The sequence below is a fragment of the Bradysia coprophila genome, unplaced genomic scaffold, assembly GCF_014529535.1.
Source record: "Bradysia coprophila strain Holo2 unplaced genomic scaffold, BU_Bcop_v1 contig_232, whole genome shotgun sequence".
NCBI classification, from domain to species: Eukaryota; Metazoa; Arthropoda; class Insecta; order Diptera; family Sciaridae; genus Bradysia; species Bradysia coprophila.
The window spans coordinates 22,095,450-22,239,628 of NW_023503493.1; the positions used below are offsets into that span (position 1 = coordinate 22,095,450).

At 33.2% G+C, this 144,179-nt stretch overlaps 2 protein-coding genes and 1 long non-coding RNA gene across 3 annotated transcripts; 2 read left to right on the plus strand and 1 right to left on the minus strand.

Annotated features, from left to right (window-relative positions):
* Positions 1–24,213: 24,213 nt before the first annotated feature.
* Positions 24,214–24,882, minus strand: LOC119076332. Its single transcript, XR_005087607.1, has 2 exons — positions 24,653–24,882; positions 24,214–24,433 (listed from the first exon to the last, which is right to left on the minus strand). It is a non-coding gene; the product is annotated as an uncharacterized LOC119076332 (long non-coding RNA).
* Positions 24,883–41,048: 16,166 nt separating this feature from the next.
* Positions 41,049–116,706, plus strand: LOC119076331 (LIM domain transcription factor LMO4). The gene is made up of 7 exons (XM_037183014.1): positions 41,049–41,599; positions 54,299–54,376; positions 79,002–79,057; positions 95,751–96,150; positions 96,223–96,376; positions 115,013–115,219; positions 115,380–116,706. Exons 4-7 carry the CDS (start codon positions 95,946–95,948, stop codon positions 115,510–115,512), a joined length of 699 nt encoding a protein of 232 aa, XP_037038909.1. The 5' UTR covers positions 41,049–41,599; positions 54,299–54,376; positions 79,002–79,057; positions 95,751–95,945; the 3' UTR covers positions 115,513–116,706.
* On the plus strand, positions 115,657–116,523 carry LOC119075586 (probable cyclin-dependent serine/threonine-protein kinase DDB_G0292550). Its single transcript, XM_037182054.1, has one exon. It carries the CDS (start codon positions 115,657–115,659, stop codon positions 116,521–116,523), a length of 867 nt encoding a protein of 288 aa, XP_037037949.1.
* Positions 116,707–144,179: the final 27,473 nt, after the last annotated feature.

The window sequence follows — 144,179 nt, forward strand, 5'->3', positions numbered from 1 at the left end:
GATTCTTCATTTAATAACTGAAAATTTTTTTCACTCCGGAAAGTTTTGGGAAAATGGAATGCATAGGTGGAAAATTGATGTGTATATGCACAATATCATACTCATTCAGAAAGAGGTATCTTAACATGTGCGACTATATAAAGAGAGTATTTTCCGTTAAAAAGTTTAGTTTTCGTCGGGTATTCAATGTGTTAAGGAGATGCATTTTAGCAAACAAATAATTGTAGGAAAGTATGAAAATTTGAAATTGCTTATCGTTCAATTGAAATAGAGTTTAGTGATTAGATTAAAGTGAAATGAATGACTAGAGTTTTGGGATTTAATTAAAATAAAAAAGATTTGAAATCATTGACTACTATCAGTGTGTAGATGTTCTTTGTCAGTTAAAGTGAGTGTCCAAACAGAGAAGAGACTCAACTATATTACGAAACCAAACATTGAGTTGTGTAAGTATTCCTAAGAAATTTATGTTTACATCTTAGCTGTGGTTTCTAAGTTCTAAATAGAAAATGGTAACAAAATTTAATGGGCACTAAATTTGAAAATATTTTGTGGCTAAATTCAATTTTCGATGAATTATTAATAATTTACTTTTTGCGTTTGACCTTGATTGTTGATGTTAAAAGACGAATTCGTCATTTACAGCATATGGTTCGTACTCAATTTGTTTATTTAAACTTTTTAATATTTAACAAAGATTTCGGAAATTGTATGGTGTAAAAAATAAAATAGACGTGATGGTTGTTTGTGTAAGAAAATGATGACGAAATATCACTTTTATTGAAATCAAAAAATGAGTCATTTGTATTCGAAGGTAGCAAACAATATTTAAAGAAATTGTGTTGTTTGAACGTTTCCTTTTTTCGAGATTAAGCGATCATTTCTTTGATACTTGATACTTTGATTGAATCATAGTGCAAAAATAACTTTCGTTTAAGTCTTCGAAGTTCGAAGTTCGAACAGTTTCGATTTTAGAAATATTTTATTATATTGCAGACTCTAGGTTACAGGATTACAGGAACAAAAATTGAACTTTTAAATACAAAATTACAAGTTCACTACTGACATCTTTTCAAACATATGAGAGTGACGTTAACCTCTTAGAAATGGTACGTAGTATTATCCAATCTATTGCTCCCTTTTGAGTAAAGTCGCAGAGCCTATTTTTTAGAATTAAAACTCTAAAAAATTCTACAAATTTCTAAAAATTCTTTTTTAGACTTTTATAGAATTTTTCAGAAAATTTTAGAAATTCTAGAAATTTGTAGAATTTTTTAGAATTCAAATTCTAAAAAATAGGCCCTGGTAAAGTGTTTGAACCAGATGATTCGCATTTTGAAAAGGTTTCATATTTCAGTTTCTGGTTTTCTGGATATATACTGTGTAACAGTTGGGTTGGAATTAATTAGGTAGAGATGTTTGTCGCTAAATATATGTAACTGGTAAATTCAATACGTTTTAACCGTTAACACAAGCAACAACAACGTTTAACAGTCTAAAACATCTAATGCACCTCAACAAGAAATGACTACTAATTCATCCCATTTGGTAGACATCAAACTTATTGACCATCAATGTTTATCATTTATAAACGCCAAGGAACGCACAGTAGAGTCCTTAAGTTACTTATATTAATGCAAATTATAATTACTTCGCTCGGGGTAAAAACCGTTAGTGCGCTTCAGATTGAAATTTTGGATGAACAAATGAATTGAAAAAAAAATTCAACGCACTCCTAAGAATACCGCGAACTGGCCTTATTCAAAGCTGCGTTCGTTTGACCCTTGTCAATTTTCATTTTGATTTTTTAGCGCGGCGTCGATTCGCTTTCATGAATGTAAAGGAATTCGAGTCACAAAAAAACTTTTGCTGCTCGAACCCTTTTTACGCGTCAAACTCTTTCCATTACTAAAAACATCTTATGAGTCTAAATTTTTCGTAAAATTCAAGCATCAAACAACAGCGAAGTACCGGTCCTCATCAGCACAACTACCGAACAAATGCCTAAAATAATACTAATATTGCAAGTGAAAACAACAAAATTCTTTCCGTTACCTATCAAATGGCTAAGGCGAAGTGAATTTTTTAGTTTCTTTTTGTAAATTTACAATTGTTCGTTCTAGTTCAAGCAAAAAAGATCACTGTCTACAGCTACCAAATAGAGTATTTTGTATGAAATGGTTTTTAACAGTGTTTTAAGTTGTGTAACACACTGTCAAGTTTCAGTACCCTATTTAGAGTACCACGTTTTTTTAAATTGCGTTGCACCACTAAGATACCATTGACCTGTGTTTAGCCATTTCACTTGAAGAATGATCATTTCGTTCTGGACTATCTGTCAACGCTCTTTTCATAACCTAACACATTGAAATTAATTGCGGCTTGCCAACTTTCGGCACCCTGGACTTTACTTCAATAGTCGAGGAATGCCTCCAAATAAATTTCTAAAAATCTAGAATTCAGTTTTGGAAGTAAAGTCCAGGGTGCCGAAAGTTGACAGGCTGCAATTATTTTGAATGTGTCAAACCATAATGTTCGAACTGATCGACATGTGCTGTGCTCCAAAGACACATTGGGGTGGGGTGCAGCATATTCATATTCATTCTAGGTACTTGAAAATTTTTCATTTTGATAGATTTTTCATATTTCTTTTAAATTATTATAATGACCCGATTATTGCGACAATTGCGTCAAAGTACAAGTACAAACCTTTAAAAACGAGCCGTCAGAACAGTCGGAGCGTTTGCTGCGACTGAGCCCCGTACAAACCCGTACATCTATTGCGCACGTGACCCTACTTCGTCCGTCGCCCTACTCTTACCGTAAGCCTATTGCGCCCGTAAACGTCGTAAAATTCTTATGCAATGTGTACGTCTTAAAAATTGCGCATAGCGCAATTACGAAGCCCCGTACGACGTTCCTTTCAAAAGTAACACAAACTACACTTCCCACTGATCAGTGATTTTGGAATTATCATTTTCACCTATTTATATTGATTTTACAAAAATCCAAAATGGCGGCCGACGGCCATTTTGTTAGGAGGTGGAAAGTACAACGGCTGCTTTACATTCGTTAGTACCTTTCAAACAAAAAAAAATCATGAAATTCGGTTAAATTTTACTCGAGATATTAACAAAAAACACCACCTTCACTGTACGGCCGAGTAGCCACATATAACATCACTCCAAGAGACCTAGCTCACGCTCCGGTAAACCGAATTTCATAAACTTTTTTTTCCTTGATTGGTACGGTCAATACCTATCTAATAAATCAAAATCCATCTAAATCCGTTCAAATTTGACTAACCTACAAGCAAAAACGGCTTGCCGCCCTGTACCTAGTTCACACCAAGGGATCTAACTCACGAGTCGGTCATCCAATTTCCATAAACTTTTTTTTGTGGATAGGTATTGTAAATACCTTTCATTTGATGTATCACTTACAAGTGTAGCCTTTAAATGGCCAGAGAAATCTTTGGAAAACGTTAAAGCACTTATGGGGCCCAGCTCTGGAGGGGTCGACCCAAAATCGCCCATCTTCGAACTTAGCCTCACTATTTCAACTACCTTTCAGGGAAAAAAAAAAATTTTGAAATCGGATTTGATTTACTCAAGATATCGACGTGACAGACGGACAGACGGACAGACGGACAGACGGACAGACGGACAGACGGACAGACGGACAGAAGGACAGACGGACAGACGGACAGACAAAATTTTTATTGCGGATTCGTTATCTATGAACATAGGCAAACACTTTGCCCTTACCGTCTGCTTCGAATTCCATCAATTACACACGGCATCGTAATCCTATAAGCCCCTTCGTACTTCGTACGGGGCTAAAAATTCCAAAGATTCGATATTGAACATTCTTGATACCTATGCAATTTTCTTTATACGATGCTACAACCGCAAAAAACAAGGAAATAGCTCATTTTTAACAGATTCTGTAGGCGAATGATATTTTAGTACATTCTGTCATAAAATTACTGCTGTCATTGCGCTTATTTTCATGTAAACCAACTTCATATGGTGAGATTTGTTCTGTAATGACAAATGTGAAGTTGGTTCACATGAAAATAAGCTGAATGACATAATGGCCCCTACAGGCCAACCCACTTGTCCCATGTATTTCTAGACCAACAGATTTTGACAGCTTTGATATCCGTATGCGATAAAAATTAATACAATGTCATAGATGTCGGAATCTGTGGGTCTAGAAATATATAGAATCTGTCAAAATTTGTTCGTATTCATAGTATTTTGACGAATGTAGTAACGACAAGATGTTTCTGTACGTCGTTGCTGCATTCGTATAAGCGTTTTGCATATGAATAAAGAAGCGACGTATAGAAAAAGAAGAAGAATTCGAATTTGGCTCATCTTGTACTTACGTTAACAATTTGCGCGAATGTTCAATTTTCGCGATTTTGAATAGAAAAAGTTCTAACTTCGTTTGACAGTTTCGAAAATTTCGTCATGAAAAATAGGACCAAAACACGTTTTCAATGCCTCGTTTGTTTTGAGCATTAGTTTTACATTTTATATAGAATCACCGTTGAAAATAATCGTAAGTTGCCGAAGAAACGGATTGCATACATTGTACCATTGATTTTATATTGGCGTTCAAAATTTTGTTTTTAAAAAAAGCTTGTTGATCTGCGGTCTTAAAAAATTCTAATTAGTTTTTATTTGACTAATAATTACTAAGTTTCTTTTTTGTTAAAATCAATAGGAACGCAAATCCTTTTTTTTACGAAATGCCCTCTAACTAAAAACAAAATTGTGCTATTTCCTTATTTTAATCGAGTGTATTTGGAAGCTTTGAAATGAAAATTTTTAATTAACAAGATTTGAAGTGACAGAAAATTCCACTCAAACTATTTATAAGAGTAGATTTGATAAAGCCGGATTTTCAGAATGTCGAGCATCTAGAATTTACAAATTCTTGTACCACTTTTATGAATTTTATTTACTTTAAGCAATTCCGACATCACACAAAAACACTAATTTTCAACTTTATTTCATTTTTCCACATCAAAATAACTGAGCAATCCACAAAAAAATACAACCTAATCACAAATTATTCACTTTCGAATACCGAAATGGTGACAAGAGAGTCTCTTGAAGAGACACAATATTTTCAACACACCAAAAAGAACATAGCTGCTCATACTTCATTTAATTTTTTTTAAGTCAACGCACTTCAAGCAAAAGTGCTATTAATTACACCTGCCAAATAGAGTACTACTTTGTATGAAAAAAGTGTCCGCATTTTTTTACAGTGCCAAAATTTGTACGATACACTGTCCATATCTAAATTTTAGAGTACCACTCATGCTTGAAGTGCACAGGCCCGTAGCCAGGATGAATGGCCAGGGGGGGTAGTGCCCCAACGTAATATTTCGAAAAGTTATTGTGTTTTTAAAAGTAGTCTAATTTCGCCGAAGGTGAAAATTTTCTTCTTTCCACTTGCATGGAATTTATTTTCTTGACCCGAAGTTTCCATTTTTGAAAAGTTGTAGATATGGAGATTATCGCTTTTTGTTGGTGTTCGATTCACCAACAAAAAGCGAAAAGTAAAAATTATCTATTTAAATACAGTCATTTAGAAAGCAGTGCTACGACGCTGGTGGAAATAATGTTTTCTCCCCGGGATCGTGTGTTTCTTTTGCGTATTCTTTATTAAAATCGTGTTTTAACACAAAACTCTTACGCTTTCTAAAATCTTATTTTTACTAAGAGTTAAAGAAGCATCTGCTTTGCAAGAGTAAGATATTTTCAAAATCAATTCAATTCAATTTATTAATCATATTAGAACAAAAAGATCACGCCTTATATAAATATTTTTCTACGACAGACTAGAATCGAATGGATTTACTTTTCTTTTCTCTCTATCTCAAGTAACGGAAACACAAATAGTTTCAAATGGTTACTTTCAATAGATGGAAGTTTTTACGTTTTTTGAGATTTTGTACTAAAACACTGCATCAAAATAAAATTACGACGCAGGCGAAAGTTTGGCCTCACTCAGTTAACATTCATAATGCTTGAAGGACACCCCAAAGTTAAAAGTTTCATGACGTTCGCTGTCCTGTGCTCTTTGTTCCAAAAGTGTTCATTCTCGGATAGTGACACCGAGGTTGCCATATCTTCAGAAGATTTCAATTGAAACTGAAACCGAGGTTTACAAAGGTACACAAAATTGCATTCCCAACGGGAACTTTTAGGAACTTCGCGATCATCAACATTTAGAAATACTGAAAAAGGGTTTGATTCGCGTACATTAACTTTTCCCAAAATCTCTTTCCGGTAGAGATGATCCCGTGATCCCGCACTCTTCCCACCAGTGTACCCCGATGCGCATCAGGCGAAATTTTGAAGTCGAAAAATTCTCATGCTTCAAAATGGGGTGTCGTGTTTCACGTTGAATCTCATTCCAGCAACATTCAATAAAAAATTTCCACTTGTCAGCAATTTCAAAGCTGTGTAATTTCGGTTCCGTTCATAGACTTACTTTGGATTCTTTAAAGAAGTTATATACAAAAACAAAACCGACAAGATAACATGGGAATAGCAGTACTAATTGTTAGTAATTGAATTTCTTACTCTTGCAAGCAAAATGATAAGAGTTGGTTATGTGCGAGCGGAGCGAGGAAAGATTTTTTTTTTTCAACAAAATTTGAAAGTCAGAGGTTTTTCACGTTCTTATTTTGCTTAGTCAGTGTAAAATTTTTATTTTCTTTAAAAATCCCAGGGGGGCTTGAGAATCGTCAGGGGGCGATGCCCCCCTGCCCCCTCTAGCTACGGGCCTGGAAGTGCATTGTTTAAGTTAATTTTTTTTTGACAGCACACTGTATCAACCTAATTTTCCTAGTTTGTTTCCTTCTCTTGTCTAACACAAGAATTTTTTATTTTAGTATTTTATACTTGTTGCGAGCACATACCTAGTAAAAATTCAGAAAATAAAAATTTAGATTCATTTGTAGAATTAATTACAAACCACAACAACTCGCAAATCAGAAAACATGTCGAATACAACTTTTGTACCGTAATTAGATAACAAAATCGTTAGGTCTGCTAGCTCATTTGTGTAAAGTGTTAAATGTGATACAACATCTATCACTTCAAAATATTTATTTTATTCCCATTTTCCCAGATAAAATATTATCGTACAGCAAACTCGAATCGAATTTCGGTTGTAAAATTTCGATCTAACGTACCTTGTTATTGTCGATATAACGTTGTGCTGATTGGTTCAAAAATCAAGTTTTACATCTGATCATCTGATGAGAATTACGAACCCAATTATTTTGTTATTTTCACAAGTTACCGGATTGTGCAATTAAATGAAGTCATTAGAATAATTTGTGCACTACACTGATTTTGCATCTAATTATTCGCAATTAATTTAGTAATGCCAATTATTATTTTGAAACTAAATTTAAAAAAAAACGCAAAAAAAAACAGAGGAAGTAAAAATAGACACACAGATTTTATTCATTCGACCGAAAATTGAACTCAATATAATTTCATTATCAATATATATTTTCGCAGTGTGATTTAATAATTCAATATGCTGCCATGAACAATATTTCTGTCACACAATTGTTTTGAATTTCATATGAACGAAAAACGAATAGAATTTCGACTAATCAAATCAATTACCTAATTAAGTAGTTGTTACTCTCTCCATATAATACCGTGATAGAAACCAATTATCATGCCATTTTAAAATTTCCTATTTTTAATTCCTTTTATCCCGAATATATATTTCCTATATATCCTATTTAACTGCACGTTTTTTATCAACAAAAAAAAATTGTTAGACATATTTTATAGTGGCATATGAAACCTATTCCCGTTCTCGCGAAAGTCATAAAGTTTCATAACTAGATTGTTGTACGTACATTCATACACAAATTGCCGTCTAGATGTTGAACGCTTGGAAAACATATATACAACTCGACGTGTAGATATATTTCACATGATTGTATGAGAATACATTCATTTTCATACAATCGAGACTGTGACTAGTATGGTCGTAGCATGCTCTATGTTGTGCTACGAAATTAGGGTGGCCTATATATTGATTATTTAGCGATTTGCTGCACAATAAGTGGTATATTTTTGTGGAATCTTTTGTAACTGTTGTTTGTTAGCATTCCAAACATTACTTAACGGGTGTTAAGTCTACTTATCTACACTTTGTGGTGTATTCGGAAAAATATTTTCTTGATTAACTCGAGTTTTCGCGAACTTTCGTTTATTTTTGCAATTGTCTTGAACAATGACGACTTAACTTGTGTTGCTTGGAAATTCTTCTAGAATATCAGACCTGCTTTGTGGGTCTTCGTTTCACAATATTTTTTAACTCTCCAACTGTTCTAGGACTTCCCTTGGAAGTTATTCCATTGTTATTGTGAGAGCCTTCTCTTCCTTTTCTAGTACTTTGGTTTCAATTCACGGCTTCTTTCCGACAATTTTTTTTTTGTACAATTCAATTATCTGTGTTATGTTTTCAAACTTTTTTTCCCGTCATATTATATGAATTGAGACACCCTTTTATTAGATACAGTCTCATTCACGGCATATATACACGAACCAAATCAATTGAATTTGTAAAGCTCCCTTAATAAATTATATCGACCCCTATGCGACGCCATTCAAATATTTAATAATAAAGTCTCCACAAATCATAACATTCGTTAAAATTTACAAAACTTCACTGGGGAACGCACCTGAGACACAGGGTAGCTAATGAATTGTAATATATTGGTTGCAATTTTGGGTTTTAATTGGATTTTAAAGATTTATATGTTATTGTTTAACTTTCGTTTAGAATTGTATGCCACGTAGTGTGTGTATATAGCGAAGGTAATGGTTGAATTGAACGGTTTATGATATATATATATAGTGTGGTACTAAATGATTCTTATAATATTCGTATAATGCTCACCGGTATGCTGTTTTATATTTAAAATATATATTTCGAATAGATGCATTAGAAAAGACTTCATAATTTTATTTTATTGAAATAATATATGAAAATTGGCTGGAATATACTGTGCAATTGTGAATATTGTGACGTGTATATACCATAATATACAATAGATGAGGACAGCATAGATAGGTAGTACGACGACGCTGTTCCCGTATATATGTATACAGCGGAAAATTGTTTTAATTCAAGTGGAAAATTTATTACCATTTTGTGCATTCTAATTATTCTTTTGTATATATCGTGAATGAGGCTCCTATTTTATACTGGTTTTCTCCATACAAAAGTATCTATATTTTTACTGAAAATGTCACCGTATTTTTGTGGAAATTTGTATCGAGTGCATGAAAATGTTTTATGTGATGTTGGTGAAGTAAATCTGGAAATTATGTATACTGAAGCGACGGCCGACGAAGTAGAGATTCTCGTTTCTATTTAATTTTCATTTGTGCGGCGTGAATAACCTTATTTACTCCACTCAAATGCATTGATGGCATTTTGTTGACACTATCTCTTATGACACTTCAGGTGAGAAAATTTTTATGAATTTTTATTTTCTCATCTCTTGTTTCTGGGGTGAACAAAAGTTTTCTCTCTCTGCAACTGTCACTTTGCTTTGGGTTTGAAAAAAGGTTATTCACGCCACGCACGGATGAAAAATTAGGTGTTCACTTCGGGGAGAAATAATTCAAAAGTTTCGCTCTTGTTGGAATTTCCTATTTTCTTCTCTTGGTAAACTAATAACCGTTCTTCAGGTTGGTAAAAACCGACTCATAGGAAACTTGTCCGGTGTTACCTCAATGCAACTTACATTTCATTTTGCTATTTATGAAGGAAGGAATGACAATAACGCAAGATAAGTGTTGATTCTCCTTAGCTATTTATTGGTCGGTGCGTCATGATTTCGAGTTTCCCTAACATAGTACACCGTATGAATTCGAAAATTTTCAATTCATTTCAATTCATTTTTATTAACCTAAGAACAAGAAGGAAATGAATCCTTATACAAATGTCCTTACAATACACAGGAAGATAATTAGAAAATTAACACGATACTTGGCATAGTTAAAATTAAAATTAAAATTAGGCGTTACTATAGCGATTCGGGAAAGACAAAACTAAAATGGCAAAAAGGGTAATGGTAATCATCAAAATAAGGGCAAATACACTTCTTGATTGATCAATCACAGGGGTTCAAAGGACACAATCAAAACTTACGTGCATTTACGAACGAAAGAAATTACTAAAAAATATCGAAATAAATTGAACTCTATACAACGAGTCCAGCAGTCCGCAAGTCTGCAAAAGCATGCTAAGATAGTCGAGACAAGCTTTTCCAAATCCCACAGTCGAGTTAATTCTCCTCACACTGACAGGCAACGAATTGTAATCAGAAACTGTTCTGACGAAAAACGAGCGATTATACTGTATAGTGAGGTGCCTTGGTACCAAAAAAAAAACATTTCTACGCGAGTCAGCTTATCAAATAAATAAGGCGGATTTTCTGATTGGACAATACTATGTAATTTGTCTGATGTAAGTCATCAGAGAGCAGCCAAAAATCTTATTTACATAATCTCGAGTACTGTCATAAAAATTAACACGAATCACCTTTTCGAATCAGCTAGTCTTATGTCTTATGTTATCGAAAATGACAACTGGTGTGAAAGATAAGTTCTCGCTTTCCTAATATATCAAGCGCATGTTTCATTTTATAAACGTGACTGTCGGTATCAAAAGTCGGTCTATTCCAATCTTGATGTTATAGAGCGTTGTCTCTTTCTATTACATCGGGTGGATTGACAAAACACATAAATATTCAATCTTTTACTTCTTTTCTTGTAAATTTCTTTTGTTTTACTATATGGTTTGCTTTAAAAAAAAAACCCAATGTAGATATATGTAGATCATTATTCTTTATTGACGTCGTTGTCAATAACAGATCATTAGTATTAAATCAAAAGTTGCATATTATGAAAACACCTGAATGGGAAAAGGAGCATATCATTAGATATTTTATACAATGTCTCTAAATTATATTAAGATGTCAATGACCCAATTTTATTTAAGGAAAACTTTGAAATCGGATAATTAAAATCCTATTTGCGAGTTATTATAAGTATTTCACGATAAACCAGGGACGTTTTTGGGGAAAACATTTTCCATATTTTCTAAAATTTGTCCAAATTTTTCATTGATTTTCCCATACTTTCCCCATTTTTTACAATGTTTACAAACATTGCGATCGTGGACCGCTTTAACCTGGCCTTAAACCAAAAATTTTTGGAAAATGTGGGAAAATTTCGGAAATATGAAAAAATGGTTTTCCAAAAATAGTCTCTGCGGTAGCGGTAAACACTGTCATCTACATTATAAAATATTTTTGAACAATTTTTTAAAATGGATTTTAGATTATGTCATAAAACTTATTTATTATTTATTACGTGTGATTAAGCCGTAAAAAGTGGCAGCAATTTAACTCATGGGAATTAATTTGCTTTTCTCTCTTTTTTTCGTACAAAAGCTTTTCTCTGTAACGCGTTCTGTTGCGGTTCTTTTACACGTTTTGCGTTTTATTGCTATTCATTTCGCATTTTTGTATATTTTAAATAATCATGTATTACACACAAGGATTGAAATAAAATTAATTGCGAGCACACAACGCATTGCTAGAGTTATCTTATTTAGATTTTTTTTTATTGCCAGGTGAAAGCATGAAAGCTTCGGGTAACATATTTGAGCATTCACAGTTCCAGTGTGTAGGGCTTCTTTTCAAGTAATTGAAAATTCGAATTCATTATTTTTTATGGTTAAAAACATTGGTTGCTGGACCGACAACTAACTACCACCAACATTTGAATTGATAATCTTAATATTAGCGGTCGGTATTTGTTCAATTTTCCTACGGATATAAAGCAACGATCAGACATATTTATGATTTAAATCAACGAGGAAGTTTCGGAACAAACTTTTGCATAACCGATTACAGCTGATAACGCAGAGCAATAAAAATTAACCGTAACGCGTTGTTGAAAAATCCGTTAATATATTTCTGAAGCCAACACAAACTAACGACTTCATAGTGCTGTAGCCAATTAAAAATTTTCGCTGCCTCGAACCAAACAACTTCACTTTTACATTCAAAATTAGAGTTGTTAAAACTCTTGACTCAATTATTTCAGTTTTTCCTCTCTTTTTTCACCAGAATGCAAAGTGCATGGGATACATTTTTTTCCCTCCAAATTGGCTATGTGTGAATACGAAAAAAACTGAAGAGAATACAAAAACTGTGCTACTAGTTTTAGAATTGAGTTTTTTTTTATTCCCAGTTTTATATTTCAATTGAAAATTAATTTTCGCATCATAAGTCATGAGCAATGAGCATTCCATTCAATTACTTAGTGATGTGATGGTCTTCATTAATGATTTACTGAATTCTCCCTTACAAGGCAACCGACGGCATCGAGAATTATAATTATCGGTGACCTATGTCAATAAGGAATGTGACACACCTCTAACTAAAGGTGTTATCGTAAAGCTCCTCAAAAGTGGATGCTTCCGCACTAATTTATTTCACCGGAAACGTACACACATTTAAACTAAAGCGTTTCCGGTAAAGTGTATTTTTTAAGATTACCGCCGACATTTTATTTCTACTGGGTCATCTCTTTTGAACCTCACATCCCACCAAACGACAATATTGTTGTTTGTTTACATGATTGGCCATAATAAATTTCTCATCATTTTGGTGGCTTTGACGAATATTTTAAGTCAACCGCAAAGCGAACTGTTAAAAGACACAAGAAGCACATTTCCGCCCAAAATCTGTATTAAATCACATCGAAATCACCAAAATGATTTCAATTTTCCCAACCGACACTAAATTTTTGTGTTATTGATTTGACGTTTCAAAAACAATACTCATGTTACGATTAACGACTTTGACGACGATTTTCTTCGCTTAACCGTAATTGAATAAGTTCAATCAATAGAGGGGAAAAAATGACACACATAATTTTTCACCTAAAGTTTCATCTGCGGTGAGAAATGACTACTTTCTCACCCGTGTTGCAAAAAATAGTATTATATGTCATGAGAAACAAAAAGGTGGTCAAAAATTACAATTACTGAAAGTCTCTTTTCGAAAAAAATTTGACGAAAAAGTTGGAAAAATTAGTCTGTCTGAATATAATAGTACATTTCGTACCTCGGAGAAAAAGTGTTACTTTCGGGTCTAACACACGCGGAATTCTGAAAATCGACATATTTTCTGTTTTTGTGTTTTACGCAGGTGAGAAAATAGAAGATTTCCAATTTATTTTTTCAATTAAAATGTGTAGAGAGAATCGCATTTTATTTTATCTCTCGATATTTCAGGTAAGAAAATTTCTAATTTCCTATTTTGACACTATGATTTCACTTTGTACATTTATGCAGCTTTATTTGGATAAGAAATAACCGATTTTTGTATTTATCGACTTTCACTCAATGCAAGCGGATTATCACAGTACTTTTCTGGACTTCTACTTTTTTGACATGAACATTTTCAATGACAGAGGTGGAAGTAGAGAATATTTTCGTTGTTTCCTTGTGGCGTTGTCTTACGCTGCATCATCGGATTTTCTAGGCCTTATTCTTGCACTACTTGGGACAAAAATGTTAGCGCATTACCTCCACGAATGATTGTCAGCATTAAAATTCTAGTCTGAGCTAACCCGAGGCCAAAGTCCCTCAGAATTTGACATTTTCCTAATTTTGCTTTTTGCCAAATATTTGTCATAATGCATGTTCACAATGCAGCGAAGATCTTGAAAAATTTAATTCTTTTTAGGATCCAATAGAAATTGTTTCTAAGGTATCACAATGTCGTTCACAAGTTGTTACCAGTTAAAAGTTCATCTACATTGTAGATTCTACAAATTATATTCAGGCGAATCGTATAAGCTTCGATAACCTAAAGAGCATATAGAAATCCAAAGCTCCGTCTATATACTATTTTACTTGTAAACGTAAACTTGAACATAAACTGCATTCTTTTCTTTCTAGGTTTCTTAACGATTTTCGTTAACAGAAATGCTTGAAATTGAAGGCCATTCACGTGTATACGCGTGTTAGGCTCAACGTATTTGCCTGTTTCCTCGACGATTTATTATAATTACTGCAAAAAAGTTTTTACTCTATTTTGTAGTAAAACTCGACCTTATCTGAAATATAATTAAAGGTGTTGTTAGGTCACGCAAACAAAACATTACATTTAGGTACGTCGATTCGTTTCGATTGTGTACATTCTGCAATGATAACGTCGGTATGTATATTACCTTTTATATTATAGCATTACATGGCTTATACATATAAATGGTTATGCGAACCAAACAACATTACATTTTGCACCAAACATACAGCGAAAGCATTACATAAGCACAAGTCCTACAACAATCCCTTGATCATATTTTTTTTTATTTCAAAATTGAAACGAATATAAGGAAAAATCCAATTTCCATAAATCGAATTGTCTGATATAAATTTGTTGTTTTAAAAATGTTTTGTTTTCGGAAATTATGTTATTTTAACGGTCAGTTTCTTCCCTAAAATCATAACACAATATCGTGGTTACACAACCGTCCATTCCGTAATCTCTGTGAATATGTTTGAATACTCGAGCTGAAAAGAATGTCGAAAGTAATTTTTCATTGAGTAAATTGAATGAAAACAACTCTTTCATCAAATATATTATCCTAGAACAATATTGCGGCAAATTGGCATACGTTTATAATGTTATATAAGTTTGATGAAGCGCTCAGATGGGGCGGGCAAAATGCCTATCAGCAAATATGTACTTGAAAACTGAACAAAAGTAATCCTTTGTTTGAAAAATTTAATTATAGAAATGATGAAATGGTTCCAACCGCACTATGAACTGAACACGTATGTTTTTGACAATGAACTAAAGTTTTTAAAATAAACAGATCTTATGCCACTTCAGTTCAGCAACTGTCTACACGATTTTTCTCAAATGTCAATTTTGTCTTCTTTTTGAAAATTACGCTAGAACTACTAATTCCCCAACAATTACGACGACTTTCCAGCAATTGCGATTCAACAGCAGTTGCGACTCCCCATCATTTACGAATCTTACGTATACTTGAGCCTAACATTTGGGAATAGATTTTGTGAATTTTAGGGAATTTTTGAGAATTATGCACTGCATTTTTCTACAAGTGACAACCGTCAAACCATAAACGTGATTTCATCAACTCAAATATCATACAGTCTCGGAATTATAAGAAGTAACAATTACAGTCTAGTCGAACGAACTTTAAATAAACCTGTCAACTTCCATCCCCGTTTTTTCGTAGGTGAGTTGAAGAAGAGGAGTACTATATAAATCAACAAGTATTAGCGCAAATCACTGAGCCGTTTCTGAGATAGCGTAATCTGCATCATCAGTCTAAAACTCCAAGAATCATAAGTTTTCTTTGTGTGTGAAATTTCAGGCTAACCTGATCTGAATCTGAACCCGACGGAAAATCACTAGAGCTAATAAAACCTGGTTCAGGTTTAGTAATGTTTAACCTGAACCTGTTTGGAGAACTGATTTTCGCTATTCAGTTTTAGTACAAACACGACCTTTTCTGAACTTTATGCATAATTCCCTTGACTGAAAGTCAGGGTCTTACACCAGAAAATACTGAATCATGTGGGTAACATAATGGTTCACTGTGATTGAAAATGTATGAAATGGTATGAAAAACGTTAAAAGTGTGTATCAATTCTTTGTTGAGAGCACGATAACTTGAGTAATTCTCAGCCAATTTATGATTGTTTTTTTTTACATACGTGGAATTATAATCCCGAGGCTAAGTTCGAAGATGTAGGACCTCAATTAAAAAAGATAACTTTGATGAAATTTGATTTTGTTTGTTAGTGTGGGTAAATCATCTAAGTTTGTTTTCGATGTGCATGAAACTAGTAGGAAGAATAATTTCATCATTCGATGCACAGCTTTTAAGAGTCAATTCGCCAAAACTTCGAACAGTCGGGATTCAAGGCGACGGCGATTCAAACGAGCTATGGCTCAAATGAATCGTCGTTCAATTCTGATAATATCGAGGAACAAGTTTTTTCCCGAAGTGTCCCAGATAGAAATGGAGTTGATTTTTCACAACCCATCAAATTTTGGAAGATCTTCGAACTTTAAAGATCCCCAAATTACGTTTTTTCGAGCGAATTTTATTATTTATAGTTTTACGAGATAATAGTCAGTAAAACTAACGTAATACAGCCAGAAGATGAGCCATAGATCTTTTTTGTAGACGCCAAACTGCCAAAATGAACCAAAATTCTAAAATTTTACCTCATCAATTATTTGAAAATGTAATTTCAGGAGAAGTAGAGCTTACGGAAGTTTGGTAGCATCTCCGATGCAATATAAGCACTTAAACACTTCAACTTCACATAATTCATCGTAGATGCTACCAAACTTCCGTAAGCGCTACTTGTCCTGAAAGTACATTCAATTACCTTTCATATGACACCTCACACGACCATGTACGTTTCGTGTACCTCGAGAAATTTCTGTAAGAAAAGTGTGAGTTTTCAGTCTTTCTTCGGTTGAAAACTTCAACATGCACATGTCTCAGTGTGGATGAATTTTAAACCCAATAAGACCCTATTTGCCCCAGAAGTACATGCAATTACCTTTGTAATGCCACCCCACACGACCCTGTACGGCTCGTGTAACTGGAGAAATTTTTGTAAGAAAAGTGCATGTTTTCAGTTTTCGATCACCTCCCACCAGCCTCGAAGAATTTTTTTGAATGTGGTTTTAGGTTCTAGGGACCAATACCAATCTAGGCACATATAAAAAAGTCCAATGGAAAATGCGTCCGATTTCAAGATTCTGTTTTTCAAAAGAATCCCTCTAAGCATTTTTCGAGTGCGGTCAAAAATCATTCTTGATGGGTTCCAAAGAATTTTTTGTCAAGTTTCACTGTCATTTGCGTGGAGTATTATAGTAAATATGTATTAAATTTGAAAAGTTTTAATGTATACAGCCACGGCAGAGTAAAATAAACCAGGCAGGAGCGGTTCATTTTCGAAACGTCAAATAAGAGACCCAATACACTGTATGAAAATAAACTCAAATGGACACAGACATACAGCTGGATCTGCTAACGCACACTTATTATAATATGATAAACAATCAAAACACATTCTTAACAATGTGTTTACTTCATTCATAAGTGTTATGTGCGCGTAGATGACGTTAACGTAGAAATGCACTGTGTGTAGGTTGTCTTTGAATTGTATACAATAAAAAGTGTTTTTGTTTGTACACCAGCTGGTGATATTCAGCTGGTGCTCATTCTGCATATGAAAAATATTTAGCAATTGTAAATTGAAAAATTTTATTCGAAATAAATATAGTGCTACTAGATTATTCAGGTCCCTAGACAAATCAGCGATCCGGCCTGGTTTACTTTACTCTGTCATGATACAACTGAAAAAATAAACTGGAATCAGTGATGCTTCTGAAGCTTAACAATAAAAAATGAAAATGCAATGAAACTGATCAAAAATACATTTAGAAAAGTGTCAGTCAAAGGACCTGACCCGCCGAAAAGGTTGTACCTAGTATTTATTCATGATGAATATTATACCGTAAAATCATTTCGCGCTACAGGCACAGAAAATAGGGTTAATTAAATTGTGCCATTAGAAATGAAGTTCTTTGTCTTTGTTAATTAGAATTTGTATAGAATTCATAAAAAACCTCTAATAAATAAATAAAAGTCCATAAACATAAACAACGAACGTAAAACTATTGCATTGATGATTAATTTAATCAGAATAACTTTCTAGTAAAAAATGCTTCGGTCGCTCAATTTATTCAACATTCTGTTTGTTATTTTATTTTTCCAATACATTTTTTTTCTAAATCCCAGCCCATTGCCAAAGGTATTTTAATAAGCAAGGAATTTAAATTTAATTAATGTTAAAATGCGCAATGCTTTGTAGATGACTTTTTTTCGCCTTTTTATTCGTTATAAATTTATTTATACTTTGAAAACATCGAAATCCAACTCCTAACAATACCGAAAGACTCTCTGTTTTACTTTGTATATAAATATGTTGTGTACGTACCGAAAGAGTTAATGATGAGGTAAATTAAAAGTTCTTTTTTTTTACTTTTATCCAGTTCTTCTCAGCAATTTTATTGTTTGTATATTGTCTATGTATACATACATATGTCTATATACAATGTATAATGAAATAGCCACGAAAGAGCTTTCTGTGTGTAGACGTTGTTACGTATATGTTTTCTAATTAGCGCGCGTCTTAATTATATTAAAGTTATGCTTTATAGTTAATAAATAAATCACTTTGAGTTTAATGACTGGTAAATAAAATGCTGTGTGTGTACTGCTCCGCTCGTTGTGTGGATTATTTTCATGTCTAAAATTTTTGCTTTTTGTCACTGTCCACATTTATTATATTTCAGAGGTGGGTACAAATTGAAGATCAAAGCGAAGAATTGTATAATTTTAATGGATTTGAGTTGACTTGAACGTTTTGTGTGAATATAGTTTATCTTAATTAGCATTTATGTAAGCAAAATGTATACGACTGTTTCATGGTTGGATCGGCACTCTGACTAAATCGTAATCCCGCTATTAGAAAATGCAGATTATGTCATTCAAACTCAGTGGAAACATTTAAATGAGTAGAAAAAAAACATGGAAACACTGAGCGAAACAATGTGAGACAATTTGTTGTTCGAAAATAATGAACTTCTATGAATTGTGAGAAACAGTAACTAATGTCGGTATATCAGTACCCAGTGATCCGTATTCCATATCAAGTCTTCTTCTTCTTCTTCTTTAACAGTCCTCCAGTAAGGTAAAGTGAAATTCGATTCATGTCTTAGATTTTTTTTTTTTCAGAAATGGCTTCTTGTGTGAAATTTACTACTCCGTGGCGATATCGAACATTTTCATCATTTGTTCTATAGTACCATTGATAGGTAATTTACTATTATTTCTGTTGGATATTTCCAAGACCATTTGTATTTTAAACTCAACCTTCAGCGATTCTATCAATGAATCGTATTGAATAGAATCATTAAGACATCGAAATGAGCACTGAAACTATCAGCTCAGCTTACGCCACCTTACAACGAACTTTCAAACAAAGATTAATGAACAAAAAAACTGCTTAGTATCTCCAGATGCACACATATATGCTTGTCAAAGAATTTCAACTTAAAACAAGAAACCGCACCAAGAAATTATTAAGTTCCCAAGTTCGCTAAGGTTCAATTACATAGACTTTTTTCACAGATTAATCATTTTTAACTGTACATTCAAGATACACATCCTTTATATTTTACATCCTAATATGATAATTATTTCATTGTTGCTAACTTTTTACAAAAAAAAAAAGTTCCTTGCCTTCTTCCATAAGAAAAAAATTGCCTTTGTTTCAAAGAAATGGATTTCCTTGTATCCACGAATAGGTACTACTAAAATATGTAAATTTTTATTGTTATTGCTTGTAAAATGCAGATTTGCATATTTATGCATCTATTTCGCGTTTTTTTTTTATATAATATCATTGTCTACATTATGGCGCGGCGGCTTGGTATAAAATTGTGGGCTATATGAAATCGCGAGTCTGTTATATGAAAGCGAAATATTATTACATTAGTTTTATAAAATCACGACTTCGTTAAGGTACTGCATAGAGAGCCGAGGAAATTAAAAGCATAATTAAAATATAGTCAATGCTAGTTAATTTGGAGCATATTATGTTTTGAAATCGTTGCAATTTACTGACTTTCTATCGTAACTCTTCTTTTTTAGATTCTATTTTCCGCTTTTAATTCTATCAAATCAGTAGAAATGGTATTTCACCTCGAGAAATTAAACGAACTGATAGCCTCAAGATACTCAAATCAATCAGCCTTGACCTACATTAAATAATCCTTCCGGCCAGACCGGACTTTCATCAATCTCTCTGTTCAAGACAACCTTTTTCTTTTAATTTTGTGGCTACAAAATTCGTAATGCAATATGTATGTACAACAAATGCAGTAGCCAGAGCTGAAGAGCGAACCCAACCCTACCACGTTATTTACTCACTGCAAGCGATGGAATTTCAATAAGACCACTAGGCCCCACCTCTTAAGTGGGTCAGGTCCCTTGACTGGCTTTTTTTTTCTATAATTCCAGCCTTAGTTTTCTAACCATTTTTAAATGAGGTGGTGTTTTTGAGATCACAAAATTAAAGTCATCAGTATTCAGAAAACAGCAGTCATCACATGCTTCATTTTACTCATATTTATTTAATTTCCTGAAGAAACAAAAAGAGCTATGAGTTGAAGGTCCAGCGAGCGATGTCTTACTCCTAAGTTGAGTCTCCTATATAGTCTACTAAAAGCGTTGAACAGGTGGCGCATTGCTTGCTTACCTCGTGAAAAAAAAAAACTCATGTGAATTACGGCTCTGGCAAAATTCACACTCGTGCAAACACTTTAGGAACGAAAAAAATTCTTTTAAGAACACGATTTCACGCAAAAATTGTATATCGCAGATTACCAGTCTAATAAAGTCCAATGTTCGAATTTAACCACATGAATTACGATGCTGGTCGAAAACACTTAATATTTTCAAATCTGCGATTTTTGAAGCCTCTGAGAATTACTCGAGTTATCGTGTTATCAAGCAAGCAAGATTGTTCTAGACTTCTAGATTGTTCGACCAGAAATCCAGATTCACTTGCTCGTCGAATTTTTTCTGGAACCTCACTACTCCAATATTATCCATCTACGAACTTAAAATCGGGTAAAAATTACTTAAGTTATCACGATAACAAGGATCAGCGTCTGAGTATAATTTCTCCCACAACGATCACAAAATTATATTCACATGAAAAATCAATGTCTCTTTTATTTAGAAAACAGCAGCCATCACATGCTTCATTTTACTCAAATTTAATTTAATTTTCTGCAGAAACAAAAAGAGCTATGAGTTGCTGGCCCAGCGAGCGATGTTTTACTCTATTACGAGTCTACTATATTGTCTCCTAAAAAGCGCTATGAGTGTCAAATAACAGAAAACATACGCTATGAATGGAAGGTCCAGCGAGGTACGTTTAACACCTAATATTAGTCTCCATATAGTCTACTAAATGAGCTGAAAAGGTGGCGTATTTCCTGCCTACCTCTTGAAAAAATATAACTCGTGTGAATTACGGCCCTCGCTTCGCTCTGGCCGCAAAGTTCACACTCGTTCAAGCATTTTAGGACCGAAAAAAAATCTTTTAAGAATACGGATTTCACTCAAAAATGGTCGTATATCCCAGATTACTAGTACAATTAAATTCCAATGTTCGAGTTTCACCACATGAACTACGCTACTAGTCGAAATTGATTTTTGAAGCCTCTGAGAATTACTCGAGCTATCGGTAAGCAAGCAAAAACTCTTTTGGGAAGTACTTCTTAATTGTTAGACCAGAAATCCAGAATTTCTGACAATATGTTTACAATTACTCCAAACTCACCACTCCAATATCATTCTCTGTCAATTAAAACCAAAATTTTGAAAATCGGTAAAGAATTACTCGAGTTATCGAGTCCACAAGGAAAAGCGTCTGTGTAGAATTTCTCCCATCTCGTTGTTCTAACATTATCCATCTGCAAACTCAACCTCAAGAATTTCAATCTTCGTCGAATAACACAAAAAATTTGAAAATCGGATAAGAATTAGGGAAGTTATCGCGGTAACAAGGAATAAAATTCTCTTGAGAATTACTCCCATCTCATTACTCCAATATTGCCCATCTACGAACTTAACCTCATGATTTTCATTCTCCGTCGATTAAAACCAAAATTTTGCAAATCGGTAAAGAATTACTCGAGCTATCGAGTCCACAAGGAAAAGCGTCTGTGTAGAATTTCTCCCATCTCGTTGTTCTAACATTATCCATCTGCAAACTCAACCTCAAGAATTTCAATCTTCGTCGAATAACACAAAAAATTTGAAAATCGGATAAGAATTAGGGAAGTTATCGCGGTAACAAGGAATAAAATTCTCTTGAGAATTACTCCCATCTCATTACTCCAATATTGCCCATCTACGAACTTAACCTCATGATTTTCATTCTCCGTCGATTAAAACCAAAATTTTGCAAATCGGTAAAGAATTACTCGAGTTATCGAGTCCACAAGTGTACGGACGTTTTCTGTATTTAACGTTTTTTGTCAATGTAGAACATTTTCAAAATATCAAAGTGAACTTAGCGTTACGGACATTTAAGGGTATTTTCTTTCATAAGACCCTGACTTTCAGTCAAGGGAATAAGACCCTGACTTTCAGTCAAGGGAATTACATGTTTCTTTATAATAGATGGGTCAGATGATTATTACTTATTAAATTGGAACACAAAACATTAAATGTTTCATGCTAAATATACTTGCCTCTTGCTTATCACAATAATAATGTCAGAAATTTCACTCGAAATACATTCCAGGTTAGGTCCTCATTTTCGTTTCACTTAAAAAAAAATTAATACGTGTACCATCTACACAACCTATAAAGACAAGGCATACCAACCGTTTTATCAATAGATATTTTAATATTCATAAAATTCATGCCATTACGTAAGCTTCGAAAATATATTATAAAATTTAATTAATTATTTAATAAAATTTCCCTTATTCAGTTATTAATTATAGCTAAAAACTTTTAAACAACATTCTCTGCTGCTGCTGGCGATGCAACAAAACCACCGTTTCAAGGGGGTTTTTTTGTCATTAACAAAAAGGGGTGGCGCGAACACGAAATAGAGCTTATTTGCCTGCAATATATACATAAAACAATATGATAAACATTATACATATACACCCATTATACTGATTCTATAATTTCCTATACAACCGTACATGCTGTACGATATATTTGTAAAGAACAAAGCGAAAGTATAGATGGAATATTACGGAATCTATGGATGTACTGTACACAGGTAGTGATTGGTAATGAACTAGTAACTTGCATGTTTGAAGAAGTGTTTCGAAATTTGAAATTGAAAATTTACACTGCTCCAAATCCAGCAAAGGTGTAAAGACGAAATTCGTTTGATGTTAATAATAATACACGCCATCCAGAATAAACTCATGCATATGCCCACAATCTGTGCTTAAATAAAAATATGAATAAGGGATGAATGTGAACCAATTTTTTCGACATTAGCGCAAATTTCATAAAGTTTCGTTTTGTACCAGGTTCTTTTTTTCCCTTTTGTGAGCAATCATTTTCCGATTAGCTGGAATTTTATTATTCGGTTTGGGCGTAAAATGTTAAGGAAACTAATGTACAACCATAGAACGTCCATGTATACCAATACCACACTGTTGGCTAACTGCACTCAATCCGAATTCATATCAAAAACATCCACAGCGGATATGGAGCGCTCTGGCAACCGAACATAGCGGACGCGTTACACCAATGCTCATGAATAATGGTTGTAATATTCATTCGCATGTGTTTCATTTAATTATTGCAATAATTGATGATGAGCCAGGTATAAATTCAGATGTTACAGTTCATAATGTGTAGCATACAATTTTTAGATGTATTTTATATTGTTGTCTCTGGAGAATTTTACCGGCAATCTATGGTAACCATGCTAATTTATTGAATAAATATTTTATGTGAGTTTAAGGGTTTTTGTGACATCTATTTTGTATAACTGTGTGATATGCAGTTGAATATTGGAACACACAGTTGCAGTCGGGAAAGAAATAATTAATATGTAGCCAGGAGCTTTTGTGAGCTTTTTTGGATACAAGATTAAGATTTGAGATGTAGTACCAAAGTTTACAAAACTTTTAAGAGCAATGGACCCTTTGCAGATTTGTAGCCTACATTTATGCGGTAAAATATTCGTTTTTTGATGATTCAACATCTTTTTTTGAAAAAGAAAAACCATTAAAGCACCCCGTGTTACGTTTAAAGGAAACCCAATTTTTAATTAATCGGGAAACAGACAAAATTTTTATAATTTATTTACATTCTTTACACAAAATAGAACAATTCTGCATTTACAGAATTTCTTTTACAATAGTTCAAATATATTTAAAAAGTTGGGTTCTCTTTATTTAAATATGCGAAAATAAAGGCTGCTCACAATGATGCAGCCCGTAAAAAAACGATCTTTTCAAAAATCAAAGGTTACAAAACATAAAAATCATCTACTCTATCCGGTCCCAAAGTCCCCAAAATACACGCAGCGTTGCCTCTTTGTATCGCAATTGAAATTTTCTGCAATAAATAATCCATTGATCGCGGTTCCCCTGAAGTGGCCTTTATAATTTTTCCTAATTTCTCAATGAATTTCTTTGTTTCAGGTCCCATACAGCCTAAAGTCTCGAAAGCTAGAGGAGTAAACAAATAATTTTCTTTTAAACGCTTATAATGATTGTGTTTAAATCTTTCTGCGTTATCCGCAATCGACCGCTGTTTCTTGCTAGATTCATTAATATATGAAGGCGCCAATGTATCTCTTATGGTTACATCCCAAATAAGAGATTTCCCATGACTCCATGGAATCAGGGTCATTCCATCAGGTCTTTTACCATCATCTCTAGATATACCTGGCGGTTGTAACATGGTTGGAAATCCTGCTGAAGAAAATGCATGAGAAAAAACTTTGTTGACTTCATCATGCGCAGCAATTTTTTTAATTTTCATTTTGCATGATAAGCCGTGTAAGCCATCCTTTTGAACCATTCCACCACAAACACACTTATGTTCCTCGCATAAACCAGAACCTAAACGAAGACCAACAGCAATTCTAGCAGAGTTGTTATCCAATAGCAAACCCAATTGGATCGATGGAACTACTTGCAACCACTTTGAAGATTCTTTGGTTGATGATGCAAGTAGTCTTGCACGAGCAACAGGTTGTATTTGAAAAGCATTTTTATAATTTTGTACGACTTTCTTCTCAATATTTTTCAATATTCAAAAAGACAGTCAAGAGACTGTCAGGAGGCTGTCGGTTTTTTAGAACAGTTTAGAACTTTCATTTACTAACACATACAAACAATAACAAAGGGCCATCGGAGCCGTGCTATAACATTGCCGATTGTTGTGTAAATTTGATGTGAGTTTTGTGGATTTTCATTTCAACTTTAAAAATATAAAATTGTGTTTTTTTCATATGTTGTAGAAGAATTATTTTCTTAAAATAAGCTTTTTTGTCAAAATTATAAAAAGTCCCTGTTTCCCGACTAATTGTAAATGTAAGCTACAAATTTGCAAAAAGGGCCCATTGCTCTTAACAGTGACGATAAAGGAATGGTAGAAATGGTCAAATATCGCTCTACATTTTAATTTCATGAACAGCAATTTTATCTCTATAATCTGCTCCTTCTTTTGTTTAAAGTATCGTCAAGTGTCTATTGCAAAGTCTTTTTCTTATTCATTCGTTTTAACATACTATTATCCTTATCAGACAACAATGATCGGGGCTAAGCTCATATTTTTTGTGTTGACTGTCGGCAATAGTTAACGATTGAATCAGTTCTGAACCTATGTCTGCGAGGATCTGTTTTTTTTGTAACCTGAAGCTCAAATATTGAATTCCAATCTGAAACTGTTTCTATTCCTGTTTTTACAGTATTTGTTGAAATAAATGTAGATTTTCAAAGAAGATCTGTCAATCTAATCTTTACCTAATTAGAATTAGAATTTGAACCACACATTTGGCGCTCTCAAAATAATATCATCAATAATGGTTCAGTTTTTAATTATAATTGAACTCTGAACTCATTCAAATACTGAATGTATCTCCGCCAAAAATTAAAACTTTAATCAATCTGATGATAGGTTCAATTCGCTGAATTTTATCCTAAAATATAATTTTTTAATTGTCGTGCTAATAAAATTGAAAGCTTCCGTATAAATTAAGGTTCAATGGCGGCGACAAAAACATTTTTTTTAAATGTCCACTTACGATCTGTTGGAAATATTGCCGTTATTTCGTTTATTATTATGCATTGTCCGAAGCCAAATGAAACTACTTTTCAGATGTACAGTCTGACTAAATAGATCGCAATAAAAAATATATAAATCGTTTAGCCAACTAATATGTCTAGTCTACACACATCGAATACAAAATTATATTTCAAACATAAAAACTCCATTAACATTTTTTTCATTTCTCGTCTTTCATTATCTTTTTTTTTGATTTTTTGCCTAGATGGATGGCTGTTTTATTTTTTGTTTTATAAATATGAATTTATTATAAATTAAGTCGTCAACATGTTTTTGTTCCATTCAATTAAAGGAATAAATATTTAATTTGGTAGATTTTTTAGCTTAGACAAGCAAAATAATATACTTTCAAGCAAAACTACAATACTAAATCATTTTCAACTTTCTTTAAAAAAATAAATAAATAACTTTAGCTCTACACTTATAAGTCTGTTTCCATCCTTGTGTACATATCCTTAGGAACTTTGCGCCAATCTCAGGTTTTGCACTTTCGAGTATTATGAAGTACAAGATGAGGATATAAGATCGTTAGGTGGCAAGTGCCTTAACGATTTCTTATCGAAATTTTCCTTATAGAAGTAGTAAGGTCAGGGGAATTGAAGAAGCTTACCAAAAAGTTGTTGATTGGTAAGCTCGAAGTACTACATAGGTCCGCGCTTAAGGCGACACTCTAAAATTTCCAATACGATTTCCGACTGATTCACTTTTCACGTACCATTTCCCTGAGATACTGACTGTTCCTAGATGTATGAGGTGGCTGTTTGTAAGTTTGTTACCATGATTTACTCTAATTTGTTTATGGTTTCACGAAACAGCTGAAAGTATCCTTCCTGCTTGAAGCTAGAATTTTTTACCCACAATTTAAATTTAAAAAAATATTTTGGTTTATTTATTTATTTGTTGGTTTTGAGACCGTTCTAACAGCCTTTTACAGCCAATAACAAGTTCAGTCTGGACCACCGGCTTTACGTGACTTCCGAACCACGCCTCGAAGTATTTTTAATTACTCTCTGAGGAAAGTTAGGTGCGAAATTGATATCTCGCCTTAATGTAGGCTAGACATATGTACACAAATTCATCGTATTTGGGTTACGTCATACGATTCATTCAGTGTGTACATCGTTGCAGCCACCAAACACACCGCAACTACCCAAATTATGAAGCTTGAGTGAACTAAGGACGTTACCAATGCGATATAATCGCTAGAAAAATTCCACGCGGAATTTGTCTGTCACGGGAATCGAACCCGGATCATTTTGGTGGAAGGCTAGTACGTAACCACTGAGCCATCCCGTCATGTTTACTGGATAAAGAATTCAGTTTTGCATTCAATATTTGTGAAAAATCACACCTTCGACCACAAATTCTAACTTTGATGGTCCCATTTTTCGGATCGGCATTAATTTCAAATATAAAATGGAAAATTGTTGTTGGTGACCATATGTGACATATATGGAAAAGAAAACAAAAATTATTAAATTATTCAGATGAATGCACGGCACACATTTCCAGCCAGATACACATCCTCTGTGTTATCTATCGGCAGAGCAGTTCGTTGTGCTCCTTTTTTGCAAATATGAAAGGTAAATCGACTACGATGTATCGTACAACAACAACAAAAAACTATACCTAACCAAACCTTTATCGGTAACATATGGCATGTAGAAAAGCATGAAAGTTTCCACTGAATTGAGTAAATTTTTTTGGTTATTCGAAGTGAAGGAAATATTGTCCGAAAAATTCAAATTGATTTTAAACAAATTTGGGTCCTCCTCTTCATACCATATCACACATAAATTCACCAAACTCTTTTCACTTTATATTATGCAGTGAGAGCTGGGCTGATGACTGAATGGGTTGTTTTTTCAGCGAATGTTTACATAGCTGAAATAGGTTTTGCCACATTGATATGATTTTCTAATACTCAATACAATCCTTCAAGATATGGACTTGATACGAATACCTGCAGAATTTCAATTGTATGAACGCACAGGTTCAATAAATAAAGACAAGTTTATCAGATCTCATGCTTTTATACGTAGGATTGATGATGGTGATGATAATAAGGTCTGTAACACCGTGTCTACCCAAACAGATATCGAATTGTCAAAGCTTGCCTTAGCTTGACACCATTAGCTAATTAACATGCATTTTAGAACTTGCATTTCTCTAACACAAAGATTCATTTTCCGCATTGGACTCAGAAATTATTTCTGAACAATGAAATTGGTTATCTTAATTATACTCGTTCAACGAAATACAAAATCTGTGCTTCCCAATTCAGAGAGTTGAAAGGAAAACTCTGTCTCACCCGAATCGTATTATAGCCAACGAAAATGCGAAACGACACATATTCATTTTTCATAGAGTGCAAATACCAATTAAAACTAAATTAGGACATTTTAATGAGACGTAATTAAAGGCAAATATTTCATGGAATTGAATTAAAAACTGAATTAAGAAGATTTAGCTAATTACCATCATCAAAACATGTATACGAGGATCAAATTGGATATACGAAAGTGAAAAGATGTTTTATATGAAAATACGGAAGCGAACAATGGCATTAGACTCATATAATGGTTTTATGTGTATAAGTATATTGGATTGAAACGGCAATTTGTAGCATTCAAGTAGTGTAGTGGGTGTTAAGTGGACTGAAATTTGACGATGAAGGATCGTATAGCATTAAATAGACAACGAATGTACGCGTACGTCATCTCGTTATACGGCTTACGTAAAAGTGTATTTCTACGAATGTACCCTAGATTTGCTTCTTTTCGGACCGATTTTTATGTACGTTAGGGTGATGTGATTTGTTAAAATATTTTTGATGGCCTGATAATTTGACTAATTAACTAAGTAAACACACCGCCACACCGCCGCTGAGTCTTGCTTGTAGTGGGCTAGAATGGTCAGTCAGTATAAAATATCTTTCACTCCGGTTTCTGTAGTATTGAATGTCTAAGACACAATTCGCCAATTTTTCGACCACTTGGAAAACAAGCTAAAAAAAATCCATTTTGAAAGTAATGTGTCTAAATGTCATGTGATGTCAGAGGGTGGTCAAAACATTTTTTAGCATTAACTTGAGGAAGGAGCAACACAAAAAGTTCAAACTTTGTGGGATTGTTGGCCTATACACGGCCGACAGTTTGAGCCCACTCTGACGTCCGCACTCACCACCCATGACCAGCCATCAGTCAAAGTATGGTGAACTTTCAAATAGTACGGAACCTCTACAACATCATTGTTCTGATGGGCCGTCTACATATTATGGTAGCTGGCTTCAGCCACCATCACATATTGAAATTTCACCACAGAAGTTTTATGTTGCAGGAATTGCGGACCATTTGAAGAAAAGTTGACCTTTACGGCTGGTATAAAAGAGTAAATTTGAGCCAAATTCTTGTCCAAAATAGTTTTTTTTTTATTAGTAACGTGTCTGGGGGACAATTCTAGCCCATAACCGATCGATTCCGAGCGACTCTTTCTGAAAAAACACTTTGCTCATAGTCGGGAAAGTTGGCCATATCGCACAACACAACTGCATTTCTCGTGGCAATGAATAACACTTTATAACACAGTATTGAGAAATTAAATCAGTGGCGCCGAGTATATGGGGGCGATAGGGTTAATTGCCCCGAATGTAAAAGTTTGTGAGGGCAATGTCCCCATCAAGTGAGAGAATAGTTTTAACATTTCATTGAGGAGCAGCGACCAAAATAGATTTTTAACATTGACCAGAAAACCAAAAAGAAAACCTTTGGGAAAACCAAAGCCGGCACCTTTGAATGAAATCATAGTTCGGAATCATTATGTGAATACAATAAGCGTCCTTTCCACTCTTATTTTTCGTACGAAAGTACTTGCTTATTTAAAATTCAATTTAATCCAGAAAATACCGTAGAAAATCATTATTATTTTTCACCAATGATTGTCCGCGTTAAAAAATAATTTTTTTTCCCTAAAAGCTCGAAAATTTTCCCCTGTTTAATTAATAAACATTAAAACTGTTAAGTCGTTTTCTCTCTTTTATATTATAATGCCAATTGAATTACATAGCTTTATTCTCTGTGCACAAAGCAAATTCAATTAAATTTAATTAGCTAATTCATACATTAAAATTTACCGCCCACTTGTTTTGTTTTAATTCAACTTGAAAATGTTTAATTTGAGTCGATGTTACTTGATAATATATATAAATACATGCAAGGAAATAGAAAATGGAAATGGGATGAGTAATAAGGTGCGGGAATGGAATTAAAACCGAGAAAAGTACAAAGTTGAAATTTAAAGGGACTCTTGTTTAATTTCCCGCCTTTCAAAAATCCTAAAACAACCCCTTTGATATACAATTTACATGTGTGCGGTGTAAGCCCGTCGGCAAGTTGGAAATTGAGTGTGAGGCAGGACAATTAAAAGTGGTCCCTATAACCGCATGAGAAGATTTACGAAAATTTATAATAGGTCACCCTTCTGCATCCCCCATTTCTCTCTCCTACTACGTTGGGCTTCCCTTAGTGTGTCTCATTTAAAATTTATCCCATATTTAATGTTGAACCAACAGACCCGACTCCACGAAATATCAACGTATAAATTTCGTGTATATGTGTCATTGTTTGCTATATACTAGAGCCCAATGGAGAAGAGAACGTAGGGAAAAAAACGTCCCATTGACAATGTTTAATTTCAAACAAAACAAAACAAGTGTTTTTCCTTTGTTGGTTAATTAATAATGCCAATTATGAACTTTTCAATTAACTAGACGTTGTTGTGGCTGCTGAAGGTACTTAACTACGTAAAAAAAAATTGCCATACAATCGATGTGCACGATTTACTGAGGAACGGAAATATTATATTTCAAATTTGTTGGCCAAATGAATGAGAAAAATGTTCGTAAAACTAACGGTTGACCATTATGACAAATGGCTTCCTTTCTTGTTAGATGCATGAATGTTCTCAGTAATATTGCTATCGATGCGTCTCTCTTAAAACAACATTAAATTTTATAATTGTTCGCTTTCCTACATACAGTCGGTACACAAGACGATATAGATTTAGGTGCATTGTATTTTTATGATGCTTCACGGAGAAAAATCCGGGATCGGACAAATGTTTTTGCCCATCGATGTTGTTGTCTCACGGTGTGCCTGAACCAAATTTAAACAAAAATTTTTGCACCTCTGATTTTTCTTCTTTTTTCTCTTTTTTTTTGGGTCATAGCAAACAACTTTTGTTCGAGGGGTAGGTTGGCGGAGCGGGCGCTTTTCGAAAAAATTGCGAAAACGTCATCTGAAGTCCATTATTTGGCTGGTTCCAGCACTTTTAATAACTGTTGTGGGCTAAATGACTTATTATATAAATTTTGGTAAGTCATTGAAAGTGATCAAGAATACTGTCAACTAGTTACAAGAACTTAATGTGCCTCTAAATGTGACAATTATGATGGGATTCTTCGATATATGTGAGCAGCGCTCCAAAATTTCGGAGTAGCCGTACGTAACAGCATTGTAGGACCAATCAGAGTTCAAAATGACTACAGTTTCCTAATGTTAGTATCTCTTCGATGCCTTCGAGGATAAAAGCGATTCTCTATTTAAATTTTATATTTTTCGTTACGAAAGTGTCGGCTTTGGTGGTTTCGGTTTCACGGAGGTCCTTTAACTTAGCTACATTTTTTCTTTAGTGTTGCAATATTGATTCACACTGTGATTTGCTTAACATCAGTATAAATATTGGATCTGTTACTTATTTTGATCCAAAAGTTTGTGAGGAATCGACGTTAAATCTATTACTTCATTCAATTTAGCAAATATTTGGCTACGAAAGTCCTTGTTCATCCCTTATTTTTGTCGTTACTAATACTATAGATCATACAGTCGCTCGTATCGTCGATTAAGTGAAATGTTTTAAGTCATTGGACTTGTCCGCCTAAAATGTTCTACAAAACGTTGAGATATACCCGAGACCAAACGCTTTCACTCAACATTTTTGTCTGTGCATAAGATGTTCAATATACAGCAATTTCCATGTAAAAGGACTGTGTGAAAGGACAATGGTTTCAAAAGAATTGGTACGCATGAATATTTGGAAAATAAAATACGTTTGAACGTTTTGAAAGCATGCAATTGTGTTTTACAGTCTCTCTGTTTGTACAAAGGAATGCATTTTATTTTTACCTAAACTACCCTTGAGCTATTCAATTCCATAGAGGAATATTTAAGTCAAATTTTCTTCACAAAAAAATAAATAAATAAATTGCATTACTTCATATTTGTATTGTGTATTTGCTGAGAATATGGGGATGATGATGGGGATGGCATGTTTGGAAATGTTGTTCGACTAATAAGCCTTGGTTACGATAAAAATTGTGGTCACTTTGAATGGTGAATGGGCAATATTGAAGTCGATCTCATCATTAAAATATTTAAACCCACAAGGACTTTTTTGACCAAATTTTTTGCACATTTTCACCAACAACATACAATGTCACCACATCGCCAATGTGAGTTGTTAGGAATGTGAACAATAATTTAATCAAATCAAATCAAGTCAGGTGAATATTTCAAAACGTGTAACTACAGCCGTTCTCCCACAAAAACGCATATGATTTAGCGAGAATAAAAAACAATCTGGTTCTGGTATTACTAAATTTAAACATTATATATTGTAGCCCAGAGATTGTACACCACACACACACGACACATATCACTCTATGTTATATATGCTTGAGGAAGAGAATGTTGTATAAAAAAGCACAACACAAAACTGCACATTATCAGCAAAATTTCCATATTTAAACAACACGTGTATGTGAATTTACGTAGATTGTGTGTTAATCTACATAAATTGTCTCAATTCCCGGCATGTCACGTAGACAATTTTGGCCAAATTTTGAATTGAATTAACATATAATGAATACTAAAATGTCGGCTACTAGAAACATAACACAAAATTGAAATAATTTTTGTCTTTCTTTCCTTTTTTGTATGTGAATCATTTCGACTAAACTGGGCTAAATGGAAGTAACTGGTTGCCTAACTTCAGTATAAAATATTTGTTTATCATCAAGGAAAGGGCTTACACTACTTCGAAAAATTATATTGTTGGTAGAACAAAACAATTTGAAAACCATTTTTTTAGCGTGAAAAAGTCTCTGGTAAAAGATTGCTTTAGCAATAAAGAGTCATAAAGAAATCCGTTTGTTTAGGAATTATATTCAAATGACTTGCATATCTGGCATCTGACGTTATTGTCAAGTGCTTGAAACGTTCATTCGGATGTTTTAATCATTTTTCATGTTAAAATCAGTGAGATGCAATTCGACAATAATGTAGTTTGGTAAGGTGAATGAAACGACTATCCTTTCAGAAACGGATAGTCATCGATACCAACGATAAAAATAAGGAATGATTTTGGTCTTGTGAGCAGCGTTGGTTAAAATTGATCTGTACAACTTCATTGTTGATCTGTATCAAACAGTAACAAACGAAGTACCAGATTGAATGATTCACGAAGTCTGTCTGGTATTTGTAAACTTTTTTGCCTGACACATATTGTTAAATCAATGCAAATACCTTTACATACATCTACTTCTACATACAAAACTTGTTCTAGGAGTTTTAGTATAGATTAGGACCAATAGAACAACAATTATGTAAATTGTACTAAATTGTACTAGATCGATCTACTGGTGTTATTCAGAAGATTTAAATCGATAAATTAGCGAATAGCATCTCTAATTATCACTCATTATCCAAATGCGACAGCTTAATGAATAGCATTTCATTTTGTCAGTCTGATGATGACACATTGTGTGTAACGACAAATTGCATCGATACAACATTACATTTCTTAAAAAAAAGAAAAAATTTGCATTATTCCAAACAATATTCCATTTTATGAATAATGTATAATACGCACGATTTGTGCACCACACCAATGTCGCTCATTAAGCTCCTATTCATAAGGGTGGTTATATGTATAGCAGTCGACACCTTCGGTTCGAGCAGAGAGGCTATGGTTTACCATTTCTGGCAACATCATCAACAACATCATCCTGTGAATGTAACACACAGGAAGAAATTTTTTTTTGTTACATTCAAAAAAGGAGGAAAAAATTGGAATTTGTATTACCTCTACGATGCAAGGTTGAATTAAGCGAATTCGGTTCTTCTACAGTGTGTCATGCCTATAAGGAAAATTGATAATTTGCTTGTAAAATCCGATCCAAAAGTTATTAGTCAACAAAAATTTAATGAAATTCGATTTTTTTTTGTTTATATTTGACTGGAAATGAATTTCCATCAATTAATTTATTTTTATCTGAGTAGGTGTTATACCTACTTCATCAATTGGTGAGTCTATTTATCTATTTCACATTTACATCTCTTTGTAAATGATGTAAGCTTTCCGTCTACTTACAATTTACTTATCGCTTTTTCTCAATTTAAATGTCTTCTGGAAAGACAGAAAGACGTTTGATATTACAGACAGCTAAAAATGTTTTATAACTCAGTCAGTCAGACAATAAAATGTAATTAATGAACGATAAAAAAGTATAATTTATTTATAATCCATTTTAAAGTTTATTAATGTAAAGTTGGTTTGATTGCTTGTTTTGCGCGATGGGTACGGTATAATTAATACGAGAGAAGTTATTTGTAGAACAAGTAACATTCTTTCAGACTGTGTCGCGTTAATTGGAACACATATTTTCTTTCAAAGAAAGTTAATCGATGCTGAGGTTTTGAATCGAGGTTTGATCACTGCCTTTACACCATTGACACACCGCCAATAAAAATGTTAATCGTTCCGTAATCATCGTTGGAACTGCGAGAATGAACGTGCAATTTTATTTAACAAAATTCATGAAATTTCGATAAATTTCTGCAGCTTCTACTTGTTAGAATCTTGTAGAATTTTAGGAATTGTAACAACTAGGAATCTCCTTAATTTTACTGTTTTATAATAAGATAACCCCAGCTAGAGATCATTATCAACTGTTGATGTCGGTGTCGAAAACCGATGTTTAGCCGTTAATGGGGCTTTTTTACATAGGAATTTAGTGAACCTCGCGTTTTTTCTACTCGGTACAGTCAGATCAGTAAAATAGAAGATGTCGTCTGAACTGAAGTTCTTTTTTTAATGCGGTAGACCATTCAAATTTTGTGTGATTTAATAAACACCCTCAACACCGTAAGACTATGTTATATTAAAGGCTGCAAAACCTCACGTTTTTCAGTAAAATATAACACATTTTAGAAAGACCATTGATGGAAATAGCTTATTGTGTTGTTACTGAGCTCACGTTTCGCTCGGGTCAACAGATTTTACACAAAAAAGCACCATTTCCACCATTTAGCTTGCTGGTATATGCAACATCTATATCATGTATGAGTTACTATTATACAAATTACTGTTACGATTACAGGGATTACGTTGTAATTGTTGCAGATGTAATAGATCTGTCCTACACACAAAAAAAATGTTTCAATAATTGTGTGACCTTCTGTGTACTCTTTTTTATGGTTTCTATCGTTGTCTATTCGCAAATTGTGTATAGATGGAGTGTCCATTAGAAAGATGGATATTTGCTTCGCTGTTTCTTTTTTGAACATTCAATTTCATACCGGTATTTTATTGTGTGACCATATTAAGAATTTAATTGCAACGAGAGATTTGGATATCAATGGTACTTCTTCTTATATATATATAGAAACCGTTGTGTGTGAATGGCTATTAAATTTTTATGATGATTTCCATAAACATTTAAACTGACTCATTAGATGCATATAAAATTTAATTGCCCGTCCCGAATGAATGTCTCGTCTAATTTTTATGTATTGACAAAGAGAAACGATTTCTATTAATCGATTTGCATTAAGGATAACAGAAAGACGACTGAGCAACCAATTTTCTGACATTATCATCAGTTATTGAAAACAGCGACAAAATTACATGATGAGCTGCAACATAGCACTGTTCAGTGCTATGGCTGTTACTAATATGACCTTTTGTAGCAAAACTAACGTTAAAATAAATGATGTAAAAGATTGTCCTTCGCTTGAAACTTGTTCGATCAAACGAAGTAATAGATCCGTTTTTTTTTACCGCTGAAAAGATTGCCGTAATTTTATGTATCTAGCATTTCCAGAGTACAATCAGAATTTGTTGGCAAGTTTTCAATCAGATGCTTTAAAAATATTGTAACAAAAGTATCATGTTGTGGTCACCATTATAACTATAAATTAAAAGACGTCAGGACAACTAATCTTCAAAGCATATGGTTAACCACAATTGGAGCCTCTAAAATTAAATCAGAATTCTAAGAAACAATTTTTTTTTATAATTTCGCTATCTTTTATATCACTGTTAACAACTGCAAAATATTAAGTTCCACTCCTAACGTGTTACCTCTTTCAAGCTTCACCCAATTAAGCCAAAATTGCAGCCTACATTCATATCTTCTACTCATACTTATACCAATTTTTAATTTTCTCATCACTCGTTCCCTACCTGCCTTAATAAGCTACGTATAAGTAGCAAGATGAATGTGAATTAATTTTAACTTACCTCTGGTTGCGGTATGTTACCAACAAACCGACAATATCCACAATTTTTTCTTAGCAGATCAACTTCACCTTTTTATTCCTCGTTCGCCACAATCGCATCTAGCAGAGTGTAAATCATCATCAACGGCCAATACAAAGGTTCCTTATCGAAATAACAGACTTCATACAAGCCACATAATAATTGTTTCCCCTCATTCGCGCATTCGTTATCGCAAAATCGAAAATCGTTCAATAGATGTAATGTGGCACTTCACTAAACATAAAGAACTATACATAATAATAAATAGCAATAAAAAAAAACCGCCAAATGGATTCACTGCTTCAACATACCACAAGAGTGTCAATTAGTGCCGAATGATGGATGTGAAACCATGAATGCTTGCTCGTGTATATAAATATAGTTACGAGTATTTATGTTCTTTAAATTAGCAAAAAAAAGATACACAAGAACGTTAAAAGTAGAAAATAAAATATTGATAATTTTAAGTGTCTTCGTGGAGTGCATTTATTTTAAATTTATATTTTGCTTCTTTCAAGTTTTCTTTCATTTAAATTTAATCAGGAAGGGAAAGTGTTAAAATACGATTTAAGACTGACTTAAAGTTGATTACAAATCAATTGTCTCTTAAATTAAGAGTCTTAATGCAAGCAAAAGCTCGTTTTAAAATGAGTGTATAGGACGTTGATGACAAAACCAGCATGTCAAAACATGTTGTAAAAAAACCTATGGTCCCAGAAGTTGACAGCTACTCGAAGTGCTCCATATAGTCCCAATTAATTGTGGTGAAAATTGCATTTTATCCTGCAACTTGTGATTCTTTGTGCTACATTTCTCTTTAAAAACATTATTTAAATTATTTATTACTCGTCGAGTAGATACACTTATTCAGATAGTTTGGGAGACAATCTTTTACGAATTGTCTTTAACAGATTATGTACAGTGGGAAACTTGAAACCTGAGCTGACGGCAAACCGTCAAAAAACGAGCCGTCAGAACAGTCGGAGCGTTTGCTGCGACTGAGCCCCGTACAAACCCGTACATCTATTGCGTACGTGACCCTAGTTCGTCCGTCGCCCTACTCTTACCGTAAACCTACTGCGCCCGTAAACGTCGGTAAAGTAAAATTCTTATGAAATGTGTACGTCTTAAAAATTGCGCATAGCGCAATTACGAAGCCCCGTACGACGTTCCTTTTAAATGTAACACAAATTTCGAATTGACCTAAAATTTTAATTTATTGAGTATAAATACACATAGGGCCCTAGTAGCGGCCTTAGTCCAAGGACCCAAATTTAATTTTTTTTTCAACAACATTCTATTCGGTGTTCGATTATCTTTCAAATGAAACAAAAATTACGAAAAACGGATGAAATTTACTCGAGTTGTATGTAGAATACGCATAGGGCCCTATGAGCGGCCTTAGTCCGAGGACCCAAATTTAATTTTTTTTTCAACAACATTCTATTCGGCTTTTGATTACCTTCCAAATGACACAAAAATTACGAAAAACGAATGAAATTTACTTGAGTTCTATGTAAAATACACATAGGGCCCTAGTAGCTTTTCACTTCTAAGGCCCTAACTCACGGCCCACTCACCCGATTTTAAAAAACTTTTTTTTCCTGGATTGCTATTGACAATACCTATCATTTGCCGTGTCATTTACATTTCCTTCGTTTATTTTGCCATAAATATCACCAAAAGACCTTAAATCACTTAGGTGGCCCTAACTCACGAAGGGCCGACCCGAATATGCCCATCTTCGAACTTAGCCTCACTATTTTGACTATCTTTCAGGGAAAAAAAATTTTTGAAATCGGATTTGATTTACTCAAGATATCGACGTGACGGACAGACGGACAGACGGACAGACGGACAGACGGCCCAAATTTTTATTGCGGATTCGTTATCTATGAACATAGGCAAACACTTTGCCCTTACCGTCTGCTTCGAATTCCATCAATTACACACGGCATCGTAATCCTATAAGCCCCTTCGTACTTCGTACGGGGCTAAAAAGTTATGATAAGCGATCACAATTTAGACTTAATATAAAATCTAATGCTCCTTTTGATTAAAGTATCATTTCGTGTTCGATACACAATCTTTTACTTTATTGGTGTTAATCTATGTATTGCTATATACTTTAACTGTAGTCAGAGTTCACCGGTTTGTATTGATGTCGTTGACGATAACAGATGACTACAGGTTTCCGAAAGGTTAACACGTCTGATCTCTACTTGAAATAGTATTTCGTGCACCGTTTTACACAAAGCCGATTTTTGAAGCATTAGTCTGAAGTTTGTACACTTCAAGATTTTTGTTGTCAGCTGATTCTCACTGAAAATAAAAGGGGAATTTCTGATCTGCTAATTCAACTATTTGAGTGTTGTACTCGAAATGGCAATCGAAAAAGTTAAATTGACTATCAAAATGTCGGTGCTCCTTTTATTTTCAAAAGAGTGCGTTTGTGCGTACAGTAATGCCCGGTGAAGTTAACTGTAAATTTTTGAACAGGTCTACCCGGTCTACCCATATAATTTATATGCCTTGTCAAAACGCACTCCATTTGGCCTCTTATTTTGTATGGAACGTCCGTAACGCAGTGGCCAAATCAAATTCTGTTCTCGTGCCTGTTCTTGGAGTGCGTTAACATAACGAAGAATTGCTGTACGAGCTGTAACACATAGAGTGTTATGATCAGAGCGACAAAACCGAAGACCATTTAATTATAACTTGCCTTGGGTCACCTGTCATAGTATTTGAGACCAGTTTATTATAAGTTGACTTGGGGTACTTGCCAAAATATTTCTTTCATCATTACACTCTATTGTGCGATCTAAACTGTCATTAATTGATCTACTGTCTGTAACTTACTGTTCTACTGTCACTTATTGTGAAATGCTGTTTGGAAACTACAGCTCAAATGTAATAGATTTATGTATAATTCTACATTATTTCATTTCTAGTGAATTTTATCATAAAATTACTGATGTCAGCTAATGTCTAATGATGATGAGAGAGAAGGAAATATAATTCAGACCAGTTATTTTAACGTTCCTTGAAAGATCTGTCACAATACATATGTACATACAAATTCAATGACATATACCCCAAGGCATGGTAAGTTACAATTAACTGGTCTTCGGTTTTCTCGCTCTGATCATAGCTGTCTATTTTTTGTGAGCCAACTTGAAGTGAAGTCATATCAACCGTAAATAGAGCGAAAAGAATGAAGTACTGAAAAAATTTGTGACGCATCTACATGTCAACTGAAATTTCCTCATTCCTCATTCACTCATGTCAAAATATTACTTATAGACTGTTATGATCAGAGCGAGAGAACCGAAGACTAGTTAATTATAACTTGGCTTGGGGTACTTGTCAAAATATTGCTTTCTCTTTCAACATGTTACATTGAGAGCGAGAGTACCGAAGACCAGTCTATTATAAGTTGTCTTGGGGTACTTGTCATAATATTTCGTTCCTCTTTCATCATAACAGTCTATATGACATGGACGTGAGACGTTGTGTCATGTTCTCTGATGTTTTGACCTTCCTAATCTACTACTTAACGGTTTTGACATATGAATTCAATGCTTTTTCTCATCATCATTCTCCGATAAGATGACAAATTATACATGACTTTTCGTAAGAATTCCTATAGAAAAGTCCATCCATTAATTACAATTGCAAACATTTTCTAGCGCTTTCCTTAACAGTAAAGGTGAGTGAAATTTTCAACGGTTCAATTCCATTAATTAAGGAAAAACGATTCCATATACTACTTTTAATGAAGTTAAACATTTCCGTGCTTCACATTACTAAAATAACGACCGATTCTAACTCTAACAATATGGTTGAAATTTATGCTATGGTATAGATTCTGGGGACTCTTTGAGTTGAGGTAAAAGACGAGTCGGCATAAAGAGTGTACGCTGCTGTATATATGACGACGGCTTTATTTGTATACATATATGCAGATGGATGCTATTATATATGAATACGAACACTACCCAATTTAACATTGAAATATAAATGAAAACGTATGAAGAATTGGTTATACTTTTCTGAATAATTATACATGTGTACACCTTTACGAGATCCGACATCACACACATATACACTCATTTTACTTTGGGCAATTAGAATGAAGGGGCATTATAATTATCGCTATCTTCCTCATACATTCCCGTCGATGAGAGTTTAGTATGGTATAACAGAAAAAAATTACCATTTTCACGATGGCTTGTCTTTATTATACACATGTACGCTATAAAAATTCTGTTTCAACTGTCATACCGATCGCCGCACGAACGTACACGAGACGGCATCCGAACCAGTGGGTTATGTAGTTGTATTTTCGGAGAGAATTTCAGCAGCAGCAGTGAAAACATTTTTCAGGCGGCATGTTTAGTTTCATTTAATGAGTCATAGGGTTGTGAAGTGATAACGTGCAACCAGCCAGACGGTTCTATTGACGCGGAAAAAAAACGCATACCGTCCATGTGTCCAAACTAAATATATAACAAACATTGAGTGTGTGCTATCCGATATATTTTAGCGGTTCCAATTTTGTCGTCGTTTTATTAAAAATAATTTTGTTGTAACGTTTGATGTGATACGTCACGAAACAGAAAATCTGTATTGGAAAACAATGTAAACGAAAGTTGTTGTGCAACCGAGAATATTTTTTTTGTTAATTTTTCAAAGTGCTAAACTGCTACACAGTTTTGTGATTTATTGTGTTATATTCTACCCAAGCAAAAAGAAATGATGGGCTCTAAGTGCTGATTTTTGTTTTGTACGAGGTTTTGTATAGATATTCTTGTTGGTTCGTTCGTATCTTGCTTAAATTATACTTACGAGAAAAATATCTCTCGCGTTTTAGGATTTATTGTTGCCGAAAGACGTGAGTTTGTGTAGAACATTTCACTATCCAATATACGTCACAAACATCAAAGGTAAATCAAAATTGGAATTTTTAATTAAATTAACTGCACGATACAGGTTTTCATTAATTTGAATGTGAAAGTTGTCAACATTTATGCATATTTTACTTCTGTCCATTTACCGGTCACTCTAATATCGGGTACAACATTTGAATTGATGATAAATCTAATTTGCCTACGGTACTTATAACCTCAAATATAAAAATCATCTCTAAATATCTTGAAAATTTTTATTCTCTATTTCGTTAAATGAAATCGAAAAAGTCTCGACATTCCAACACAACATACATTTTCATATTATTTTTTTTCTGTTGGAGAAGAATAGAACGAATCGTAAAAAAATCACAACACACACTCTCTTCTCGAGACTCGGCTCGAAAAATACACCGAGTTTTGTTGGTTGGATGGTGCGGGAATAATAATAACAGACGAGTATTCCGCACCACAAAACCGTATAGTCTGTGTAGTGAAATAAAATTTTTCCCGAACTGTTATGTGTACTCTGAGCTAGTAACAACCGAAGAGAATAATATCTCCAGTTTAAGTATGATGGTGGAATCGAGAAAGAAGAAAAAATAAATAAAAATTTTTGACTATGTGTTGATTCATGACAACATTAGGCTATAATTTATCCTCTTATCATGTATGGAGACGTGTTAAACAACTTTTGTATTAGATGTAAAAGACAGATAATGAGCTCTTTTCAAACGAAAATTTTATTGACCTTACCTATCTCTTGTTTATATAGTATAATAAGAAGAAGTTTTTGGTTTATATTCCATATAATACCCATCCCATCATCTTCATCTCCATATATAATACTATACACACTCTTCTCTCTCTCTGAATATTGGTTTATTCGCTATTATATGGATGGAATGTTTATTTTTAATTAATCTTCTTCATATTTTTGCTAGGAAAGGGATTTTTAATTAAGTCTAAAGAGTGAATGGGTAATGGGAAATATTCGTTTTTTGAAAATTGACTTAATAAAAAGGTTTAATGGCGATTCAAAAGATAATAGAGTTAGTAATAAATCTTGTCTTAATTAGGTTTTTTTTGTTGTGTTGTTCGTATACGGACTCTGACGGGCCGACAAAGTTTCAGACAATTTTTTACTTGTAGTGGCCGAAGCATAAAAATCGCACATCGAAGCAAATTTCTCTAAAAAACTTCGTCGATGAATGTTTCGTGCACGTGTAATCATGGCTACTCGCCTCGCATAGGTATGCCTTGGATACTCGATATAACAGCAATCATAACGTCTAATCGAATCTAATCTAAGTCGGAAATTGTAAATTATGGAGAAGAAACAAGTAAGCTGATGCAACAGTGTGAATCACTCTTCTTGCCTTGGTGACTGATTTTAGAATTCATTTTTAGTCCAACATTTCTTAAAAGTAAACATCTAGATACGCAAGAACACTCACGCATATAGCAACATGAGTGCATAAGTGCCTGTTCCAGTATGGATAACGTAAATAATGTAAACGGACGAAGATATGGGTAGTAACGTAAAATCGTGGCACTTTAATGGATATGAAATGAAATTACTTTTGCTTGTCTCCATGGATTAGAGTCAGTAGAGCGTTCAACTCATAATCCATGCTTCGTCGGTTCGAGTACTGGTGGATCGAATGCAAAAATAATTTTTAAAATTTTCATTCAATGAGTCTAAAAATCGAAAAAATATCAACATTTCTGGTTTAGATGGTTCGGTAATTTTTGTGAAAACGTCATCAGTCAACTGGGTATTTGAATTAATTTCTGTTGGCTTGCATAAGAAGAAAATTCATTGTATTACATTGGCCTTTCTCTTTACCATTTAAGATACGGAAGGCGTATCACGGTATATTCAATCTACTACTTCATTTCCTTCAACCGTGTTTGACATCAATTCTTTTACTTTATTCTTTGTGACACAGTTAGGACCGCGCTAACTATAGGTCATCGCTTATTTCATTCCTTGCAGTCGATAACAAATGAGACACGACTTTAGAATCTTCTAAGCTGACCTTTGACTAAGAGTTAGTTCAAGCTCAATGACTCAGCCAGATCGAAGATCGGTGACATCAATACCAAAGAAATTAAGTAAACAAAATGAACTTATTATTATATTCTACTGTATAGAACCTTTAATAAGTAACATTCATGAAACAACAGGGAGCAATAACTCATTGAAAGATAACCGGGGTTTCCAGCCGCTTCCAATCGTATGGAAAAACTGCACGAACATACATTTAATGAATGTCTGATAAAAAAAAAATCACTTTAATCCAACAACAAAACGAATGAAAACAAGAGAGTAATAAGTTTAAACAACAAATTGAACAATTCCGAAGCAATACAGTAGATGAAGTTACTTCACAATTCTTCACAAATGTTGCTTCTCTGTTGCTACTAGTCTTTATTTAATTATGAAGTTAAATAATTGATTTTTTTTTCGTGTAACACAAAATATTTTGGACGTAGACTTTGCATGATATCCCACTGTTTGAATCAAGTTTTCTACCCATATTAAATCCAACGCCATAATATGTACCTGATATTGAAAGAAAATATTTTTTTTGAAAAAAAAAGCATCTGCATTCTTGAGCACAATCATATGTACGCCATTATGTACATATAAATTTCGATAAATATGTATATAAGTGTGGTATAAATCGTGATTGCCAGCATAATATTAATCAAATAACCAGCCTAGTTATATATATTTTACATGCATTTGTGTATACCACACGATAGACGAAAAAAAAAACATTTACAATTTCCATAGACCAATTTATTCTCATGTATCATGTTTTCACAGACTGGAAGGAACAACATTGTTTTATGGTCTACCTTTTCACCTTTCCGAAATAAACACTTTTCGTTTGTATAAATTTCGTGTTTTTTTTCTCTCTTCATTTTGGAATTTATCGCTTTTCGAATGTATAAATACCATTCCCAGGATGTATTATAGAGTTAGAAAATAACACGAGCGCATGATACGTCTCTCGTTAGTAAGTAAAAAAAAAGCTAGTAACAAGGAAATTGTCTTCGCGGTTATCAAAAAGTGAAATTATTGAATATATATAGCGCACCAAAAAGATAACCAACGAATTAGGTCATCTGAATTTTATATTTTGATAAGTAGCAATTTTTCAACGGTTTACGATCGGTGTAAGAGCGAGACAGTTCTGCGAATTGATAAATTTAATTTAATTTTATTTAAAAGAAAAAAAAACCAACTCAAATATTTGAAAGCAAAGTGAGTGGTTAATTAAATCGACTCTGCTTTATTTTATATTGAAATTCCTCAACACTATACACACAACACTTCGAAAAAAATATATGTTTATCTATCGCCTGTGTGTGACCTGTATCTTATCTTAAGAATTGGCGTCTCCAACTACACAAACATGCCATAAGATGTAGATAAAAATGCATAGAAACGAGGTGGAAAATGTAAACATAGACCATAACATTGGTTAATTTCATTTATAAATTGAAGATAAGCTAAATTACGTTTAAATACAAGATAAGGCGAAATATATACGCCGTTATTAATACCCATACACACGCGGAGGGTATTTATTCATAATTAATAAAAAAAAAATCGAACGTAAGTCGATGATGTTACAGTCATTTCTGAATGAACAATTAATGAGAACATGAAATTTCAATTAAATTTAATTTGTTAATGAAGACCTCATGATAATTACACGATTAATTGAAAAATGTGTTTGTTCGAAATGCATTTACCCGATAAAATGACCGCAAGGAATTTCAAAGTGCAGAATGCAGTGAACAGAGTCGACGAATTTTATAAAAAGAAATGAAATATTTTGGCAATTGAGTAGTTTAAAGTCATTTTTCGAGTTTTTTTTTTAAAGCATTCAACGTCCGCAATTATTGATAAAAAAGAAGTTTCGCTGCAAATTTAGTTAAATACCACAAACCACAAAGAATTAGGAAACGGTCGACATATGGTTTCAATAAATATCTTATTCTGTATTTGCTAATAATGAGCAGCAAATAAAAAATAGGATGCGTAGTCGAGTGGAATTTATAAACACAAAAACATCATCGCTGAACTGAAATAAATAATTTTATCTAAAAATAAATTATAGCTTTGACTTTGCATATATTGATATACATTGAATATAATGTGAACTGTGTGTAGTATGATGGTGATATATACATATATAACCCATTAGTGTGATACATTTCAATTTTTATTCCAATCTTTTCTAAATTACATTAACAAATTCACAGATGTCTGGATTTTGTTATTTAGAATTATATATATAAACTGCAGAGGTGGAAAGGTCTATATTTTAGTAGCGTAATTTCGATGTTATTAAGAAATCATTTTACGAAAATTATTAATATGCGAACATCAAGAATCAAGCCGGTTGTGCTCTTTTTCTCTTCGTTAATTTTTTTTTTTTCATCTTCACATTTTAGATTTCGTAGTGCGTCAGATGAGTGACTCAATGAAAGGTGTTTACTCTTTCGTACATATTTCATGCGGATGTGTGAAATATAAAACATTGAAAAAAAGGGAACATTTCACCGGTCAGCCAAAACCAGTCTATGCTTTAGAAGATATTTTCTTTTGGTTTGTTATTCTCATACAAAGACCCGGAAATGAGTTACAAATTCATGTCGTCCTGTGTTAACGAAAAAAGCAATTAACAGTCTTTGCAATCATTTCCTTATGCTGACGGGGAACGACTTAATAGATATTTGTGTCAGCGAATTATTTTTTAAAGAAATATTACCGAGTAAACGAAAAATAATCAGAATAAATAAATTAGCGGCGGTGAATCATTTGTATATTTACGACGTAATTTTGACCAATCGATTATTAAATAAACTGCTCAGTGTTGAGGAAGAAGTTATGAGAGTAAGGTTTTCATTAGTTTATTAAAATGGAAACACTGCATTTTTATGAAAATAATTTACATATCGTCCTGTCGGTAAATTAGATTTGTTTCTCCAGATCTTTTTGTTTTCATAGCCCGACTCATAAAAATAAGAATTGATTAAAAGGGACTGAAGGAACAAAGTTTACCGGAGGAACACAGAGAAATGTGTGTAAATCAAAGTGTTCTCCTTCATATAGGTAAATTACCTGAGTAATTTCGATCAAGTTAATCGGATCACCAGTCTATTAAGGCTAATTTTCACTAAACATCCCTTCCATTACACTTATTGAGATTGAATATTAGATGCTAACGACACTTTTCAAACTTTGTCTGAATGAGTGACTGTTCTACACAAAAATTAATAAGAACTTTCACTAAAATATGTTCTTCCAAAAAAGTGTTCAACATAACATTTACCTAAATTCCTCGTTAGCTTACGTTTACAAATCTTTGTAGAAAAATACTTCTTCACCCTACCCTACTGCCAACGTTCAATATTTTTACCTACTCGTTCGTTATTCATTATAATAAATTCATGCAGGGTTAAATGAGCCCATTCAACTTTCCTATAACTATAGCATGCCATAAATCATATAACAGTATTGATTATATTATTTCGTTTCAATATTATATTAAGAGTTTCATACTTACAATTATTATTAACTCACGCACTTATACATTATTTAGAACAAGAAGAAACACAAAAAAAAAAGTTGAACTGCGGGTTGAGACTTGAAACGTCTGATATGAAGGTATACCTACTCATTTGGCTAATACAACTTTACCTAGCTGTATACACATATTTAGAAAAAAAAGAGTAGAATCTAAAGTGGTTCAGGTGTATTATTTTGATTTATTAATATAATTAGTGCCACGAAAAATACTGACGTTTAAAAATTGTATGTAGAAAAAAAGTGAAATAGGTAAATGCTCGCATATACAACATCAGCCGACGCTCTATATATACCTGGGAAACTGTAATAATATTTTTTTTCGGTATTTATGGCTTTAATTTCAATTCGAAAGGTTGTATATTTTTGGATGACAGACGATTGGTTTACGAGAAAACGTGTGTAGAATTACGTACGATTTTATGGCCACTTTGATGTTATACAGCAGAGCCGAGACTAGAGCATTTATTTCGGTAGAAAATTATTTTGACGTTCGTTTGGTATCGGCTAGAGCTGGTGGCACTTATGAGCTAACCCGAAAAACATGCTGGATTACAAACCAAATTTTGGGTTTTCCCTTACACCTCCAGAAACCTAACATTGCAATCGCGGAAACGTCGATACCGACCGATATTTTCTGATTTGAGAGTTGCAGTGATTTGAAATTGTTTCCACATAAATTTTGCTTCACAAATGAAAATCTAGATTTATACTTTAGTGCTTCGCTGCAGGTCGCTTACCTAACAAAAAATCAGAAAGTTAAGCCCTAGACTTACATTTGTGAAACGAAACTTTAGTGGAAACAATTTCAGACCACAAGAGCTTCCACATCAGAAAATATGCTTGTATCCAGCTTTCCGCGAGGGTAGAAAAAATCTATCAAAAACTTATACTAGAAACAACAGTCTACAGCCACAAAGATAGAATTATTAAATCTATTACATCTTTTGTTTAAGTGTCTCTAATTGTCTGAAGTACTTCTCTCTGTTGTTGTCGTCGTTGCTATCGATAACAGATGACTAGCCGTTTCTAAACGATAAGCACTCTGGTCGGTTCTTCATTAAAGAGTTGCTAAAATAGGTATTCATGAGTCATGAATCATGACTTTTAGAATTCAATTTTATTTGCATTATTCGGTTTACATGGATTGAATATAAAAGTGAAGCGACTACAAATAGTAAATTTCGTCCAACCTAGTTGACGACGGTATGGAGCCCATTACACAGGCAGCGTTCGCACGTTGTATCGCCATTGATATTCGTTGGAAGAAATACTCTCTTGCGCGACGGTCTCCACTGTATTCTACAAGTTTCGTGCCGATTTTATTAGCTAGCGACAGGGCCTCTGTGCACCATGTTCCCATCGTTTCATGATATTCACAGTTACGATTAATGTAACATGATTGTAAACATCAATTTAAAATAAAAGAGGCTAAAATGACTGTATAAACGTGAATGATAATTTTGTTTAATTTAATAAAAAAAAGTGTTAGACAACACTGTAAAGCAATAACTTACATTCACTCAGTACAACACATATTCTACTCCTGACTGTTACCGGTTTATCAATTATTTATTGATAAAAACGAGTGATAAAGAAAAAAAAAACCTCGATGAACATTTGCTAGTTATTCCGAAACTACTCATTTATTTCAGTAAATTGAGACATCATTATCTGCAAATAAAATATTTATTTAACCATACATAACAGAAATCAAATAAAATATGATTGATAAATCCTCAAATTGATTTATTGATTAACCGTGTAAACATGGTATTAGTACATTATATATGTATATTCACGTTTAAAACACAATTCCATGCGGAAAAATGTATGAAAAATTACCTCACTTTTCATTTTTTATAATGTGTTCCAACATAATTTGTGATTTTTTTTTGCAAAAAAAATATTTTCTTGTTTCTATCGCATAATGCAACAGCGTACTCATATAATATGAATTTCCAGTATAAAATAGAATGTATGTGTATACGAGTACGCTGGGTATATTGCGTTTATTTGCAAGCACCAAAGTAATAAAATTAAATAAATTGACGACGTCGATTACAACGTAACTCATGATAATTTCGAATTATGCCGCATTTTTCTCGGCATTTTCCAGAAATTAGCTTTGTATAATAAATTTGTCTTTAGAATTGCAGCGTTTCTTGTCTTTTTAATAAAATTGAAGAAAAGTTGTTTCGTTTAAACTAAAGGACTCGACGGTGATTTTCTAATTGTTCGTGGCTTTATAGTATGAAACTCATTTGCCAGATATTCTTGGACCTAATAAATCTGAGGAATCATAAATATGTCAAAATGAAGACTGCAGTACGGCTCTCAAACTGTTCGATATACAGTAAAGTAATGTATTTTAGGGCTCACAACTTTGTCGAGTAAGACAAAATTGCATTCTAAATTCCTCTCATTAAAAAGTCGTGAATCATGATATACTTTCACGAAATCTGCGAACAAAAAAAAACGAAATGCGTTACAAATGTTGGATTTTATCGTTCCTCTGCTTTCCAGTCTCAAGTGCTTTTTTTTCATCTTCCGAATTCGTTTAACATATTAGAGAAAACGATCATTTATTTATTATTATTCATCCCTTAGGGTCGAATATTCTTCGGCGAATATTGTTCCTCATTTTCAATCGGTAATATTTATACAATCTGCGAAACAAGATGGTACAGTTACTGTATACTAGACAGTATTATATGGGTGTTATTGCATCGGATTTATGTTTAAAGCAACGAAATTTCATTAACATTATCATTATATGCACTTAAAGATAAAGTATCTGTACATGTTCGTATGGTGAAACATTAAGAGCTTTTCAAAAACTTTTAAAATTCAACTCTTATCTGGAATGGGAATGACAAGCATCTTACCTTACAGCACTGAATAATAATCGTGCGGTAGAAAGGAATATGAAAATGCATCATGCAAATGCACATATATTAATAAGGAAAAGTAATTGTACATTTATACGGCGTACGTTCATTCCGTATGTATAGACATCTGCTCACTGCATTAATCTTACTTGCGAAAACTTGCTACATCTTTTACCGTAATTGTGTCGGTAATTGTCCATGTTCGAAATGCCACTTTTGATTAATTGCACTAACGATTATAATTATGACATTTTCAACGGAATAGAAATGTACCCAGTTATCTTGTTTGTTTTAGTTTGAATTTTCAATTGAATTGACTTTATTTCTGACAGTGTAGCAGTTTTCAACGATTTGTTTCATTACACTTTACTATTTTATCATTTCCTTTCAAAATCTATATTGCATCTTGTTTGCACCGTCGTACGAAACTGTACCAATTCCTACACAGATTGATAATCTGACTGACTCTATCGGGCTTTAAATTATAAAGTTTTCATTGTAAAACTCTATAGTGACCAACATCCATCGGAATTAATGGAAACGCTTCATTTAGTACACTATTAAGAACAGGTCATTAGGTAAACAACCGTATTATATGCATAAACAGAACGGAAGTGAAGAAAGTTGCATGCGTTTGATTACTGTATCGAAAATATATTTAAAACGGCCGATCAAATTGTAAATTATTTTGGAAGAGTCTTATAATGAAGAAGTCAAAACCCAAACTGAACCGAGCTCGACCCGATTTGAATTTTCAAAACCCAAGCATGATTGATCTGAAAATATTGATTGTCACAATACTAAATTTAAACAGCTAAATGCAGAGAGGAATCATGTCCCATTAGTGAATCATAGCAAAAATAAAAATGCGCTCTATTAGGTTTGTTTCGAATAGCTTTCTCTTATAATTCTCTAATCTAATGTCTAAAAGTTTTTCTTTGAAAAATAACAAATATAAAATCTATCGGCAACCGGCGAACGAGATTTTCAATACCCGACACATTCGGTTCCGGTTCGGACGGTTTTTTTTATGTTTTCGGGTTACCCTCTCACCTTTAGTTATATTGGTTTCTCTCATCTCTCACATATATTCAAACAGTAAAAATACTCATTTTCTCTGGAAAAAATCTTGATCTCAAAGTTCTATTCCCGGTTATTTGAAATTTCGTATATATTAGACGTAAAAATGTCTTACATCTGAAAGTTTGCAAATTTCACTTCATTAAATGAAACAAAAGTGAAATATGAGCAGCTTCACTTAACTCGTATTCCGTGCACATTCTTCTAAAGGCAATCTTTAAACACGTATATAGCTCAAGAAAAGTTTAAATTGCTTGAACTGCACAATGTTTTATTTCTGTTTCCTTTAATCAATGTCGGACAATTAAATGCCGTATAGTTCCTGCATTGTTTCGTTTGAATTCGAAAAGTTATTAAATTTATTTCATCTACATCAACGATATGATAAACAATTAAAAAGAGTTATTTATGTCACATCAATTTAAAAACATGCATTTCTAGTCACTTTCTCTAAGCATTGGAGCCAATTAGAGTCTTCTTTTTTTTCATCTAAAATAATTCAGTTGTGTACACGTTTGCCAATGAAACCAGTTGAAAAATTCATGCATAAAAATTATTTTATTACGTAAATTTTCATAATCATACACACGAATAATAATAATAAAAATGTTATATTATAGACCCCGAGATACGACCCATTAAATAGAACTGATGTTTCGCATCGATAAGTGAACATAAATCAGTCGGATTGTTTTTTGGCAAAAAGAAGACCGCTTTCATAATAAAAATTAATTTTGTATATATATGTTGATGTGGCAACGTTTTGTGTGAATACTGGTCAGGATCCAAAGTCTAATCTGTTTACACTAGCCATGGCTTTCGCTGTTGAGTTTATTAGCTGGCTAATTAATTAATTTTATTTTGTTTGTTATACGAAAGATCTTTGTTTAACCAACGATTTATTAAGCGGTACTAATATACACCGTGAAGCGTTCGAAAATCCTCCGTGTTACTCTCTTATTACTTGAAGAAACAAAAATTGTCACTCAGAATCACACTCAAAGTGACTGTGTCCGATTTTATTAATATATTTGACTCGACAGTCGCAAAGATCACACGTACTTGCATTAATATGTTACGTTAATTTCTATCTCGAAAATAGAACTACATTGCTTTATGGGTGGTACACATTAATACTGAAATAACTGAAATTTATTAAAAATAATTTATTCAAAAATTGACCTTAAAATAATTTGTCTTCGGATTTGATATTATTTATAGAAAAGACAAATTATAAATTACTTCAGTTTCGTTATTGGTGTAATTCATGGCAGTACAATTTCTTTACGGTAGTTTAGTACGGTATTGTAATGTAACGAATACGTAAGGAATTATTCCTTCAGCTAATGTTGTTGTTTTTGTCATACCGAAATCAGAGCACAAGAGCTAGACACGCAACTTGTCATATTGTTATGTACAATTAGTTACGAATACACGTCGTTTCGGCTACAGTAAAACTTTAATGAGGAAACATAATTTATAATTAAATTGCTACAAGTTCGTGAAAGTAATAGGATTGGGTTGAGTTTAACTCTTTGTTTCCTTTCTATAAAATCGATATGATCGATATCATTGAATATAGCTTAACTGTTGTTTTTCGAAACTAGTGAAATCACTATCGACACCAATATACCCCCTGTTTCACTAGACAATACAAAGCCATAAGTTATGGTCAGAACATGAAATTAAAAAATTAATAATGACGTCCCGGCTCATCGATATACTGGTCGATTCGTTTTGAAAAAATCGGTTTACATTCTTTTGTTAGGCTCTGAAAACACAAATATATAAAACGGCCACCCAAATTATCAGATTTAAGAAGCCTTACAACAGGTCAGTTCACTCACTGTGAAAGTGGATACTCTAAGCTCTTTCTGAAATTCTATAGAAACTCCTGTTACATGATTTTTATATCTAGGAAATAACTCGATTTTACACTAATTCTCATTGTGCAAGTAGCTTCGATTTTCTTAGACGGAAATTCAACAAAAATTTTACGTTTCAAAAAGGACGCTTTACAGCCATCTTATCATCCTCTTCAAAGATATCTTTCAGTTCTAACATCTCTAATTGTTTCTGTTCTACTTCTCCCATTCTTGAGGACAACCATATCATGATAACTAATTTTCATCAATGCATCTCGTTTAGTGTTTCAACCACTTAAGATTTACACCTCCTCGAGTCCTAAGGCTGACACAATCATAGAGGTTAATTGTAACTCCGAAAATGTTTCAGCCCAGATTAAAAATGAAAATATTTTGGAAAGTGAAACGTAAGACATATCAATTTGATCTGTCTTGTCTCTTTGTCGATGTTTTCCTTTCGTTTTTCTGTTCAGGCAGACCGTAGTGAATGGACGCAGTACAATGCACAGGTGTTGTATTGTAAATTTCTGCATTTCAAACTAAGAGTTCACTTAACAACTTGCAATAATAAAACGTTCTTCATTCGTGTAAATGGCCTCGTATTAAATAACTCATTTCATTAATTTAATTGACGGAATTGAAAGTTTTCAATTTAATTTACATGAAATGAATTGCGACGAAACGAACTTTTCCAGCACAGCCAAACACATATAGACCAGTTAATATAACTAATTTTAAACATCAATGTCAGCAAATATATAAATAAAAGTTCATTGAGTTCACTTGGTTGTTGCATTGTAATTATTGGAAAAAAAAATGTAATTTAACATTCGAAATGGGATATTTATATAATAATAAAAAAAATCATATGCCCTCTCTAAAAGCCAGTTCGAAAACTCAATAAATCGAATGTAAACATTTCATTAAAATTCCAATTTAATCGATTTCCAATAATCAGATACATATCTTGGGTATTAATAATAAATAATACTTCATTATCGCTGATCTAATTAAAATATTTTAAATTTACATTCGAAACGAATCGATTGTTTAGCGCAAAAAAAAACGACGAAGAAGTTGAACACGTTAAAGAGCAACGAGAGAGAACTCTTCAATTTCCATGTTTACCAATTTAATTCGTTATATATGTGTATACAGATTGTGTATGGTTAGTTTGAAGGTACACACAACATGGTTATAACCACATTGTAAATACATATACTGACATACATATAACCCATCCACATCATAGTTAATTAAACTAATTAATATACTTCTTTCTCGTTTTCAGGTAAATTGTTAGCCATAAATGTCTTGGATATGTTCAACGATAATCATTTAGCTTATTAATTGGATTACATATTAGCATGTGAGTTTTGTACGTCTTATTAACCAGATCTGTTTTTTTTTTGCATTATTATCATTATCATCGGATGTGAATATACATGCGTTGGCTTCGATAAATTGTTGAATTGGTGAAAATCTCAAGTTCAAGATCAAATTCACATCGTTAGTTAAATTTAACTTTGATTCATCATCAAACATTTATAATGATACGAACGCTATATACGGACCAATAAAATGCAACTAATTAAATCGAAAATATCTTTAGAGCCGCGCATATTATAATACAAAATGCTGTGTATATAACCAACCAGAATGAAAGACCTATCTATCCATCCATCCATCCATTCCGTGCATAGCTCATACAGCATATATACCTAACAAAGATAAGTATTCAGAACCACAGATGTCTGTCTTGTTCAAATATATAACAAAAGAAACCGATAATACTAACAAGATCCGAAACGAAAATTAGCAAATCATCCTCAAGAGTCTTTTCTATCAATTTTTTTTTCTTTTGAGAAAATACTGTTATTATAATGCATGATTAAGTTGATTTTCTTTCCGATTGTCTGGTATTTTGTGGAATATATTTGTAGCTTTTGGTATGATGTCATGGCATGGGAGGAGGCCTCGTTAACTCGATATTATTTTGTGTATTTTTTTTAATTAGTGTAGGAACTTTAAATAAAGTAAAAAAAAATCCGTTCTCGTCTTTGTGGAAATTTGTTATGAAAAATGATTCGACTGAGTCATTATGGAAAATATGACAAGCGGAGTGTGATATGGATTCGTATTGATTGGAAGTGGGAAAAAACAGTGTCGATGATTGACTTCTTTGTTTGCTTGTAATTTTTTTTTCTTTTCTTTTTAATTTCTGAATGAGTCGGTTGATCGCTGCTGTACGCTCTCACACAAAACTTGACGTAAACAATGATGGTCAATTGAATATATATATTTTTTGGTCTTTTCATTTTAAATTTCAACGAGTGTGGGCGAGGTTGTTTGATCTAGAAAAATTTCATTTAATGAGTACATTCACCTTCTTCTGTCTATTGTTATATCGATAAATAGCAAATTATTGCCGTTGTATTGCGGTAACAAAGATTTTTGTTTGGGTACTTCCACGCACAATTGATTGGTTGTTTGTTAATCGTCTTTTGCTCATGGAATTTCCTTTCAACTAATTTTTTTTAATAATTTTTCAAAATTACTTTCAGCTCAGGCTTCTCAACATTTCCTTTATCTTCTTTGATCAAAATGCGTTTCTTTTATCATATCAATATCAAAAAATATTGCAAATTTTGTTAGTCCGGACCCCACATTCCATTTCGTCGAAACTAAACGAGCGCGGATATTTCAATCGATCAACATTTTGTACCCCGTTCCTTTGCTCTTTCATTTTGTTCCATAAAATAAAACTGTTCACTGCAACGCTGCACATCATAAAACAAAATCATCTCGACTTTAAATACCTCGTTTTTTACATTTTTATTTCTTAAAAATATTCCATAATGTTCGATGGACAAGCACCAATGTTTCTTTTATGAACGACTAACGATTCAACCCATGAACTTTATTATTATGTATCTTTAGTATGAAAAATAGTTTCGTTTGATGCTGTGCGACTGTACAAATCAAATACAGTCGACTTTGAACAATGAGAATTATTAAAAAGTGGAATCGATATGGATGACTTTACCGTGGAAGTGAATTATGTGAAGAAATAGTGAGATCAGGGACGGGAATCTGTTGAGTTTTCTTTTGTTTTTTCTCAATATTTGTTATTGTACTTAAGTATTCATTGACGCCTCTTAGTTGAAGTTTTGTTCGTGTCGGTGTTGCGATTCCATTAAACCCTTACTTAAATCGAAACAAACAAATATTCTAACTCAGATATTTAGCTCAAGAAAAACTGGTAATTATTAACTGGTTACACACGAAATTCGTTTCATTTTACTTAAAGGCATCAGTTCATACACTCAACTTAACTGGTTATCGAGTCAATACAATGTACCAAAATATATAAAATTGTATGACTTCAACAGCATCAGTAAATTCCGAAACTAGAAACCTTCAGATTAGATAAATGAAATCATATTCGTCTCCTAACTACAGTGAAGATTTACTCATACCATGAGCTCCGCTAACTGGCAGCACAGTTCAACAGTTCGTCACAAAATTGATTACTCGTATCATCCACTCCACAGTTACTGACCCATTTTTGTTAATTTGTACGAGATTAGAAATAAAATGTCTAAATGACCGGCTGGCAAACAACTGATACTATTTCAATTATACGAATGTACCCGCCCAATTGCGACCAATATTAATAAACCAGAAAGATTGCACATTCAAATTTGTTCCAGTTAATCTAATCAGAAGATTTACTTGAGTTTACAATTAAATATTGTTTGTGTTCGTTAGGCTTGGTCGTTTGTTTGTTTGTTTGGAGCAATTTTTCTTACACTGTGACGGCAGAGTATTTGAACGAAAAGTGTGCTAATTTGCAAGGCAGTTCTATCAATACATTTTACCTAATTAAAACAATTGACTTATACATCTACATAACCGAACTTTATCATATATGCTGTTGCCAGCAGTTGGTGGGAATTAACGCGGATTTCAAAGTTGTTATATCACCACAATCCAAATTAATGTGTTGAGTGTTGATAAAAGAAATCGTGCCATTTGTCTAAGACATGGTACAGTGTACTACTTTTTCTGTCGTATAGTCTGATTATTTCACAGTGAGTAAGTTGCTAATAGAATTACATATCTTAAGAAGTAATTTAATTTTCGTTAAAAAAAAGAAATTATTGCTGCAATTTATGCAATTCTATCATGAGATACAGAGGAAATTTATTTTAAGATTCGACACATTTGTGTTAATATAAATTCCATGTATCAACGTCATGGGTGCATCAGATTCATATATACGTATGTACACATTTTGGTCACATACACAGTAATGTACGCAACACTACTGAAATCATATATTTACACTGCTAGGTCAAAGAAGTGGATTTTTTTCAGTATATTCTTACTCCTCTTCTTTGTGGTTTCAGTTTTTATATTTTGTTTGAAATTATTCTGTTTTTTTTTCTTCTTCAATTTTTTCCTTTGCTTGACTATATTGTGTATAGTTGTTGTTATTGTTGTGCTCATAAAAACCGGTTGCATGGTTCGATGCATATATAGCACTAAGGTTGCAAGTTGATATCCAACAATTTATGTATAGAGTTTCGTACGAAATAGGTGAGTGTTTCGTCGAGAGTAATAATTCACTTAATTTCCTCAATTATTATCCGATTGTTTGGTATATCTATGACTATAAACATTAAAACAAGACTGGCCGGCCAGCCCAAACGGAATATTGCCGGTTGATATACGTATGTCTTATTGAGAGAGAGATTTCCAGTCGGCAATAAAATTTGTATCAACAATTGTGTGAACACATTTGGAGCGTATTTTATTCAATGACTTTTATGTTTAACATTTCACATGAAAATTTCATTACTAAATTCGAGCTGAGGATAATACCAGTAACAAACAATGCTAAATACTTTTTAAACGGTTTGACAGCATTTGAATTGATTAAGTTATAGGACAGACTAGAATGGAAATGTTGACACGTTTTACACGAAATCTAGCTAAAGGTTGCACGACGTTTTGAAATTTTATCGAAATTTAACATCAAGTATAAATGCCGAATGGATTTTACTGAAATGAAACGACACATTGAAATGAATTATGAGACTCTCATAATATGAGAGAACGTGCTGTTTTTCCTTTTCATTCTCTACTGTTTCTTGGGTGATTATAAAGTTGAACTTAAGAACGAGATAATAGTACAATCCATCCAACCTACAATTTTCAGTTTGGCATGAACTAGCCCGTACCTTTACTGTTATTCAAACAAACAGACCAAAAAACGTCACTTCTATGTTGCATTCGACGAAGCATATAATCAACATGTACCAATAATTAATGCAAAACTGTGTCGAACCGATCTTTTAACTCATAATAATCGGTTATATCCAGGTTCCAAAGTTCCGTCAATGTTTTTTCCAATTTTATTTTTCAAACTCACCAAATTCACATTATAAGCAATCCAAATGATTTAAATACGTCGAATTTGAACAACTAATTAGAAAACTTAAAACTCTATTATGTGAAATCATTGCTACGAAAATACAATCAATTATCCTAATTAAAAATAAATGAAAACAAAACTTGAAATTTTAACTATAATTTCAAGTTTTTCCCATAGACACAACACAAAATGTATATATATATCTCTCGCTGCTCTACGGCAGAAAGACAACAAACTCTGACAAATACAATGTCAACAATCACAAAAATCAATTATAAATCCCCAAGCGAAGTTAAAGGTAAAAAAAAAATAAAAAATAAAAATGGTTGTTGTCCAATTATAATTTACGAGCATTAATTAATAAAAAAAAAATCGTGCGGTTGGTATGGCTTTACGCTTTAGCTTTATAGTTGCAATTATACAACTTCAATTAGAAGAGTGATGAGGAGGTGATTATCTTTTTATTTATATTTTTTGAATGTTGTCTAATCATTTCATTCAAATACATTTATTCCACATACCATGTATCTATTAGTGTGTTATACACACTCTCTGCATTCAGTGGTATAAATGGTTATGGCACATATAATACGGTAGAATATATGAAAAGAATGGCTGCACATTCCAATTTTATAACAGTATAACTCTGCTAGATGGATGGATATAACATAAAATACGAAATGCATAATGCTGCATAACAACAAAAATTGATTCGAACAAGTAACAAAAATTAATTGTTTTTCGTATTTATTTTTTCGCGCTACAATTGATCGAAAGAGAATCATTCATTCGTGAATTTAATTACAGTGAGCGTAACCGATTTTTTTTTGTTAATGTTAGGCATTTTCATTTTATTATAAAATTTAATTAATAGATTTTCGAGTTTTTTTATTACAAAATAAATGCTTTCATTTGTTTTATTACTTTTTGGCTGATGATTTGAGCTACCGGGTGCTTTGCAAATAATACATTTTTAATTGGAAATGGGTTGTATATGACAATGTCATACATACGAAGAAGAGTAAAGACTGGACAAATAATCACAGTTAAGAATGAAGTGAAGTCCGTTTATGAAGCACCCTGTGACGCACATTAAATTTTTGTATTGAAAACATTTTGTAATACATTGTTTAGTCTGCGAAAATTCTTTTATAATTGAAAAATCGTAAAACTTTTATACATCAAAAAATATTTTAATCTTTTTTTTTTAGTTGCTTCTCTCTATCCGCGCCGCTAATAAGATTAGTTGCATATATATTTTCACTTTGAAAAAATACTTAATTACCACCGCTAAAGATATGTGACCGAGACCGGTTCAATTAAAAATAAAAATTTTGTGAAATGAAATTCTGTGCGCAATTAATTAATTTATAGATTTTCGATTCCAGCATCTCCACTTCATATTAATATTTAATGTAATAAACATCTTATGAAGTAATCGAATCATTTCGAACGTTAAAAAAATGTAATATTTGAAACGGAAACCCATTTCAGATAAACGAAAATATTACCCCGCACACAAGACATGGGTATGGAAAATCTAAGTAATGAATGGTCTTAAAATGGTTTAAATGAGTTCATAATTTTTATGACATAATGTTATTCTGCATACTGTGAAATAAATGCCATTTTATGAGTCTACGGTCTCGCCGGTTTGAATATTTTAACGCAAGTATTTTGCTGATATATACCAATTTGTGAAAATATATTAAAGCTTAAATCATGAGAACAGAAATTGATCTGCTGATGACCACAATATGTATAAACGAGAAACAAATTCTTATCTTAATACGAACATTGTGTGGTTGAGAATTGAATTTTACTTATGTAAGTGGACCTTCTATCATTCAACGAACCGGCCGTGATAATATACATTTCAATTTCAAATCTACAACGAAATCATCGCAAATACAAATTGACGCCGGATTTTTCGTTTTCGTTTGTAAAATTCTGTAGACATTTTATTTTCGTTAAAATAACAAAACAGGTTCCTATTCATCTGTAATTTGCATATTTGCAATTCCTTCAACCATTTCATTGTTCGAGGCAACGTACGCGACAGCTACACAGTCACACCGACACATAAAAATTTTTTATATGATTTCTGAATGCATTTTTCGAAACAGAGAAAAAAAAACGTTAACTATAATTACACGATTACAACCAGAATGGTCTGACCAGGAAAGTATAATACGATTAGAGTTCACATTTACTTCAGTTTTATTTTAATATTCCAATTTTGCACAATGACTAAACAATAACATCACGATAACGAAAAATAAAATACGAAAAAAAGGTAAATGTAAATTACCAGACCAAACGTTATAAAGTCAATGAACACTGTAAAAGCTGTGATAATTTCACACTTCAATATTTCTATTTCCGGTGACTTTGGTGTATTATAAATGATGATGATGGGTATAGAGCATTTAAATAAATGTTTGATAGTTTGTTGCCTGTCGACATTTTAGTGTTTGATCTCTATTACAATCAACATCTACTAAACGGTCAACCATTTACAACAAAAGCAACAATCTTTATGGGAATTTATCGATCTGAGTATGATCGTACGAATAACGATTTGTCATTCGGTTATTAAGGTAGTGAAATATAAATTTTTGCATTATTGAGAACACTGTATCTGTAAAATTAGGTGAGAATTTCCGGTGTCATTGGTTCTTTCACCTTCTTTTTGTTTAAAATTTTGCTAGTGCTCTGTTCTCTCACAGAAGTGAAAGATTTCACACTTCTGTGAGAGCCTCTTTTTTCTTCCTTAAATAGTCATAGAACTGCTACACTTTCTAAAAACGTGGTAGCTGAGTCTATCTTATATAAAATGACAACTTACTAGTCGATATCCCGCAGAATTGCAATCGCTTCACAAGTTGACCGAATGTTGTTACCAAAATTAATTTTTTTGTGCGAAGTTTTATGCGAAATTTTTACTTTTAATATCTCCTTTCTACTCGTAGAAAGTGTCTCATTGTGTTACATGCACAGAAAAAAATCGTTTTAAACAATTAGATGAAAACTGCTGGATGCCAAACGATAGCCTGATAGAAAAATGTTGTTTCTCGTTTAATTTGCAGATAATGTGAATTTAGATGGTATCCCATTTTATGTGTTCGCATTGGAAACTGCATAATCTTTTCGAAAGCTTAAATACGACGAATAAAGCAGTTATGCGATCGCTGTTGCAAAATACAAATGCTCCCCACTGAAAATTCAGATTCTTTTATTTTTACGAGAAATAATTAGCACTTCCCGCATAGATAATGTACACGAGTACATCTCCACAGCGTTATATAGCCATAGCCAACGAACGAGCGAACTAACAAAAAAAAAATCGCACCGAACAAACAACAAAGTAAATGTGTTGCCTAGTGGTGTTATTGCCATTATGATGGCATGTTAAGTGTTTGGTGTGAGAAAAGCAATGTATATGATGGCGTTGAAGAGACTCTAATTGTTTTACCATTCTGTCGATATGATAGTTGTCTCTAACGCGTGTAACATTGTAACAACCCTCTTAAGTTTCTCTCAGTAAGCAATAAATTTTAATGAGTGTTCTCGTCACTTTTATTTCATTTAATTCGAAATTGTTTGTTTTGGATCTATTTAGATGGTTTGCTTAATATTGACTGATGACGTTGGACTAATCAATGGAATTGGTTTCTTTTCTGACTGTATTTAATTCAAGAATCGTCCGTGTATAAATGGATCGAGACGACTAATATAAAATTAAACGAGAAATGAGTGTCTGATGGGTTTCCAAAAATTTCCTTGCAAAAACCAATTTCATCCAATCGCATAGTTAACAGTGGGAAATGTAATAAAAACAAACATTAATTTGGATTTAATCCATTCAATCTATCCCAGTGTAACCCTATAAACAAGATAAGTGTATAATACGGTCCATACACACAACTTTGTATTTTCAAACACATTGCAATTTAAAAGCAATCATTTTCGTATTATTAAAAAGCAACGACCCCAAAATCTCATTAAAATATTTCATATACGAAAAATATAAAGAACTCTATAACCAGCGAACTAACCATACATTCATTTTAATGTATTCAAGATGAAATACACTAAAAATGGTGTGTGCATGGCAGTATTGTATATGTATATATAATATAACATGGAATATACAACCAACGAACGTTAAATTAAACATTTGAGCTCCAAAAACAAAATCGCTCATTTCATTACCGTTCTTCCATTCTCTTATCTTAAGTAGTCTGCTAATAACATTTTAGATAAGGAAATTTCATTTCGTTCTCATTTAACACCACATTTATGGTGTTTATGTGTATAGCTTTTTGGACTGAAGCAGCAGTGCCTTATTTCGTATAAAAGGCAGTAAGGATAATTTTTGGTACAAATTACTAAATACATAATAAAAGAGGTTCTCTTGGTGTGTTTAGCGTTAAGTGTATTACGGAGCTTTGTGTTGCATGGAATTTTCTTATTATATTTTGATAGATTTTTCGGCAACACAAAATTGCTTTATACACTTTGGCGTTTTCGGCGAAATTATGCACATTAGGCGGAAAGTCTATTGCAGCACTCATACACGAAATTGAAATGTGTTAATTATGAACAATGTCGTACAGATTTGTAAGACAATGATGTCGTCATTGTTTGTACTACTAAAAATATGTCCTCAATCGATGGTATGATGAGCTCCTAGGGCACCGTCAAATAATTATGCTTAAATGCGACAATAATTCACAATTTTGTTTCGTATCGTGATCTGTTCACATAAAGGTCTAGTTCGAAAAAAATTAATTTTGAAACTCCTTTTTTGCTGAAATCTATTCAAAAACTATAAACTCGAGTTTTGCAGTAGAGTTTGAAATTAAACGTGCAACCGTAAAATACGAAAAACGTACCCATTTGTCAGATTTCTAAGCAGGTAGTAGATTGCAGTAGATTTCAGAAGGGCCTCATGAACTTTTATGGCAGTTCAAGTCAGAGGTTTAACATTCGAAAATTATTCGCAACGACAAATATGGTCAAATTTGATGTTGAAGTTTGATGACAAGCCTATCATCTCAAGTCTGTATCAGAAGATATGACAAATTTGGTGTATCTGGTAAAAAAATTAATATTTGAAAATTATAGAATGGTCATGTAGTGGCTGTAAATACGAAAATATATATCAATGTTAGGCTTATTACACTCATGGAATTTTGAAAACCGACACATTTTCTGTTTTGTAGTTTACTGGTTTTTTGTGAATTTTACATGCATTTTTATATGGAGAAATCAAAAACTCGAGAAAAACACAGAAACAGAAAATTTGTCGGTTTTCAAAATTCCGTGAGTGTAGAAAAGTAATTTTCAAAGCTTTCAAATGAAAACAAATTTGACTATATTTGTCACAGCAACTGGACTTGAAGAACGGTTGATTTTTCCCTGAGATTCTTCTCACACCGTTTTTTAATTAAAATTTTCTAAATTATCGAAAACAAATTAAATTATTCGAAAAGTATCAAAATTTTTAAAAATTTAATTAAAAAAATAAATTTGAAAATATGCCCTGGACGGCACAATACACGCCATTATAAAATTCGAAAATTTCTCTGAACCAAAGGACATGCTCTGCACAAACGTTTATCGGTAAAAAATGAACTCATCTCCATTGAATTTACAATCTATGGAAAGCGTTTGTTAACAGTAGTTATAAGAATCTTCAGCATAAAATACGTGTTGGTTCGTCTTGTGTATAGTATAAATGTATAAATGATGAAAAATAAAATCTTTAAGCTGCTAATTCAATGTCCATAACATTTGAAATTAGACATAAAATTATGACTTATCTAAAGTGTGTAATCTTAATCATCAAAAAAAAATATTTCGTTCCACACAGAAAGAAAAAAATTATTCATTCAATTTAAGTTAGCAAACTTGATTAATATAAGCGCAAATATTTGTTATTGTTTATTTGCCAACATTTAATATTGGTATAATTAACTATTAAAGTGAATTGATTTTAATTTATGGGATAAATATTCGTATAATGTTTAATGAAATTACACACACCATAGAGGTGTGCTAAATTATTTATATGCCGCACTTTTGTATATATAATAAATTATTGGCTTTTCATTCACACGCTTTACTAGGCACATATTTATTTTGGCTGATTACTAAAATTAATTAATAATCAAATAGGAAGTTTATTAAAAGCTTTCCGATCGTGAAGAGATTCATTATGATAATATTATACATGGTGTGGAGGTGATGATGTTTTTTTTCTGAGTTTCTTCAACATTCCGGCTAGCTGCTCATGCCAAATACCGTAAATATGTAGTCGCAAGCATTGGTCTCGCAAAACTTTTCTCATCTCTACATCACTAGGACGCTGTCGTCGACTTTGCCTCCAAAGCATACCAAACTGAGACAAGAATTTGTTTTGCCGGCATGTATTCACAATTATAAAACGTTAATCTATACCTACACCATAATCGTGAGCACAAAATCGTGCGGCGCAATAAATACACACAGAGAAAATATGTCCATAAAAAACATAAGTATCCAGCATAAAGAAACGGTTGTGCCTTGCAGGTAAACAGGTGTTAAGCACATTGTTGTGGGGTTAATAAAAAAAATTAAATTCGTAAATTCAATGAAAATACTGTTTGAAGTCTTAAGTCCACATGATATGGGATAAAGGATAGAAATAATATTTCCTCAACCGAGCAGGCTTTAATCCAATTTGTGAATAGATTCCATGTTAATTTTATGGTTGAAAATTGGGAATTTTTCAGTTCTTATTCCATGTTAATGTTTATGTAGTTAAATGAAACATTAAAAAAAAATCCTTTACAATAAAGGAACTGACAACATTAAAATAGTAAATTTAAAGTCCATGCTAAGAGAATGAGCGTTTGAATCTGGAGATACTAAACTCCAATTCGTAAGAACTTGTACCGTAATATCCACATACGACCATTAACTTGTTAAGTTGGTCGTCTTATAGATATCTTGCTTGTCAATTTGTCGTTTTCTCAGCTAGCAAGCTTTAAAATAAAAATCTAAAAAGAAATTGCAGAGAGTTAAACGAATCACAGTGCATGGACAATTTTTGCACGCAGGAACGTACATTCGCTAAATCGTAATTGGAAGAAACTAAGATGTGATAAAATCTGCAGCTTTTGTGGATTTTACTGCATAATGTACAAAGAATAAACTGACACATCCAAAAGGTTAGATGTGTTAACTCGGTTAGTTATTTGTTAACGAAGGGAGACAATTTTATTTTGAGTAGTTCCGAGCATTGCAGGCACAGACTTACATATCATACACTTCATTCCTTCTTTTTATTTTCCTGTAGCTCGTATTTAGAAAATGAAGTGGAGGGAAACCGTTAATTTTATCCTGCCATATCATGAGAAGTTTCCAAAAGCAGGACAGATTGCTTTCATCGCTACAAACTTCTCATTTTACTTTTGTGTTTTCACTTCTCATTTCATTGGGTTTCTCTTGAAAGTAAAAGTTGAATTAAGTAAGATATACAATAGGATGTCTTACCACGTTAGAACTCACGAATCTTTAAAGCATAATTTTTGGACACAAATTTCTTTTGAAAATTTCGAAGTTTTTTTTATTTTAGAATAAAACCGTTTTGAGTTACGTAAATCATATATCTAATGAAAGTGTCGAGGACTATGAGCTTTCTAAAAATGAACTAAATTCTAGATTCAATTTCGCATACAAAGTGAAATTCAAACTACGAAAATATCATCATTTTTTTAAATTGAAAAAAAAAGCAAAAATGCAATTAAAAATTGCAGAGAAAAAAACAACAATTAAATGTTTTATTATTTTTTACTCTTTTTTTTTATTTCGATACATTTAAAAGCCTTGTATATTTTTATGTTTTAAAAGCACTTTGGTGCTGAAATTGTATTAATTAATTAATTTTTGTAATTAGCTCTGAGAAGCGGTTCAATTTCGGGTTTAATTAAATTTCATTTGGGTGTTATTAAAATCAGACTTGTTCTGATTTTAAATTGGGGGGATATATGGATGGGACTATGTCTATACTATACATGCGCTTTCGCAGTTTTATTCGTATTTATATCGCATATATGAAATCGTATATAACAGATCTATAACCAGATTACAATACCGCATTTAGTGTTTGTATAAATTGTAATATATATAAAAATACGCTGATGAAATTTTATTTTACGTGTATTTGATGGCATCGTTGTATAACAAAATAATTTATGTTTTGATTTATGGTAAAATTTTAATAAAAATAATTTATGGCTTTTGGATGATTATTGAAGAGGAATGGATATATTATAAATGGACGAATGTCTAGTCATTCTTACGTAAAATAAAATCCGATCCCGAGAAAGATGTCTCCAATGTATCGATGCTTCCACCATGGATCTAAAGACTGATAAACTTTCTGTAAATTTATTGCAATCGCTTGTTGTTGATTTTTTCAACAATCACATCCATAACGTGCTGAATCCCAAAGAAATTAATTTTTAGCTTGAAAATTATTTTATATTTTATTAGAGTCGTTCATTCACCGGTGCTGATGTTGTTAGTGCCAAAAAATGTTCGTCAGAAAGATTGTTGTTTTAAGATTCTCTCTGATTATGACATTTACTAATCAATCAAAATTAACTTAAAACAAACCTCAGAAGCATGAACTTAAGAGTCCTAATAAAATTTGTTCCTGAAAACAGATACAACTCGTCACCGTGTCATTTCCATCTATAACTGTCCATTAAAATAGTGGCACAATAGATCCCAATCCACACTTTAAAGTGTCTGTAGTTCTTTCTCTGATTCTAAAGAAAAATTAATGAATTGCTTGAGACTTGAACATTTTAAATTGCACCCGTAGAGGTCGTGTTTCGCTGTTGTATTAACTGGTTTCATTATTTTGTTACACACAAAAACATGCTGAACTAAAGTGCATTGCAGCTTAACTGATTTTTATTCAAATTAATTTTTTTTGATAAAAATTAAATTGAATTGAACGAAATTAAACTTTTTTCCCCCAAAAAAATTGTTTTCACACGGTTGACTTCAAGCAACGAAAACAATTTTCTTTTTAGATTAATTAATTTGCTTGTTTTTTTGTTGTCATATTAAATACCTCAATAAATCCAATCGACGAGAGAGAAAAAAAAATCCAATATACGTTCATGCGTTGAAGCTATATCAATCTATATAATACGAACCTAAAAAGAATTAGATTTAGTTTTGAGAAAATCAATTAATTGATTGTATCACCAAAAACCAAGCACCAGCAATAATAACACACATACCTCGCTCTAATCTAATACCATGGATGAAAATTCCATCGAGTAGAATGAGTAGAAAAAGAATGTCACACACGAGTGAATTCAATTAATTGAAATTGATGTTGAAATTGTTGCATTATTGTCTCAAAACTATTCTATTACGGTGATTATTGATTACAATTTTTTCATTTTCATTTTCAGAAGAGAATGTTAACGTATATAATTGGTATAATGGAAATATAAAAGTTAATTAATTAAATGTACTCTCGTAATATGAATGTTGGCCAAATGGTTTTTTTATTATGTTTAGGTAGTTATGGCATTTAATGGTGAAAAAAGAAGAGAACGAGAGGAGGGTGCGCCAAATTATAATTGGAATTTTGCTAATGGAAGAGGAGGTTTCCTCATGATGATGGGAATAAAAATGATTAGATTTTAATTGAATTTGTAAAACATAAATTTGAAATCGTCTCGTTGGAAAGCCTGATGGCATTCGGTAATCAATGTTGAATAAGTAATTTAGCAGTTACAATCAAATAAACAAATTCAAAAGCGTCATAGTTCAACGATTTCCCTACTTCCTCTTGTCCATGCCGCCGTGTTGTCTTTACAGACATTAACATTACTTTGGATTATTCCGGTAAACTATGCGTCATTCATATACCCAGACCATCTGCCAAATTAGACTATTTTTGTATCTTTATCAGAAAAATGGAGAACAATTGGTCTGTATTGTAAATAAGTTGATTCAATCAGCTATATTGAATTGATGTCAATTTGAAAATGTATTGCTAAAATTCTTCCACAATCATTTGCCTCACGTGTTAAAAAATCTTCTTGGTTAGAAACTGAGCTTCGCGTGTGAATAGTTCCTTGTCTATATTTTTTTTTTTAATTTAACGAGCGTTTGACTTGAGTAACACAGGTGTGCGCACTGAAAACAGAACTGTCACACAAACACACTCAATACACAAATTTTAAAATCAATAAGATCGGTTCACCTTGTGTAATACTGCTTACGACAATAATTGAATACTACGCCAGACAATATTGTTTTCCATACCAAATTCAATTCGACCTTGACGCATGTTGTATTAATAACTTGTATGAAATTTATCCTGTTTGATTTTGACACTCGCGAAGGCATTTGGTCCAACAGTTGTTCATATACTGCTTTTATGTCTGAATCGGATGGTTTCGTTTGCTTTTGATCGGCACGTGGGGTGGTTTTGTTCAGGTTACAATCATGGTAAGATCAAAATGTTGTAAAAAAGTGAAAAAAACGAAGACCGGATACACCCAAGGTCAACTTTCTTTTCGCACGGACTCTACATACAACTAAAGACTCTTTTCACATGGATTCAAATTGCAGATACACACCTAAACGAAACGAATTCGATCGAATTAAAAAAAGCGTTTATTCAATCCATAAATCTTAATTTGAAAACACACACCTTTCCCCTCACAACCAATTTATTTTAATTACTATGAAGTATATCAAATATGCCTTCTTAATAAAATATACTACCTTGTCGTCATATCCAGCCAGAATAAAGTGGAAATACCTATACATTTAAAATTAATTTATTAAGAAATATCCAATTCATACATACAAACGTACGTATTCGCTTTCGGTGTTCAATATATGTATAATATAACACAGACAAAGCATTTGATGTTTGTGGTAATAAAACGCGAATTATTAATTTATCCAAAGCTTTCTGCACAAAGGCAAACAGAGTGATTTACATTGTGTGCTATAAACGTTGTATTTAATTGTATATATAGTTTGTATGCTACGCTTTGATATCGCATACCACACTTACTGTATGTGTACCATCAGCAAATAATAAAATAATGCGTGAAATCACCTATTTTTCAATTTAATATTTAATTACTCTTGACAATGGGGCATGGTAAATTAAATGAATTGATCAGCAATCTGACTGATTAGCTGCAAATTCAAAATGGAATATGGATGTTAATTTGGCTATTGATTCTACTGATTTTATTATAGGCTCTCTGGACTATTCGAATTGTATACGGTACGATATATTGAGGTTATACTGGATGTGTCGTTGGTATATTACATTTATATATAATACAGGCAGCCAGTAGCGGTAGGACAAATGGGAATGCATATAATTTGTAGTACTAGACCTAGTGAAAATATATAATATTGAATTGAATGTACGTATACTGTCTGTCTCTATGTGTGTGTAAATGGTAGATTAAATTTTCAAATGGAAAATTTCAATTTGTTTATCATATAGTTTAACATTCAGCATTTAGACGATGCACTCATAATTAGTTTTCGGTGGTATAATTCCAATTCAAACAAGTAAAATGTATATTCGACTGCATTAGACTTTAGATTTTTGAACAAAAACAAAAATGAAAAGCGAAAAATCAGCGAAATTGTATCATGAAAATTACGTAAATGAATAGCCACAGATTGAGCATTCAAACACAGAAAAATTGATTGGAATTGCCCGTCAAAATTAAAAAAAAAATGGTTTACATCGTTAGAGTAAGTTAGTGAACAAGCCTGGCACTATTTTTGAGACGATTTCTTATTCTGAGCTCCCGAAAGTGATCATAAAAAATGCAAAGATAAAGAACGACAAATATTGATGTGGGCTTAATCAGCCTGATTGATAACGATTCGTATTTGATTAAACTTTTGAAGGTAATAATTAGGATAGAGATTTGCTTAGCAAAACCTTACATTGCGTTTGTGCAACATGTTTTATATAGTAAAACAGTAAAATAATATTCCATCCATCGTTTTAAGGGACAATTTAAAGTTGGGAAATTCTGAAAATTACCAAAGAACTAGAAGCAGTAGAAGCAGGTTCTAATATATCTAGTTAAGCTATGCCCAGACCTATGCAGTGATCGTTTCCTTAGGGCATATTTTTTTGAATTGGAACTTTAGAGCCTCGGCAATTCTCCGTTATCAAAATTTTTTCTCCGCCAATAGCGAATTTGTTCCACAGTTTTTCCGGTTCTTTTCATCCCCGAAAGTTTTCCTCCCACATAACGCGGCGGTTCGCTGATGGCAAATTTTCAGCGGACGCCCGAGTTTTTATGGTGAACGAATAAAACTTGCTGGAGACGATAGACCGTGAAAAACTATGGAACAAATCCGTTATTGGTGAAGAAAAAATTTTGATAGCGGAGATCGCCGTAGAATATGGGTTTGAAAATGCAGACTTCCGCCAATTGCAATAGTTTTGTATGACCTCAGATCAAATTTTTAACACTTTGAGGCAATAGAGAAAGGACCAGTCTAATGCCTGAAATTACGATTTTTTTTATTGAAACTAGAGTTTTTAGTCTTAAAAATTGTTGCGCAACAGACCGTTATTGGCGGAATCTGCCCTTTGTGAAACTATTCCATTCATCTTACAAATAAATAGGAAAATGAAGGTCGTAATTCACGTTGTATGAAAATATCATCTTCCGTTCAATAACATTTCAATGATTGTTCTTGATGTGAAATCCTCACAACACTAAAAATGCACTTTACTCTCTGTCACTACTCAATTAGCAACATTAAGATTTAAATTAGTTATGTTCTCCGAAAAATTGCATTAATGGACACGCCGCAATGCAATTCTTTTGTATTATAATATTTAATCTGCAACATTTCAATTATAACTTCTGTCTATTAATTTTGCGCCATATTTCACATCGTATTTTCCAAATTTTGTTACAGAAACTTTCGGTTGCCAACGAACAATTTTACAATTGTAGAAAATATAACGAATAGTTAGGTGGTGTAACTGGAGCTACACGTTACACTGGAGTTACTACCCTTATTCGATGAATTTCTCTTTTTTTTCACTTTTCCCAAAAGTTTCGCAATCTACAAATTTGATATTAATGAACTTTTTTGCTATGTAAATTTTTACATTTCTCCCGTTCAGAAATTACGTCGTATTTTGGTGCAGCAGCGAAACAACAGTGAACAATATTTACTTCTATCAAATGAAAAAAAAGCTATTAGCTATTACTATTCATTATCAACTAATGCTAACTAATATTCCCAATAAAAAGCAACTGTTAATTGATTTCCGTGTATATGTACGATCTATACGGCATGCTTAATTCATGCTCGAAAGTGCTAAGCCGATAATGTGCTTATTGATTTCAATCAATTTGCAATAATTCACTATAAATTTTAATTACTTGAAAACTATTATGTAGTTTAAATTTTATCTACATTTTACGTGTAGTGTACTGGGATATACATATCGTGTTGTATTATTCCGATGCATTATAGATCGTATTTTAGAATTGCATACTCAGTTTTGTGGAAAATTAAATATATAATATGGGCGATATAGAACATTGTTCCCCGGCCAGTCTAAAGAAGAACAACGTGTACATAATATAAACCACATAAACAAACGTTTGTGCAAACATAATTTAAACAAGAAAATTAAGTTTCGAAAATTTTCGTCAAATCAGAGTATGTGTGTAGTGTGGCTGTTTTATGTACATATATATCTAGTTTTCGGGGTAATGTGTGTAACTCAAAGTTATATGATGCTTTCTAATTAATATTATAGTTCGCTAGACACATTAAAGACCAATTATTAACAAATTCAAGTCTCGAAAACTTATCCTTTATATGTTGGGAGACTTGATTCTGTCGTTGTAGCATAGACTTAATTATTGCAATTTTGTTTGCACTTCAGGCAATGTATAACTAAAATCTGGTTCTACTTAGTGCTTTTAGTAGTAAAATTTGATAAATTTGAACTTTGTGTGTAACGAACTGATTGATATATACGGACAAAGATGTTTATGTGTAATCATTAATAATTTATCGTAAGATTTCTGTGTGATGTACTGAACAATAACATTTTGTTTGTGGACTTTCACAATAAACGTTAAATGTTTGGCTTAAAAGCTCTTGGAAATCTGTAGTTAAGTAAAATTTCACGAATGAATTTATGGTTAAAAGTTATCGATAACCGAAGGGGTTAAATTATTATAGAGTGACGAGCTAAACCTTGTGTTCATGTAAAACGTTACTATTTGATCACTATAAGTTCACTAATCTCTCAAAAAAAATCTTTTGTCCTACAGATTTTCATGATTCACTTAGTAGGTAATTATCATTCGTCAAATCTGAGTAAATTTGTTCTATTTATGTTACCGTCTGCGAAAGGTATCGAAGTTGTATCAAAAGATAACCCAACAAAATTGTTTTTCCAAACAATATTACAAAGACTTCTCATTCAGTGGTGTAATTTTCATTCAATCTTGATGACTTGCAACTAAAGCAACCAAGGGCAATGCCTCGTTTAAAATCGAAATAAAGACAGCCCACCAAGATGTGTTAACGATTTGCCACTGACGAAAAATAAAAAATATATATTTTTTTAATTAACTTAAATTAGCAAAAGATAATCATGCTACCAGCATTTCATTACGCCAATCATCGAATTTATATATTTTATGTGGCTGCAAAACAAATTTGTTTACACAATCATTATATACGGCACCGTGTAATGCACAATATACAATATGTGCAGCTGTATGGTATACGGCTAAATTGCATTCAAAATTAGCGCTGTAAAAACACGGTTTCGCGTTATTTGAAAATAAGAGAAAAAAGTCTTTTATACGTTCACAACACATGACGACTTATGCCACTTCATTAAATTTCCGTCTCAATGGCGATTGTTCGCAAAAATTTTATATCAAATGCTAATTTCAGATTTAAAAAAAAACAAAAATAATCAATTGAACATACACCATTGAGTGACATTTTGTTTGAATGTTGCATGAATAAAGGTCACATAAATAATTTTTCATTAAATCAAAACATTCTTTACGTTAAATTACCTCTTCTCGTATATTATTTGCCTTGTGTCGTTTGTGTCTCTTTCTGTATGTCTTTAATGTGCCACTTGATTAGGATTGAGATTCATGTCGCTTTTAAATTAACTATTAAATTAAATGAAATATCTGTTTTTTCGAGTTTTATAGTTAATTAGCACCTTTTTTCTCTTCTATTATAAAAGCGTTTTATCTGTCTCATAGTCAGCGAGAATGTGAGCGTGTCACTTTTTTTTAATTCTCGTCGTCACTTATTTAAATAACCGTTCGAAAGCTATTATCGTTGCTATTTAACATTGTAATCGTGGTAGCAGCGGTGAATATTTCTTTTTTGTCCTGATTAGAAAATTGAATTTTTCTATCATTAAATTGGGACAAAAAACAAATTAAAATTTATTAGCTGCGCTATCGTCCGCCACGGTCACCATTTAGGTTTTATCTGATGCTTTGTTATATGTAGTTAATAGAATTGAGATTTTTGATCTTTTTTATTGTCTCAAGCTGCTATATGGATATGCTGATATGGAGAACTGATTTACGTTAGTTAATTTAACATACAATACATTTTGAATATAATAAAGTAAACAAAACACATTGCTCCCCATCGTCAGCATAAATTTCTGGTTCCTGAACCATCAAATGCATAAACCATTGTTAGCATTTAGCTGCAACAAGCAATAATTATCCATTTAATTATAAATTTTCATCAGAAACTATAATCGTGCACTACTTATAATGATTCGATGCAAAATACAAACAATTTTGCTACATTTTAGCTCTCTCTGTATCTAAATTATTTATTGAATGCACACATGAAACACATGCTAATGAACCGGGAGGATGCTGAACACATTTAATGTGTGTAATTTATATATATTTTGATAATCTGTAATCAAGTTAGCTTTTAATGTATTCAATTAAAAGCTTAACTTAGGACCAAATATCGAGGAATATTATGTTTTGAGCATCGTTCGTTTGTCTATTCGTTTAGAGGACATTCGAAAAAGATGTCCACCTATAATGTTATTCATGTTTAAAGTTTGACAGTTGAATAAATCTTTAATTTTTCAGTCTTCCTTTCAAATCATATGGTAGAATTTTAAGTCGACTTTTAACTTAAGAATAACCAGTTGCTTACTCGTGTATTTGGAATGGAAAACGATGACAGGCGTATCACGGTATAATCAATAAATTTGATAAATTTATTCTTCAAATTATTTGTATTTCATCTATATTTCGCGAAGTAATTCAATCCGCACTACGATTAGTTGTAAGTCCTAACTGATGTGAATATCGATTTTGTTTCTCTATCTCATTCTAAACAATCCTAGATCCTCTAGAACGTCACAATTGACAATAGTATGTTGTGTTACAAGTATTGTAATGTTGGTTTTTTCAGCACTAGACCCAAGTTATCTTTTTTTTGTGTCACCGAGAATTGAAATACGACCCTTTTCAGCACTCATTTTAGTGTTGTAAAGTGACTTATTTCAGCACCCGTTTGATGTGATATTACAACACTCAAAGCAGTGTTGATATGGAATTTGTATGAGTGTATGTGATCGATCAAATTTGAAGAGTGATTGTTTACAATGAAAATTATGATTTTTTGTGCTCTTGTCTATTTCAATTCTCGGTTGGCACAAAGCATGATGTGTTACACGTATTGTAATGAGATTTTTTCAGCACACGACCCAATTTTGAAAAACTTGGGTCTAGTGCTGAAAAAATCAACATTATAATACTTGTAAAACAACATACTATTGTTTTCTGAGTCGCGCAAAGCAATTGAAGTTTACATGGTAACGCATAGATGTATCAGATAGAGAAACGAAATAGACATTCCTCCGAAGTTCTGAAACTTCTTTTTTAACGTGAGTGCTATTAGTTATATTACATTTTTTTCGACATATTTTAATCAATTTAAATAAAATATCAAATTTTAACTTATCGAAAATGTTTTATTCTTTTATTCACCTAAACTTAACATTTTGCTTACATCTTCATCAACATCGAACCAAATTGAATTGGTGACAAACACAAAAAAATGCACGAAACATTCAATCCCCTATCTTCGTTATAATCGTACCTACCCATTATATCTCGTTGCTGTATCGCTAATTATTAGTTTCATTTTCGTTATGCGACTTGTGAACAATTTCTGAAATATTTTAAACGAATATTGCAAATCCTAGAGGGACTGGGACCATTCATATTGCAAAATTATGGCATCGTTGCTGCGATGCACATTCATTAGAGCAAATTTCCTACAGCTATACATACATATATATTCTCCACCACAGCAATGAGAAATTTTCTAATTATAAAATTTAGCAATAATATTAATAAACGCAAAATAGGTAACTGTTATATATGTATCATGTGAAAGAGTATATTCGTATAATAGTATACCATACATATGTGGATAGTCGCATAGGAGACATATAAATGACATATATTCCGGTATAAGGGATAATTGTGTATTATCCTGGAAATTAATAAACACATGAATTTAATTACGTTTCAACCGCACAACTATTATGAACACGGCCACATAATATCAATTAAATTGAAGTCAAAATTTATGAGTGTTCACATCTACTTCATATATATTATTATGTGTGTGTTTTATGGCGTATGAATGCGAGGAGAGCGAGTGAGAGGTGGTGTGAGATGTAGCTCAAACGTATAATATTGAGTTTTTGGCAGAAAATTGTGGGTTGATTTAGCTGTGGGGGTAGTCGAGAATATTATGTACATATAATAGCAGCGCATACCTTTCGCCGAACGGAATCTATATTATAATAAAACGAAATATGGTTTATTAATATCGGGCCAAGCCTCGCTCTCTCATTCATCTGCAAAACTGAACATGTATAATGGTTTAAGTACTTGATTAATTACCTTTTCGAATTTATAATATTCATGTTGTTTCGATTGAAATTTAATTAAAAACTTTTTATTTTCGTGATCTTGATACCTGTAGGGGATTATAATTTTGTACATGCAAAATACTGTTCGGTAGAATATTTTCGATACCGTTCAACCATTCAAATTATAGCGTTCAAGTAAATATTCGGATAGTGTGTTCTCTTCTCGCCGAAGCCATATATAAATACACATACCGATATATGATGGTCCATATTCGATATAATGAAATATTGTTGAATTTTGTATACTGACGTCCTTTATAAATTAACATTACATTTATCTATACGTTTGGTCGTACACAGGTATAATATATGGATTCGATATGTTTGAATTACAGACAGTGTGAAGATATACCTTATATAGATTTACTGTTTTGATGAATCTCTGTACGATGCTCTCTAACCAAAACATACGTCGTCTTGTTGCATTAATGAAGATTGAAGTTGTAATTAACCTTTGTGTGATTTTCCACAAAACATGCATATGGTACGGGGGACATCCTCAATTTTAATTAAGATAATTATGTAAGTCTTAGACAATGTTCGAAAACGAAATCGTATATTATCTTCGAATCAGAATCGGTTCTATTGATTATTATTGAACATGAAATTTCAGTACCTTACATCGGTTGATGGGCCGATGATGATGGTAGAAATGTGTATATTAAAGTCTTGGTTACAAGAATTTTCAATTTGAATAATTGCTTCGGGGTATTTCTCAATTGGATCGACTAGAGGATATATAATTACGTAACAAGAATAATATTTAATTTAATAGCTCTGATAACGTCTGTCGTACGTTTATCGTATAAAGTGATGGATTATAATACGGTTGATAAGTAGAATGTTCGAAAATGTGTAATGGGTGTTTCTGCATCAATTTTCGAATTCTAATTAAGAATGGACACTGATTGAAACTTATCGTCATGTGTTTGAATGTTGAGTGCTTTTGAGCCTTTCAGCATTATTTTTTCATTTGTTTTGTGGTAGGGCTGGAGGGCGTATGCATGATGTCGAATCGGTAGAATGGTTTTTAAGATTGTAAGGTGCCGTAGCAAAATGTGTTTCTTATTGAACACAGGAAAAGTGATGACAAAAATGAACTGTCTCAATCACATTCTAAAGAATAATTTATGTCGAGAACTGAATAGTTGAATAAAGTCCTATTGCAATATTCTTGAAAAAAAAACTAATTATGTGCATTTTCGAGGCCTAGCATACTCCTAAATGAGAATCACTTGCCCTTCGTTATGTAAATAACTATTTTTTCATAATGACGTTTCCACCGAAATTGTTAAAACTTCAATTTCCTATTGCTATTCGCTGAAAACGTGTAGTCTTTACAAAGACTTAATGGAATGTGTTTATTAAGCATAGCTGCATAAACTACCCAATAAAATTGAATTATTCGATCAAACATTATACAGCTGGCGTATGGATATTATAAAAGTTGATTACTCACACAAAACAATCAGGAAATTTGTGTAATTACATTACATTCCAAAATTCACCAAATTAACAATTTCATTTATCGGAAAATTTATCGCACAACTGCATCTAGTTCATATTTGCTTAGAGTATACGCGGTCATTACAAAAAATAAACAAATAAGCACAATTTAGGGAAGCTCAAATGTATGCGGACAGATTCGGGCAATATTTTCGATAGTTTAATGCACAATTGGTGTTACTGTTGCCATGTCAGTAACTCTCTAAGTACACACTCATAGACTCGTCACATTATTTCATTTCTATTCCTTATACGTTGCTAGAACAATGGTGAACTAAATAAACGCGCAGCAAACCTAATTATGTATTTATTAATAAATTACTTCCTAATCGTTTGTTGGAGCGAAGAAGTATGGCAGAGAGGATTAAAAAAAACGAATAATTTCAAAGTCATTCAATTTAATTATATACTTTGAATAATATCAGGTGTCAAAAATATGTTGCTTCAAAAAGTATATTATTATTATAAATGCTCTCTCGACAAAGTCAGAAAGCGAACGAACGAAGAAAAAAAAAATGTGGTTGTAATAAATGGCATTTTATTTTAGGTCTTGTTGTTTTGTTTATTTGCTATGCAGTGAACATGTGTGCTTAAGTTTATGTCGGTGAAATTAATAGAGTTAAAAAAGGTTAAACAAGGAATGGAAAATCAACGGTCGTATGACTATAAAAAAGGGATTTGGCAAATAAATTTTAATTACAAATGACCCTGGAAATTAGCTGTATTTTAAACAAGATTGTCGGCTTGGAATTAAGACTCTCTTACCACAGGTGAAAATGGAATCCCCAATTTGTCGAAAACAGCCAAACTTTTGAAAAAAGTGGTTGCTCATGCTCATCTCGACAAATTGAGGATTCCGTTTGCACTCGCGTACACAACCCCTTCATTTTAAATTTATGAACCACCTTTTCAATTAATCTATTTTAAAGGTTATCTCCACTATAGTTATATTAATAATCCTTTTTTTATTAATTTCAGGATAAGATAAGGTCATCTGATCACTGCTGTTTTGCATGACTCAACTACAAGAATTGGTAAGTAGTCACTTAAAATCGAATGCCTAGTTAAATCTGTTACATCGTTTGTTTAAAGTATCGTCTGATGTTTGAAGGAAAATTATTTACTTCTTTCGTATCACAATATGTTTTGCTATAACAAGAGCTCATGCTCATCATTTCTTCCTAAAAGGTTCAGTAGTAAACATGGTGAACAATGAGGCAATTAAAATTGAACGATTCAAATAGATTATAACGACCTGAAGCTCACAATTTTTTTTTTAGAATAAAATCCCTAAATTTACCTTAGAGCCCTATATAATTTATTGTTCTATGACATCGACATCGCTAAAAACTCCTGGTAATGTTTTATAACAAATAGGAAAAATCAAAAACGTTGATTGAAACAAGTGATCGAACGTGATCGAAGAACTTTCTTTAACCCAGTTCATCCGCAAAATGTAGCAAACTTTTACACAATCATGATATTATACACCATGTACCTCTAGTCAGGGAAAGAACGGCCAGCTGTAATAATATAAATTAAACAACATCTCATTACTCTGTTTCTTCTGCAATCAAACACGATATAATCCAACAATCAAATAGTGTTATGAAGAAAGAAAAAAATTTAATTAACGACATACGCACGTTTTTTTCCCGTCCCTAATTGGGGTGCATCTTATACCATGTTAACCCATATAATTTGAGTAGCTCATACATCTTTATGTATAATCATTATTATCGTTATGCCTTTATTTATGACTGTATTGGTATGGATGGTACACACATTATTCATCACGTTTATTACTCACGAAATTGTTAGATCCAAGAAATGTAGACGTAGGTCGCTGAGCACTACACCAACTTTGGTATTCATATATTGTTGCTCTTCACTCTTTGTGGAAAAAAAGCTCCGAGTATAATCTGTTGGATTCGGTAAAAAGATTGCACGAAGAACTTCTCCTCATTCATATAAGTAATGAATGAACATGAACGTATATGTATTATATACGCTTTGTACACGACAGCATAAAATATGGATGTTCTATTCAATACACATGTACATAGCATATTCAACATGCACACAACATACAGTATTATTACATGCATTAAGCAATTTAGTAAATTAAATCAATACAAACATAATAATAAAAGAAATTATTCTATTTCTTATGGGATATGGATATCAACCGGAAAAATTGTTTTATTTTCGTTGCTTTGGCATAGATTCTCGGGGACTTAGTAGGAAAGAAAAAATTGATAAAAAATACCTTTCTGTGCATTTAAGGTTTATGAATTGACACATGTACTACTCTCGCCTGTATGTGTATAACAAACTTGTGGCATTGACTAATGTTTGCTTCTTGTGTGTAATTGTGACTCTTCGTACTATTTAATATTGGTCAACAAGGCTTAGTGGTATCCGTGTAAATACTCAAACAAACAAATAAATTATGCCAGAGGGTTTTTTTGTTGTTTGGGGACTTGCGCCACGGTCTTTACTTAGAACATGCAATAACTAGACCGTGGTTTATCCAAGGTCTTGTATGAGCACGGTCTTTATTTAGAACATACAATAATTAGACCGTGGTTTACCCAAGGTCTTTTATGAGCAGGCTACACAGACCGCCATATTTTCTCTGCAGATGGAAAGCAGAAAAGTCGGTCATTTACTGTATACCAATACTTTTGTGTACTAACACTTTTGGTCTACGCTTTATCAATTTTTTTAAACTTCCATTTCGTCTGCATATCTCAAAAGTTATCTGTCAAAGGTAATCGCTTCAAGTGAAGGTTCAAAATTGGACGTTCATAAATCATAGTTTAACGCTAACATCGATTTTTCTAATAAAAAGGTACCTGCGAATGTGATGCTAGATTAGATAATTTTGTGGGAGGTTTCTCTAGAAAAAAGCCGAAACATATATTGAAGATCCATTATCGCTTGTAATTGATTTAGTGTACTTTGATTATTGACCTGTTCTACTGCTATGCGAAATTCGCTTCACTTCAACTAAATTAGTGTAGTTTTGCTGCTTTACTCAAGCAAACAATATGCGTGAGTCTAAGCACTGCTACCATTCATTTGTGACCTTCCAATAAAATATATAATACCAAAGCCCAGAGAAATTATGAGAAAACCTTTGATACTGTGAACGATTTGCTGTAAACGACGAATGTTCTTTCATTAAATTGAATATCTTGAAATATCTTGTTCCTAATTACCAAGCGTTGAGAATAATATATAATAGACTTCATCGTATACACAGCATTCAATGCAAGCATAATCAATTATCGGTTAATGATAAATTTAATTAAATTACCATACAATACGTATAATTGGGTCTTACCTTTTGCCAAGGTTGCTTCACTGTATGCTCGTTCAATGCTCAATGTCATTATACACGTACAGTAGATCAGATGGTTGACGAAGTGGGATATTGAATCCATTATCAATTTAATCTGTCGAAATTTCCATGGCAAGTATTCGAGTTAGTGTATTATTTCTGTTTTGCTGTGTATCCAATCCAAGTTATTGTTGGAAAAGGTATCTCGATGTTGTTGTCCCAAACTGGATATGCTGAATGATGTTGAAATTTTTCAAAACTTCCGATAGAATTGCGAATTTCCTTTCAGAAACTGCAAACGAATCTTGATTAATTAATAAATCTGTCTCTTCTGTTGTTTAAAGTGTTGCCTAGTTTTTCATAAAAAATCTTTTACTTCATTCGTTTAAGGAAACGTTTTGCTAAATAAAAAGTCACAAGACGGAGCTCATTGCTTGTTTGTTCCTGTCATCGTTGTCGATAGCACCATCCATTTCTGAAATTTTTGTTGGATGGTTTCATCGATTTGATATTATCACTTCGTCTGATCATTCACCATAATTCAGTCCTTCCAATCACTGTTCTCCTCATCGATGTTTCTATGGTCAATTCGGTTCAATACGAACTCTATGTTACATTGTAGGTTCGGTATATATACATACATGTATGCTTCATTAGTGGCCAACAAAGAAGCAACAACAACAAAAAATGATTGGACAGAAATCCATTCAAAATGTTTTTAAATCTGATATTAACGATGTATTTATTTATTATTCCTTAATTATGTGTACACATAATACTTCCAACTCTCCTTTGGTGCCACCAGCACAAACAATTTTAATTGAACACATATGTGTAGCATATAATAAAGAATGGGAAAAAAAGAACACAATAAACGCTCTCAAGATGTAAACGTAAATATACGTATGTCTATATACATATCCATTTTATTTATATAATTTATAAAGCAAATTCATTAGAGAGCCAATTAAATTTTAAACTAAATAACAAGAAAAACATTGTGGAACGGGAAAATGAATTGTTTACCAGGAGCGCGCGGTGGTGGTGTAGTAGTAGCTAGCATGTTACACTATATTCTAGATTGTGGAGACTTGAAAACGTTTGGGTGATGTTTATACTGTGTATACCGTACAGTGTACGTACCGTATAACCTAAAGTGTTTTAGGTTTTTGTGTTATTCGTGCTGTAGCTCTTTTTAAAATGGAAGAGGGGCGACTCCGGTCGTAAGGCAAATTTTAAGCAAGATTTATTGGGAACAGTGCTCGTATGTACTAGATGAATTTGCTTTGCATACTTTATATTTAGAAGACGAAAATTATAGGGTTGCAAAAGAATTAATTAGTTGATATTATGGTCGCATTTGCCATTTATAATAAAGCATTAGCTGACAAAGGGATAATTGAAATTGTTTCTATGATTGACATTGTCATCGAGGTCATAAGAACCACAACTCACTACAGAGTAGCAGTTATTTCAAATGCATGCCTATTGCTTTCGTCTATCAGAAAAAAGTTTTCAATTTCTTTATCAGAAATAAAAAAAATTCTTCGCCTTTCTCACCTTGACGATAATACAAATTGTTTACGTTTTACATTTAAAAACACCCACACACATTGTTTTGTCAATTGCACCCCTGGCAACGAGATGTCGACCACATTCACTGTATACACATTATATACACACACAACCCGATTTACTTTATTGTACTGAACCACTCAATACAATTCAATTTTCGGACGAAATGATTTCATGCAAGTAGAGGGAAGATGCCCCGAAGAAAAGTAGGGTAATTTAATTGGTTTTGAAAGCGTAATAAATTTCATTGAAACAGATGTTTTCAATTAATTAGTTTTTCTCTGTGAAGCTTTTTCCACAATGTAATACTCATAATGCATATAGAGGTGGGTTTTTTATGCATGGATGTGTACACAAAAAGCGTGTGGTGTATAAGAAGGATGATTATAATACACACACACAACATATACGTATACATATATCTATCTATAGCTGGATATTGTACGAATATCCATTATTATGTTGTCGGCGAAAATCTAATTAACTTTGAATGTTTATTTTTCATTTAGATGGAGAGAGTATACATCAAACTATGGGTAATACGCACGCATATGTTCTATTTTAATTAAATAATTATTTTATTAATTAATCGTCTGCTAATTAGTCTTCTCTTATTAATAAATATCAAACATCTCATTAAAATAACCGCATTTTGTTCATGTATCGTTTAATATATATTTCATACGTATACACACATAGTACACATATGTGCGTGAAGAGAATGCGTTGCCATTGCGTTAGTTACTGCCTGTACTCCTGCAGGCAAAATGTGGTGTACATTTTAACCGGAGAGAGAAACCAATTTTCGAAGCCCTAATTTAATTAAATTCCACCCAACCTAAGGAATATAAAACACATTTCATTACATCAATTTTTGTTGTACGATATTTACGTTCACCACACTTATACAATTCTTTCACACGCATACACACACACAGCACAAAATATAAAATATATTTTCTACTGCCGGTATGCTGCAGGACTTTCCACAAAATACGGTTAACATTTCATCCCTATAAGATAACACACATGTGTATAATGCCGATGTCGAGGTGAAACGTATTCTGTGGGTATAGCAGAGCGTGTATGTGCCTAGTGTGCAACTAATACAGTAAACACTGGGAAAATTTTCCTTACTCATTGAAAAACTTCGTATCACAGTATTCTTCCATCCACGTGCGTCTCTACTTAACCATTGTGTGGCAATTTATGTAACATAGAAAGTTGGAAAAGCGAGCAAAATTTGCTTGATTGAAATACTATTGGTGTTGATAATTTTTTCTGAGGGGGATGAAGATTTGGCGTATTAGATGATGGAAAGCTTTAAGCGTGAACAGTGTAGAAGGGTAGAATAATTATATTCCATTGGTGATCGCACAATTAAATCAGTAGAGAATGTGATACGGTTTTTTACTGTTTAAATAAATTTCACTCTCCATTTGATAATTTGAATAAATCGATGAATGATTTAGAAAACGACTTGGAAATGGTCCCAAGCTGACATTCAGTTTTCCGAGCGTTGTCATGTTTTTATAATTGCATACAAATGTACTACTATTTAAATCTACTTAGTTCCAGATATCGAGCAAAAAGCGTATGACATTTAGTGCTTGATTCACGGCCTGACTGCTAACAAACGTTAAGAAATATCGCTAGACAGGCCCTCAATTTATTCTTCTGTTCTTTGCTTACATATAAATGATGATGAATGAAAGCAGATCTATTCGGCAACATACATAGAGCTTTCTGTGCTTTGCCGAAGTGAGTGTATTGAAATAGTGTTGAACACCAGAAATGTGTAAAGATTTTAAAGTGTGGAATCTTATCAAATATTCGTGATATTTGTTCACAATTCAAAAACATTCAATTTGAGGTGCAGTTTTGATTTATTTATTTTCTGCTAGAAAGTAAACAAAAGGGCAAACACACACATATATATACATATACAAATTAATTACATTGCAAATATTGATGTTTAATGCAAATATTTATGCGAAATATATTTTTTTTTATTATTACAATAAGCTTGAAACAACTTTTCAATTTTATGTGTTCAAAAGTTAGTTTCAAAATGCATTTACTTGTGTTAAATTTATGTTTTCGTACATGGTTCACAATTTTTTAGTGTCACATAACCCAGGCGTACCGAAATCGGAATATATTGTACGTAAAGTTATGAAAAATTCCAGCTAATGTAAATTTTATTTTCATTTTATTATGTACGAATCCCTCAAACCTAAGCGTAAATTTTTATTTCTGTTTCACTTTTGTTTTCGAGACTCGGTTATACATTTGCGGTGCAAATTACCGGAATCGTATGAACATCAACTGGAATAATGTTCATAAAGCAAATACATGCATGAATTAAATTTTTGTTGAAAAAAATAGAGTCGGAAAACGGAGCCAGTGAAAAAGTTTTATTTCGCAATATAATCTGGAATTAATTGACTTGAACAGGGTCCCATGTGAGAGGAGATTGATTTTGTTTACAGACGATGCCATCATTTTCCGAAACAAGTTGATTGTCCAAATAATTTTTGGCAGAATTGAAGTGGTCCATAAACGAGCTCCACTATATTTTTGAGGTCTATTCATTTGACACCTTCTTGTACTTTACCATTGAATTTGACCAAAAGCAACTGATGTTCATAAATACTGAAAGTTTTTGCATTCTTGCTTTTTATAGTTTTTCCTTTTACTTTTTTTACTTTTACTGTAAAAAAAAATTGTCAACATGTAGAACGTGTATAATGTAGAATGAATTGAAGAATAAACGTATTTATCTAGGAATATTGGAATACTGAAATATTCTGCAGTTCTTACATCGAATTGAAACAAAATGTGTTGGTGCCTTTATGTTGTTGTGCTTTTCGTCATAAACTGACAGTGCTTCTTATATACCAATTCCGGTTTAAATCCCTTACTCATACACTCTCTTCTGAAAATACTTACATTTCGGCGACCAAAATAGTGTTGTTTATTTCCCAAAGTGTTTTCTATTGCTCTCATCACACAAAAAATAACTATATTTCAAATGCTACGAATGAAAAAAAAACATCATTTCAGGGCTGTTTTTTTCTTCCTTCAACCAACATAAAACACGCTCATGTTGGTTTTATAGATCAATTTTGTAGGCTATTCTGTGGGTGGCTGTTTTTCGACTTTACATTTTCCCGAAAAAAAGGGTTAATTCATACGGGATTTGACTATTTGATTACTGTAAATATACCCGAACAGAATTAGAGGCTAATAATTCTGAGGACTTGTTATTCACATGTCTGTCTGTGGAAGAAAAACGAAAAATAAATATTTTTCCTCTCGTCACCATAAACCTCATCTTGATTATGTATTCATTTCGGGTAGTAGTCATAATAGTAATATTTTACCGTAGTTTGACTGATTTCAATTTCAAATCATTAAACTTGCTAAACAATTTTCCGTAGAGAAAAAATGCTTCCCAAGAAATACGTATAAACGTTTCGAGGTATAATCCCTTTTTTCCCCGACCCAAAATGTTTTACATAAAATGGAAAATGCGTATAAAGCACACACATTTAGCTCTAATTCGCTAAATTATTGAAATAACTTATACGAATGTAGGACTAATTTCACGCAATAAATGCAAAAATGAGAAAGAAAAACGATAAATAAATTAAAAGAAAGAATTAAAATGGAGTAAAAGGGACAATTAGCGTTGTTGGAAATTTAATGAGAAAATGAGACTTTGTTGTACACTTTTTTTTAAATTCTATTTTCCGGTGTATATACAGGAAAAGGATTGTATTAAATTAAATGTTCAGCAAGGGTTTGAGGGAGTGATGTGTATAATATATATTTATATATATATACATATCGCCTCCACCAAGTGAAACGGAGGAAAAGTGGTAGAAAACACTCTTTGAAATACAATACCGAATATATGTATACGATACACAACCGTGAAATAAACGTATTTGTATAATATATATAGACTATAATAGAGAGTGGTTTACTGTGGCAAATAAAAGTATATTAATACCAACTTGCCGGCAACCCTTATTTTCCATTCAAGTTAAATTAATTAATTAAACAAAAATGTTGAATAATTAGTGAGAGACTCATACTGTATTTATGTGCTTTTGTGTGTATAATATTACTTTATGGCATATTATGGAGAGAGAATAATAACAACCTCCGACCATTCCTCATGTATACTACAGTCTTATCATATATATATGTACATATTATATCACATCCATCTATCCCGTCCATGGGTATTATAGGTGGTATTGAGGTACAACAACAGAATATTTTTCGCTGTACGTTTTTGATATGGAAGAGGACCAAACACACCAGCTTAGAGAGAGAGTGTATAGAGTATCCTTTTTTCCAGCCGTTATTTCAACGTTATATATACACATCAGGATAGAAAAAGTTTAATGTTGTACAACACTGGTGTATTACTTGACGGTGTGGATAGACTTTCAACGCTTTTCAATGGTGAAAAGATTTTCCATGGTATAGACAGCAAAATTAATGGAATGAAAAATGGAAAACTTTTTGTATAGCTTTTGTGTTAATGTAATTATGCATTGTTTTTACTAATTAATGAGTAATTAGTTAGGGTGAAATGAGCTGGGGTGGATTTTTTTTTCATCTTCTACTCTGCATTTTATATTGTTTAATGTTTGTGTTTAATTTTAATTGTTGGAAGAAAATTACCCAGCTAAATGTACCATTTGTTGTATACCTTCAATTATAATCATCGTTCATGTATAATTAACGCAAACATTCATTTGATTGGTTTTCCTGAATAAAATCGTTCGGGAATTGCACGTGCAATAACAATATAAAAAGTTTACCTTTGTCTTTTGAAAGATGTACTGTCATTGGTAGTTTTACGGTTTGTTTAATTAAAGCCAAACGTTTAGTACAGATTCTATTAGGAAAGCTAGCGACAGTTCATGTGGCGTGTGTCATCCGACGCGAATATTTTTGGGAGCTAAATCACTTCAAATACGACATGTTAGTACTATGCCTCAAAACATTAATTTGATTTTTGTTTGCGAATTTCTATTGTCACAACACACAAACAGATTTAATTCAGGTACACAACGGGCGATACTGAATTTTTGATTGCGACCACATATAAAACGTCTGCCACACGCATTTGCTTCAAGCATAAGATGTACGACTTCGTGATAAAATTCAATTATTGTAAAACATAATCCATTTCATACATATTAATTAATTCGACCGAATGTACTGTGTATACACAGCAACGGTATCCCTCACGTATAATGTGTTTTACTTTTCACACATGAAATAAGTCTAAATTTGCATAAGAAACATTTACTTGTGTTGTGCATTTTGTACGTGTGTTGCCACACTATTCAATTATTTTAATTGAAAATTGGAACGAGTTGAATAATCAAGTCTCCTCTAACGTAAGATGTAGCACTAATTAGTACATCAAAATAAAAAAACGTTATTCGTGGCAAAGTCGAAAGTAAATCGAGTTTGCTTATCGCTTTAATACACATATGGAAAGAATTTAAATTTTTAATTAGACCTAAATTTAAAACTTAATCGGTTTTTAATTTCGATTTCATCGAATTAATGCTTTTAACTGTCAATCGATTTCGTTTGAACGTACTTCGTTCCTGAAATACATTTTGCATTTGGTAAATCATAATGTTAAGCCTTTAGCTGTAAAACGCATCACTCACATTTGCATTTCATTTTTGTTATTATATTATATCACAAGGATGAAAATGGGGTAATAATAGTCGAGCGCAGAAGTTCCATTACTGCAATAAGCGATTTAGTAAATGTGTTATAGGACCATTTATTGCTGACACCTGTAATAGGCCACTCTGGAAGAAACTGAGGAAAAAAATTCTCCAAAAATTCTTTCTTCTTCTCTATACGTCAGAAAGTTGAAATAATCTGCGTTTGAAAACATATAGCGATCTAGCCGCAGAACTAGCGTAATGCAATGAATAGATTACCAATTTTACATCGCATTTTGACGGAATCCATGCAATCGTCATTCAACCCAGCACCACCATTTTACTGAGCCCCAATCAATCATTCCGTTTATAATAGTCAACTGTACGGTAACGTTAGATAATCAAGTCCATCATAAGCTATTATGGTATTGTGTCCAAACCAACAAGAACGTCGACTGTAATCCTACGATAATAGTTCTCTTTCAAGTGAGTTTCTGTGCTGTAACTGGCCAATTGCAGGTGTCAGTGCAATAAAAATATTAACTTTCACATCGATGATAACATGGCTCTCTGTGGCACCCACCCACCTTACATTAATTCTCACAACATTCAAGCGAACAATGTAACTACAAAATGAACGAAAAAAAAAAGTTATTTAATTAACAGATTAAAAAGCCGCAAATGTAAGAGACGTGCAAAAATACAAAATAAAAATGCAAAAACGCATTTTAATTTATTTAAATCTGTTAAATGTGCTAAATGAAAAGTCGGGTATTACATGCAAGAAATTAGCACGCCACGGATTTAACTCGGAACGGCGAAGAGATTGTTAAACTAAGTATAGTAATAATAATGCAGTTTTAATCTAAAATAAATGGTTTTGAAAGAACTGGATGATGATGATGATGAGGTTGAGTCGAGTGTGGAACTATATGACTGAATATATGGATTCGAGCCAATTTAACCTATACCGAGAACCGATTTGGACTTTTTAATAAACACATGTCTGGTGTACAATTTAAGCGACTGGGCTGTTGTATATATGCATACATAATTCAAAGAGCATGAAAGAACATGTGTACTACCTATTAACGTGATATTACGAACCACAAGAGGAGTTTTTTTTTGTTTAAATTCATTTTCAGAGCGTCACGCATCGATCGTTTCTTTGATGGAAATCTTCTTTTATTTTTATGTAATTCTTTTGCGTGCGATTAATGTTGACCTTGTGTGTGAAGCTGCTGTTTTAAAATTTATTTTAATTCTTTATCCATGGAATGTAACATACATGTGTGAGATCTACGGAAAACGTGTCATGTTCTTATCAAAACGTTGATTGTTTTCTTGTCTCATTTTCGTTCAGTTAATTTCAACTTTTAATTGCAAAAATGCTGAAGCCGAAAATATTTTAATTAAAAATTACGAAAGAGGAAAGATACGTTCAAATACGAACTGTGTGTCTGTGCGTTGTAGCAAGCAATCACAACAGGATGTTGTCATTTTTATGATTAAAGTGTAATTAATTTCATGAATGAACCTTGATTTTAAATTAATGTTGCAAAATACACCTTTTATGTACATTATATATTCTCTGTCTCTCTCTCGTTTCGCCATAATATTTATCAAGATAATTACTTCCATTAATTTTTAACATGGTAAACGATCAATTTTGGAAATTTATAAAAGATTTTAAATAAAAATTCTTCATTTCACTTTAAAAAGCATATAAAAGAGGACACACTGGTTGTATTACATATTATACATTCACCCCCAATTTCTTTTTTTTTTTAATTTTATGAAATTGATTAATTAAATGGCTCTGTTATTGAAAATGAACAGATAAAATTTGGCTGTGGCTTCAAAATTTATTATGATTTTCCAGCAGTGCTTTCATATTAGCCACCGACCATGATGAATTTGAATGAAATGAATTTTCCAACGATTTATAATAGCATTTAAAGCGATAAAAATATAACCAGGACAGCAGGCGGTGATAGCATAAATATTTTGTCGTAGTATATTGAATTCAGTAATATTGGATAAATTTGTGACTCTGAAATACGTTTTAATTTTCGTCCATTTATTATCAGTCATTACATGGTCCACTTTGCTCTTAAATATTTTGAATTCTGTGTTCTGATCTAAAGAGCCGTAACTGTTCTGTATTCTCAAACCTTAATATTGATAAATTCATCCATAAAATATATCTCTAAATCATCTGAATGACATTTTCTACTTAGTTTACATTGAAATGGACTGCGATGCACAAAGTTACCACACGGGAATTACAATTTTAAAAAGTTTTTTTTTTACAAAAAAAAAATCTCTCCCACTGTCTTCTGGGATTTTGTTTTTAAACAGACAGAAACTCATTGAATTCAGAACCATTTTAAAAATTCTGGTTCGTTTTTTCGAATGATGTATTTGTTATCTGGTATGCAACATCTTGACACTGTCCTTATATCTTATATATATCAACGTACAAGTAACATTGAACAGCTGATTGACTTTTCCAAGTATAAAAACAAGATGTCCATTTTCCGCTTAAAGAGTTATTACAGTGGTACGCATACATATTGTATTCGCAGGAAAAAAAAATCAAGTGGAGGAAAAAGAGAAAGTCTTCACCCTTCACATACATTGATTTTATATCCTGTAGTCCTGTCCTGTTTATTCGTTTGAGGACATTAGTACAAAAGGAGAATATGTTAGCGTTTTTTTTGAGACCATAATTTGTAATCTCGACAGATTGTAGATGTTCGCATTTAACAGATTATAGTACAAATTGTTCTACTTCATTCGTTACATAGAACCACAGAGGTTATAGCTGTTTATTTTGTCATCTCTGTCGCTAGCATGTCGTAAGCAAAACATTGACTTTCAAAACTTTTTGTATTTTTTATGCGATCTTCAGTGGGCTTTTGCATAAAACGTTTTTCAGTAACCCATTTTTCATTTCTCTCTAGTGATGAAGAATTCGAAATATTTGTATAGCGATCTAACCAAAATAAAAAAAATTCCCGCTTCCATGCATCCGGTAACGTACTAACGAGCATATTCCCATTTGAAATGAACAATTATTGCAATTATTTTGTCGATCTTTTAGTTTTATGCTGACGTGCAATTAAAAAAAAATGAGTACAGACCTGAAAATATTTTCACAATTAGTGAAACAGGACAAGCATCCAATTAAAAATAATCAACTCAATTAAAAGCAATGTAACAACCTGTCGTTTAAAATGAATTAATTAATAAATCCACTCATATTTCTGGCTCTCTCTATCTATACATGAAATATATTTACTTCTATAATATACATATATGAAGGGAGAAACGCCGAGGTGTTTTACGATGTATACATAATTACAATTGAATATAACATATTATGGTGTATGGGCCATTTCATTGTAGTCAGTTATTCTGCATAAAACACTATATAAATACAGTGTTAACTGTCTCTATATATCAGAGCGTACTCAATAATACAGTGCAATCAAACTTACTAACAAGGTTTGCAGAGACCGTCCATTCAGTGTTAGTCTGGTTTAATTAATAGCGAGAGGACTTGTTAATATTCTAAGAAGTAATTAAACCAATTAAATGGAATAAATTGAATCAGTTTTGTTGTAAATGGATTGACAATTTAAAGCAAAGTTCACTAATTAATCTATATGCGATGATAAAGGTGGCACCACATTGTATATTTTTAGTTGAATTTCGCATAATATGCTGCCAGGTACCCAGGACAAATCGATATTTTAATATTGTCGTAGGTCAGAAAAAGATCGAATTGATGATAGTGATTTCTTCGCATTACACATTTCATTACGTTACAACACTTTCCCTTGTCAAATCGTTTGCATATTTCATGTTCCTGTAGATGTTCGAGCACCAGCTACACACAATCTCACATATTCTGTTAGAACGTACATACGAAACCGAAAAAGCTTTAATTAATTTAATTAAAATCCTCTTGTACGAACACTCACTAATTGGCTATTTTTTTTTCATCTCCACATATCGCATAGAAAATGTATATAGCTGAAAACACATTCACCTAGAGCAGCAATTATAGATGTATGTACTATTATAATATAGGAATAGGTAGCTTGTTCGGATGTTGAGCTATGTGTGCTGCATAAATGTGTGCTCAAATTTCTTTTAAAAACACATGAGAGAGTAGGGTGATGATATTTTTATGTTATTATTTTTAACAACCTTAATTGGGCACTTGTGAATTCGTTTTTCTTCTTCTTCCTTTCGGTATATATATATTTTGAATGCAACTAGTGTTTTGGGCTGATTGGGAAGAAAAATGTTTTCTTATAATATTTAATTGGCACTTTTCGGTTTGATTTATTGTCTAAATTAATTTTCGAAAAAATATATAACAACAACAGTAACGACGTATTTACGAGTCGGTAGTCAATGTGACGACCTTTTTTATTGTTCAACAATTTCTTTCACAAAGTTTTTCAGAGTTTACATCAAAAGTAACGATTTTTTTTTGTTTCGATTTGTTTGAAATGAAATTAAAGTAAAAGTCGTTATGACTATGGCTTCTTTACTTTACCTCAACCTGAACAAATTCACAGTTATTATTAGCAACGCCTAGGATTTTTCTTATTGAAATCAGTTAGGTTGTCACGGACATACTGAAAAAAACGTGGTATCAACAACGTGGTTTAGTTTCGGTACAGGAAAGGATCTAAATTTTCCAATTGCATTTTAAGACAAGACTAGATGACTATTACCTGCTGTGAACACACGAACCTTATTGCACTCATACTCAAATTTATCTGATAAGAAATCTCACATTAATGAGTAAAGTACAGCAACTATTGCAACTTTCCTGTATATAAGTCTTGAGTTGAATTTGACGGTTGTAATTTCAAAAGAGAATACAGACAGACTCAATTATTCGTGGTGTTAATCATATCCAATAACTTTGGGTCATTTATAGTCGCATTTTGAAAACGAATTCACCTTTCGTCAAATATTCACCAGCTTGCAGATAAGTTCAAATTGGAAGTGATTAGTTAATCATTTTGTCGTAGATTGGAATTGATTATATTTTCACCCACAAATCTATCCAGCTACAACCATTACAATAAAATATTCCCTTTTAATCAAACCGATAAAAAAAGATTTTAATTTAATTGCGACAGCGAAACAAACAGAAAATTCATTTAATTTCTTTTATGGAAATATAAATACAATTTTAATTAATTAGTCGTGCCTCTTATTCATAAAAAACAATGAAAGTAAATGCCGTATTCAACCCCCTACTGTCGTTAGATTTTATACACACACACAAAACGTATCTCCCCATTTATCATAAATGTTCGTTACAACGTTTGTGACTACGGATTCATATTATATTTATATACGACCATAGACTTCCCCACGCACACGGCGCGTCGTATACAAATATTACATACCGCACGCACATTTTTCAGTTTCCTTCTGATTTTCATTTTCCATAATAATGCTGCAATCAACGAAAATGTGTGTGTAACTGAAACATAAAGTAAACCACGTTTAATAAGTGCCTTTCTCTTTCAATTTAATTTTATCTGCCTGTTTATGTTGGGTATGCATGGAAGTATTGCGAGGCAATAAGCATTAACGAATGTTTCCAGGATGAAAATTTCTGTTGAAAAACAAAGGCGACTTTCTTCAGTTGATTTATTTTTGTAATTTGAGTGTGTCATTTACGTAATTCGTTCGATTGGTTTTGTGTGTGATTCGTTGTTGCTAAGTGCAATAAATTTGTATGTATCGTTTGCAAGCAGACCTGCGGCATAGTAATTGCAATTGAATGTTTAGATGATTTTTTCGCGTATGTAACGGCATGTGCTTCAATGAATATTTATGAGTTTGACTGGTTTGACGTCATACAATGAAAAGGAAGATCCCCATCTGACGGCAGCATTTTTTTTGTTTGTTGCCAATATAAAATTGGCATTTTGTCTCAGTCTCAGTGATCACTCTTCACACAACATCATCATAACTTTTATACTTACAGTTTAAATGTTTGATGAGAGTTTTTTTTTTTTTTTCAAAATAACATGTAAGAATCTTCACGATCTGCATAGAGAAATGTATTCCAATAACATTGAAAATAAAATTCTTATCGTCGTTTTATTCTTGTGCACATCATCCTTTAACTTTATGAAAAAATGCTGTATTACAACTGTCGTCGTCGTCGCGAATAAAGAATCATTTCTTTAAACACAACCAAACATCATGTTTTCAATTCTTACATTTTTATATCTCTTCGTCCTACGTTACATCTTATAGCCTATTTCATCATTCAACCCACCTACTATACACATTTTACCACATAGTTGTGTATATATATCAACAATAAGTGGGGTATTATAGAAAAATGGAGCCAAGTATTTTCCTTTACTTCAAATAGTTAAATGTTGAAAGAGAAAATGCTTTGCTGATGACAAACAGGTGTTACAGTTCGCACGGTATTTTACGATACTAAAACCTCTATTATTGAAAACATCACCCACCGCATTTTGGATTTGTGTGTGGCGGTGTCTACGGTATGAATATGAAAATACTCTTATGTGAAATGGAGAAATATACGCTCCGATACGGACAGAATTATTGTTTTTTTTCTTCGTTCGGGTTTCTTTTTTTTTGTTATTTAATAGTCTTATTATGCCTATACAGAGTAGACATGATGTTTATATGATTCTTTTATCAATACATAAAAGAAATGGTCGCATTTTAGCAAACACAAAAAAATATTATAAGAAATTCATAGTACCGACTGGGGTCACGATGATTAGTGCGTGTTTGCTGTTGCTTCCTAATTAGATTAAAGATTTTTTTTCCTTTTTTTTTGCAAGGCTTCAGTTGAGTGGAATGGATGTAAAGTGTATTCGAAGTGATCTGTAATCGATATACTAAGCAACGAGGGGGGTCTTCTGTCTGTTTGAATCGTTCAGCTTTTGACCTCACTGTAAAAATGTTCTGTTAACCGAACTGTTAACTCTAATCCAATTTTATTACTTTTCTATTTCACTGCTTAATTTATTGAATTAATTGAATTTTTTCTCTCCATTTTATTTACAGATTAATCGCATCCGACAAATGAACTCACAGTAGATTCCAATAGAAAAAGAATTGTTGGATTGTTCATCGTGTTATTTGCAATAACCGGCCGTCACCATTACCATTATTAAAGGGAATATCTTCGTTATCGAAGATCAAAACATTTTTTCGTCACAACGTCGCAGAGAATCTTTCAAGCTGGCCGCCTCCGTAGCAATGAATCCACATTATCATCGATATGCGGAACTGTCGTCACCGCATCCACCTAGTCCAGACAATAATAATTATCCCCAATTGAGTGGGGGTGGCCATCATCACAATGGCCATGGACCGACGATGAATCCGATTGAAGGACATCAGCAAGGATTCCATCACCTAAACAATAATAATTTACCGATTAAACAGTGCGCTGGATGTTCTGGTAAATGTTTTTTTTTGTTATTGGCAAGTAAAAGCCGGCGTGTAATGTTACAATGAATTCCTTTTTGTTTAGGTAAAATTACCGAGAGATATTTTCTGCAAGCGCTGGATCGTTTCTGGCATAATTCGTGTCTGAAATGTCAATGTTGTAATGTACAGTTAGCCGATATTGGTTCTAGTTGTTTCACGAAAAGTGGAATGATTCTATGCAAAAGCGATTACACAAGGTAAGAATGTTACACGAATTTTTACAAAAAATTATTTAGTTTGAAATTCAACAATTTATTTGTAATTATACGACAAAACAAACAGTTTATTGGGATCCAGAGAAATATCCCAACCAGAATATTGTATTTCATTTCCTCTCTCGTATTATAATTGACCTACCTGACGATTTTTTTTTTCAATTTTTTCGACAACAACATCGAACAAAAAATCAATTTTGAAGTATTCAATTTCTGATGTTACCTGGAATAAGGTACAAAAATGTTCCATTCAATGCACGAATCTAATATACCTTTTTATTCTCGACATCGTATCCAACAATACGATAAATGAATGGCTTTTCAGTGTAACCCAACACCCAAATAGATTTTGATTGAATAGTTGTTCACCACACGATTGATGTGTTCTTTAATTAAGGTTCTCATCAAAGCTTATGGATTTATTTACACCGTTAGAATCCTTGAAATTCTAAACACAAATGGAATACCTTTTAAAACGAACAAGTGAGTTAGTCTGAAACGTGTGTGCGAGAAAGAGAGAGAGCGAGAGACGGAATGCGTCCATTAATATAAAATTAAATTTTCTCCAACATCCACTAATTAATCGAATGAGTTTTCTAGCTGGATGAAAGATTACACGTAACAAGATCAAATCTTCATCAATTTGTGACCTTTATCTCCGGCTACATAGCCATCCCTATATCAACCGCAAACACAACCGCTTCATATTTGACTACACGATCTTTATGCCATAGATGGAAACCAATAAGATATAGAACATGGTCCAATTATGTTTATGCCTTACTTGGGACATAACCTTGGATGTATATATATTGATACCTATACTGTGTATGTGTACCATTAGCTACCTTTATATATATCATACTCTTGTAAGTTCTTCCTGTAAATATACGGAATGACATACAGAAGAAAACCTGAAGAAGAAGTAGAAGAAGAAGTAAAAATGTTACCATCAAAACAATTACGCTCTCTGCTTCAATATCAAACCCTCTTGTTATAACTTGAAATTCAATTATTAATTAATGTAGTAAATAATGTTCACTAATTGAAAGCTTGCTCATTAAATTTAGTTAAGTATATTATGTTTTTGGGAGACGGAGAGTTTGTGTTTATATGCGAAACGACTTTGTTATGGTAAAGCGGTGAGCGGCTTGTTTCGGTAAGTAGATGTTTACTTTGTTGTATTCTATCTACCTTTTCATTGGAAATCAACATGTTAAATTATCGCTGTAGATGGTTCTTTATTTAGGATTTTTTTTCGTTCTCTTATCTGCGTGAGATTCGTCATTATGTAATTCGGCATGATTTAGCGTCTAACTGAGAAAACCATCCAGCGATTTTTCGTTGACATGGTCTCACATTTACATTAACTGACAATCATTAAATTTTTATACTTGAATTCATTTTGTTTATCTTGTTTTGCTATAGTCGCACACACTAAAATCAGGTTGATGATTTTGATTCTATGAGTTGCTCGCAAAACTTCCATCGTTACTTAATTGCTTCCCTATTTTCCCAAGTTTTAATGAGCTTGTTAAATGTAGCGGCGTATATTGGAATCTCGTCCCATATGCTGTTGCTCATTTCGTCGCTTTGAAAAAGTGTTGGGAAGGTTGGAATTGTAAACGATAAAATAAATATAGGAAGGAGCGTGAGCATCCAATTTTTGTAATCACACGACTCAATCAGCCTTACTACAAATCTGATAACCTTTTTGGAATGACAAACGTGATGCTGTACAAATTATTACACGTCTTTTTTTCAAAGTATCACCTAGTTAGTATTTGATAAAAAATCTTTTACTTCATAAGTGTAAACCTATATTTTACTACATAAAACGATGTTAGCTAGAATCAACGGACTTCAAGCATGAGTGATACTCTAAATGGAGAACTGAAATTCGACAGTGTATCATACACATTTTGGCAGTGTAAAAAAATTGAAAAAAAATTGTATTCTCTTTGGCAGCCGTCACTATATTCCTAGTCAGGAACTGTTTCGTCCACATGGTTCTAAATGATCTGTTTGAGCTCCCGTGAGAGAGTCAAAAATCAGTTGCTCTAATCATTAGAGCTCGTTCAGGAACGATTTTTTCTTCACTGAGTTTCGTTCAGTTAACGATGACAGGTGTCGTGAAATGTTACCCAAATGTCATGAAACTTCGGTGAAGTGAATTTACAATGGATGTGTTGTGGTCTGCGGTCGACAGTTCAAGAACAGAGAGTTTCCGATGTCAAATCGATCTGACACCGACCTAACAGAACATTTTCTGACTTTTCATTGCGTCGAATGAATTCTGAATAATGGATGAGTGATGTTCGTCATGGTCAAATAAATTTCTAAGAAACAAAATATTTCTGTTGTCAGTTGTTTGTGGCACCTCCTTCCTCTTCATTTCGTATATAAGTTCCGTTCCCCTCCACTTTCGGTCTAGTAAGTTTGTCCGTTAAGGTAAGTTAAGGACGCAAGTGAGTATCACTGTAAAGTTGAGGTCCTCCACATTCATAATAAATAATAATTTAATCAAATAATTCCATTAGTGAGTTGGAGGTCACAGCCCTCGTCAAAGTTCACCTATGTTCCATCGATTCTGAGTTTTTGCTGATTACCACCAGCCAGGTATGGAAGATCAAAAAAATTTTAGACTTATTTTGGGGCCTAGGCACCAAGGCCTAACTAGGCATATATAAAGAAGTCCCGGAAAAAAATAGCGCCGATTTCGGTCAGTCGAAATTCAAAAGAATCCCTCTGTGGGAATGTAAACATAAACAGAAAATTAACTCGTAACTTTCACTAACGTATCTGAACGGCAAACGTCAGACAACTGTTAGTGTAAAATTAAACGAATCGTCAAATCTTCACTGAGTGAAGAAAAAATCGTTCCTGAACGAGCTCTTAGAGTCTAATGTAACTTTATGAAAATCATAATATTCTGAAATTCATCGTAATATTCCTCCACGTGCTTGACGAACTCAATCGATTGATTAAATTTATTTGATCAATGATTAGCTGGGCCATTATCCAATCCAAGAGAACTCGTTGTCATTTAACACGTCTTTTATTTTCCCTCATTTTTTTTCCTCTTTTCACAAAGATTGCAGACAATTTATGTCACCGACGAACGAGAGAAGTATACCAACTATAATATAATTTAATACTTCATTCAAATCTAATAATTCCTTGTCAAATGTCAATTTCTTGCCATAATTTTCGTCTGTAATATTATTATGCAGGGAAGGATGATGAGGAATTATATGTAGACATTTGTTTCGAATGAGATTAACTTACATTTGTTGTATCGCAGGCAGGAGAGAAATGTTGTTTGATAGAGAAAAAGTAAAAACGGTTACATGGAATCAAATTTAGCGAGTATATGTGTGTGGTTCGTCGTTCTCACTCTTCGTTATAAGGGTGACTCTACGATTTTCGAATGAAAGAAAAAGGACTCAAAAAAATACAGAGATGTGGAGAATTGTAAGTTCATTCACGTTTTTCTATTTCCCTTTTACATCAAAAGATTAACTGGATCAGGTAGTACACTGGGTGAAGTGTGTGCCAAGCCAATTTGATTCTATCAGTAAACTTTAACTTAATTTGTTTGATTTGATGTAATGCTGTTACTGGTCGGGTACTTACTCTGCATCCGATTATTATTCATAAATGCATTCATGATTGTTATTTCGAAACGATCAGACTTCATATAATTTTACCACTGAAAATGTCAGAGAATTCAAAACACTGCCCTGGAAAACAATGTACTAACCCATAGTTTTAGCTATAAGTTGCCATCTCGCCGCATATATATACAGCCCAAAATGTAATCTCATCCCAGAATTCCGTTTAAACGTCGACTATAATACTACAAACAGAAATATACATCAGAAAAGAGAACCAAACTTCGTTTAATGCCACCATATTATATCTCTGCCTACACGTTCCTCATCTCCTAGCAAAACAAGCGCTCTAATTGGATTCGTTAATCAAGGATTTAAACGTCCTCTGGCACTATTATACTTTAGATATGGCAACACCACCCTTTATGCCATTCCATCATCCGGCTACAATACCAACATTTCGTGTATATTATACTTATGTTCGAAACGATACAAAAACACCACGCTTTCGGTGTGGTGCTTGTTACTCTTCTCTTCTCCTGTATGGGATATTTTGTTGTTGTGTTTTTGTTGTTGTGCTTGGTATACTGTGAGCGTACACAGTTACACGTATATATATATTTTTTTTTTTTTTTTTTTTTTAAAAAACATGGCATGAAACCATGTTTTGACACCTTTATTGGTATGCTATAGTACAATCTTAACTTATATGTTAATTTATTACTATTGATGACAAATGTTACCAACTGTCTCTCTGTTAGAGACAACCAGCCGAACGTGTGTGAGTTTTTCCATTCCATTGATTGGATCTCATTTTGATGATGGTAGCATCGTTCACTGCGACATCTGTATTTCAGCAACCCAGACCTTGAGAACATTCTCTTCAACGACATAGCCAAGCACCTTACTATATCGCTTGCTTGATTGCTGATTGAAGAGCTTTTCCCATGATAATACCGACCAGAAATTCTATGAGAATGTCTTCTACGACGTAGCCAAGCACCTTACTAAATCGCTTGCTGACTGCTGACTGAAGAGCTTTTTTGTTCCCACCATTTGCTGATAGATGGCGATTGGTGTCTGATGTATTCGCTCGTTGGATTCGTATATCACATAGCATTAATAATTTTTTTATTAATGTGTCAGCGATTTCGAACTTACGAACTTTCAGCACAATAATTCAGTGTGAGGCTAACGACTTACACACTGCGCTATTGAGTCGACATATATATATAGAGTTAAAATATTACGAAGGATAGATTCACCATCGTTTTCGTTGTTCAAGGGTTGTTTTGTGTATCAGCAAATTGTTGTATTTAATAACGAACGATAGATACTAGAGCAACTATCACCCGAATGAAACAAAAGTATTAGTAGCGAGCTGCTTCATTCATGTACTTGTATTCGTGCAATATGTTACCAAGTGAAAAGCTCTCGGTGTTCATAATATTACATTCACTAGCTACTAGATCTATTCACATTTTCACATTCTCCTTCCTTTCGCCTCTATTAATGACTTTAATTAATTTCTGATTGTTAATGAATTGTTTATATTTAAAATGTTGGAGATTTTAATTGTTAAACTCGCAAATATGAGTACAATTTTACGTATTTTCGAATACTGATTGTTTGGAAGGAATTTAATGAACTCCCTTTCTCGATTATTACATATAATCTAAGCGATAATTGCAATATTCGAAGGGATCAATGAGTACTATAAGATTTCTGAGTTCTTCTAAAAAAGGATAATGACGTGTGAAGTGAACAACCACCTCAGATATCAACAACCAGTCTTAGCATATGGCGAAAACAATTTCTTGTTATCATAGACACAAATGTTCAATTCAAAATAGCCGTAAGGGCTCTGGCTCAAGAATGTATCACAATAATATGTTTTGGTTCGGAACGTAAAACACCGTTTCATATCATTTCAAATTAGCGTTAGCTGAAGAGAAATGTTTTCTAAATTCGAAAGATACGCAAACACAACCGTCTCAATAACTTTAATGATCGGTTTGCGTAAAAGGAGGAAAAAAAACTTTGAAATTATTATACTGATTTAACTATGCGTTTTATGGATACATGAAATACCCCTAATTATTTTCAGGAAAAAAAAGGTTTTTTTCGGTAAACAAATAAATCACAGAGATATAACATAAACACAGATTTCGTTCCATAAATCTCTCTACCTGCCCCATACAATCTGTTTAAATAATATGTTTTATAACAAAAATTCCGTTTTTATACCTTAAAGAGACACAGAACTCTCCGTAGAAAAAAAAGGTAATATAATGAGAGGTGTCTTTACGAAGTAAAATTAAAGAAATATTGTTTGTTGGCACTGTGTGGTTGAAATTTGAAATTGAAGTCGCCGCATCGATATGAGATTTAATGGCGATGATGTTGTTTGTGCGATGCAACAATATCATTATATTGTAGACGTTCTTTGGGACGTTTGAATGCATTTTATTAAATGCAAACATGAATCGTGTTCCGGGGGAGTGTATATCAAATAATTATTGGGTATGAAGACAATATATTCTTCTTACAATAAATCAACAACACCTGTATGATCATAAAAGGTCTAATTCTATTCAAACTATCATTCAAGTTGACCGAAGAACGTCGTGCAGAGATCGTTGTTTGTTCGTATTTTACGTGGTTTTTTGTGGATGCAAGAGAAATAAGTTTTAAGATACAATATGATGTGACTGAAAAGCAATTACAGAGCGACGAGAAAATGTTTTTTTCTTGGGTGAAACTCTTCTAAATACCATCAAAGTGTATAGCACTAGTTAAATCATGAATGGAATCTTACTAAGATCAACTGATTTAATATTTGAAAATTCATTCATCATATCTTATAGTACTGGTAACCAAATCAGTTATAACAATTTCATTTTAAAACACTTATACGTAATGTACTAAATAGCCCCGAATAACCATCATTCACAAAAGGTGCTTTAATATCAAATCTAAATAATTAAAAAAGCGTGTCCCAATCGGACAACATATAATCGAAATTCCAGATGCTTACACTAATAAGGGCTTTCTAAATGGAAAAATAAATTAAAGTTTCAAATCAGACAACCAGCCCACCCTCTGAGCACCCTTTATGTATATTATTGCAAACGCATTTAAACGGCTTTTACTTAATTATTAAAATTTTTGTCTTTAGTACATTTAATTTGATGCCATTAACATAATTAAAGGCTCGACTTTATACATGTATATTTAACATTAAAACTATTCGATGTAGGTAATATTTGTGTATACATGCTTGAGTGTGTCTGTTGTGTAATATCAAATAGATTTAGATAGATAAACATCCATCTTTAGGTTCTCGTTCATTTTCACAGTACATATATGAGTAAGGTGTAGAGGTATACATAGCATAGGAAGGGCAAAGTGTAGAGTTGAGTCTGATGCGGTTGTTTAGATAATTCCACGCGGCTTTATTAAATGTATTTTATGCCATGTATCAAAAACCAAATACATTTACAATTCCGACTTAATGCACATACATTGAACGCGGAGTCGAGACAATTAATTTGTTGGTAATGTGGGGTGAATCTTATTACTTGATAATTTATTTTATGTATGCAATGCCAACAAAACAGCACACAACATCGTTATATACAAAAGAATTATTACTTTGTTGAATACTATACATAGTGCATATCACATAACACATTTTCTATGTCGTTGGTTAATTAAACTATGATGTTTATCTTTTTTGTGAAAATGTAATTTTTGTAATGAGCTGGGAATGGGTTCGCTCTATATTCTGATTAGTGATAAGTTGATGATGTATATATGAGAGTTAAATAATTATATAGTTAGATGGTTTCGTTAATGCGACATTTTTATATGCCTACTTCACATGGATGATATATAATAAATTAAGTGGTCGGTTGGGCGCCAATCTAAAGGATTATTGTTTATTGTGGTAAGATTTTTATGTAGCCCATCCTTGTTCTGGTTACCAAAATGACAACAAATTACCAGAAATTAGTCATTGAACGTTCCGTTTTTAAGGCCGTTTCTTCGTTATAATCATCGAGCAAATGAAATACATTAATCTGCTGTTAATATAAAAAAGATAATTTGATGATTACCCACTTAACAGTTTTTGATAATAAAAATAAATTCTAAATTGTCGTTGCAAAAAGTGTAATGTCTTCTTTAATGTTATGAACGAGTATAATAACATGGTATAATATTCATCACCCACCGCAAAGAAATAAATAACTGCCTCCATATACGTCTATAAGTATCTAATAAAATTAACTATTATGCTGTAAATGGTGCTCCATTGTAAATTACACTGAATTACATTCCACAAAACAGCAAATTAATCACTTATGTGCCATTATTATTCTTTGTCGGTTTTTTTTTCTATCGAAATTTTTCTTTGGATTTTTATTCTCCGTATTTGTTGGTCGTTAATTTTTGACTCAAAATCGGAGAGATGTTCGTCAATTTTGGATTAACTTCAGTCATTGTAGTCAGTAAAACAACATTCTATTCTGTCTAAATGTGATTATTTGAAATTCAAATACTTTTCGGCTGCTCATTTTCAAGTGTCTTGCTGGCGTTTTTCAAACAGAAGACGTTTTCGATTTTTTACCTAATGTTCAGATTGACTTGGAAATTTCCAGTAACTTGTCCATGTATGGAGGCATTGAGGGTTTTTTTAAGCTTTACATCGAATTTAGTGAAAAACCCTATTCGGTTATAGAATGCTTCTATGCTTCTTCTCTCCTAAGTCTTGCCTAGTATTTGATAGACGTGAAGTTAGACGTCTTTAGACAACCGATTGGTATAAAATCTTTTATCTCAATAACATGTTGGCAGCTATGAAGGCCACAACACTCAGAGGTCATCGCTTCACTTTTTTCGTTGTGTAAAGGCCTGTAATATCAAAAAAAAAATCAATAGCGTAAACGACCACATAAAATTATTTCTAAATCAGAACTTCACCCAGTGATGACGAAAAACATAATCTCCGCTAAATGTCGTGAGACCTTCTACGATATTCTATTATTTGTTGAACTTTACTGTTAGAATGATTGTGTGAATTTAATTTTCTTCATATTTTTTAACCGATTTTTTTTTTGCGTTCCATGTTTTCGCCAGTTTTTTCACTTCTGTTGAATGCAAATAATTCATCAATACAGATTACGAGTTCAATTTTCTTTTATGGCTCTGTTTTTCCTATGTTATTTTTTTTCGAAAAAAGTAAAAATTATTTAAAATATTATTTATTTACCTACGCTAAATATCACGTATACAAATAACATCAAAGCGAAAAATGTCTGGCGCAAATCAACCGCCATAAAAAAAAACTCATCCCCCCATTTCTGAGATATTTTCTTCTTGTGTTGTTGTTCACTTTTTTATTTTTCATCTATGGCGTGAGCTTGGAAAAATGTTTCAGGAAAATCACTTTATAGGAGTACATATACACATAAAGAAGAGATTGAGATGAAGGAAATAAATGTTCAATTTATTTTGATATGATTTTTAGTTTAGTTTTTATTTATTTATATTTTTGTGTGTTTGTGTGCCGATGAACGATGATTTCTATAGATTGGGAATCATACTTGGAATTTTATAGAATTTCATAGAAGACAGTGAATCAGAATTTATGTGAATACATTTGTCTGTCGTATCAACCAACAAATCAATTAATTCCCCCGTTGGTGACAAGCACCACATATTATACCTGTGCCATTCAAAACTAATTAGAACCCAATGCGTCCTAATAATCACATCATATGAATATCAAGTAATGCTCCTTTTCGCCCTGCTGCTAATTACGCTCATACCAAGTATTGTGCATATATATGGAGTCTACCAAATAATATCTTGCACTTCAATTAGTGAGGAATATTTACGTCGTCGTCGGCGGTGTGTGTCTGTTATGCCATTTACATTTCATCAACATAAAAGGACCATATAAGAATACTAATTAACGACTTTTTCTCCATCGTCTCCACCATTCTATGCCATTTTCCCCATATTATTATACGGCTTCCATCATGTTAGAGCAAATCCTTGTACCTTTCATGCCGACATAATATACACTCATCATTGTGCTATTTTATCCCGCGCGTACCTAACATAAACCAATTCAACATATAAAATTAACCCTACTGGCTGCATTATACGGATTTATGTACGTACATACTCTAACTCAGCAACTTTCAGCCACAATCAGTACACCTTTTATGAACTCCCATCGACGATCTACATATAAAACGATAACGAATCAAGGTATACATGCATATACACAGCGGTACGTATAGATATATATTAAACGGGGGGTACATTATACAAAAACTAACCACCCCAAACTTCGATCCATATGGTATTCGAACCTTCCTACCATTACGCCAAATAATAAGGTTTATATGTTGAATGAAAGCAATATATCGATTATCGCTATATTGCTCTCGAAAATCAAGAGTTATGCACTAATTAGATCGTTATTAACTCATTAGTTTGTGTTTAACTTTGACGCTCTCTCTTGTATGTTACATTAAAAACTATGTACACTTTTAAACCCAATATAAACCAATATATTACGTGATGGAAGTAAAAAGTATATGGAAAAGAATGGGAACTTTATTAATTATAAAATTTATTAGGGAAAGAGGAAACATGTTTTTAGTTTTCAAGTTTTTGAGCGTAAAACGTATAGGAACATTAATTGGGTGTGTATACAAAGAAATTGAAGTTTGTGCTGCTATTTCAATACGTTTTTTTTTGCTGTGTATTTTCGCAGGGTGCTTGTTTTTGGCTTGAAAGTTTAATTAGATTGTTTACTTGCGAAATAATGCGATACCTAATAATAATCATTGCGAAATTGGTAATGTTGGATGAGTTGCGTGTTGGTATGACCTCTGTTTTTGCCTGGTCAATTAACCGTTTATAAATATCTAGACTCTCGCGATGTAAATCTATTTCAATCTTCCTCTGTTGAAAGTATTGCCGACGGTTTGACACACAATCTTGTGCTTCATAAATTTTAACATACCAAAATAAGCTTTATAAAGTATCACTAGCAACAGGTCATCGTTTATTTTTGTTGTTGTAGTCGAAGACAGATGATTGACTGTCCTCAACAACACAAAAACTATTAGAATTGACCTGATATAACTTCTATTGTTAAATCTGTTACTTCTTTCGTTCAAAGTCCCGACTGGTCTTTTTTATATGAAATCTGATACTTTGTTGATATAAAAACGAACACTCGCTAGATTTCTCTTGGATTTGTAACTTTATAAAGTGAAGATTGTCATAAAGTTATTGGGAATGACTTTCAAGGCAGCTTTGTATAGTAAGAACCTGTCGCTCCTGTTCACTACAAAAGTAGCAGTAAGAAAATTTAACGAATGTTTAATTGACCAATTTCCAAAAGTTCACAGCATTAACATTACCATCACCATAATTTGTTTGCCCATTCTGTTCAATTTTTATTAATTTTAATTTAAGTCGATTAGAATTTTCCATTTTGGAAAATGAGTTTTTCTTTCATAATTTCGTCGATAACGTACATATGTTGTCTAACATTTAATAAAACATTTAATAAAATATGCAGCGAACGAGTACTTGTTACCAACCAGAAAAGGGGTTTAGACATACAAATAGAATATAATAATAGTTGTTCGTCTGTTCATGCATACGTTGAGCATAGAGAAACGAAGTAAGTTAATATGGGGTGGCAGAGGAAATTAAAAGGGAGTTTCATACGAAATTAGACAGTGGCATGAGTGTGCACATTATTACTACCTATACGTATAGCAATAGCACACATATTTGCTTCTCCTGAAACTTTATTTTCCTTATATTTCTACCTTGTAAGTATCAAACGATCTGTGGGTTTAATTAAGTATTTTGTAATATATCGGTATATATGTATACATCCCAAACGAGTGGTAGGTAAGTTCGGTGATAATGATAATGTGTTAATACCTACTCTGAAAACTTTGTGCTTTCCGGCGCACTTTTTAAATATTAAAACGAATTTAGTTTTTGAACTTTGACGAAGATGGGAGTGGGATTTAGGTTTTGTTGCTGATTCGTTGTAATCAAGGATATCAACATTTAAAACACCTTTCTCAGTGGATACACATGTAAGAAGGATCGACATCGTCAGTTATTTAAATCATTTTTCACTTGAAGGGGACCCATTTGGACACCATTTTGTAATAACCAAGTTTCTAACATTTAAAAAATGTCTTTTAAACATGGTTATTGCAAAATGCTGCTGATTTGATATCCATGTCCCAGCCAACTCCTGTCAATTCTCTTGATTTTACTCTTCACACTTTATGTCTACAGTACGGCACATCTCAGACAAGTAATCAAATACGGAATGAAGCGATAAACGAAATATTGCAGCTATATTATAAACGTGTTCTACGATCTGGTTGTTTTGAATAATTTGAGCCTGTTTCACTTCCTCATGTTTCTTAAGCAATGATTCTTTTTACTAACACCCAATATGAGTTCAATCTTGACATCTTTTGATAAAAAAATCACCTCCTGAGGTATAGATTTACTGTAACACAAAGCAAGCACTAAAGTACACTCAGGAAATTGTTCTGTTACTTACACTACATAATTCGATCCGATTTAAAGAAAATAAAAAGCGAAGGAAAGTCAGCCCAAATTAAAGGATAATTTTCCCTATTCGTTTGCATTCCATTTAATGGCATGCCATTAAAATCAAAACAGAAACAAAAAATTCATTAAAAACTTTCTCGTCATTGTACGTTGTAGCACATTTTAAATTATGATTTTTACAGTTCGAAATAATTAAAAATGACAAAAAAAAAACGACAACAACAACAACACAAACAATTATTTGCTCCTTTGCTTGTGTAAACACATCATTAATATAACGAAGCAAACCATTAGTGATGTAGTTAAAAGACAAACATTGGGTGATCTGTTCAATCCCTGCATTTATATCGACACCATTATGGCGGTTTTAGCCACCCTTTAAAACGTCTCCTCATCGAATCGTTTGTAGAATATTTTTTTTCTCCTGCCATCCGTTCTCTTTCTCTTTTCGCATCAACATCATCATTATTGTCATCAAAATCATCCACTCGAATGCATGAGTTGGGATTTGATTGATTTTTTAATTGAAGCACATTTTTGTATGTTTTTTTTGGTGTAGTTATACACAGTGGATGCCACTGTTATGTACGAAGTGGAGGATAATTGTAACGCGTTTTTGTAGGTGTTGTCATTTATAAATCATTCAATTCTCGCTGCTTTTTTTTCTAAATGTTTTATACCCTAAAGTATATTGTCGCATACTGAGGGAGTTTTCGCTGGTTGACTGTACCAACTATGCAAAGATAATAGAAAGGAAAAAATAACATTTCACCGATAAATTTGAAAAAAGAAGATCTATTTAATGGCATATTGGTGGCGTTATCTAGTTTCCTAATCGAACTACGTGTCGACACCAGAAAAAGGGAGAAAATACTGCACAGAACAGTCCGAAAAAGTGAAGATGAATTAGAGATAATCTGAATTAAGAAAAACCTTTTCTACATTCCTAAATCAGTTGGTGTAAAAAAAGAGAATCTCCTGTGTTCAACAAATATAATTAAAAATTGTGTATGTGAAACTAAGTGTCTCATATAATGTGATATATATATATATATAGTGGAGGTAGCTTCCATGCAGAGCAATTTAATTGTTTTAGCAAATTGGATTTTAGATTAAAAAACAGAACAATATAAAAAAAAGTAAATAGATTTTTTATATTGAAATTTTATTTGATTTGCAATATATTGTTCGGGAATTGGTGAAATGCTTGTTTTACATTTGTAATTCAATTGTTTAAGAATGCATATGGATACGTTGTCTCGTCGGTGTGTCAAAGATGGCCATTGCGGAGCAAAAAAAGATCGCATTGTGTGGGGAAAATTAGACTTCATTTTCTTCTGGTCATCATTCAGTCAAAGATCCAATAGAAAAATGTGGTAAAGAAAAATCAGTTTTGAATTCCACTCGTTTAGAACAATATCGAATAACGAGAATATGCTTTGAGAATTGTGAATATAAAATTTCTGTCATTAAAAATAATGTCGATGATTCATTAAGCAACACTATCGGATATAAATATCCATCAATGCAACAAATAACCAAACAAAAAAATCTCTCTCACCGATCTCTACCAACAATATCAGAACAAAACGACCTTATCGCATAATAATCAAAGCGCAATTTTTTACACTATAAACCTCCAATGCTCTTTTTTATCCAATTCAAATCCACGTTGTTGTTTTTTTTTTGTTCAGTTGTTGCCATCGACGATATGCCTTTCTCTCAAACCATATAATTTCTCCATCCTCCAATAAGTGAACTGTGTCTGTGCGATGTTCGTTTTGTTCAATTAGACGAGAACAACCTTATTTTTCAGATAATTTTCGTTATTGATCATCATTCCACCGATATTTATTCGGCACAGCAGAAAAAAAAATATTTCAATCCCGCTCTTCGCGTATACCTTTCGTCTATCGGGGGGTGGTTATAATATGGTCGAGTATAACATAACAATAAAACGATTTTGTATATAGCTGAACGGCATATTGCTAAATTGGCAGTGTGGTATGGTGTGCTATTGTTCAACGAAAATTGAGGATTTAAGAGCACAATTATCAGCTGTAAATAGGTTGAGTATGTGAGATATATCTAATGATAGCATTTAAGGGGTTGAGTTGGAGTGTTGTGTGTGAAAGCTTATTCAAAAAAGGTTTCCCGTTTATATGAGAAGTTGATTAGCAGAATTGGCAAGGGGGGAATGGTAATTCGAATAATAGCAGAAGATTCGCCAAATTGAATTTGGTTTTCCTTTATCTTTTTTAAATCAGGGACATCAATATGGAATATATCCGTACAGGTGAATGTTCGTTAAATCGGTTATAACAAATTAATTTTGATTCGCCGTGGGTATGTGAACGAATGACTCTGTATATGTTAGTATATATAGTTCACATTCCTAACACCACAGCGGGTACAACCAATAATATTCAAATTTATTTAATTTTGCAAATTCCACTGTGTTGATAAACAAACCCAATTCACAGAAGGGGGGATGTTCGCAATACTTTTAATATTTCGCAGAAGCGACATAATTGAACTGAATTTAACTAATAATGACAACGAATACTGAAATTCCGAACTATTTTCGGATTTAATTTTGATCTGATTAGCAGAGAATTTATTGTATTTATTTGAGTAGCTAGTTTGGACTAATTAATGCATTTTTTGTTGATATATTATATTTATTATTGCGTTCGTACAGCTACAAACAACTTCTGGTTCCGGTTCCCCATAAAGAAAGATCATTCAGTTTTCACCAATTCAACATGTTCTTAGCCCACTCCAAATACTCCTTCCTTTCCGAACACCAATCTAACTTCAGCTGTACAGACAGAGAGTATTTATCATTACGATTTCTGTCGGGTACACTTTCATCGGTCTTGCTTACACATTGAATTTCTCCCGTCTATTCTCGTCTATATACGATGTTAACAATCTAAATGAATTTGTGTCACTCGCATCACGTATTAGTCGCGGCAAAATACAAATATGATTCGGAACAATTTAATTCGGAAATAATTGATTGAAATAATATACATCTGATATTGTATTGATCTATATACATGTGTCCATACATATTATTGTACCGGAATACAATCGAAGTGGGGGTATAAAGAGGAGGTTATTCGGGTTAGATTAGTAAATTGAGTCATAATAATAATGTCTCGCTTTGGAATACATAAAATTTCACTATAAATTTTGTTAATTATAGATGATGAGTGTGGTTGTGTCAGTCATTCGATCTGGGCAAAAAAAAAAACAACAACCGAACGTTCACCGTACAATTGAATTTATTTTGCGGATAATGATACAGTGAATTTTCACATATAAAATTGATAAACTGATGAATATGCTTTCAAGGTACTGGTTTCATAATTTGTAAAATATTCGTGGGATGACTACAAATATTGTGTAGAATTAACTAATAGAGTAGGTTTTGGGAGATTGCCACTGACTATGGTTTTTCAGTTTCAATTACAAATTTTATTGAACAAGGCAGGTTCGAATGCCGCAAGTACACTTTCTTCAATATCTCATACATGGGACCGAGCGGCGGATAAACTAGAAAATCCTCTGTCAACCAATGAAACCCAAGGTTTTTTTTATTTTCTTTAAAATTTAAACTGCTTCCATCAGAAAATCCTTAAAGTAGAAGAAAATACTCATTGATAATCCGCAGAAAGTCCGTTGAAAGTCCTTTGTCAACAAAATGTACAATTATCTGCTCCTCGCATGGGACATTCAAAATTTAGGCTCCGGTTTTAATTCAATTTTTTTTTTGTTCGCTCCTATAATACACCAAATGAGCTCCGTTGGGATATTGGTTCTTCTTCATTTAGTCCATACAGTCCCATACGATTTAGTCTAAGCCGCCTTTAACAGAAAACAAAGACTGATCATACCGTACTAAATTGCGCATGTATAGTTCAAGTATCTAATATCAATTCAATTAGTTTCATTTCCAAATCGTTGGAATCACACTTTAAAATGATATATTTGATATGAGTTCATTCCATTTACATGTAGTAAATAATATTATTAGTGTAAACACTTCACATTTCATTGTAAAACATTAATATGGTCTGTCATACACCCCTGTAATTATAACAGTTTACGTACGTTTATTGCAATACTTTTTTGGTATACAATTACCTGATTTTATATATATTCTATGCTATATGCTATACTACTTCCATAATATCATGCAACAAATCCAACGTATCACGATGCATACGATGGGTGGTGTTTGAGTTGATTTGATATGTATCGATTATGTACAACAATTTTTTTTTCTGTTTCGTTGTTTTGTTGTGCTCTGCACTTTTTGTTTTCTATCGAACACATTGTCGGTGTTAGGACAACAAAACGATATGCAATTATTTTTTTATTAATGAAGGAAAAGAGTTATGATTTTTCCATTCTCATTTTTTTTTAAATATTTTGTTTCGAACACAAAATTCTAGGAACGAAAATTGCCAGAAAGAAGTGAAAATTTTTAATTAAATCACGCCGCCATGTGTAGAGGAAATTAAAGTTTCAAAATGAAAAATTGCAAAAACCGAAAAAAAAATTGCATTTAAAAAAGGATATAAAAATTAAAAATCGCGAGACAAATGAAAACATTATGCATGTATGGTGACGTGAATGCAATTTCGTTATTCGAAATGTGTTTAATATACCAAGTCAAGCGTTTATGATTTAATTTAAAATAGGCTTACAAAACTGTACACACTATAGCTCTGCTTAATTTCATTAATATCTGTGGCTTGCCACATTGCTACTCTCAATCTTACACATTTTTCCGGCAGTTCCAAATCATAAGCATATCGAAACGAATCGACCCCATCATGTGAATTAGACGAAATTTCCTGTTTTATATCACACAATCCAAAAATAATTTTTTTTTTGCCTAATTAAAATGGATCGAGATCCAGCCAATACACAGAGTATGAACCATTTAAAACCCCAGAATTTAACCTTTAAATACCTAATCACATAAATTTGGTATACCCACACCCCACAAAACGTAGCAAATTCTTTACAATACTTTCCATTCAACATCTTTTATATATGTATGTATCCCCATCATTATACGCACGCACTGACGGAAAATGTCTAAGAAAATGTTCTCTCTTATTATATCCCCACATCCATCCAATTTTCTCTCCCTCTCTCTCTCCCATCCGACATGTATACACCAAATATACAATCCCATTAAAACATTCTTATATTTGAACATCGCTTTAATTAAATGTACTCCATCCCCTCATTTTTAGCTTAATTGGATGAAATCTTAACAACTGTACCATAAGAATTACCCTTTTTCGCTATGTTGTAGCGTAGATGGCTTATTCTTGATTGAAAGTATTGTATACTGTGTGTATATATACGTATCTATATAATGAGACATTGTCTCGTCGTGTCTATCCTTCTCTTTGCGTCAAACACAATGTATAGGAACTAAGCAGAAATCTTTTATGAAGTAGCTATTCTTCCTCTTCATATATTATTACAATTACAGACATAGTGCTAAACATAAATAATAAGCACCATATAAGAACCTCAATTATATGATCTAACTAACTGACTGGGAGTGACGACGGGTCTTATTTTCCGAATAATTTTATTAAATTATAAAATATTGTGTATATGGAAAATGAGTGGTGCGTTCGTACACATATCGCTTTTACGGATATATATTACGACATACATCCACATTTCACTTAACCCGAACAATTTTCATGTTTTTCGAACGTACTATCAGCCAACCAATATAGGAGTAACATAACAGATTTTCTTTGCAAAGTATAGAAAATTTATAGAAAATAATGTTTAAAACAAGAAATTTAATTAATATTTTAGGAATTTAATTAAATTTCGTATGTGCATACGACCAAGGCTGTATATATGAGTGTGTGTGTGTTGTGAGTGGTCCTGTATAAGTGCGGGTGTGAGGTGAGGACGGTGTGTGTTTTGGATTAACTTGCAATATATTTTAATGAGCGATCCTATAATGTGTTGTATATTCATTATACGGCTCCACTTCCACCATCCAGACGTATTCGAATAAAAACAATCAGATACCAGTTCAGCAAATTGAATTTTCAGTTGGCCGCAGCCATAGTCCCTAATTTCTATTGTTTCAAGACTTTGTGCTTCATTTTCAGACACTTTATTGAACAACGGCTCTATTACCTAAGTTCAATCATCGCAAAAATCTTTCACTTCATTTGTTTTGTCTTGTAAGGAAGCGCCATGAGTGATCTGTCTTCCTAGCCATTGTTGATTATAAATAGTCGTATTTAAAACCAATTTCTGTATACGATCGTCTCTCTAATGTTAACTGAAATCGAAACTTTTTTATTTACAGAATGTTTGGATCAGGCAATTGTTCAGCTTGTGGTGAACATATTCCTCCTAATGAATTGGTGATGAGAACAACGTCACAAGGTGGTAATCAACAACCGGGAATTCCGCAGAATAATCAAAATCTACATAGTCCTGCTATACATCATGTATATCATATCAAATGTTTTCGCTGTTCGAAATGTACGTCACATTTACAGTGCGGAGATAGGTGAGAATTAATTATTTTTATTTTTATTTTGAGCAAAATTTGTGTTTTTCAAGTGCATGTTACGATTAAATTCGGTTCGACAGTAGAAGTAAATTTAATTGCATGCCAACAATTTCCTGAACCAATCTTAAACGAAAAATATTTTTCTCTCTCACTGCAGATACTACATGATATCCGGTAATTTAGTGTGCGAGCAAGACTGGCATAAATTAGTTAAAACCTCAACAGTAAACAATGCAACGCCGCCAGTACGTAAAGGAAAAGTAGGCAGACCGAGACGATCGCGAGACTGAGAAGTTGCTCCACGTTTGGGACGGCCACCAAAGATTAAAAAAGAAGAACCGGAAAGTCCCAACGTTCCACTAACACTTAATAACGACGATGAATTAGTTCGTAATTTTACCGGAATCACCCGACCATCCAATCCCAATCAAGTGATGCCACCACCAAATGAACAATTATACAGTAGTTTGTACGGTCGCGAAATGGAAATGATGCGAAAAATGTTTAAAAACAATGACGATCGACTAGACAATTCAATGATGCTTGGTGCTAATCCAGCTAATCTACCGAAAGGTTTTCATCCAAACTATCCAAACATTTTCCCCGGAAATAATCCTAAATATTTTGAACCGTCAATGATGCGCTTTGAATCATCTGTTGCGGAAAAAATGAGAAAACACGATGCAGCCAAAGCAGCATTGTATCCAATTGGACATCCACTGTACACAAACCGGCAAGCCATCAATCCGATCAACACAAATAACAGCCAATTATACGATGATGTGCACAGCAAACATCAGCAAGGATTACTAAAGCCATTATTCGATGACAAACAGCATCCACATTTTAATGTAAATTTTAACAATAAAACCGAAACGAGCTTAATAACCAAATCTTATCCTGGTTTTGAAAATTCCTTATCCAACAATGATACAACGAACCATAACAATTTGCTGCTAAGTGAATCTCAATTTGTTAGTCACAATTTTAATGTTAATAATTATACCAATCGTAGTGATAAGAACCAGAGTACATTTTTAAACAATCGTGGCAATCATTCGCCGAGTGATTTTGTGAATGCCACCAATAATAACAGCAGTGAATTCGATTTGAATAAAAGTGGTGATAATAATAACGTTGGCCCGCTGGCAACGCAATTAAAGGTGACGTCAAATATTAAGTGTACGGATGCATCATCAAAAGAGTTCGGCAATGGTAATGCAACCGGCATACATTTTGATGATGACAAATCGCGAAACAGCAGTAACGATAATGACGATGATGAATTTACGAATTTGTAAAAAAAATAGAGAGAAAATAAGAAGAAGAAAATGGACAGAAAGAAACTGAAACTTTTACTGTTATCTTGTAAGCAATCATACAATTAATGAACACTCTGTAAAAAGAAAGTGAACGAAAAAGGAAATTAAAATTAAATTTAAAGAAAATTATTGATTAGGTTAAAAATAAAATATATTTAAAAAGAAAAACCCGAGGAATGTTTTCATTTTTGCCAGAAAAAAAAAATCGATGCGAGAAGAGCCATAGTCTCGAGATCTCCTGTGTCCTAAATTGATTTGAAAGTGCTGACAATATCACTAGATTATTAGTGCAGTACTTACCAATATGAGAAGTGATGAGGTGGTACTTCATGTGTGAAATTTAGCGATTGAGGCGAAGCCGAGACACACAAGAAGTACAGTTTCGATCATTCGCCCCATTGCCATGTAAGACATTTTACTCAAAAACTTGAGGTAAAGTTTTGGCGCCATGAAGTGTAGTTGACACTACCTCACATTTTTGCGTAAAAAGCTACCTTCTCTTCCATGTTGGCTAAAGTGTAAATCTACCCATTAAATACTCTTACAAACTTCCATCTCGTGTGAAGGATCGAAAACTGTGCCACTACATCCATATCACTACACACATAAGAAACTATTCGTCCATTTGTTGCCCATTGTTTAAAACTGCTGGTGTGACCGAAGCACTAATTGAAGATATTTATATAAAAATGTATTAATGTTTTCTGGACACATAATAACTGAGACGTCATTGGAACCCCATTTACTTATCTTTCGAAATCGATTGAAAAAGCTGATAAAATCCTCCTAGAGTAGACTCAGAAAGTACGCTTTAAACTTCGATGTTTAAAATGTGTCATGTTTGTCATCTCAAAATAAAACATTGAAAGGACACCAATTTAGACTATCAGCTTCTTATCTGCTTCTGCCAAGATTAAGATGCAGGCTTCGGATTTATAACAGGTAGCATAACTTCATCCAATATAGGTAAGTAGCATTTGCAAACTCCATTCATTACACATACCAAAAGTACCCGTTGCACGGACTTTACAGTACAGTCCTTACTAATATTTCGGATTCAATTCGACTCTGCCAATTCGTATTTGTTTTCAAAAACTTTTTATGTATTCTCTGATTACATCAAACTTAAGCTTAAATTATAGGGTGGGATTTGTTCAAACGAGATTCAATCGGTGAAACTGTTCTGCAGTTATTAAATGAAACTAGAGAAAAATATATAGCGCCGAGCCGAATTGAATTTTTCTCTTTGGGTTGCATGGAAGCTTAGACCTTTTATAGTGATAATAATTAAGAAATTTCAACTTTTCAGTTTCCCATTTATCGATTCTCGTTTGATATTGCGAATTCTCGACTTTTCAACTTTTCGACACAGGACAATTGTTTAGAAAACCATAATAGGTATGTTCCATGTTCCATATAACGAATCCACGTTCCATTGAATAATCAAATTAAGAACAAAGTTAAAGTGTTCAGATAAAAGTTTGAGATTATGCTTTTACAAACAGTGGATTGATGGTTCAGTCAATAAATCTATTACTTCATTTGTTTTCGCCTAGTGTTTGATACAAAATCACATGTTTTGAGAAAACTAACCCGAGTTTCTGCTTATTTTGGTCGTTGCTGTCGATAACAGATGATAATTAGTTGTTCAGACTTTAAATAAATCATTTCTTAAAATATACAACGTCATTCAAATGCATAACTCATTAAACTGCCCGCCCTCAAGGATTCCTTGTTAATAACGTTTTGTGATACAAAAAATAATTTCGTGGAAGTGATAAGCCATAGTTTACACTTTTTTTATGATTCGCAAATCGATGAATGCAGCGACATTTCCTGGATTTTCGTCTGATTTTCTTGGTACAATCAATATGTTAGACAATCACCATAATATCCCTTGCCGATTGTCGACGATTCTATCTATATTTATTGAATACATTAAACCACACGATGAGAAACTACACAATGTCGACAATGTTATAGAATTTTTCCACAACGAGACGAAGCTAAATTGCTGGTGTTCATTGAGAAATTGATATTACCAATTTACTTAAAAGCTTATACGAAATCGAAATCATTACGTATTAAAAGACTGCATAAAACATGAACACATCGAGGATAGAAACGGGAACCAATAGCGATTCGATGAAAAATATTGTGAATAAGCTCAACCAAACTATGATATATTATCGTCACTGTCGGCAGCACGGTAAGATGTTGATTACTCGTTCAATTTACCATTAAAATATTTAAGAAAATCAATAATTATTATCAAACAATTAGATGATGTTATACGTTCCACCCTGTCATTCTCCGCCATTTATCCCATTCTCAAAATGCACTCTAATTTCTATAAAATTTTAATTTTGAAAATTGCTTTCTAATGTCACCGAATTCATATCTCTGCGTCTATCTATACAGTTACATCATTCCTTGTTTTTCCTTTTTTTAGGGTTTTCATTTTTTTGATTTTTCTCTCTCTTTTATTTCATTTTATATTGTCTATGTCTAACCATCAATCCACATATATGAGATATTACATCTAACGAACACCACCCGACACAGAAAATAAAAACCACTTCTCATATTATAACTTCCCCTCACGACTGCCACTTACTATGATTGGCATTTGTAATTTTGTTAATATCGAAGGAAGCAAGAGAGTATGGATTGAGAAATTGTTTTGTTTTCATATTTATATTGCATGGTCTCTTCGTCTTGTCCGGCAATTACATCAAATTTCATAAAAATTAGAACGGAAATTTATTCGGTTAAAGTTTGACCTCAAATGAGAGCGGAAATTGATTTATGAAAAATATGGAAGAGTTTTAGGTTGTCCCGTCCATTGCAGAAATGCAATGTTTAAAATAAGTAACAACTTTTAGTATGATATGGACGACATATTGAATATTGGGGTGTGTTACGTTGCAGTAGCTCAAGAATTGCTCAAAAATAGAAAATTTCGATTTACTAACAAAGTGAATTAAGCAAGGCTAATCAATGTTATAGGTGCGTGTTAAGACGAATAGACACAGCGCTAAATTGTAGCCTAAATTTGTACGAAAAAGTTGTAAATTCACGCCGTAAGTGCGGTCGAAATTCAAAATGGAAAGTGCGGAGGTCTTTCTAACGTAGCGTCATTTTCATACAACGAAGCGTTGAAATGTACTTTTCGGTTCACTTTTTCATCGAATCGTTCACTTAAAATTCAAATTTTAGTCACACTTGCGGCGTGAATTTATGATGATACTTCGGATAAACTTCGTATCCGTGTTCCTTCTGGAAAAAGTAGGACCATCGTTTTGTGTTTGCTTTGAGTAAAAATAATAAGTTTGTGGTGGTGTCACCTACTACGAGAAAACGCAATAGTTCACTGAAATTAGCACAAATTCTGAGTTTTCGCATAGTACCGTACATCGCCACACACGTTGATCATTGTTACTGAAAGCCAACCTTCTTGACACAAAACGATGGTCCCATTTTTTCCAGAAATGACGCGGACGCAAAGGTATCATCGAAAATAAATTATTTCTACAATTTAGTGTTATGTCGATTCGTCTTAATGTATAGATCAATGCGATAATACTAAAAAAAGGTAATCATCAACATAAATGTGTTCAATATAAAATTAGAAAAACGACCGTTTCACTGATAACAACCTTACACAAATGGCAATCATATCACCAATTTTTAGACCCGTACGAAGTACTGGGGTCTTATAGGTTTACGCATACGTTTGTAACACGTCGAATTGGACTCCCTGAGTAAGGGGAAACCTATTGTGGTTGTCTAGAGATGCCAAATCCGAAAAAAAAAATGTCCGTCTGTCCGTCTGTCCGTCTGTCTGTCTGCACGATAACTTGAGTAAAACGCATCCGATTTTGAAAATTCTTTTTTTTCCCGTTTGGTAATGTCAAAAGACAGGCTAAGTTCGAAGATGAGTGATTTTGGATCGACCCCTCCCGAGCTGTGGCCCAATAAGTGCTTTACGGTTTTTCGAAGATATCTCCGGACATTTAAACGTTAAACTTGTAAGTGATACGTCAAATAAAAGGTATTTACAATACCGATCGACAAAAAAAAGTTTATGGAAATCGGATGACCGACTCGTGAGTTAGACCCCTTGGTGTGGAACAGGCACAGGGCGGCAAGCAGTTTTTGCTTGTAGGTCGGCCACATTTGAACATATTTCGTCTGTTTTAGCTTTATTAGATAGGTATTGACCGTACCAATCAGGGAAAAAAAATTTATGAAATTATGTTCTCCGGAGCGTGAGCTAGGTCTCTTGGAGTGAGCTCTTATCTGGCTACTCGGAAGTACAGTGAACGTGGTGTATTTTGACAATATCTCGAGTAAATTTTGACCGAATTTCATGAATTTTTTTTTGTTTGAAAGGTATTAACGAATGTAAAGCGTCGGTACTATTTCCGGTCTCCTAACAAAATGGCTGCCGGCGGCCATATTGGATTTTAGTAAAACGATATAAAGTGGGAAAATTTGTACTTAGATAGTTTCTGTTAACATGGAAATAATTTGTTATGTGTGTGGGGTTTCAGGGATTCCATATATGGACATCTATATATACCTATATACAGCTATATTGAGCTATATACAGGCATATAGAGCTATATAATAGCATATTCCTCTGTGAAATGTTTATTTACAGTGAAATATAGGTAAATATAGCGGTATATAGCTGTTTAAATAGGAATTTATGAAATTTGACTTCGTACGGGGCTGTCTATATTGCCTCCGGCAATTTAATTGTATATGATAACAAGGCAAAGAGTGGATAATGTAAGTGATTTAAAAGGAAGAATAGTTTTTCAGCAGAGAAGAAAATGAAGTAAGAGAAATGAAGAGTTTCACATTAAAGGCTTTTGATACGAATAGGTGTTTCGTACGGGTCGGCGTTAGCTATGTTTTTACTATCGGATCTACTACTTTATTTGATCTAAATATTTTTTAAGACAAAAACACGAAACTTCGGCGTAAATTTCAGTACTGTTGGACAACGGCTTGGTATGAGACATTGAATTCTCCCTCATCGAAACGACAACTGGCACCCGACTATCAGAGGGAAAATGGCTTCCTTTTTTCCCTTTTTGACTATCTTTGAAAGTAACTATAGATTTCAAATCCGCTTTCTACTTTGCATAAGCAACACTTAACGGTACATTTCCATGTATTTTTTTAGCAATTTCATAAGAAACTACTTGATCAAAAATGCCAATAAATAATTTTTGTTGCAAATAATTTGCATAAGAAACATTTTCGAGAAATTTTCATATAAAAGTAGTTTCTTTTGCAAATTATTTGTTGTCATTTTTGGACGAGTATAGTTTTTTATGCGTTTTCGATCGGAACAAATTGTCACTTGTTTCTTATGCAATTTTTCCTGATATCTATAAAAGAAACAACTCGCCGAAAAATGACCACAAATAATTTGCATAAGAAACACTTGTTTCTTTTTCAAATAACGGCAGTTACTGAACTCATTTTCGATTCTTTTGAAGAAAAAAAAACCATCAAATTTCGTGCATGTGTTTTCGAGGCGTTCAATTTCGTTGCAAACGGTACACCACACCAGGTCAGCTCCTTCTTTTTTAGCTGGAAAATCCTCTTATCTAATCACTTGAATTTATTTTATTAATTACAAAAAGCTTGCAATGAAAGCACTCATTAGGAAATTGCATTTCATTCTATGGCATACACATGAAATATGAATTTCTATGCATCTATCCAGAACAAAATAAGATAATAAATCTACGTAAAAATGAAAAGCCATACATAGAAAACGCACTAGTCATATCCTACACGATTCTTGAACAGTGTGCATCAGTGAAATAGTGATCTTTTTTTCCTGAAATGTGGCGGGTATAGGAGGCAAAAGGCTTTTTCCACTCACAAAACTGTGTGTTTTATGTTACCTCTAGTAGGCACACATAAATCCCATCAAAACACACATGTATAATGCATGCTGTTCTGTGTGTGTACATTAGTACAATTTGACGAGAGAATGTGAAAATGCTTTACATTAAGCAAATTGGACATTAGTTGAATGAAAATTTTGCCCTATTAGCGAGAGTAGTGGGAGTTAAACGATAACAACGAGCTGCTGTATTCCAGAAGTTTGAGAATAGTAGCGCGCGTATAATTGTATACATTATATAAATGGCGAGATATGTGGTGTGGGTGTATTTTGGTGGATATTTTCCATGGGGTGGAGGTATTCCAAGTATAATTTCGCAGAGCATGTTGTCAATGAATGTGTATATAATACCAGCGCAGCAAAAGAGAAAAGAGGTAATTTCAATGATGCTTTTATTGTACAGCTTAATCTGGGTAGTTGGTAATTGTACGTCTCGGATGGGATATTTTGTCAAATTGAAATCTTTTCTGTTTTTTGTTTAATTATTTTCATTAGAACTTAATGTTCGTCGTTATGTTAGCGTTCATAGTCAAATTAATTTTGGGATATGTTATTTTCCAATTAATTTCAGTGGGAAATGGTATACAGAGTAGAGAAGAAAGTATTATGTATGTGAGCGGAACAGAATGGAAGTAATAATAGCGAATTTTACAAAACACAACAGTACAGGCGAGGAAAAATAAGAAGATACAATCCGATTCTTCTTATTCAATCCACATGCATTACTACATTTACGTATAATGTATTATAGCGTGTAAACCGCATGTGGACTGAATAATATCAATTGGATTGCATTCGTTGAAAATGTGAATAATTTATTTTCTCGCACTGTAATGCGGAACCGTATTTGTATGAGAAGTTTTTCTTCAACTTTTTCAAACGGCAGACGTGTCGCGTTGTAATCATTAATTCCGTTACTCTCTTTGTTGCAAGCAGGACTTAATTTTGGAAACTTGATTTGCTGAATTTGCTAAGATTTGCTGAGAAATTTTAACCCAATTTTGAAAAACTTTAGAAAATGTTTGGAAAATCTTAGAAAGTTTTGGAAAATTTTAGAAAATCTCAACAAGTTTAGCCAATCGATAACAGATGCTGTGCGGCAGTGCCCATTGACTTAAATCATAATTCCTAAATTCTGACTGAAATACAATGGTACGACACTTAAATTTCACGATTGAAAGTGTGTGGGTCCTATGAACGTTCATAATCATAACTCGAAAGTCGAAATTTCTTCTTCTTACAAAGCCTATTGTATCCTCTGTTGGATGTAGCCAATTCGTGCCTACTGCTTGCTTTACTTTTGCCTCAATATATAAATTACATATAAAAGTTCCGCGGCCACTATCTTGATCACACCAGTCTCTTTGGAAAATACCTTCCCTGCCTTTAAAGAACAGACCAAATTTCCTGAATAAGTAAGAAATCCCTTATTCCGAAATCAAAGCCATTGGAAGCATTGTATCTTTCACGTATTTAATAAGAGTCTGAGGTAAAGTGTCATCTTGCTGAAAGTTACCCCTTCTTGCATCAAGACTCACCACTTTATCTCTTAGAGCGGACATTCTCGTTTAGATGGAATTGTTATATTTATGAATTTGAGGTTCGTCGCATTGAAATAGGAAGATTAAGCTTGTGCTTACAAAAACCGTAAATTTCAAATGATACCGCCACACAACATAGTCTTACATTGCAAATCAAAATGTAATTGCATTTCCATTTATTACAATTTCATGAAGAATAGGTACGTTGTCGTCTTTACTTTATTTTGTTCCAACAAAAAAGGACATGTTTTAGTCGTGTTCTTTAACAACAACATGTCTACGAAAATGTCTTTAACATATTACGGTACCAGATTCGGTTGAGTAAAATGGTGTAATAGCAAAGCTCCTTCCGAATTTAGTTATGTTATCTTCTGTGGAATATACTTACATACGGAAAATATATACCTTTTTCCTCCTCCCATGCGTTGTTATAATAAAATTGAACATTTTCTTAAGTGGTTTCTGTTCTCTTAGAATTACTAATGAATTTGTCGAAACATCTTTACAGAATCTTAACTGAATGTTACATATGCGTTTTAAGTACAAATTGCTAAATTTAAAATCGCTTGTTGTGTATGTATACATGTACGTACGTCTCGTTTGTCGTTTGAGTGAATGGTTGTTACATCGGGTTTTTGTTTGATGTGAGAATTTCGAATTAATTCGAGAACATGGTATTGGAACAAGAGATGTGTTTAAATACACGGCATACCGCCGCGTCTGTTTATACCTTTTAATGACTGACAAATTTTAATTATTTAATTAAATGAAACATTATATATTGTGTGGATGCATTACACAAACAATATTCCAAACCGAATAAGACAAATCCAACGAAATTTAAAATTGTTTGTTATAATCTAACGTAAATAGGACTTTTGGAAACATTTTAGAATTGATGGTTTGGTTGTATTTATCTGCAGGAATTTAATTTGTCAAGTTAAAAGACTGAAAATACAAATTTTATTTAGAAATTAAGCGAAAAAACAGCAACAAATTGAAGGAACCCTAATGGAACAAAGAGGAATTGTTGGTTTATATAGTTCATTAACTTGTATAACGTAATTTCCACATTTATCGATGTTACATATCCAAATCCATTACTATTTTGCGTAGGTCCACTTTGCCGAAGTGTTTTGTCTCTTCCTGGAAGATCCTCTTCCACTTTTTACTTGTCCGCACTATGGACACATTAAATTTGTATTTGTGTGGCGCAAAAATTCTTATTTTATCCCTTCCAATGCGGGGAGAAAATGGCATTTTCCCTCGCATTTTCCTCTAAATATGAGAATTGTGGTGAGAAAAACGTTATTTTCTCGCCATGAAAAAAGCGAGTGGAAACTGCTCCGGAAAGTCACGGTACAGGGCCCAGAAAAGTCACTATACAAATACACGTAAAGTGTCAGCTGTCAGCGTTTTTCAAGGTAGCTTCCCCTCGGAAAAAAGGGAGCGGTTTGAATGATTAAATCATCACTTCATCGTTGATTTGAATTTGTTTTTTAATGTTTTTTTGTGTGCTCAAAAACGAATTTTCGTTGACCGTACACATAAAAAACGTTGTGTTCACCTTGGAGAAAAATTGAAAACTCCAACTCGAGCAAGCACTCGCTGCTATCTCTGCTCTTGTTGGAACTTCTAATTAATATCTGGTATTGACACACGACAAACGATTAAAAATTGCAGTGAAAATTTTGACCAGCCTCGCAGGCAGACCAATCCCACATCACAAAGGGCAAATATCACGTTTTGACCTATCTAAAACCTGTAATGTACGCGTCAATATTGTTTCACTGATAGAATTTTTCCAAGTTAGTTATAAAAATGTTATTGAATGAAAGCTGTGTTACCCGAAGCGTATCTAAAAAAGCAATTAATGGAAAATAATCTTTTAAACGAAAGTTTAAATTTTGTATTTAAGATCCTCCAACTCAACACTGCGTACTCCAAACTTATGTATTTCGTATCTGTATCTACTATCTAGTTGTACATATATCACATGACGACTCATCTCATTTCCCGCCCACTCCATTATAAATTTATATTCATATTCCAGCAACTAATTAAGAGAAAATAATTAGTTATGTACATTATACAAGTTTTCGCTGCATATCCATCCTTTGCCAACACACACCCAGTCCCTATCAGTTAACGCCATGACTGTCTCCTTCACTTGTTTCGCAAAGACTCTGAGTGTAATAAATTACACAGGAAATTTAATTAAAATTTTCGATTATGAAATAAGACGGAATTACGTTTTTTTTTGTATTTTGTTGTTGTTGCTGTTGTTCTTGTTGTTGTTTTATTTTCTACGTTTTTTTTCTTGTTCGGGAGAGGAGGGGTTTCGTTTAGTGGTTGGATAGAACTAAACGATTTTCAGCTTATATATTCTTCTCGTTAGGATAAATTTGGTTTATTATCAAGGTTATTTATTATTTATTAATTAATTACTGTGGCGATAGAAACAATGTCGTGGTTACACACAAAAACCATAAATAGTTTTTGCATATAAAAGGGTTAGACATGTCGTTAAATGGCATTCGATGATTTATTAACGTGAATATTTTGTGGGCAAGGTTTTCTGGGTCTGGCACTTCGTTAGTTTTATAGTATAAATATTATCGACTGGAGTATGTGAACAATTATTGTAACCAGTCACTATGAAGGGAGGACTTTTGAACGTCTTAGTGTTTCGATTTGAACATAAATTTGACGAGAAATTTGCGGCAGATGTAAAGTTTAACGGGTTTAACATAACTTGATCGCAGTCAATTGGTACACAAAATGAAGTTGATTGTCAAATCAATATTCAAATCAATATTCAAATCCCCTACCTAAGTGTACTCACGAACAATGTTTTTTTATATTTAAAAGCTTCCTTACCATTGAACGCAGAACAGAAGGATCATCGAAGCAAGTAATCGTCATGTTACAATTCTTAACTTGCGTTTGGATCAATGACATAATAGTGGGATAGACAGGCCTTCTATGTAAATATTTTGTTCAAGCGCTGAAGCAAAAGCAAATACGAAATATTCAGTAGTGTGTGTGAGTACCTTAAATTTATGGTACTTACGTATTTTCGTACATATTTTGAAATGTGGGCGCGAAGGAAATTTGCATTTTCACTCTTTCTTCGAAATTGGTTTAAAGCATTTCTTTCTTCTAAAATTAAATATTTATCGAACTGAGATTTATATTTCATGTAAACAATCTCTCACTGTCCCCAAAATTGAACTAGTTTTGTGATTTTCTCCTTTTCGATCGAATAATTTTTTAGTAGAAATCTTGACGATCGGAGAATTCAATCAGTTGGCTGAACTTATTTCACGTTCAGTAGTCACACATAATAAAAGTGTCAGCATCGTCAGTATTAAAATTTCGGGACATTTCTTTTTAAAAATTAAAAAATGTGTTGGAAAATTGTGTAATGAGGTAGTGACCAGTTTGTGCGAAATTGATAGTTGCAGCTAATAAAAGAATTTTTGTTTAAAGTGGTTCAAGTTAATTTCGAAAAGTCTGCAACAGTTTCACCAAATTGTCAAAATTAAGTGGAATGTGTAAGTGTGTGTATGTCTCAAATGTATATTACACAAAGTTTACTTTTGCTTCACGATTTCGTCTACGTAATTCCTGTCTATCCCACTATTATGTCATTGGTTTGGATAGGATAATAATGAAAATTTGTACAGACCTACGTCGTGTGTGTAAGCTCTAGCGACATTCCTTTTGGAAAAATGCAAATTGTTATCATAAAATTAGCTGGACTTCGAATCAAGTTAGAAAAAAAAAAAAAAGTTAGATATTTAGCTATATTCTTCCTTAGAGCACAGCACTGCTCCTAGCGTGAACACTGAATTGACAAGTAGTGCAGTTGATAAGGACCATTTATACGAAAACGTTTACACTCGTATAAAAGCTGGGGTACCCTTCTAAAAGTTAGTTTTTCTCATTGTAACATACACACGCGGAATTCTGAAAACCGACATATTTTCTGTTTTTGTGTTTTACGCGAGTTCTTGATTTCTCCCTTTAAAAATACGTGCAAAAATCACAAAACACTGAAAAAACACAAAACTGAAAATGTGTCGGTTTTCAGAATTCCGCGTGTGGCGAGTGTAGCTCAAACTATCAGTGGGTTCCTTAACTATAATTTTAATAACTTTGCAATAAGAAAAATTGACTTTTAGAAGGGTACCCCAGCTTTTATACGAGTGTAAAAGTTCTCGTATAAATGATCCTTATCAACTGCATTAAAGTGCCAAATTTGGAGGATTATTTGTATGTTTTAATTCATACAACGAAAACCAGTCAAACATCAAACTACGGCAGCTATAAACACTGTATTTCGCTTCACTTAAGTCTCAAGTATTACGAGACATACAGTCACTAAGGTCATACTTTTAACAAAAGAAGTAATAGACGTAATGGCTACATATCGCTTCCCACTTACACATGAGCGTAATCAAAATTTTTTATTGCAGATTCGGATAGAGCACCTTCTGAAACGTCGAGAAAACACTTTTTTGAAAAAAGTGTGTTCGCGAAATTTCGCGGTTTTTTGGTCAGATTGCAGATTCGGAAATTTTGCGTTTGCAGAATCTGTAACTTCTCAAGTTTCATCAAATAGAGGATTCAAATAATTCTTCCAAAAGAACTGATATCAGTAAAAACACTCAAAAGAGTAAAAGTGACGCAAGTCCCTGTACATACTTCCAATGATATCGCTGTAGGTGACGTATTCTGCGACTGTACGCAAAAATTGTAAAAGCAAACATTTTGACCAAAAACGTTCTATAAAAAAATTACCAAAAAAAAAATTGCGTCACAAAGTGGCAGATGATTCGGTTTTTTCCGCTTTTCCATTGTTTCCAGGACGTTTTTTTTTCCTATTTTACCAATTTTCTTAACAGTACTTTCCTCAACATCTGCCGTCACAAGTGACGCAATTTTTTCTTTTCTTTTTTATAGAACGTGTTTGGTCAAATGTTTGCTCTTGTAATTTTTGCGTACAAACGCAGAATGCGTCACCTACAGCGATATCAATAGTTTTGGAAGTATGTACACGGACTTGCGTCACTTTTACTTTTTTGAATGTTTTTGACTGATTTGCACATGAGCGTAATTGAACATCCCCCAAAAAACCCAGAAGGGTAAATGTGACGCAAGTCCTTTATCTTACTTACAAAATAACTGATATCGCTGAGGGTGACGCATTCTGCGCCTGTACGTAAACTTTTTATCAACCGAAAAGTGACCCAAAAAGTTTCAGAAAGAAAATTTGACAAAAAAAAATTGCGTCACAAAGTGGCAGATGATTCGGCCTTCTTCCGTTTAAATTCCATTATTTCACGACGGATTTTGTCCTATTTTCATAGCCATGGTTACCTCAACATCTGCCACTTTGTGACGCAATTTTTTATTTTGTCAAATTTTCTTTCTGAAACTTTTTGGGTCACTTTTCGGTTGATGAAAAGTTTACGTACAGGCGCAGAATGCGTCACCCTCAGCGATATCAGTTATTTTGTAAGTAAGATAAAGGACTTGCGTCACATTTACCCTTCTGGGTTTTTTGGGGGATATCAGTTCTTTTGGAAGTTTAGGGGTAAGGGTCACTAGTTTTGTAAGCATCTCACGTCGACTGCAGCTCAAATCCATCGAAAATACGATGGAAGTTAGGAAGTGCCAGATGAATCATCTGTCATCCCAAAATATAGGAACCAACCTTGGAACACCTCACTTATGTCGAAAATAACCCGAATCCATCAAAAAATCCGAAAGAAGTTAGGAAGTGCTAGAGGAATCATCTGTCATCCCAAAATTTAGGAGCCAACCTTGGAACACCTCACTTATGTCGAAAATAACCCAAAACCATCAAAAAATCCGATGGAAGTTAGGAAGTGCCAGAGGAATCATCTGTCATCCCAAAATTTAAGAACCAACCTTGGAACACCTCACTTATGTCGAAAATAACCTGAATCCATCAAAAAAACCGATGGAAGTTAGGAAGTGCTAGAGGAATCATCTGTCATCCCAAAATTTAGGAATCAACCTTGGAACACCTCACTTATGTCGAAAATAACCCGAATGCATCAAAAAAACCGATGGAAGTTAGGAAGTGCCAGAGGAATCATCTGTCATCCCAAAATTTAGGAACCAACCTTGGAACACCTCACTTATGTCGAAAATAACCTGAATCCATCAAAAAATCCGATGGAAGTTAGGAAGTGCCAGAGGAATCATCTGTCATCCCAAAATTTAGGAACCAACCTTGGAACACCTCACTTATGTCGAAAATAACCCAAATCCATCAAAAAATCCGATGGAAGGTAGGAAGTGCCAAAGGAATCATTTGTCATCCCAAAATTTGGGAACCGACCTGGTGTAAGGTTATATTTAATAATTCACACAATTTCCAACAAGAAACACATCCAAAAACAACACACACCTTTCACCACATTACCATCCATAAATATCATGCACTAAATTATACAAAACACACACACACACATACAAATTGGTTTTTATATGACATTTGTATATGGAGACTTTGAGGAGCTCCAGCTCCCAAGATATGAGCTTTTTCCAACTTTTGAAAATTCCATTGTTTTTTTTGGGCCATTATTAGCGTATAACCAAAATTTCAGGAAAATCTATAGAAACGTTTAGGAGTTCCTGGATCCTGGAATCCTGGAACTAAGTAACTAACTAAGTAACTAACTAACGTAGGCGATTTCAGTTATCTGAAAAAACGAAATTTTGCTTATTTCCATACAAACATCAATGTTTCGAAGTTCAATATCTCAGCCAATTTTGAAGCTGCAGTAACGTGTGATAGCTCGTTGAACTCGTATGGATTCTTAGATTCCAGATATCCTAGTTTTGGGGTCGTTGGAGTTAAGAGGGAGAAGTCAAAAAGTTGCTGTAAATATGCTCCGCCGTCCCCAAAAATTTTTTTTGTAAAACATTTTTGGTAGTGGACTTGCGTCACGCCCGCTAACTAACGTGCGGGCATGATGTCAAAAACCAAAAGCCCATAAAAGGAAATCGACTGTACATAGAATGTGTTTTTTTCCAAGTCAGCATGTGTGCACTCACCTTTTACAAAAAATTCAAGCCCCCAATTTCAAATTTATGAGCCAACGAATTTCAATGAAACAATGGAAAATGGCTATTGAAATTTTTGGACAGGTCAAAATATCTCTTTCAAGTAAAATAAGGAGCACCAACGTACAATATACAAATAACCCCAAAAATGTTCATCATCCTTTTATCCTTAATTTTATTTTAAAAAAAAATTCACCAAAAATATCGCTTACTATGGTATGTCAAAAGGCCAAACAGTCAACCCCTTTGCCTTTAATTAATTTCGCACATATTAAATTTTAGCGTACTAACATTGAAAAATCACCCTCTATAACCGCTTCGATATTAAACACTTTGATTATATTTATTTTAAATAACACAACGGCAAAGTGTTTGTTACACAAAGAGTGTACGGAACTCTTTTTTTTTCTGCATTCACTTGTGTTTTTTGGTTGTTGGCTCAGATGATGGTTGGTATAATGGAGGATGACTGTCGGTGTGTATGTATTATATAGGGGGTTTTATGTTAGAGGATGATATATATGTTTAAACCGTGCCTGTATGGCTGGTCGCCTATAGCTTTCTGCAGAAAGCATCGTTTGTCAGGATAAATAGCGTGAGAACGATTTTACCTGAATTTAATTAAAAATTATGTATAAACAAACGCCCTACCCGTTCTATATTATCCTAATGCTATGAATGTACACATTCACTGTTTTGGACATTGTATTCAAATAGTAATGGGTGTACATCATCGTACTAGAAAACACAGTTTTTTTGGCTCCCGGAACAACAGAAATGTGAATATATACTTCGGAAACATTTTCGTCCACATTAAAAGAGTATGAAAGGTAGCATAAGTGCTTTTTTGACATCACACGATTTCGTTTTGTAAGCTTGTATGTGTCACTTTTTCGGGCTGGTTGTGCATTATGAGGGTGCATTTAAAGTATAGTTTTGAAAATATTGCACAGGTTTTATACAACATTTTTTTTTTGCTCGTTGTTCGTCTCTGTGATGTTTATTTTGCGAGTTCGTTGGCAAGCTCAAAGAGATTATTGTAATGTCTAATAATATTATTATGTCGTCAACTTTATGGCAATTTATTAAACAATGGGTAAGCTTTTTATTGTGATGGGAAAGTTGAGGGTAGAATTAAAGTTTAATTGTTCGAATGACATTAAAGGGTTTTTGCATTTATTCATGATTTTAATCAACTCCATTCTTTCTATTGTTGTTAGAATTTCTAATCGCTTTAGTTTCCAGGGATAACAACTGACAGAGATTTTGTTTTTTTTTTATAGAAAATCGTCGCAATTACATTTCGGCTTTTGAAATTCCACCGTACAAGATTAAACAATTTTAAAAACCAAAAAAAATATTCAGACGAATAGATTACGATAATCTCAAAAATGTCTTATCAACTAAATCATTCATTCATTGCACCACATCAATCGCTGCTCGGTCCAAATAAATTTAATCTAACTTCTTTATGTAAGTTGTTGTTCGACTCGCCAGTTCCAGTCAAAACATCCGATTGAAAAAAAAGCGAACAACATTTTATTGATGTGAAATGTGTTTTTAATGATCATTGTGTCGTGTATATTTATTTTACCACAACCGCATGCAATGGAACAGAAAAACGAGACTGAATTTACAAGAATAATGTTTGAACGGAAAGTAAAACAACGTAAAATGATGAGAAAATAATTGCGTCCATATTTGGTATAAAAGAAGTGGCGCGTTGAAGGAATTTCGAGAAAAATTTGACCATGATTTTTAGAATAAATTAATCAAAATTTTGAGGAATATGTATTTACAGACAGGTGAAAATTAGCTGTAACGCCTTCAACATCTGGTTTCTTAAAAGGGTTAATTTCGAATATACCACAAAATATCTCGTTCAACGAAAGCAACGCACTGCTCCTAGCATGAACATAAGAAATATTTGGAGGCTGATGAAGTCACAGTAGGCACTGCGTTTCTTTCGTGAAGATAGGTGACTTGTTTTAGTTGTGTGAGTTCAAACACACAATACAATCAATCTTAAGCGGTAGCTCTCATCATAAAAGCCTTCAAATTCGACGTTTGTCAAAGTAGTGTTCATGCTAGGAGCAGTGCGTTGACGAAAGGCATTTATAAGTAGTACCAGAATATATAATTGACCTTAGTCGACCTAGTGCGAACGGAGGGCTTCGACCCACTTCAGTTCCCCTCCGACCCCTCCGTTCGCACTAGGTCGACTAAGGTCAATTATATATTCTGGTACTACTTATAAATGCCTTTCGTCAACGCACTGCTCCTAGCATGAACACTACTTTGACAAACGTCGAATTTGAAGGCTTTTATGATGAGAGCTACCGCTTAAGATTGATTGTATTGTGTGTTTGAACTCACAGATACAGTTAAAAAAAAATTACAAGATTTTATCAATTCAATAAAGTATAGAGTCTTGCGACTCTAGTGAAGTTGTTACTTTCGAAGAGTTGTAATTTTCATGTAGCTTTTGAGGATAGAGAATCTGATAGTATGACAAAAACTCGATCCAATTGATGTTAAACAATTTATTTCTTCTGATAAATTTCTTTCTCTATAAGAAACAACAAACGATCGAATTAAGTGTGATTCGTAGTCAACCGCACTAGCTTTCCGTTGAACATATCGGTGCTATTGCAGTAAATGTGTTAAAGATTCAATTCCTAAACAGGTCAACTACAGGTTGAGCCTAAAGTTGATCTATTTAAAGATTTAAATCGTAATACCGAGAGCTAGTGCGGTTGAATTCGACCTGCTCCTAGTTTTTTGAAAATTCGATTAATTGCAACTATGTTCTGAAGTTAATCTGGAATCATTTGCAAACGGGACTGCTGCTCCGAGCTTTAACTTCAGAGACGTACAATGTTCAAAATAAATTTATCGACAAACCCAGTACCTTATCTATGATGTACTGTACAAGTTGCGAAACTAGTAGGAGTTGAATACTGGTTCTCCCAACAACATGCCTTTGCCGATAGGTCGTGCGAAAGCTCTACATTCAACAATACCAAACTGAAACCAATTTAATCTGCTTTTCGTTTTGTTTGCTTACAAATCTTGTGATCGGTACAAATCTGTCTACGATTGAACGTCAAACTGGTAGGATCACTTGTTTGCCAGAAAATCTACCATATGTTATCGACAGCGACGAAAAAAATTACCTACAAACTCTGGCGAATGCGTGGTTTTAAGTAGTAAAATCAATGTAAAAATAATTGAAGTAAAAGGTATTTTTATCAATAGTACAGAAGAAGTAACAGACTTGCTCATTAAATTGGTGACACGCGCTTAATGTAACGAAATTTTTTAAGCCCAATACCGGGTTACATTTAAAAGTCCGGATGAATTTCATACATTTTTTTTGTCTATAAAACCTTGACGCGAGTAAACTACATATTCCAAATGGTTGGAAAAAAGAACCGATTGTCTGAAATCACACACAAAAGATGTACCAATGTATGAATAACTTTTCAAATTGAATAATGTTTATCCGTTCGAGTAATCCTGAGTCGTTAAAGCGTAAGCAAACCACTTGCGTTATACTATTCGACAAAAATACAGGCGCTTTTTTGTTGTAATGACATTTTTAAATATAAGAGGATCATTAAGCGATTTATATATATGGCTAATGAGACGATTCGTTAACGACGAACCGACAAAATGGATGGTGTGTGTATATTATACATTATGTGTTGTATATATATACGTATTTATGTGAAGCGATAGATCTCTAGAATATAATGAATACATTTTTATACAAAAGGGGATATAGTCTCAAGAATTTGCTGACTTTTTTCACTTGTTGTTAGACTTAATTGTTTTAATAATGCAAAATTGCTGTAAAGTAAGACAAGGAATACGAGACGAATGAAAAATTAAATTAAATAAGACGGCAATTTCCAGGAATTTCTTGGGCATTTGGAAAGAAACAATTTTAATTAAATTAATTGAAATGAAACGATTTAATGGAACTTTTGCCATTTTTGGTTAAAATATAGACATTGTTCGGATGAGTGTGTGTACATTATGGAAATGTTTTTAAATTTATTCATTAAAGCTAATCGATAAAAAACCGAGACCGTCACAGGCCCTGTAGTAGTTCGTCTCGTGTATATATTTGTATTTGCCTAATTGTAAAATATTATTTGCCTAATATTTTATATGCTTTTCGTGTGTTTCTTAAGGGTATTTTCCGCCAATAACGATTGTTGCGGAACAGGATTGAAGACTCAAAACTTTAGTTTCAAGAAAGAATTGCAGCTGCCGGCATTAGATTGATCCTTCCTCTGTTACCTCAAATTTGATCTCTTAACTGGTCATGCAAATGCAACACACTATTGCAAGAGGCGGAGGTCTGTATTTTTAAACGCATATACTACGACGATTTCCGCTACCAACATTTTTAACAGGCGAAAACGGATTTGTTTCACAGTTTTTCACGCTCCAACAAGTTTTTTTTCGTTCTCCATATAAACTCAAACGTCCGCTGATAGGTGATTTTTCAGATTTTGAAAATTTACCATGGGCGGCCTTGTGATATGCCTTTGAGATTCTCAACAGTTAGCTTTGAGTTAGAAGAGTGGACATTTCTCAACCTTCCGATATCAATGAATGGCTAAAAAGTTGTTCTACGTTTTACCAAGAATGGCTACAGTTGTGGGAAAATGTTGTTTTATTACACCATCCAGTATTCGAACTTTTCCCTTCTGGTGCGAAGTAAAGGCTCCACAACAAAACTAAAAATTTGAAAACTCACATCGTGTAACTAACATCGTTTAAATTTTTCACAGACAACTTCAAAAATATCGGCAGTATTTATACTTCGTTGTTTTAACAATTTTCAAGGCATCGATTGGAATTGGTTTTTTTGCATTTCTCCTTTTCGTAGTTAGCTTTTGGACTTCAAATTTTTCCACTTAATTATAGTGCATAGGGAGAACAAATGGGAAAGCACTGTTACTCGAATAACGTTATTCAAAAACCGAAACGAATTCAGTTGCTCGAACAACGTTATTCGAAAACACGAACTAATTTCGGTTAATGTATCAAAATTGCACACGTATATTTCACAAAATAGCGGTTGCAGGGGTTGAACAAATGTAAACTCAAACTTACAGACACGATTAGTATCTCTGTTGGTTTAGAATGTTCTTTTGTCATTCGTATTGATACGTTATCGAAGCAATGACTGTTGTTCGCCTTACAATGTAAATCTGAGCGAGAAATTTTTGTGAGAGAAAATATAGGAAAATCTCTCCCAAAAAATCTCTCGTTGAAGCTGTTGAAAATTGTATGGTAGTAATCTAAACGGTAATTTTGCATTATTGAATTATCAATTGGCATATTTAATGTGCAAAAATAAGTAATTTCGGAAGAAATATTTATCAAAATTATCGAAATGCCGCGAGGACGGCGCAGAAAATCCGGAGGATTCCGTTCTATATAGAATATATAGAAGCCGGAGGATTTCTCGATGCAAAATTTGTGGTTTTAAGGTACAGTAAAGCCATTTGTTTTGATTTCATATATGAATGAAAAAACAATTTCTTCAGATTTGCTCTCACATCGGAAAAAGCGTCATATTCTCGACTCGCGCTTAAGTGATGAAGAGCCACACCCGAAAGACACACAACTACAACCATGGAAAAAGCGATCAAACCGTAAATCAGACTCGAATGATGAGGAGCCATGAAACGTACCAGTTGTCAAAAGAACCATCCCCGCAGTCGTTTCGGCCGATCATCCAATTCGAACGGTAAACGTACCAAAGCTAACAATTCGAACAAACCTAGCTAAGCAGTACCCGAAACAAAGCTAAGAAAGGTGGGTAACCGATTCACACTGAAGAAGGATCGAAACAATAAGTCGACAACGGTCATAAAGTGCGCATTTCGGTCTGTGCTGAAAAACAACGACGACCAGCGAAACGATAGCAATATTCATCGAGGACGTGTGTCGCTGTGCAACCAAAATTGAGGTAGTGGGTTCGTTGGCAGTGCTGGACCACCAGTATAATCGAGAGTCAATTCAAGGGAGTTTCCATCGGCCGTAACATTAATTCCACATCTAACTTGAACGTCTCTTTCCGCACTTTGCTGGACGAAAGTGAAACGGAAAAGGGCAAATTAAACAAGCATTTAAGAAGTGCAATTTTCTAAATTTTTAAGGATGTTTTATGATTTTGGGAATTCTGTTGAGGATTTTCTTTTGACTTTCTACGAATTTAAGGTTTTTCATGTGATTTTGAATATTTTTTTAGTGTACAAGTGGGTTCAAAACGATATTTTATTTACGGAGTTCATCAACCGATTACCTGTCGGCGATCAAAAACATATATTTATATGTGTGTGACAGCTTCGTGTACAGACAGTAAAAAGGGACTCTTAATTTGAAACGTAAAGTAAAGTAAAGTAAAAAATAAAGCAAAGTTGACGTTTTCAATTTTTCAATGAATTTCGGGTCATAATTCATCTAGGTAGTCTACCTCTATGCTTGAACGCCTCTTTCCGCACTTTTCTGGACGAAAGCGAAACGGAAAGGGCTACTGGTGCATATCTAAAGAACTCGTTCAAAACTTTACATCATCAGTACACCGACTGCTTTTTCCTTAACATCAAAGTGCACGAAAAAAATCTAGTGAAGAAATTGTTCGTATTGTGCCACATTGAATCAACCGGTCGAAAGCCCAACAATGCCGAATCGAAAATTTTCACTGCCGCAGCAAATTTCGTATTCAACAAGAAATGTACAGCAGCGCGAAATGATGCGTCAACAGATTTCTACAGTATATGCTGCCAAACGTTATACAGGATTTCGACAGTGACACGGCAGGATTCCTTCAACACATGCTGTGGAAAGACAATTGGTTCCGAATCGTGCCAATGTACATGAAAATCCAACGGGATATAGACATGTAGCATCAGAATTGCCGTCTGAACAACATTCGAATACAATTGGGGAATTTCGCAGTGGTGCCTATCCATACAAACCTCATGAAGCACATCCAAATCGACCACGAAACCTTCAAGCTGATTGTTTCACATCTATAATTGTGGACAGCTCACATTCTAGGGAAATTTGACAAAAGATTGGAGATGATGGCAGAGAATACACGCATGAATTTTGGATGGAGTTTTTCGATGAAAAGAAAATTGAACGAATGAATCTAGTGTTAAGCCCAACGTCAACATTCTCCACCGACTTAGAAACAAAAACAGAAACTTCACGGAATTGGATCGAAAGCACCACAAGAAATGGGAATTTAACGAAGAATTCCTACCGTTGTCATCCACAATTGGAACAAGACAATCGGCGAGAGATATTCAAGTCGATGTACTACAACGAACCCAACGTACGTTCACCGAATTCAACATATCTGCTGAAGAAGCGGCTCTATATGAAAAACTAATGATAATACAGTATGGGGATCTTGTGTACCGGAAATCAATTGCAAAGAAACCACAATCATCGTACGAAACTAACCGATCGACATTACTCAAATGTGTTTGGAACAGGGATGTTGCAGCCGGACGAAATATCCTGATCAAGGCATCTGCACGATACGAAGCATGCTGCCACCAATAACATTGCAGCGACCGAAAAGACTAAATCCAAATGACGACGTTGAAAGCGAGTGTGACTAAGTTTATATAAATTTAACACAAATTTACAATTAAGTATCACAAAAAACATACAGTACGCCTCAACAGTACAAAGGTGGTGTATTTGTCTAATATTTCAATGTTAACTACACTAATCATTTATCAAGACCAGACATTATCATCAAGCTGATGTTGCTGATGTTCATCCACGTAAACCGTAAAAGAGGTAATGAACTACGTATAATGTAATTTGTTGCGAAATTAAATTATTTTATTCAATCACAACTAACAAACCAATAAAATTACTGAAAATGTATTAACAGGACAAATATTGTCCACCCTCTCTATCTCTGTCAGCTAACGAGAACCGATGATAAATTCTATGTACATCCAACCATAGACTCTAACGAGCGGCTTTTGTCTGATTAGATAAAGGGATGCTTAAAACAACAACTGATTCTGCCTAATGAAACTGCTCTCGATGTGCGGAGTGTACCTTGTTATATTTACGACACCATCTGAATATGATTCCCCTTTTTCAAATTCGCATAACATATCTGAATGGATGAGATATAAGCTGTTGTGAATATGTCTATGTAAATTTCGAAAATGTTCGCTTTATAACGAATAGAAAACCCACCAACCAACATAACAAAACTAACGACTCTGAATATATTGAATGAAATATTGTAGAGTCATTAGAAAAAGTTGTTTTACGACTGCAAAGACTATTTACCGAATTTTTCTTCGAGTTTTTCTAAATTCTCAAATTCTGTCAATCGGGAAGTATTGAAATTACATTTGAAAATTGGTGGTAGCATTCCTGTTTTGCTAGAGATCGCATTGGATGTAGTTTACAGATAAAGCAGAGCTGTGGTCATGCAATTAAAATTACAGTCAAAAGTATATCAGGCTTCGTGGAGAGCGAGTGTTGCGTGGGGAACTAAACCATCCAGATTTTAGTGTGACCAATTTTTTGATACTATGGCTATGACTATAGAAATAACGTCTATTCCAGTAAAAAAGTTCTTTCATGAAATATATCGGTTAAACAATTTATAGAGAAATGTAAGCTTAAACAAATGAAGTAAAAGATTTAATAGCTAAACAATAATAATTTAAACAAACGGAAAAGCATTAACACAGATTTTATTATTTTTTTATTTTATTCGGAATAATCATCGACAACATGTTTGCCAACTGATGATGAACGATTATAACGATTTACAATCAAACTCTGAAAAATTATAAACAGCAAGACAATTCCTCAAATGAAACCTGACGAAACTCAGAACGAAAACCAACTATCACTACAAAAAACTTGAATAAGAAAAATAAACGATCGCGTCTTAGCAATACTGAAACCAATCTTCATCCAACTACACGGCTATGGTATCAGAAAACATATGAGCCAACAGGGAATTTCAGTTCACAATCAATTGACAGAGACTTGATCAAACGGTGATACGTGGCCCTTTTGGCTTGCGGGTCAACTAAACGACTAAAATTGTTAAAAATCCTGGACAAATTGCAAACCGGTTCGAAAAAGTCGTAAAACGTGCGATGAGTAGGAACGTGCAAACACTCATGAAAACGGAAGGACCTGGAAGGTCGGTTAACGACGAAGTTCAAAGCGAGGTCGGGAGCATCAATACGACCGCTGAGAAGATCATGCACGAAAAATGCGCACAGCTTCAGTCTTCGCCTCGACAGAGTCTCGATCCCGAGAGCTTTACATCTAGACACATAGGAGGGAAGCCTGTAATTAGCGTCTCTCCTAACAGTCCTACAGAGGGCATAAATAACAAAGTTCTTTTGTATCGACTCGACCTTGGCTACTAGGTCGGTTTGCCAGAGATACCATACAACTGAGGCATGCTCGAGATGCGATCGAACGAGTGCACAGTAGACACTAACAAGCGCTATCAAGTTGGTGAAGCCGTAACACATTCGTTTCATGAATCCAAGCATCGAGTACGCTTTCGATACAACATATTCAAAGTGAAGTCGTTATGACACGATTATAGTTTCTAAAAGTTTAAAGTGCATGACTAGGGTGAGTAAAAAGTCCCAGAAATTGATAATTTTAGAGCAGTCTCTTTCTAAAAATAATTCTATGGTCGAAACAGAACGTATGGTCAAAAGAAAATTTAAAAAATGATGGCCTGACCCATCGCCAATTTTTTTAATTTTTAAACGTTCTTTCGACCCCCGCTAATGAGTACCCTTACGACCCATTCAACATTTTTCAATAGTCTTTGAAATCAGTTCAGGATCAATGGTTTTACTTGCCTGAGAAAAGTACTTTCTGTAAACCATCCTTGGATCTGGAACCGAAGAAAACGTATTTTTTTGTTACCGGCTTGTTACACTTTTTACACCTGCGCTAAACTGAAATCATGCAAATCAGCAAATTACTTCTTATTCTCGATCAGACATACATTTAACGCAATAGAAGAAAAATTTAGACGCTATGTTGTTCTCTCACTATACGATGCATAATGCGAAAAATAATAATCTTCGTTTCTCCATCGCATCACATCATTAAATGACATCTTGGTTCCGACTTCCATGGTTGTTATTTTGTACTTTTGAACCGTAAAGAGACGAACACAATATTTGAAATAAAATATTGTTCTTGTATTATTTTCATATTATTTCTTTATTCCTCGCTCGTTTTGTTTTATGTCGCTAGCATACCTTCTTATTATGTAAAGAAAACGACCCATATATCCCATGTCCATTAAAAGATGAGCAAGCACCAAGGTCTTCACATCAATAGAATGGTGGATGTACATCATCCGTTTGTGCACTATGTATGTGCAAAATGCATTCAACTTACAAGCGAAATCAACGTGTAAATCGAAATCATCGCTGCTTCATAAGGACAACACAGACAGAAGTTTCATTTCGAAATGAAATCATCAATTTGAAATCCGTTGAAATTCTGAGTAAATAAACTTGCAGGTGTAAATCCTTGCACGTACTACAAGTAACTTCTATTACGATTAAAGAGACACTGATGCTTAGCTGAAATTGTACCCTACATTTGTGTACTTCATATTTTCAATAAAAATACGCTAAAATGTATGCTATTTCAACTAAGCATCCATGCCTCTTAAGAGGCACCGGTACTTTGACGAAAAGCATACATTAGGGCGATTTTTAAATACTGGATTTTAGTTTACTTTTGATGATATCTTTCCACCAGAATCCTTTTTCAAAAATGTACGACCGCAATTCCGACCACGAATATGTTAGCTTTCAACAGAAAATAGTTTTGGTTGCAGCAATTTGACCAGCTCTGAGAACTATGAGCAGCTTATGAAAATTTCACTAAACTGCTCACTTTTCTCAGAGCTGGTCAAACGAATACAACCAAATGTATTTTCTGTTGAAAGCTAACACATTCGTGGTCGGAATTGCGGTCGTACAATTTTGAAACAGGATTCTGATGAAAAGATATCATCAAAAATGAAATGTGAGGCACACAAATGTAGGCTACAATTTTAGCTAAGTACTGGTGCCTCTTAAGGTCTCTAAATTGATAAGGCATGATTCATAATATTCATGTCATTCAAGAGAGCTATTAGGGGATGGATGTCGATTTTTGCGTGACATACTTTTTGAATCACCCCTAAGGTCCACCAAGTAAATTCGAATAATTTTCCTCCTTTTGTGTTATGTTAAAAAAATAAAAAAATAAATTAATTATGTCCTCGGTTATGTCGTATGTCGCAGAATGTTGCCAACAGTTATGATAACCATTTTGTGATTGCATTAGGTATTTATTAACATCAAACATTCACTCGCATAATAAGTCAGACACGATCAAATTATAAACGCTCATTAATGTTACGATCTAATTGCCGAAAATAATACAATTTAAATTGGCTGAAATTGTTTAGTCAAAACAACCAATAAGGAATATATGTGTGTGTGTAACAGCCGAGGTAAAAGCATGATGGCTGTATATTAAAACGAACATTGCTGATGGAATTGAGTATTTATATACGTACTCACATATTTTATATAAACTGGAAACTTTGACGAGACTGTGTGATTTTGGTAACTCGCGGTGTATCTCGCACAAAAGTGCCAATTAGTACGCCACAAAATACACATTTTGATGTTCATAATGTTCTACATATATATACGTACCCTACATTATATTTGCGATAGATTTTATATAGGTTATGCACTTTTGATGTCGAGGGAATCAGAGAGATCAAGATGCCAATTAGAATATTTTTGTAGATGTGACCAGTGGAATCAATTTTTTCACTGAGGAGAAATTGAAAATTGGTTTCTTTTGGAATAACAATTGTGCTGAGGTGTAACGTAAAGGCCGAGGTAAAGGCTATTTTCTCGTAAAGCAATACATAGCATTTTACAACCACTGTAGTACCTGCTTTCTAAAGACACAAACGTATACATTTTTCGGTGAAAATAGAACCACAGTATGATTTTATTTTTATTTTTTTATTTACTTAAAAGCCAACGGCTGTTGCTAACTGGCTTTGTCAATACAATGGCATCATTACACGGCTAATATAACATTTAAACATTGAGTAGCGCGTCAATATAAACATTGATAACGAATCCGAAAGTGAGATGAGTACCCAGTCGACCCGTCGGAGTCCCATTCAGCGAAAAACAATCGTCACAGGCTGAACCAATGAACCAACCATGACAGCGATACGATGATACAGTGGATGCTTCGGTAACTGTCTTTTCTACAGAGTTTGTATACCCGAGACGAAGGCGAGGTATACAACTACACTTGTCGAAAAACAGTTGCCGAAACAAGTTACTCAAAACACACTTACGCGAGTATCACACAAAGTTGTTTCCAAAGTAACTACGTAACAGCATCAAATGTTTTCTGGTTTTGTACCAGCCCTATGCGAAAAAATGAACAGAAAATAGTGGAATGGATCATTTTCACAGAGAGCAAATTGCTATGTAATGGTCAACTATCGCGTGGGAAAGGTAGTAAACATGTTGGTTGAATATTTTTGAAACTACATACGTATATGTGTCGTATTCTGAGGTGATTAGCTGTAAATTTGTTATTGACGAAATTTCATTTTTACGCGTTCCAGAATTTTTGTTTTCGTAAACGAGAGGAATTGGTTGAATAAATTCAAAATAATACTACCAATAAAGTCTATGGCCATTCAACTACTGTTGGAAATCTTTACTCGATCTACTACAAAAACCCTTAGAATTTGGCAAATGTCGTTTTTTATTCCCTTGACTGAAAGTCATGGGTCTTATGGATGATAAACACCCTAAAATGTTTGTCACACAATGTTTACTACTATGATTGAAAATGCATGAATGTATGACCAAAAACCTTAAATACAGAAAATGTTTGTCACACTTTGATGATTCGTTGATAACACGATAACTTGACTAATTTTCAACGGATTTCCAAAA

Excerpts from the sequence above, each read along its gene's own strand:
- LOC119076331 (XM_037183014.1), top strand. The coding sequence starts at position 95,946 with ATGAATCCACATTATCATCGATATGCGGAACTGTCGTCACCGCATCCA. Across the intron at positions 96,151-96,222 it reads ACAGTGCGCTGGATGTTCTG|GTAAAATTACCGAGAGATAT; the intron begins GTAAATGTTTTT and ends CTTTTTGTTTAG. Across the intron at positions 115,220-115,379 it reads CATTTACAGTGCGGAGATAG|ATACTACATGATATCCGGTA; the intron begins GTGAGAATTAAT and ends CTCTCACTGCAG.
- LOC119075586 (XM_037182054.1), top strand. The coding sequence starts at position 115,657 with ATGCCACCACCAAATGAACAATTATACAGTAGTTTGTACGGTCGCGAA.